Source organism: Mesoplodon mirus, assembly GCF_964341445.2.
Source record: "Mesoplodon mirus genome assembly, chromosome: 16".
Lineage (NCBI taxonomy): Eukaryota > Metazoa > Chordata > Mammalia > Artiodactyla > Ziphiidae > Mesoplodon > Mesoplodon mirus.
In genome coordinates, this window is record NC_138992.1 from 1,631,060 (window position 1) to 1,770,891 (window position 139,832).

Here is a 139,832-nt window from a genome sequence, read left to right on the forward strand (position 1 = left end):
GCTTCAGTTGGGGTCAGGTCCTGCTGCTATATCTCACCAGTTTTGGCTTTTTGAAGTGTTGAGAATCGGACTGAGACACTATGTGCCCTCGTGAAGCGCTGGTTCTCGAGCGCTGGCCGCGTGTGACCGGAGGGCTTAGCATCACATCCTCCTGCTGCTGCTGCTGTGGCCACACCTCCCTTCCTGGCTGTTGTCCACTCATGTAGGGCCACTTGTGGTCACTCACGGTCACGGTCACGCAGCCCCTCCCAGGCATGCGTGGTCACCAGCGTGTCTCTCCAGGCTCGGTCATTCGAGATCACCCACGGTCACTGCGGTCACGCACACGGGAGGCACCACCCATCAAGCCCCTCCCCTGTCCCACCTCCACCTGCTGGTGAGGACTCTGGATGGGGGGTGGGTCACAGGCGCATCCACGCCTGGTGAGATTCCCACAAGCTGAGCCCTGAATGGGGAGAGCAAGGCCGCCACGGGAACCCCATGCCAGGCAGTGCCCCCGGCCTTTCAGCTGGGCCTGCCATCGGTTTCATCTTGGATCACATGGTTGGGGACCCATAATCTCAGGGTGCTGGGGCCTCCAAATGGTCCACCTGCACACCTCCTCTTTGGACAGCGGCCTCTGTCTGTTGCCTCTCGGAGCCCAGGGGTTCTGTCTGGCGGCTGAGGCCCTGGGGCTCCCAGGGGTGGGGTGCACAGCCTGCGGGGAGGGGATCTACATAGCCGCCCTCCACCCCCCAGCCTGGCAGTTCACCAGCCAGCTCCCTGCAGCAGCTCCGGGTGCCCCCTGCTGGAAGCACGGAGGAGAGGCAGGATCCCGCACTTGCACTCTGAGCGAGCATTTCAGAGCTCAGGCTCAGAAAACGGGCCTGACCGCAGGCAGGGCGTGGTGCCCACTAGGCCTCCCCAGCCCTCCCCGACCCAGGTGGAGGGACCGAGGTCAGCAAAGACCACCCCCAGCCCACCAGGGTGCTGGCTTGCGTGCTGCACAGAGGAGGGCCACACAGTGAAGACGTGGGTTTTTAATTCTTTTTATTGAAGAAAAGAAAAGGAGAGAAAAAATAGATTCCCCACCCCTGCTTCTTCCCGGAGTGGGCTTCTGGTCCTGCCCCTGGGGTGGCATAGGTGGGAGGGCTGTGCTCTCCGCCTGGGTCTGGGGAGGGGCCCCTGGGCCCTGGAAGGGTGCGGGGGGGCTGGCTGCTTCCCGAGGGGTGGGGGGGTCTAAAAAACGGTGCCAGGCTGGTCAGGCCAAGCAGGCTGGTCCTCTGCTGCAGCAGCTCAGGTGGGCATCCCAGGGATGCTGGCCGCACCCGGCCTGGCCATTGTCCACGGCTGCCTGCCCGCCCGCCGGGGCTGGGCCGGAGGAGGGCAGAGTCTGAGGCACCTTCGGGCCTCTGGAGCCCTGTGCCCACCGGGGCCGCCGCCTCCTGTCCCGTCTGGCTCTGGTCCCAGCACTGCGGGCCTCTGCCTGGCCGCCGTCCGAGCGCCCTGAGGCCGGGGCGCGGGCCTTGCCCGCCGCCCGTGAGCGTGTCTGTGCCCGTCCTGTGGCAGGAGCGAGCAGAGCAGCATCCCTCCTCCGTGGCCCGGTGCGTGGCCGCCGCCCGCCCACTCAGACCTCGGTCTGGAGGTCGATGATGTCCTGACCCACCAGCGGGATGGTGGCGCCCGACTTCTCCCACTCCACGCTCCGCAGCTCTAGCGGCGACGGCGGCAGCGGCTCCAGCTCTTTCTTCACCCACGCGGGTGGCCCGTGCGCTTTTCGGAGGCTCTCCCAGGGCCGCTTGTTGGGCGTCTGCTGCTTTTCTGGCTGCTGGCCGGCGGGCAGTGGAGGGGGTGAGGGCCCCGACGTAGAGACACAGAGCAGAACCGATGGGGAGTGGAGAAAAGAAGGTGGATAGTGAGGAAGGGACCAGACAGGCAGGTGAGGGCGGCAAGGAGACCCCGGCACAGACGGGTGAGCGTGGGCGCAGAGCCTTTCCTGGACCGCGCGAGGGCTGTGACCCCTGCCGTTGGGTGAGCTGGGGTGGCCTGCAGGGAAGGGCAGCTGGGGGCCCTTCCCACCCAGCACCCCTCGCTTGGCTACTGCCCGCCGCTGGGGGGCGGCCTTACCCAGGCTCCCCCAGCCCAGCCACAACCCAGCTTCTAGATGGCCCCTGGGACAGACCCATCCACCTGTCCTGTCCCTCCAGGGTCTACAATGGGCTGGGTCAGGCCAGTCCTTGGGAAAGGTTGAGTGAAGGAACAAATGAATGAATGAAGTAGGGCCGGAGGAAGGAGAGAAGAGCTTACCTAAGGGCTGTCCCACAGCCCCGCCCAGGCTCCGCCCCTGAGACCCTGCCCCCCACCCCTTCCCACCCTCAGCCCCGCCCTCCAGACCTTGCTGTCCGGGCCCAGCGCATCCTTGTCCTTCTCAGCGGCATGCTGCAACTTCCGGTTCAGGTCCTGGAACATGTCCTGGTGCCGCTTCCGGGTGTGCATGATTTTCTGCAGGGGGAGGAGGGGCGGCGGTCCTGAACCAGGAGAGGGGCTGCCCTGCCCCGCCCCCGCCCAGCGTAGGCTCCTGGGGACTTGCCTCCCCGTCAGGGCAGGGTCCTCCTCCCCAGCCTCTCCCTGCCTGTTGGAAGGGCTGGGCCCAGGTAATTGGGACAGGGGACACCAGGACCCACCTCAAAGTCCAGCTCCGCATAGCGCGATTTCCGCCGCTGTGGGGAGAAGGGGTTTGTGCACGGTCACAAGCAGTTCCCCCAAATCCCCCAGACCACGAGCTCCTGCCTGAGGATGAGGGAGGCCCGGGACCCCCTCGCCCCTGCCCACCGTTGGTCCTGGCCAAGCCCCGGGAGACACACCTCTGACTACACTGAAGCTATCGGTCTCAGTGCCCAAGTCCCCTGTAGGCCACCCCCGCCCGGAGACACCGGGAGCCCAGTCGGGGGCCCTGGAGGAAGAGGGTGGATAGAAAGAAGGGCCACTGGACGTAAGGAAACAGAAGCCCAAGGACCCAGAAGGCAGGGGCAGGCTGTGGGTGAGCCCTCATTCACCTACTGTGCCACCTTGAGGCCAGTGCCAGGGCTGGGCAAGGGTGTCCAGCTCAGGCGGCCCAGGACACGCTCCCAGGGACGAGTAGACCTGGACACAGGGCCGTGGCACTGCTGGCCGGCCACAGAACTGGTACCCGGGGCTGCATTCACCAGAGGCTACGAGCCAGGAGGTGGGAGCCCAGCCTGGGGAGGGTGGGGCTCCCCGAGGGTGCTGGGCCTGGCTGCTCCCCACCCCTGCCATCTCTGAGCCCCTGTCCTACAGGCTGAGCAGGGCTCGGGGGTCAACTGCAGGTTTTAGGTTGGTCTAAGGGGCCTGGCTGCCGTTGACTGACCAACCACAGAAGGAACTAGACTCAAGCAGCTTCAAGTCCAGCTCAGTGTCCAGGCCGAAAGCTCTTGAGCCCTTATGTGATGGGTGAGACCACCACCGAGGGCAACCACCTGACAAGTGGCCATTTCAGCACAGGTGCAAGCTCCCAGTCACGGTGGCCCAGCAGGCCCGGGGGTGCGGGGAGCATGGCAGGAGGACAGGTAGATGCTGCCCCCTCGAGGCAGAGCCCTGCCACTTGCCCGCAGGGGAAGGGGAAGGGAAAGGGGAAGGGGAGGGGAAGGGAAGGGGAAGGGGAAGGGGAAGGGGAAGGGGAGGGGAGGGGGAGGGGAAGGGGAAGGGGAGGGGAGGGGGAGGGGAAGGGGAAGGGGAAGGGGAAGGGGAAGGGGAAGGGGAAGGGGAAGGGGAGGGGAAGGGAAGGGGGAGGGGAAGGGGAAGGGGAAGGGGAGGGGGAGGGGGAGGGGGAGGGGAAGGGGAAGGGGAGGGGAAGGGGAGGGGAAGGGAAGGGGAAGGGGAAGGGGAAGGGGAAGGGGAAGGGGAAGGGGAAGGGGAAGGGGAGGGGAAGGGGAAGGGGAAGGGGAGGGGAAGGGGAAGGGAAGGGAAGGGGAAGGGAAGGGAAGGGAAGGGGAAGGCAAGCCCTCCCCTACACAGGCCTCAGGTTCCCTTCCTGCCAACAGGACTCATTCCAACAGGGGTGATGCCGGCCCCCGGGCTTCCCAGGCCTGGGCTCCCTGAGGCTGGCTGCCAGCCCCACCTGTGGAGCCACCGCCCAAACCCGCAGTGCCCACAATGCACCTGTCCCTTGTCCACTAGCCCCCCAGGCTGCCCTCACCTCCAGGGAGCTCGCGGACAAGGTGGACACGTTCTCATTCTTCGTCCCGGTCCCCGTGCTGGGCCCCGGGTGGGCAGCGGGCTCCCCGGGCTCCGCCAGGCTGGGGGGTGCCGACTCCAGGGTGGGGGGCGGGGGCAGGGGCTGCTGAGGGGGCGGGGGCGGCGGGGGCGGGGGTGGGGGGGGCTGGGTGGGGGGCGCCTCGGGGGGCTGGCGGGAGGGCGGGCTGCGGGCGGGGAGGCCGGCGTCGGGCGCCATGTTGAGATGGATGAGGCGAGTCTGGGGCATCTGGTCGATGTGGATGCTGTACTTGGGCTCCTCCTGGGGCTTGGGCCGCAGCACGGATGGAGCCGTGGGCAGGATCACGTAGCTCGTGTCCAGGGCCTTCTCCTGGGCTCGGCTCAGCTCCGAGTCCAGCTTCTTGAAGATGTCCCCGTCGCCGACAAAGGACGACTTAGGCACCCTGTCCTTCTTGAGGGTCAGCGAGTGGTTGGGGAAGTCGGGCAGGGGGCCGCCCGGGCAGCGGGGCGAGCCGTGCAGGTGCAGCTTCGACACGTTGGCCGGCAGGCTGTTGAAGTTGGGGGGCGCCTTGGCGTGGGCTAGCTTCAGCTTCTCTTCCTCGGGCAGAGACGGTCGCTTGAGCGTGCCCGTGATGGTGGCCGTGCGACAGGCCGCAATGTCTTTGTTTAGCACTGTAGGAACAGGCGAGGGGGGTCAGGGCGGCCGGAGGCGGAGGGGCTCCGGGTCCCGCAGCGGATCTGGGCACCCGCCCTGCGTTCGGTGCTGCAGCAGCTGGTGATTCTCCGTCCTTTCAAACAAGGCTGGGACGCAGGGGCGCCTCCCTGTCCTCCCCACAAGAGAACCAATGACCTCCACCCACAGTAGCTGGGAAGGGCAAGTGAGAGGCGGCCCGGGCCGCCTGGAAGTGCGGGGACCCAGCCCCTCGCTGCGGGCGGGACAGCCGTTCCCGGGGGCCCAGCCTCTCTTCTGTTCAGCAATGGGGACCAGGCTGCCTGGACCTCTGACCTGGGCTCGGGCTTGCGCACCGCCCGGCTCGCCCCTGCCAGTCAGTTCAGCCTCCACTGGCCCGCAGAGGGCCCAGAGCTGCAGTCCACAGCCCACTCAGGGCTGATCCTCTGGAAACCCTCCCCACGCTGGCACTGCTCGGTGGACAGGCTCCCACGTCACACCCTCACCCGGCCTCCAGCGCTCATCAGCTGCTCCCCGCAGCCCACCTCCTCGGCACACACCCTCCGAGCCGCCCAGGCCGCTGGTCACTTGCCCGCCCTGGTCCTCCTCCTCCGCCTCCCCGATGGCCAGGGGTCTCGGGCCCCTTCTCTTCTCCACCCTTCAGATGCGAACACCAGCACCCAGGTCTGCAGTCCTGCTCTGCCCCCAGTCCCCGTGGCCCAACGAACCTACCATCTTCCCTGCCAACCTGCTTCCCGCCCCTCGCATCAGGGTCAGGGTCAGGGTCAGGGTCAGGGTCAGGAAAGGCTCCCTCCCTCGGTGCCTCTCCCTTGTGTGTCCCTTCCCTCCGGCTGTCTATGTCAGAGCCAGTGTTGAGCCCCACGGGCCTTCCCTGCTCAGATCCAGCTGCAGGAGGCCTCCTGTGCGCTCGCCGGGGCCCCCAGCTGCTCTGTGCTGGTCCCTGCCTTCTGTCCACCCAGCACCTGGCTGTGTCTGTGGTCCCCACCCAGAGCTGCCGGCCGCTTGCTCCTCTCGAGGCCAAGGGTCAGGCTGGGCCATGTTACTAATGAGGAAGGAACTGGAGGCTCAGGGAGGCTGGTACTACACAGGGCTGGGCCCAAGCCCCCAAAGGCCCCTAGGTCTTGGGGTCACCTCTCCTCTCAGGGGGGTTGGCTAGAGCACACAAGACTAAGATGGGGCAGGAAGGACGCTCTGTTAACCTCCTGTCCAGCCCAAGCCAGAGGTCACCTCCTCAAGGAAGGCTTCCTGGGGTCCACCTGGCAGCAGCAGACACTCCCCACCCAGGGCTGTAAGCCCCCCCCCACTGTGGCTATCTCTAGAAAAGATGCTCCACAAATACCTGACAGACCATAGGAACCAAAACCAGTTAGTCGTCCACAGCCCCAGACGCTGCCTTTCACTGCACCAAACACCTGACTCATAAAAAAATGATGCCTGGACAGCTTCCTTTTATTAGGCAATTGATTCCCTTTTTGCACTTGCTTCCAGGAAGCTCATGGCTAGCCTAGGGCTCAGCAGTGGGTCCTTCTCACTGCTTTCCTCCTGCTTCCACTAACAGCCCCCAATCTGAAAGCTCGACCAGCCCCTCCTCCATGGTTGGAGTAACAGTGAAGAAAAGGAGGCAACACAGAACATGGGCCCTTGAGGGAGGGCAGGCAGGGTGGGGGAGGGGTGGAGGCGGGACAGGGGGCGGGACTCACAGAGCTGGCCCAGCCTCATTGTCCCTACAAGGAGGCTGGAGGGCTGAGGGATAGGGGCGTGCTGAGGGAGAGGAGAGGGCCAGGGCTGGGGCGGGGGAGGCCCCAGGTGGTTCCTTCCAGTGCTAAGGGCTCCACCACCACTGGACGTGCTACGCACCTGCCAGGCCTGAGCCCCAGGACAGTCTTCTGGAGGCTTCTGCTCCTGCCCCCACAGACCTGCCTGCGGCCTCAGGGGAGCGGCTGGGGGATGGGAGGCATGGAGGTGGCTGGCGGGGGTGGGATGAGGATGAGCGAGCCGACAAGCAGACAGACGTACGGAGAAAAGAAAAGGCAGTGGGCCCGGGGAAGGGCCACCTGTCGCTCTCACCTGTCAGGCGCTCACCTGATCTACAGGCCAGATCCACGTCCTTCTCAAAGTCGGTCTGCAAGGCAGAGACGGGGCAGAGTGAGCCCGAAGGCGAGCGGGCAGGGCTGGGCTGCTGCCCCGCGCACCACGCTGCCTGCAGGCTGCGGGCAAGGGCCGCCCTGGAGTTGCAGCCACACCTCAGAGGGGCGCGTGTGATGCCGTGTGTGTGCGCGCGCACGCGCACGCTCCTGAGGGCCAAGGGTGTCCACAGGCTCAAGGGTGCCCATGGGCTGACGTGTTCACCCAAGGTGAACCCCCGTGTGCCCGTGTGCCGCGTGTGCACAGCTGTGGGCATGTGAATGTGCACGCACGTGTGCACACGCTCTCCCTCCAGTGCATCCGTGGGTTAGGCACAGCTCACTCATGCCCTTGGCCTCGAGTCCCTCCAATGGGACGGGACACACAGAGGGCCCCACGCCAGAGCCCCTGCTGCCCAGGCCACCACCACCCACTGATGTGCCGGGAAGGGGGCATGTCCCACGTCACCCCTTTGGTCCTCACCACAGCCCTGGGGATGAGGAAATGGAGGCCAGCTGGCCCAGCAGAGGCAGAGTGGGGTCGGGACGCAAATGTCCAGTGCCAGGGCGGGACCAGCTGCCCCTGGAGCAGTGGCCGTGGTCCCTGCTGCAGCACCTGCCCGGTCCCAGGCTAGGAGCTGGGGGAGGCGCAAGTGGGTGACCTCGGCCCCGCCCTCAGGGAGCTCGGCCGGTTGGGGAACCCAGCTCGGGCCACCCCAGGCTGGGCGGTGGCCTCCTCCAGGGACTGTGGGGCCTCAGGGGATGGCAGGGCCCTTAGTCAAGCCTGCAAGTTCCTTCCTGGCAAACGCAGACGTCAGGTTGTCGTGAAGATCACAAGATCTTTGCCCAGAGGTCAGGGATCAGGCCAGGAGAAGTGTCAGGAGGTCCAGAACCTGGCTTCCTCCCACCGTGGGCCCCTGCCTCATCCTTGAAAACGCCTCCCTGAGCCTGGCTGCTGGCTTCTGCCAAGGCCCTGCCTGTGACCCTCACAACCGTCATGAGGTGGCCAGCACCCTAAAGACTGAAGGAGCACCTCCCACCTGCCAGGGGGCACCCAGCGGGCAGCAGGCATCAAATGACAGCACAGGGAATTCCCCCAGGACGTTACCAAGGCCTGAGCAGGTGGCCTGATGGGGGTCAGGAAGGGCTGCCTGGAGGAGGTGACACCTACAAAGTGGGCAGCAGGAGCAGACAAGGGTGTGCTGTGCCTGGGGCTGGACAGTGTGTGTAATGCCAGAAGACCAGGGAGTCAGGTACTTAGAGATCTGGTTGAGGACAAGGCTACGGTGGGGTGGGGAGTGGAGGTTAGGGCCCATCCCGGGTGGAGGGCAAGGAGAAGCGTGGAAGACATACAGAGTGGGGCAGGAGCCGAGATGAGGGCCGGACACCCAGAGAGTGGTGTCTGGCCAAAGGGCACAGCTGGTACCAGGGGGTAAGCTTGGGGTGGATGCCAGCCCCGCCCAGATCCCTCGTCCACTGGACCCTGCCCATCCCCAAACCCTGGACCGGGGACTTCACCTTGGCGAGCCTCCGTTTCCCCAACCTTAAACTGGGCTTGGAGGTCCTCCTAATTGGGCTGCTGGGGCCTGGTGGAGATGCCCAGTGGGGGTGCCAAACAGGGGCAGCCTACGTCCCGGCCCCGAGCCCTACCATGAGCTGGGCGTGGCCATTCTGGAAGGAGCCCCCCGAGTCCCCGTTGCCCTCCTCCTGGCGATCCACCACGCGGCACTTCACAGCGTCCTGGACCTAGGGAGGGAGAGCAGAGGCGGTCGACGGCCAGCCCGCCCCCCGTGACCGCAATGCCAGGAAGGTGAGGCCGAGTCCCACCAGGGTGGCATTTCAGCGAGGGGCAGCCCTGCCCCGGATGCACACAGGCCCACGGGCCCACGTGCCGTGGGGAAGGGCCTGCAGTGGGGGAGGAGGTGCTCCCAAGGGCACAGGCTCATCTGCGAGCCGGAAAAGGGACAGCGGCTCGGGGCAGCCTTGCCAGCAGCCAGCCTTTGGGCCCAGCCTCTCCTCTGACCTCTGAGATCCTCTCTATGCCCGTTTTGGGTGAAAACTCAAAAACATGGAGCTCTATGAGCCCCCGAGAATACGCTGCAGGCCCTCCTAGCTGGAATCTGTCGTTAAGAGCCCACCGTTGGCCTAAGTGGGTCACCGGGTGTCCAGACCTATCCTGAGTCTCCGTGGCCTGCACATCCCTGAATGTCTGGGGCAAGCTGGGGTCAGGCCCCCACTCCCTTATCACTGAGAGCAGCGGGCTCCATCAAAGGGAAATGAACAATGACAGCCTCAGACTTCTCAGAGGGGACAGTAAGGGAGGCTCCAAGCGAGGGGCCACGCGAGCAGCCAGCCCAGAGCTGGTCAACAGAAAGCAGCCGCCAGAGGAGGAGGAGGAGACCCGCTTATCCAGGGACGCTGCTGGTCAATGAGGGCAAGAGCCACGGGCAGCACCTCCACCTGCCATGGACAGCGCTGGGCACCGGGGTCAGCAGTGAGCAAAGTGCCTGTCCTCGGGGAGCCGATGCTTCAGAGGTCACGGAGGGAAGCAAAGGGAATAAATGAAGGTGCAGGCCGCTAAAGCACGGAGGGTGGGGTGGGCTGAGCATAGAGGGCTTCCTGGAGGAGGCGTCCTGAGTGAAGGTGGGGAGACCTGAGAGGAGGGCTCCCAGTAGACCCACCATGGACCCCTGGACTTGTTCCCACTCACCCCGGACACTGAACCTGTGCTGCTGTGAGGGACTTGGTCAGAGGCAGGGCCAGGGTCTTGCTGGCCTCAGAGCCCCAGACACTCAGAGCACACCCACCACAGGTGTGCCTTCCTCCCATCCTTGCACTTGCTGACCCGGCTGGCAAACGCCCACTAAGCCCTGCCACGTGCCCAGCAGGGGTGGGCCTCCACCCAGGGGACGGCAGACCTGAAAGCACGTCCTCCGCTGGCCTGAACAGCAGCTGAGGTTCCCCGATGCCTAGTGTCCCCACTCTGCCCCCCTCAGGACATCCAGGCTCTTCTGGCGCAGACGAGGACCCTGCTTGTCCACCTGCTGGAACGGTCCGTGCCCACGGGGCCAGCCTCTGTCTGCCCCTCATGGCCCGTCTTGCCCAGCACGGCCGAGCTGGCCCAGGTGGCAGGGTCCCTGAGCGCAGCCCCTGCACACAGGACCCTGGAGCTCATAGAGGGCAGACGGAGAAGTCTGGCCCCCGTGTCCTCTGGCCCAGCCCCCGCGGGCGTGCTTGGGGTCTTTATCCCGACCCCACCTTCTCGTTTCCTGATGGAGCAGCCCGGAGCTCCAGACACCCCCGCGTCCGTGCTGGCACCCGGCAAGCCCTCCCTCTGCGCCTCCTGTTCGCACTCGGGGCTCCTCCACCCGACTCCACCTTCTAATCGCTTTCCGATTTGCACCCTCCCTCCTTTCAGGGACACGGCCCGTCTGCCCCGTCTACTGAGCATTTCCATTTCTGCTCTTGTGTTTGTAATTCCTACAGGCTCTCTTTCTGTTCTCGGGGTGTCCTTTTGTCCCAGCTGTGGGTCTTGCTTCACAGAAGCGAGGCAGCTGAGAACCACGAGCCTGGGTCAGCCCCACTCCTGCCCCGTCTGTCCAAGGGGAGCAGGCAGTAGCTGCTTTGGGGGGCTGTCCTGAGACTCCCTAATGCGAGGAGGTTGGGGGCCGGGGGCACGAGGGCGTCCACGTGGGTCTGTGAGGTCGCCTCCTCCTGGGCCGTCCCCGTGGCTCCGGTGCTGGCGGATCCGCGGCTTTCCTGGGGAGACTCTCCTCAGGCCCTCAGGACTTGAGAGTGGATGCTCGGGACCGGCTGGACATTTGCAGGTGGTGGAAACGCCGTTTCCACATGAGAAACGCCAGGTCTTCACTCCTCCTGTCTTTCCTGCAATGGGAGCCCCTGGAGAGGGGTGGCCCGTCTCTTCCATCTGTGAGCCGGGGGGACCCAGCTGTTCCCAGCGTGGCATCCCCATCTTCAGCTGTGCAGGCCCCCAGGCCAGGGCCCTGGTGTCCACCCCCTGGGCGGGAAGTTCCAGGCAGGGGAGGCTGGGTGGGCAGCGCTGCCTCAGCAGACAGATGACCAGTCGTCCACTCCAGACTCTTCCTCGGCATCCGGGGACGCTCCGGCCTCACGCCCCTCGGCCGCCCTGTGCTCCTCCCTGCTCTCCCCACGACCCCTAAGTGGACTCCCACGCGCCGACGTCCAGGGGCGTGGTTTTTCGCATTCCCACCCGCCTCACGTAGCGGCCCATCCCGAGTCACTGCTACCGGTCAGGGGGCAGTCGGGACGGTTTGGTAAAAACCTTCTCTTGCACCTCCTGGAGAAGCCCAGAAAACGCCAGAACGGGGGTCTCAGCTGCCACAGGAGCTGTTCCCACCTCCAGCGGCTCCCATGCCCCTGGGCCCTGGGAGGACAGAGCCCACCCACTACCTCGGTCTGAGCCAGTGCGGGGCACCAGGGCGTCTTCTAGAAGAAGCTGTCACCTTAATGAGTGACCGCTCCTGGCAGCCCTGGCCGCATGCTGGACCCAAGTCCAGCTTTGCGGAAGAGTCCAGGCCAAGGAAGCGGCCCCTCCCCGCTGGCCGGCCTCCTCCCAGAACCTTCCCGCCGCGGCACGTGGGGAGGTGGCGCCTGGAGAAGGCTGACTGCCCACCCGCCGGCCCACCTCTCTCCGCAGGATGCAGTGCACCATCACGATGACGAAGCCCTCCAGCGAGTCGAAGACGGCGAAGAGGATCTGGAAGAGGGCGGATCGGCGGTCGGTGACAGCGAGCACGGCCGACATCCAGGTCAGCGCCAGCAGCGGCAGTACCACGCAGGAGCTCCACAGCGAGGCCCTGCGGACGGGGCGGCGGGCGGGCGGCATCAGGGCTGCCCTGCGCCCTGCCGTCCACGCCCTGCCCCTGGGAGGGGCCACCCAGGCCGGGACCTGGCCTCAGCCCAACTCCCTCACCGGGGCCGGGGCCGGGGCCAGGCTGCCCGTCCCACCTGGGGCACGTCTCCCTTGGGGCCCCACTGGGCCTTCCCTGCCCTGGGCTGCACCCTCTCCTCCCCATCCCCTTAGAGACCGTCTCCCACTCAGCCCCGATGCCGCCTCTCTCGGGGAGCAGACTTCTGCGCCAACACCCCCAGCCCGAGGGCTCCCAGCGCGGCTGGGGACTCAGGACGGTGGTCCCAATGGGCTGGGCAACAGTGAGGGTGGGGGCGAGATCTCTGGAAGGCGAACGTTCCTGACTGTCCAGGAGGCCCCAGGGAGCAAGGCACCCTGGAGGGAGGGGGGAGAGCTGGGGGAAGGGGGAAGAGGTTTCTCCTCCCAGAGCCCTCAGGCCCCCAGCCAGGGGTCCAGGGCCAGAACTGCAAGATGGCCACAGGGGAGGGCGTTTGGTGAGGCCTCTGAGCTCTGGACAGAGAGAAGGGGGGGGTGGGGGGGAAACCAGAGAACTCCTCAGGGAGAAGGAGGAAACCTGTGAGGAGAGAAGACAGATGACAGACAGACAGACAGGGCCAGGCGGGGAGGGCGTGGGGCGGACGGACGGACAGACAGGAACAGAGACGACAGGCGCTTCCTCCTCTTGGCGGGCCCTGCTCTGCCCTCCCCCGGGGAGGACCTGCCCTTGCTCCGAAGCCTTCGCCCCTTCTTCCAAGGAGTCCTCCAGGAGCACCCCCACGGCAGGCACGGCCCTCTGCAGCCGGCCCCTCCCTGCACCACCCACACATGTGGCCGCTCTGAGCCTGCCTCCTGGTCCCCACAGCAGGGACGCTATGCCAGCCAGGGGCTGCGTGGGCACAGAAAGCACACCAGCAGGGTGCCCGGAGTACAGTGTCGGGAAACCTGCCTGACCCACCCCCGCCCCGTCCCCGCCGCTACCACCACTCTCAGGGCCACTGCGGCCTGAGGACCACAGCCAGGGTCAGCTCTGCCCCCTGGGCCGGTGACCGCCTGCAGGGGCTCCTGGCGTTCCTGCCACTATCCCCAGGGGCGGGGGCATCAGGACCCCCTCCTCCCTCATGGATCACCCTGGTCAAAAGGAAAGGCAGAAACAGGTGGGGCAGAAACTCGGGGAGGCCACCAGGAAGGAGCTGGGGGCACCGGGGCTGGGGGTCCAGCCAGGTCAAGGACCCCCCAAACCAGTGGGACCTTGACCGGGGCGGGGGCAGAGGTACCCCCCCAGACTGTACGCTCTGTTTCTCCACCCTCTCCAGCCTGGCTCAGCCACTGAAGCCGCTTCACCCCTGCAACTGGACCTGCAAGGGGCCCAGCCCCGTGGGGAACTTCTGCCCTCACGCCCCCCAGGCAGGGCCCTGGGCCTCCACGTCCCCCTCCATCTCCTCCTCAGCTCGTCTCTGTGACCGGGGTCCCCCGTCCCAGGGCCAGCCCCGTATCTCCTCCAGGATGCAGCCTCTAACCCTGCCCCTCCCAAAGCCTGCCCCAGCTCAGGGGATGGCTCTCGGGCCCCCTGCCCGGCGGCTCAGGCCAGAGCCGAGGGTCACCCTGAAGCACCCACGCCTCTTCCCTGGGCACAGCACGGGCTCCAGAACTAGACCTCGGACCGCTCTCCTCGCCTCCCCTTCCAGGGCCCTGCTGGCCCCCGGCACTGATGACAGGCGAGCCAGGTGGAGGCCTCCTGGGCGGGGTACCTGCACCTGCGGGCACTCTCCCCTCCATACCTGCTGTGCCGCACCTGGCACAGGGCCTGAGAGAAGGGAGCCTTCCCGTGACGGCAGCCCGGCCCTCAGTGTCCCCACCATGGCAGGCGGGGCGCTGCAGTCTGTCTCCTCCCTTCCAAAGTGGGCCTGCTCTAGCCAGAGCCCTGGACACAGCTCCTCGTGTTCTGAGCAAGAGGCGCAGACCTCCCCCACCAAAACTTCTCATCTCACTGTGAGTCATCTTCCCTTGGGCCCGAGGCCTGGCATTTACTGCCTGATGCTGCAGCAGGCTGGCAGATGGCCGGGGCTTGGGGATCCGTAAATTATTCAAATTCCTGCAGCCCAGCCTCTGCAGTTTCTGAAACATTTCTGCAGAGGGCCTTGTGGAGGGGTCATGCAGGTCCAGGCGTGACTGCTGGGGAGGACAGGAGGCGGGTGGGGGGAGGCCCGGCAGCTGCACCACCTGCCCCCTTTGGAAACTCAGATGCCTCTGGGGGAGGGGCTTTGAGTGTGGATGGGGGCGGGGGGCAGGCAGGGCCGCTGGGAGACTGTCCTCCACCCCACAGGCCTGCGTGTGTAACAAAGGAGACCCAGGGCGTCTGGGCCATGGACTCCAGCACGGAGGAGCAGCCCGCCCTCCCGGAGGTTTCTGGCTCCACCGGACAAGTCCCCACCCCGGAACCGTGTCCACCTCTGCTCACTCGCTCCCCGCGGCCAGGAGTGCCCTCTCCACGGGGCCCCTGAATCCCAGGAAGCAAACAGGAGGGTCCCAGGGGACCTGTGTGTCTGGGGACAAGACGACCACTCTCGGGTCATCTGAGCCAAGGTCCCTCCGGATTTGGCATCCACCCTGGACCCCAGGCCGCACTGGCCCTGCCCCGCTCACAGACCCCTGGTGGCAGCCCGGGGTCAGCGAACAAGCCAGCTGCCCCAGCACGTCCTGTTTCCAAGGCTGCACCTGCCTCTTGCGCTCACGTTCAAATTCATGACCGACACGCACACGCACACACGCCACACTCCTGCACACTCACGCAGAGCGCTGCGACCCCCGCGTGACCACACACTGACGACGGCCACCAGTTGACCGTGTTCTCGCGGCCCGAGGCCTGGCCCGGCTCCCTGCCCTCCGGTCAGTCTGGTACTGCGAGGCCCCGGGGGATGGACGGGGGTAGCCTGGCCGGGGAGGGGTGGGGTCAGGGCAGGAAATGAGGTGCCAGAGCACGGGGAGGGCGGGCAGGGGCTGCCTAGGTCCCCCAGGGTGGACGGCAGAGAGGACAGAAATGACAGAAAAAGCTGAAAACAAACAAATGTGACTGAGGCGAGCAGAGCCCGGCGGGCGGGCGGATGGGCGGGCGATGGGCGGCACTAACATGGCGTTACTGGCGGCTTCGGAGGTGGCGTCGGCCGCAGAGAGGGCTCCACACTCGGCACATGTGAGGGCGCGCCCGAGGGGGGCCCGGGGCAGCTGACTGCAAGTGAAATTAAAAGACTGAAACGAAAGCAAAATTGTTCTCGTAGATACTGGGGGGGCGGGGGGGGGTTGGGGGCAGGGACAGCAAAAGCAACCAGATGGCGTCCAGCCCGAGCCTCCCCGGGCGGGGACAGGGTCCCGGGGCGCTGTGGGCGGGGACGGGGTCCTCGGGCCTCTTTCCATCTGACGCACCCGGAGCCCGGCGGGGGCAGGGGTGGAGAGCGGGGTGCTGGCTCTGTGGCTGGACGCTGCTGGCCTGAGGGCAGCGCAGGGCTGGGACCATGTGCGTGCACGTCCAGTGGGAGGGTGACACTATCCGCCCACATTCACACGAAAAAGCAGGACACCTGGGCGCAGCCACTGTCCCTTCCCTCTGGTCCGCCCACATCTGGTCTGACCAGGCGCTGCCCCCGCCAAGGAGCGAGGGGTTCGCCAGATGGTCAACGGTGGCGTCTGTGAGCTACCTGGGCAGCGGCCTCCCTGCCAGCCCTGCGCGTGTGCCCGTGCGCGTGGGCACAGAGACCACTGGGGGCCTCCCGTCTGCGTGGGGGCAGGGCCGCTGCAGCCTCACAGGCGGGTCCGCGCGAGCTTCCGAGCCGTGGCACCGCTGCACCTGGGGAAGGGGCCCAACGGGGCAGGCGGCCGCCCGGCCACATTGGGCTCTAAGTTAGCAGCCCAGCCCTGCTCTACCAGCCACTCCCAGGCCTCAGCCTTGGTCTGCTCCGCTGTGAAGTGGGAACAAGACAGCAGACCCTGCCTCAAGAGTTACTGCAGGGAGCGAATCAGACAGTGCCACGGGGTGGGTGCGCCGCGCCTCACTGGCGCCCTGACCCTGTGCGCACCCCGGGGCCTCCTCCGTGTGTGACCCACTGTTCTGGGAGCACGTGTGGGTGGCAGTGTGGGCTGGGCTGGGCTGGGGGGACGAGCCTGCCAACCCCGAGTTCACAGACGCAGAGAAGAGGCCCAGAGAGTGTAGGACGCAGGCCCGCAGACGGCCAGGACAGGCTCCCAGCCACTGCAGGCTCTCCAGGGTCACACTCCTCCCCCAAAGCAAGTTTCTAACCAGGACAGAACCCACCAGGGACCCAAGGGGAAGGATTCCAGAAGCTTTTGTTCCCAGGGAAAAGCAAGAGCAGGAAGAGAGGGGGAGGGAGAGAGACAATGAGAGACAGAGACCGAGCAGGACTGGCACAGAGGGGAGGTGGAGGAGGGGGTGGGGGCCCCCACACAGACACCAGCCAGGGCAGAGGGACAGACAGAGCAGCAGGCAGAGGCAAGGTGAGGACGGCTCAGTGCTGGGGCAGGAGAGAGGGGGCCTGTCCCAGCCCACAGCTGGCCCCCATCCGTGATGGCAGGGCTGCCGAGACCAGGGTGCTCCTGTCCCCTGGCAGCCAGAGGAGAAGCACCCTTCCAAGCTTGCTCCTCACCCAGGGCTGGGCACCACAGCCACTCAGGACCGCCCACCTGCAGTGCTGTGTGCCCTCCGGCCAGGCACTGCCCTCTCTGAGCTCAGGCTCCCAGGTGGGAGGAACATCCGGCCCGGCCCCTGCATTGTCCCCATGCTGAAGGCATCACAAGGATGGGCAGGCCACATCCTGGTTCAGGGTCACCCAACCCCAAGGGAGAAGCCCGGGGCACCCTCCCACCACTCTGGTGGGCCCGGGGTCTCCAAAAGCGATCAGTTCCACCGTTTCTGAGAACTTACGGAGCCCCTGCTCTGTCATGGGGCAGATGGGGAAACTGAGGCGCAGAGCAACGCGGGGCTGGTCACGCAGCCCTCCACGCCTCTGTTTCCTACTTGCTCAGGAAGCGGGTGGGGCTCGAGGGCAGCTGGGCTCGGGGTCATTTAGACTCCAGGTGGGGGGTGGCGTGGCGGCCGGTCCTACCCTGCCCGCTCCTTCAGCTTCTTGTCCGTGATGCCGTCCTTGGACACGAGCTTGTTAAACACCAGGATCCCGATGACCATATTCACCTGCAGGGCGGGGAGGAGCAGCTGTGGGGGGGCCCCCAGGTCAGGAGGGGGGCTCCGGGGGGAGGCAAAGACCCCGGGGGCTCTGCCGGCTGCCCTCACGCTGTTGTCCCTTTACCCCACCGTCTCTTTCCAGAGCCCCAGCCACTAGGTGGGGTTCTCCGTGCCACACGGTCCCCCCCACCCCGCCCAGGGCTGGGCACCGCAGCTCAAGCCTCCCACGTGACGAGTCCCTAGGCCCATGGCCATCCCCACTGGGGTCGGCAGTTTATGAAGCTGGGATTCCATCTGGGCTGGGGTCACGGTGAGCCTGTCCCTGTCCAGAGCGGGACTGACCAGAGCAGTCAAACACGCGAGCGGGTTGGCCGAACCACGCTGCCGGGGCACTTGTCCCACTCAGACCACAGAGGGGACCTTGGGGGACCTCCAGCCCAGCCGCCGCCCACACCCAGGCTCGCCCCGCGTCCCCTCCTTAGCGTCCCTGCAACTTGTGTGCCTTCCACACACGAGCTCGCCCAGCTCAAGCCGGACCTGACGCCACCTCGGGACACCTCCTGCCTGGCTCTGCCTGAGCCACACTGCTCTCCGCACCGCGCAGCCCTTTAGGGACCTTAACCCAGGGCCGCCACCCCACAGGTGCCTTCCCTCAATCCCCCACCGCTGGGCACCCGGCCCTGGAAGTGCTTCTGGGCATTGAGGCTACTCTCCTGCTGCTCCTCAGACTGCCGCCAGACAAAGAGAAGCTGCCCCAGCGTCCCAGCCATCCCCCTCCTCCACAGCCTGCAGGCCCTGGTCTCCCCTCCCCTCTGGCCTCCTCGCCTGGGTGAAGGGGGCTCCCAGCTCCCATCCTCACTCCCCTAGGGTTTCCACTCTGCAGAGAGGCTGCCTGACCCCCAGCCACATTCCTGCGTCTCAGGCGGGGACTGGGACTCCGTGGGTCCCTGGACCCGGAGGTCTGGGGAGGCCGACTCCCCGCAGCCCCACAGAGCCAAGCTCGTGGCCGCACACACACCCCAGCCCTGCCTCCCGCCGTCCGGGCGAAAGCAGCTTTCCAGGGTGACAGCGCTGGGGCGGGAGAGGGCAGGACATCAGTGGCCGCCGCCCCGCCTGCAGCAGGCTCTGTGCCTGCCTTTCCCGGCGTGTCCCCATGTTACAGGAGGAGCCCCGGGCAGGAGCGCACGGCGGGTCAGGACTGGCCCTGCCCTCCAGATGCTTTGTGGGAAGGGCCGTTGGGGGGGTCCTGCCTCTGAAACCCCCGCTCCTGCCTCTCCTGGGGTGCCTGCCCTTAGAAGGCCCGGCCCACTGCCTAGTGGCATTCAAATGCCCGGCACGCTGCCGCTTCCCTGCCCGTTGTCTTCCAGGAATAAAGGAGCTGGTTCTGGCTGGGGCTGGCCCACGGATTCTGCCCACTAACTCCACCCCCCCACTGGCTCCCCCAACTCGTGCCCCCTGCAGGCTCAGCCTCCCCTGGGTGCCCTGGGCTTCACTTTCGTCTGCCCTGTCCAGCCTGCGCCCGAGCCTGGCTCGGATATGACAACAAGGAGGTGTGGCCCTGCCCAGACAGCAGGACTCTGCAGACGCGATGCCCTCTCCTGGGGGCAGGCAGGAGGGGAGGGCGAGATGGGCCCCGAGCCAGGCCTGGCAGAAGCCATCGATACCCCCCAGCCTCCCTCTGCTCATCCGTAACCGGGGGACAATAACCCTGTGTGCATGTGGCACTCTCAACCCTCACCAAATGGACGTGGGCACAGCAGAAAAAAACCCACTGAGGGTCAAGCAAGGGGAGGTGCTTCCCTCCTCCAGGGGGTGACGGGCTGGCCCCATTGAGGGAAAAGCCCCAGGCCTAGCCGCGCCCCTGCTGCCCCGGGCAGCCGTCTGTCCGCCTTCCCTGCCCTATGGTCACTCGCTCATCAAATCCGCAAGACCTCCTGGCAGGTACACAGCCGGTGTCCAGCAATCAGGCAAAATGTGCTCAGAGAAACAAAAGGCCGCCAGCCCAGCCACGCCTCTGCACCCCTGCGGCAGGTCAGGGGGGTGATCTGTGGACACCACCCACCCCTGGTGACCAGGGCAACCCTGATGGGGCAGCAGGTAAAACCCAAGTCCGAGCCAGGGGGAGGCGAGGGGCTCAGCCTGGGATGTCGGGATGGGGGTCAGTACCAGCACGACGGCCGCGGCCGGTCCCACGAAGGCATACAGCAGTCCCCCCTCCAGGGAGAGCCAGCAGCTGGGGAGGGAGACAGGCTGGTTAGCGGCCAGGCGTGAGCCCCCATCCAGTCACACACACACTGGGCACCACCAGTTTCCCAGGAGGGCAGTGTGTCGCTGACAAGTGGCAGAAGACAGCCAGGTGACCGCACCTTCTTTAGCTTCAGGACCCATGGGAGCCCCCAGGCAGCTGACAGACGAAGTTTACGGATGAAGAAGCAGGTCCAGAGCCGGGGACCACACAGCAGAGGGCCAGGCCGCCAGAGGAAAGTACCCTGACCGTCCCCCTCCCCCGACTCTCCCCCCAGGCCTGGGCTCCCCCACTTGCCTCACAGACCCTCCCCAACCTCACGTGCAGACCCTCTTTCCTGACATCATGCCGAAATGTTGGGCTGGGTCCCCGGCCTGGACTTCCACCCACCCCCTCAACCCAGGCCCTCTGCATCAGGCCCCCTGCTCACACGATGACCTGGGCCCTCCACCGAACTCGGTCACCAGCCCCAGCCTTACTTCCCCAGATCTCCTGGACACCACCCAGGGCAGTCCACAGGAGCCCTGAGCCCAGTGAAGGCTGCTCTGACTCCTGCACGTGCTGTGTCCTCTGCCCCGAGCTCCCTGTGCCACGCCGTGTGCCAAGTGCACAGCTCTCCACCCTTCAGAATCCTGCTGCGACACCCCACCTCCTCCTGATGTGTCCCCGAGCCCGGCAGGCTGGGCGCTCCTTCCTCTCAGCCCTGGGGATGGTGTTCACACTTCCTTCCCAGTACTCACCCCACGGGTCCTCGTTCGAGTGCAGGGGGGTACCTCAGGGCCTGGTCACATCCTGTCCCCCTGGGGCTCCGCAGTGGGCCAGGCCTGCACAGCCCTGTCAGCCCCTCCTCCTGGCTCCCGCTGCCCCGTTCTTCCCCACATCCACATCCATGGCTCCTCAGGCAGTGGCTCCTTTCCCCCCATTTTGGGAAGCCACATGGCCTCCAGGATAACCCCGAGCTTCCTGGCTTGGCATTCAAGGCCCCTGGACCTGGCCCAGCCGACCCTTCAGGGCCTCAGTGACTTCATCTGTGAAATAGGCACCCCTACCGGCCCTGCCCTTCCCAGGGGCCATACAGCCCCCCTTATCCCCACACTGGCGCAGGGGTGCATCCCCTATCGTGCGGATGGGGAAACTGAGGCTCTGAGAGGCTAAGGCACCTGTCCAAGGCCGTGGAAGGAGGAAGTGAGGGCTCCAACCGCCCCAAGCCCTGTTTCCCTTGACCCTGCTGACCACTGCCGGAAGGAGCTGGCTGATGGGAGGCAGGGTGCCTCCCCAGGGCCCGGCCTCTAGCTCCCGGGGCCCTCACTCTCGCCCAGCCTTGACTTTCTCATCTGTGAAATGGGTGCCCAGCCAGCCCTCACCTTCTAGGGCAGGGCAGTGAGAGGGTCTGGGGGAGCCGTGTGGCCTCCACCACGTCCCCACCCCGCCCTGACTCACTAGTTCATGGTGCTGTACCCTCTGGCCTTGGTAAATCCCACAGAAATGGCCACGACCAGCGCAGGGAGCCCTAGGGGAGGAGCAGAAAGAAAGGGCGTCGGTCCCCCCCCATCCAAGGCCCTGCCCATCTCAGGAAGGGGAACAAAACGCACCTCTGAAGCCCCTGAACAGAGGGTGACACTGAGCATGTGAGAAAGGGGACAGGAGGTGGACAAGGATGAGGACCCACAGAAATGGGGGCGGATGCTGGATCAGCAAATAAAACGGGATGCCCAGCCACGTCTGAATTTCAGATAAAAAAAGGAAAACCTTTCTATCATAAGTGTAGCCCAAATATTGGATGGGATGTCCTCATACCACAGAGTTATTCCCTCACCTGACATTCAAACACAACGAGGCAACCCCTTGGGGTGGAGGCCTGGAGGGAAGCTTACAGAAGAGAGAGCTGCCAGGGGCTGCGAGGAGGGCCGAGTCAGAGAGGGGCGCCCCACCGCCCACCGGCCCCATGGCGCTCACCCCAGCCCAGGCACAGGAAGCGCTTGCGGACCAGGCGGTTCCGGAGGCGGCCCGTCACAGCCATGTAGGACTGCCAGGCCTCGGTGAGCACCCAGCAGAAGGAGGACAGGAAGAAGAAGTGCAGGAAGGCGGCCACCAGCGTGCACACCACCTGCGCGGCGGGAGAGGTGGAGAGGCGCTCGCTCACCCGACCCCGCCTGCCCCGGCGACCCCACCTGCCCCCCGACCCCGCCTGCCCCGGCGACCCTGCCTGCCCCAGCAACCCCGCCTGCCCCCCGACCCGCCAGCCCCCCGACCCCGCCTGCCCCAGCGAGGGCCCGAGCCCAGCGTCCGCGCAGTGACCAAATCAACTCCCCAGCTAGGACGCCAGCCAGCGCTCACCCGCTCCACCACCCTGAGATGTGCTGTGGTACATCGCGGCCCTGGTGGGTGCTTGCGCGACTCTACCCACCAACTGCCAGGGACAGACACCCCTCTCCCCAGCTTCCTCACCCACTCACACATGCACCAAATGCCGCAGGAACCCACCCAAAGGCCCCGGTCTGAGCCCACCCGCTCAGCAGCTGATCACCCGGAGGCCGCACAGGGAGGTACAGACAAGTTCAGACAGCCTGGTACCAATGGTGGGCCAGGGCCTGGGCTTGAGCTGGCTCATCTCAAAGCGCCAGTCCAGCTCGAGACTCCAGACACCAAGTCCCCAGGCCCTGGCCAGGTGACAGCCCTCTCCGGACCGAGCCACGTGGCTGCCGCGGCCAAAGCACAGCAAAGGGGTCCGCATAGCTCTGGCACCCTCCTCCCTAAGCTTCCCAGGGTCTAGGCTTCTGCTGTGGAGCATCACCATCACCGCCATCAGCGCCCCCCAACCTGGGACGCTGGGACACGCGCGGCACAGCAGAGGCCGCTTACCTTGTTGCGGGTCTGGGTCTGCCCAATGAGGATGAGAGCGTTGGAGGAGATGATGGACAGGCAGAAGTTGATGAGGATGACAGACCGCTCTGAGCGGATGTACCTGTGGGAGAGGGTGGGCGGCCATGATCAGCGCCCGAAAGGGTCTCAGCTTCACAAGAACCGGGGTGCTGTGGCCACTACGGCCAGCGCCACCTCCTCCCTGCAGGCACCGCTGCTGGCACCGGCACCGTCATCTTCCCCACCGTCTCCAGCTCCATCACCACCACGTTCCCTCTCTGGGTCGCCAACTCCATGGGGTCCTGAACACAGCTCACAGGGAAGGAGGTGCTTTGAAGACCGTGGGCCAAAACCTCAGAACCACAGCGGCCTCGGGGGAGGGGCTGGGCCAGGGGGCCAAGCACGCCTCCAGGGGATTCAGGACAGAGGGTCAGGGTGGGGGCTGGTGGGAGGGGCACTGGATGTTTCCGAGTCGCTGACCCTCCAGTGCCTCTGCCCTTGGGCAGGATGGGATGGGGGGGGCAGGAAAGCAGAGGCCACCCCTCCCCCGATGGCCACATCGACCCCTCCTCGCTGGCCTCTGGCTGACATAGTGCTGCCCTTGGAGCTGACACACTGGGAATCTGGCTGGGCCCAGAGGGTGGCTGCTGGGTGGGTGACCTTGGCTTGACCCTCCCTGTCCTACTGTCCCAAAGCCCTGCTCCTCTGGGCCCAAAGTGGGACGCTGGGGGAAGGGAGTCTGTGCACACGTGTCCCTCGCCCCAGGGCTGGTGACCGGCAGGGACGGGGTCGCCCCACACCCCAGGGGCCAACGCTGGTCAGACAGCACCCAGGGCACAGGGGTCTGTGAAGAGGCCTTGTGGCCTGGGGGAGGGGGTGTGGGGCAGGCGGCCCAGCAGAGGCCCCCATCCTGACACTTGACCCCGGGCTTGGGGAGTGACCTTGCATGTCCACGTAACAGAACAGACAACAGGCAGGCAAGTCGTGATCTTGGGGTCCCCGTGGTCACGGGGCAGGGTGCTCAGCTGGGGAGTGGGCTCGGGGCGCACCTGCCAGCACCTGTGAGCAGTGGTGTGGGCACAGCGCCAGGCAGGAGCCGGCAGGCCTGGCATCGCTGGCCTGCACCTGTGCCCGCATCATCAGTGCCATGCAGCCTCCACGGAACAGCCGCCAGGGAGGGCGGGGTGGTGGTGACGACGGAGTGACAGGCGCTGCTAACTGGGAAGCTGGGGAGGAAGGATGCTGGGTCCCCGCCCCCCATGGCTGCCCTTGATGGGAGAAGGGCTAAGACTCGACCCCAGCCAGCCCCGGCCTGGGAACTGCCTGCACCGTCCGCTCCCCACCCGCGGCCCCGCTGGAAGCACCACCTCCACACGGAGACGTAGATGATGATGAGCATGAGCAGGGTCAGGGACGACACGCCGCAGCCCACGATGAGCGTCACCGACGGCACGGTCACCTTCTCCATGTTCTGGCGGGTTCCAGGGGCGGGGACAGAGAACAGGGTGAGGGGCCCAGGCAGCCGTGCAGACTGAGGGCCCTGCAGGCTGCGGGGGACGCCAGGGGAGCCTTCCCCCTCCAGCCCTGCCTCCTCCGTAAGCGCCCCTGCCCAGCAGCCCTCGGCCGCCCTCCTGCAGCGCTCTGAGCGCCCCCCAATGCCAGCACCTGCTGGCCTGGGCTGTCCCCGGGGAGGGGTCTCCTCCCCTGCTGAGGGCAGGGTCTTTGTCTGTGCCCCGCCCCGGCCCACTGGTAGAGTTACAGTTGTGTGCCCAGCCTGGCAATACGCCCCCAACCAATCCCAGGGCAGGACTCCCCCAGCCTGAGTCACAGGTGAGGTCACGAAGGCGGCAGGCCCAGCGCCCCGCCACGGACAGCTCTCCCCGGCTCCGTGGCCCTGCAGTTCCAGCCGCGGGCAGAAGCCACCGCTCTCTGAAAGGGGTCCAAAGCTCCAGCTGCATCTAACGGGGCACTCAGCGCCCACCCCTCCAGACCTGGGCCCTCCCTGACACCCGCTCCACCCACAGCCTGCACCAGGCGCTCGTCCACCTCCTCCCTCCGCCAGGCCCCTTCCTCTGGGCTGGCCCTCTGCCCCCCTCGCCCCCAGGCCAGCCCCCGGGCTCTTCCCCAAGCAGCAGCCACTCTCAGAGTCTCCCATGCCACCCCACCACGGCCCAAGCTGTGTCTGAAGGCCCCAAAGGCCACCAGGCCTGGCCCGCCCCCTTCAGCTCGTGAGACCACCCCCCCGCACCGGGCTGCCCCCTCGTCCCCACTCAGCGCCTGGCTCAGCAATTCCCTCTGCCAGGATGCCCTGCCCAGCCGCCGCGTGGCAGTGCCTCGGGCCATTCCGGTCTTCACTTGTCCCCTCTCAGAGGGGCCAACGGACCCCACCGCTCCCCCACCACGTGGCCCAGTGCAGCCCTAAGCACCGGCTGGTCCTTGCTTACGCATCCCTGCGTGCCCCCCGACGTGACCGCATGAACCACGGCCACACCACAGCCCAGTGCCCAGCACACACGGACGGCGGACCACGTGTGCTTGCTGAGTAATGACCCAGGTCCCTCTGTGTCCAAAACCCAAAGAGAAACGGAGGGACTGGGAGAGCGAGCATCCACTGCTTCCAGGGCTGGAAATGACGGGAGAGCTCGGCCAGGGGACAAGGGGCTTCTCGCGGGCTTCCCCCCACCAGAGCTGACGCCCTCCTGCCCGTCCCAAGTCTAACTTGGCCGACACCCTTCAGACCCCTGCTGACCCCAGCACGCGGCAGAGCGCGACTCCCACCCACTTCCTAAAGCCACGGTGGTCCTTTCCGCCCTCAGATGGGACCTTCCACCTTCCTAGGGAGCCTAAGGTCCTGGGGCTCCTGCACACGGCACCCCAGGACCCGCCCCACTTGACACAGCTGCCCCCCCCACCCCCATGGTGACCGTGCTGTGCTCTCCATCCGAGGCCTGGGCCGCCCTTCCCCACACCGGAGGCACCACCTCCCGCCCCCAGGCCCCTCTGCTGTCCCTCTGCCCTGTGCCATGGCTGGGGGTGCCTGTCTGTCCCTGCAGCCCGGTCTCCTCATGTCTGTGAGCCCCCCTCCACCAGGCCTAGCATGGACGCTCGGTCAATGTGACTGGCTGGATGAATGGAGACCAGGAAGGCAGGCTCCAGGAAAATTGAGAAAGTCGTTCAAGGTCACCCAGGCAGTCAGCGATCCCTGGGGGCCCGGCCCGGGTGAGGCTCCGGCACAAACTTCTGTGTTTCCATACAGGCAGTTGGAGGGCCCGGAAGGAGGGGGGCTCCGGGTTGCGGCCAGCACCCCTGAACTCACCAGGTAACCTCGGAGGCCCGGCCAGCCACGCGAGTCATGGGTGGCCGAGTAAGTGGCTCAGGCCTGCTTCGTGGCTGGCTCCGGCCCCGACCTCCGTGGCCATCTGCCTCCATCTGCCCTCATTAGGCCTGGCAGCCACATGCCCGCCAGCTCGCCCACCTGCCCTCCCGTGCCCTCCCCCTCCTCTCCGCCTGGCTCATCCGTCACTTCTGACAGCCCTAGCCCTGCAGGTTCTCAACAGTGTGGGGGAGGGAACAGGTAACAGAATCGTGGGCAGGGGTGTCAGGGATCTCGAGGTCTTGTTGGGAGGGCTGGACCGGAGACCTTAAGGGTGTGAGACCGGTCCCAATCCACACAGAGATCAGGCAGAAGCAGGCCAGCCTCCTGCTGGAGACTGGCTCCCCAGCCAGGCTCCGTGCCACCCCAGGGCCTTTGCACATGCTGGTCCCGCCACCCAGCGCTCTTCCCCTGACCTTCACACGGCTGGCTCTTCTCTCGGCTTGGCTGTCACCTCCGCACAGAGGCTCTCGCTGGACATTCAATCTGAGCCAGCCCCTCATCTCTCTGCCCGTCACCTTGTCTTGAGTCTCTTCAGGGCACCAGCCCCTCCCCCCCACACCTTTACTTGTTTGTCATTTACGTGGTTGTTGTCAATTTCCACCATGTGAATTCCCTACCTGCAATCTTCTCCCAACTCTTACATGGCTCATGTGCCCTAAACACTGATTTCCTTTCTATGACGCTGTCTTTATCCTGTCTCCGCTCCAACACCACACGTGGCTCACAGCTACCCACGCGAATGAGCCCTACTCCAACACTGCCTGATCCCTGATCCCAGGCACACGCTGAGCCTTGATTCTGGTCAGATTAGTAGCCCAGTTTTGGGCACATCACAGAAGCGACGCCTCCAACAACTATGCCTTACAGACTGTTTACTACACGCCAGGCTGTGTAGATGCTGTAAATACCTCAACAGGTTCAGTCCCCACCAGGCTCTGAGGCAGGTGGCCTCACCCCCTCAGATGTGACTCAGAGCAGTTACTCAACCCTCCGTGGTCACAGGCCTGCAGCGGCACAGCCGGGACCTGACACTCTGGCTGCACACAGGGGGTGGGGGGATGCCTGGGTCTCATCTTCCTACACTCCATGCCCCCCGGGATCTAACCCCTCCCTGGCTCCTGGGGTGTGACCACAGCACCCCTTCTCTTCCGTCCTCTCTGGGGGCCTTGCTCTGGACTCCAGTCCCGAGACCACTCCATACCCCGAGATGCCAGCAGCCTCTGCCCGCTCAGACCGAATCCCCACACCCCACGCACACACCCAACTCCACGGGTGGAGACAGGCAGCATCCACCCCCACCCTCAGCCCAGCTCTCCGCTGCCACCACCCCACCTGCTGGTGGGTTATTCCGCCTTCACGCCTGCTGGGATCCCTCCAGGACCCAAGCCCACCACCTCCCCGCCACCCAGCTCCACTGACCTCGGGCTGAAGCTCTAGCTCGCCCGGGCCCCGGCCTCACTGCAGTGTCCGCGCCCCAGCCCTGCCTGCCCTCTGAGCTCCACCCGATCTCCCGCTTGCTTCTTGCCTTTCTCACCCTCCCTGGGGCGACCATCACTCCTCCCCACCGAGCCTGCTGGGAACTCCTGCTCAGCCCTCAGGGCCCTCCTCCACACCTCCTCCTCGCGCCCGTCTCCCAAGCTACCCCTGGAAGGAAGGAGGCTGGTGCTGAGCCCCCAGAGCACCTCCTCCCTCCAGCCTGGGCTTGTCTCCTTGTCAGACCCCATGCCCCTCGAGGGCCCAGCTGCAAGCACTCAGAGGGGTCGGCACAGCATGATGGGCTGCAGGACAGCAGTCTCCCTCTCCCTCTCGGCCCCTGCCCACTCAGCATCTCTGGGGCCAGAGCTGGCTGGGAGAAGAGAGGAAGGTGGTGATGGCTCTGAGAGAAGGTGAGCACAGGGGAGCAGCCAAGCCCCCCGCCCCCCGCGCCCTCCCAGCATGCTCCTCTGAGCCACGCCCAGGCCTTCAGGGGGTCACAGGATCAGCCAGAGCCCACTACTATGCCATCTGACAGAGGAGGAAACTGAGGCTCCCAGCGGCCAGGCAGCCTGCCCTTAGTCCCATGGCCAGTGGGTGGCTCTGTGGCCACTGACAGCTCCCGATCCCTCGGACTCAGCTGCCTCTTCTGGGATGTGGGGATGGGGTGCCCCGACCTGCCAGCCTGCGTCTCACCCTCCTGTGCAGATCAGGCTGACACCAGATGCCCCTCTGCAGCTGCTGAGCCCCCTGCCAAACAAAGCCTTGAACCCTTCAGAGACCAAAGCTCTGCCTGCCCACCCTGGCACAGGGCTCCCATCCGCGCACCCTCACAGGCACCAGTACAGGTCAGCTCTTCCGAGAAAGGCCCCCTGGGCATCCCACTCCTCCACCCCCGGAGCTCCACCAGCTTCAGCTGCCCACCCCTCCCCCAACATGCTCTCCATGCCAGGTGGCCCCGGGCTCAGCCCCCGAGCGGGATGCCACATTTCGAGGATGCAGTGGCCCTGCCATGCTCCAGGCCCCGTCCAGGAGGGTCCCTGTCAACCGGCGAAGCCCTCGCAGCCACCCGGAGCAGCATGGGGCCATTTCCGTTTTACAGGTGAAGAAACCGAGGCTCAGAGAGACTGAAGGCCAGTCTAGGGTCACCCTGTGTAAGGGACAACCCTGCATTTCAAGATTCGACTGGCACTGACCTCCTACAGGCCAGACCCTGGGCTGGGAGAGGGGATCTGGGCACGCGTCCCGCTCTGGAGCCCCCCCGCCCCCCAAGGAAGGGAAGCCCCCAAGGCGGGCCCTGCCCTGCTTGCTCTGGCCTCGCAGGGGACCCAGGAAGTCCCAGCCCCCTTGGTTGCTCCCCTGTGCAGAAAGCCGTCTCTTCTGGGGAGCCCCCAGCATGGCCCCGGCTGCTGCCTTCAGGGACCTGCCCCCAGAATCAGCAACACCAACAGTCTTGTCACAGGGACAGCCTGAGGGGGAGGGCACACGGGGATCGGGGCCAAGACCACAGACGCCTGTCCAGCAGAGTCACCCCAAGACTTTGAGCAAGCCCCCCACCCCAAGCCTCGATTTCCCTGCCTGTCGACAGAAGAGTTAGTGGCAATGACCTCTAAGGTCCTGTCCAGCTCTGACCCTCCAGGGGATCCTGGCGGTCAATATCGCTCTCTCTCCCCACGTCTCAGAGGACAAAGGAGGGGGGCAGACTGTTCTCAGAGAGGCCTGGAACCATCTTCCACATGGAAACGGGGGTTCCATGAGCAGAGAGCTGTGCTACCCCCATCTGACGAGGGCCAGCCGCCCCAACACCCCCAAATCGGTGTCCCACTCCCAGTCCGTCCTCCGTATCTGCTGCCTGAGGATCCTTCCACACCAGGCCGGGGCCAGGGGGCTCAATGAGCAAAGACCCCTACCCTTTCCCTCCTCCTCGGGGGGCCTAGTGACCCGGCTGGGGGATCCGGCTTTCCTAGGTCCAGCAAGTGCAGCTTGGCCCTGGGCAAGAGCGCCCACCAGCCCCAGTTGGCCGGCCCCAGCCAGCAAGCTGGCCCCAGATGCTGTCGCCATAGAAACTGGCAGCCCCCACAAGAATCACGAGAACAAAAAGGAGGCCCCTGAGATGATGGGGCCTTCCCGGGGAGGGCTGCCAACCTGGGCCAAGCCCAGCACCCTCTCCACCCCCGGGACCCCTACTTGGGGACGCAGCTGCCTCCAGAGCCCAGGGTCCACTTGGGGTGGGTGGGGAAGGACTCCAAGGAAGGTGGCAGCTCCTCCCCCTCTGTCTCCCAGGCAGGCCAGGAGCCTGCCCCCAGCTGGGGGAAGGAACCCCACCAAGTGAAGGTGTCTACCCGCCTCTGCCAGGCCAAGCCTTCCTCCAGCCCCTAGGGCCAGGGCCCAGACTGCCCGGCTCCCCTGAGGACCGGCTCCCTCCAGGGTCCTAGGCCCCCAAAGAGAGTGGGGGGGGGGACCCACTCACCCATCAGTCACTCTGGGGACCCGGCCCGGCTCCTCCCAGGTCAGTCCCCAACTCCACACCGCCACCCACTCAGCTCCCACCCGCCCTCTCTAGAGGCCCGGGCCCCGCCGGCCAGGCCACGGGGGGCGGCGGGGTGCAGCCGCCCTTCCTCGCGCCGGCCCCGGAAGCCCCCGCCCCGCGCGCCCCCGCCCCGTCCTCCCGCCCGCCCGCCGCGCGCCCGGCTGGGGTCTCACCGCGTCGGCGCTGAGCTGGGCTAAGATGGCGAAGGTGGAGAGCCGGTCACACAGGCAGCGCGTCCGGAGGGCATCGAGGGGAACCGTGCGGCAGCCGCGCCACGACCAGGGCCCGAGCTGCGGGGGGGCGGGGGAGGAGGGTCTGGGGGGCGGGACACACGGGGGGAGGGGAGACAGGGGCGGCGTGAGCGGCTGCCGGCCGCGCCCGGGCCCCGCGTCGCCGGCCCGCGCCCGCACCTGCGCCCGCCGCCGCGCGCGTCCCGCCGGCCCCCGGAGCCCCGCGCCCCATGGCCGCCGCCGAGCCACGGGAGAGCGACTCGCGGGAGCGCGGGCCTGCGGGGCCGGCGGGGTGCCGAGCCCTGGCCCCGCGCCCGGAGAGCGCCCCGCCCCAGCGCCGGGCCGGGAGGGGCGCGTGGGCGCACGTGGAGCCGGGCGCCAGCTTGGGGGGCGCGGCAGCCTGCGGTGCGCGCGCGGGCCGGGGCGGGATGAGGGGCGCCTCTGCGCCTCCGCCCCCAGCCGCCGCGTCGCGCTGGTGACCTTGGGACCGCCCCGCTCCCACAGCCACCTCCCCCGGCCCCGATAGGCCTTCTCCCCCCCCCCCCCCCCCCCCCGGGGTCGGGGAAGCAGCCTGAGCGTGCCCCCTGCAGTCTGACCCAGGGCCCTCCTGCTGTCTGCCGCTCGGGTGGCTCTGGTTCCCTTGAAACCAGCGATTGTTAGGGCCTCAGTGCGCCGGACTGAACTACTCTGCGAACCAGTCGCTGTTGATCTAAGTCCCCCACCCCCATGCCGGCCCACTTGTCTGGCAGCGTCCAGCCAGGCAGGCCCGCAGAAGGTGCCCATGGAGTGCCCTCCCCAGGGCCCTGGGCCTGCAGGCTGGAGGGCTCCAGGCTGAAGAGTCGAGCCTGAACCGCCGTTCGGGAGCCACAGCTGGGAGTGGTCTCCTTCTGACCCCAGGGCCGAAAAAGCCCCCTCGCCCCGCAAATAACTCAGACCTGGTGTCTGCCCCGGGACTTTGAGGGGGAAATTCCAGGTCTCTGCGGCAAGGGTCCACCCCCGGCCGGCCCTAGATCGCTCAGCCCCAGCCCCAGAAGGAGGGAGCTGCAAGGTGCCTTCCAAAACCTTCAGCCTGTCTCCCCCATCCCAGCCCCTCTGTATGGAAGGCGGGCTGGGGGCTGAGTGGCTCCCACCCTGTGCACTCCCAGGGGAGCCCTGACCCCCACACACTGAGCGGGCATCTCCTCAACACCTGGATTTGCAAGCAACCATCCTGGGCTACCTCCTGGCTGTGTCACCTGGGAAGTCAGCTACCAGCCCTAGCTTCAGTTTCCTCATCTCTAAAATGGGGAGGAGACGGTCGGGAGGATGACGTGGGACACCGTCAAGGCCCTCCCGCCCCCCAACCCAGCACCTGCAAGAACGTCTTTAGGAAAGCTTAGGGTCTCAGCTTTGGGCATCCCAGAACCCAGAGCTGCTTCTGTTGAATTTGAGATGTTATACAATCTCCTTTCTGAGCTTCAGGCCTCAGGGGAGAAGGGACACACTCTGGGCCCGCTGGATGCCCTCGAGTCTGCTTTTCTCTCTTCATTTTCCCCCCACGGGGAAGGGCCTGCCCCTGTTTTACAGAGGAGGAGAACTGAGGCCCAAGGTGACAGCTAGGCAGAGGCTAGGCCCTAGCTCCGTGGGGTGCATCAGGCTCTGTGGCCCCAGAATACCCCCTCCCCCACGCCTGTCTCCTACCCTCTGAAGTGCAGGGGACATCCCGCTCACTAGCACTGGCCCCTGAGCCCACGGGAGCCAGGGTTTGGGGGGCCCAAAGCTCATCCATCTTAGGGGCCCTCATAAAGAATGCCACGGGAAGGCCCCCAGAGCTTCCACCTCTTTGGCTCCTGACCACGCCTCCGCCTGAGCCTTCCCACCTTGGCCCATCTGAACCCGTGCTGGCCCTGGGAGGAGCCGAGGTGTGCCTGACTACACAGCACAGCAGGGCCCAGGCAGGGCCAAGGCCACAGCCTTGACCGCAGCCCCTGGGATGGAGGCCAGGGGCTTGGCTGCCTGTGTGGTCCCACCTCCCGGGCCGCCGTCCTGCACACCCGGCGTCCCTGGTGTGGAGTGGAGCAGAAGTCAAAACCAATTCAGGCCCAGGTAGAGACCCCTTCTCCCCCGCCTTCCGCTAGAAAAGAAGACCCCAATAGCCGCAGAACCAGAAACAAGACCTGGGGGACGGAAGGATCAGGAAAGGCAGTGCGGGGCCCTGGAGAGTCCTGGGAGATCCAGCCTGGTCCTCCCGCACCCTCAGCGGGGCTTCATCAAGGCCTCACTCAGCTGTGCTAGGCACATCGCACTCCTGTCTCCCCTCATCCCCCAGCACCACGCAGAATGGGCACAGAGTGCTGAGCCCCAGCTGCCCTTGGTCCCTCCCACCCCCAGAGCACCCCATCCTCACGCCTGGGGTGCACATGCAAGCCACTGACCAGACGCCAAGACGGCCAAGGAAGTGCAGGCCAGAAGTCCCCAAGACCCAGGACGCTCCGGGGAGGAGGCCTGCAGGCTGTTCCGGCCTGGAGACAGCGCCTCCCTCTCTCTCAGGCTTGTCCACGACATTGGCCCCGTGCCCGCTCCTAAGAGCAGGAGTCTGTGGCCGGCCGGTCCTGGTTCAAATCTCAGCTCTAGTTCTCACAGTCCAGGCACGGACGCTGCCTCAGCCCTCCTACTCCGAGTGGAGTGGGGGGGACCCTGAACCCATCTTTCCCGCCCGCTGCAGGCTGCTGGGAGGGTTGGGAAGGGACAGCACCCCGCGGGCCGGGGTGAGGGGAGCCAGGCCGGCTGGGGCCGGTAGGCTGGCAGGTTCCCAGGCAGCGCTGGCGGGTCTGCAGGGCGCCAGGCTGACAGCTGCTGGCCACCTCCTGGGAGAAGGCCAGCCCAGGCTGCTGGTTAGCCCCACAAGACTCCTGCTATGGGCACTAATTAGCTTATCTGCCTCCCGGGGAGGGGACGACGAGGAGCACTGCCCGCTCTGCTGACGGGTGCGGCCAGGGCCTGCCCCTGCAGCCTCAGGCCACGGAGGGCACGAGGAGGCGTCTGCCCCTGGTCCGGGGAACCAACTGCTGGGGCTGGCAGCCTGGGAGGTGGGCAGCTTCTGGGCTCACCCAGACCCTGCAGGACCTCTGCAGGCTCCCTGGCCTTCGCCTCTCCCCACTCCACGGTCCCCCTGGCTCTGGCCGGCCACTGACACGCGACACAGGGACAGGGACCCTCTCCTCGTCCCCTCCTCCACCTCACCTCAGTATTAATAGCTTCCTGTGCATTTTATCATTTAATCTTTGCAATATTCCTCAACTCAGCTGTGTAGATATAGAAACTGAGGCTCAGAGAAGTGGTATGATTGCCCGAGGCCACGCAGCAAGACAGCAGGAGGGCCAGGATTCCAGTTTTTTATCTGTCTGACCAACCTACAAGGCCTACAGTATTTGAACCACTGAACTCTGTGGAGCAAATCTGAAAGGGACCCTCAAGGATGGCCCCAGGCCCAGACCAGGTGGAGGGGGGGCCTGCCTAAGGCCCATCCCACACCAGGGCAGAGCTCGGTCAGCGGAGCTTTCCCAGGCCATCAGCTGAGCTTTCTGTGTTGCGCCGGGCATCAGTTGAGGGCTGGCTGGAGCAGGACAGGTGGGCGGTGGTCCTTGACCGGTGGACCCTCGCTTGCATCTTAGGCACACCCTGAACTGGGAAAGGTCAGGGGACCCTCAGCCCTCTTTCTTCAACAAAACCTCTAGGACGTTTCCTCTTATACCCACACATCTGGAAGTTCTTCACCATGTCTGACCGAAATCCTTCCTGCTGCAGGTGACACCTGTTACCATCTCTGCAACACAGGCGGGTCGTTCCCTCCTCACACACACTCCCACATGTGGGAGACCATTGGTCGCCTCTTGACTCAGCTTCAGAAACGTGGAATATCTGGGTCACAGAGCCACGCCCCCCTTCCAGGCCCAGGCCTGAGGAATCTGGGTCAGTGACACCCACCTGCGCCTCCCCACCCCCCAGGTCCAGGGCGAGAGAAGGAGCTGGAGCCGGGGCCCCTGCCAGCACGAGGAGGGTGGGAGCCCCTCCCTGCCTGAGTTGATGGGAGGTTGCAGGGGGCCCTGGGCCCCTCAGATCAGAGCTCCCAGAGAAAGGCTGTGTCTCCCCCATCGACCAGGGCCCCCAGGAAGGTCCAGCCATTGCCCACCCCTCTGCAGGCCACCAGTTCCTCAACACAGGCTCCTCCCACCCTGCTCCTACCAAAGCCCCCAAGTCACCAAACCCAAGGGACAATTTCCCATCCCTTTTGCTCCACTTCTGAGCTCTGAGCCGGCACCCCTGCACAGGGCCCCCACTGTGCGTCCTGACCCTGAGCTGAGACCTGCGTTGCCTCTGCCGCCCCCCACCCCTTGGACGCCTTGGGGTCAGTCCTGGATACACCGGCCATCCTCCCTCCACCACCACACCACCCTCATCCACCCACCTCGCTCCCCGGGCAGCTGCCTCCTGCTCCGGCCTCCCCGGCCCCAAGTGCTCCTTGAGAAAGTGTTAGGCCAGTCACCGCCACGGTGAACGCGGCCCCTCCGGTGGCTGTCCGTGTCCTGCACGCCGACCAGCTGGGCCCGGCCTGGACGGCTCTGCCTCCACGGCCACAGCCATGGGCCAGCGCCCTGGCTCTCACGGCGAGGCCGTCCCTGACCCGTGGCCTCCATCCGCGGGTCCTCCCGCCTCGGCCCGCCACGTGTGATGGCCTGATGCTCCCACCTGCATCCTCCTCTGGGAGGGCAGGACCGGGGCCTGGCTGGGTCACCCCGCTGCCCGCACCCCAGTGGGGTCGGAGTGCTCAGCCAGGACTTGCTATGGGTGGACAAGCAAGGCCCCTCTTTACCGCTCCAACCTGGCGGCGGCCTCCAGGACTCTCCCTCCCTCCTTCCTTCTCATACCTACAGACCCATCAGCAACTGACCTTCCTTGCAAAACGCACTGAGAGTCTCACTTCTGCTCCCAATGCTGTGGTTACCACCCTGGTGGGACCAACCACTGCCAGCCTCCGCCCTGCCCTCCACCGCCTGTCCCCGCGCCACCATTTGAAATATGCCAGGACGCGTCATCCTCTGCTCAAGACCTTCCCCCGGCTCCCTCCTCACTCAGGGACCCACAGCCCCTGGGGACTGGCCACCCCCTCCCTGAGCCTCCCCGCTCTCCCCCTTGAGCCTCCCCTCCAGCCACACTCAGACCGTGAAGCCCAGCTCTCCGCAACTCCCGCCCGGTGCAGACCCGCCTCACTCAGCACCTGTGCCAGAGCCACAACCTTATTCTGGTGCCCAGGTGAGGTGGCTCAGAGAAGGCAGCCTGGCCCCCACCCAGCTCAGGAGACCCCGCAGGGGACCTCCCCTGGGGCCCAGGGTGGGTGGGGGCCAAGGCATGTCGGAGGCCCTGGGAGGAGGCTCGGCCTATGGCACCCCTCCATCCCGGTCCCTGCTGTGCCCGGATGTGCTCGTCCATCTCTGCCCCGGGAGGAGGGGGATGTTCCCACCCTGAGGCCTGGTCCCACCTCTGGGCCAATTCCCTACCGGCCACTCAGAGCTGAGCTGCCTCCCCTGTGAAGTGGGCATAAATCCTCCCCCCACATGCTGTCCAGGGAGACCATAGGGACACAATGCCCAGCACAGGCCCTGGCACACTCGTGGGACATCAGGGGACAGTAACAGAGGGTGGGTGGAGAGCGCCCTGCCAGCCCGCTGAGTCAGGGCCTTCGCTGCATTCAGGATGCCTCCTGTTGGCCCACGAAGCAGGTGCTATTATGGGACTGCGTGCATCAGGGTCCCCTGGGGTTTGATGGGCTAATTCACACTGGAGTGTGAGTGACTCACAGGTGTCCCCCCACACAGCAGAGAGAAGCCAGAGTGGGCACAGCTCACCCCAATGAGGGAACAGGGAGTGGGCAAGGTGCCTCTGCAGGCAGGGGCTTCTAGGAGCCCCTGAAAACTCCTCAGACTGGCCGTCATGCTCCCCAAACCACGCATTCCAGGCACAAGCCCTGCTGAATCACGCTTCACACATCCAGGGTGCCTACCTCCCACCTCCGCCTACTGACCTCTGACCCACAGACCAAGGCTTGTGCTGAGCCTCCTCTTCCAGGGAGCCTGCCTGGATAAGCCATGAGTTCCTGAGCGTTGCACCTGGCTCCTCCAACAGGTCCTACCCTGCTGCCGTGCTGGTGCTCCCTTCTTGGGTCCTACCTCACCCAGCGGCTGGAGCTCATCATGACTCCCAAGCACGCCCTCACCCCCACTATCCCAACCCTGGCAGCCCTGCCTGCATGTGCCAGCCCAGAGAAACCACCGGTGACTCAGAACACAGGCGCCCTCTCCTGCCTCCAGGCCTTGATCTTGACCAGTCCCTCTGACCACACACCCGCCTGCCCCCTGGCTGACTCAGCCTCGTCCTTCAGGGCTCCCCCGGGGCCTTGCCATCTCCAGGAAGTCTTCTCAACCTCCTGCTCTGTGCCCAACCCCCATCTGGTCACTGGCCTGTGAGAACCCCCAGGGCAAGCCCAGGTCAGCTCCATCCCCTCTTGGCTCAGGGCCTGGGGGCAATGCCTGTGGCCCTGGGGACCCTGGGGGATGGATATCTGCCTGGCCTGGGTGTTGCTGAGTGCATCACCAGGTGAGACCCATGCCCCCTCAGGCCTGTGTCCCTGCCCGCGTGGGGCTGGCTCTTGTGACACTGATAGTGTCTCAGGCTGTCTCAGCATCTGTGGGGCTGTGACCAGGGCCTCCAGGGCTTCTCACGTTCCCCACGATGCCAATCTCCTGGCTCTCACCTGGCACCAGCCACTCTCTGAGTCAGGGCTTCCGGCCGCAGGCCTGCCCCCAGGCTAGAAACCTGGCCATCCTCAGGGCTCAGCAGCTCTTCGCCTGACCCACCCCACCCAGCGGGGCAAGGCCACCGGGGCCCCTGGAGAGGCTGGGACCCTGAGCTCCCCAGCCTCGCAAGGAAGTCATCTGGCCTGGGAGGGCCAGGGTCCCGCTAAAGTCCAGCCTACCTGCCAACTCCTCCCATCTCAGAGCCCTGCACCCCAGGAACCCTACCTGAGCCCTTTGCCCCTCACTCAGACCTTCGCCTGGTGCACCTCTGGCCCAGCTCTGTCCAGCCTTCACCTACCCCTGCCAGCTGAGGGGCCAGCGCCTCGACACCCCACCCCCTCACGCTCCAGCCGCTGGTGCAGCTGGGGGTCAGGCTGGTGCATCACTCACTCATTCAGCGAGCGTGTCCCTCGCCCGCCTGCTCAGGCCCTGTGCTGGGCACTGGGTGCCTCCACAAGCACACCCCTGGCTCCAGGAGATCCCAAACCTCACCACCCTCAGCTGGCCCAGCTTTGCCTACTCCAAGACACCCTCCCAGACTGCGTGGCCTTGTGAGCGCTCCCCTCTGCCCTCCACCCCACCCTCTCATCTCCTCGGGCTGGCATCTGACCCTGTCTGCTGCAGTCTACCTCCAAAACTGTGCCATGGGAGCGCCCTGGTTCCCATGGGGGGGCTTCAAATACCCCAAAGAGCTGAGACCACCACCACCTTCACTGTCAGCACAACCTCCACCCGCATGGCCGTCACTGAAACTACCACCAACATCAGTAACATCACCATCGCCATCACCACCAACACCATCAACGTCAATACCAGCACCATGTACTAGAGAACTGCAAATCGAAACTGCAGTGAGGTGTCACCTCACACCGGTCAGAATGGCCGTCATCAAAAAGTCCACAAACGACAAATGCTGGGGAGGGTGTGGAGAAAAGGGAACCCTCCTGCACTGTTGGTGGGATGTAAATTGATACAGCCACTGTGGAGAACAGTGTGGAGGTTCCTTAAAAAGCTACAAATAGAACTACCATATGACCCAGCAATCCCACTCCTGGGCATATACCTGGAGAAAACCATAATTCAAAAAGACACATGCACCCCAGTGTTCACTGCAGCACGATTTACAATAGCCAGGACATGGAAGGAACATAAATGTCCATCAACACAGGAATGGATAAAGAAGATGTGGCACATGTATACAATGGAATATTACTTACCCATAGAAAGGAACAAAATAGGGCTGTTTGCATGGGCTTCCCTGGTGGTGCAGTAGTTGAGAGTCCACCTGCCGATGCAGGGGACGCAGGTTCGTGCCCCGGTCCGGGAAGATCCCACATGCCGCGGAGCGGCTGGGCCCGTGAGCCATGGCCGCTGAGCCTGCATGTCCAGAGCCTGTGCTCCGCAACGGGAGAGGCCACAACAGTGAGAGGCCCGCGTACCGCAAAAATAAATAAATAAATAAACAAATAAATAAATAAATAAATGAAATTAAAAAAAAAATAGGGCCGTTTGCAGAGATGTGGATAGACCTAGAGACTGTCATACAGAGTGAAGTAAGTCAGAAAGAGAAAAACAAATATCATATAATATTGCTTATATGAGGAATCTAGAAAAATGGTACAGATGAACTTATTTGCAAAAACAGAAGTAGAGACACAGATGTCCAGAACAAACTTATGGAAACCAAGGGGGAAAGAAGGGGTGGGATGAATCGGGAGATTGGGATTGACATATACACACTACTATGTATACAATAGATAACTAATGAGAACCTACTGTAGAGCACAGGGACCTCTACTCAGTGCTCTGTGGTGACCTACATGGGAAGGAAATCTAAAAAAGAGGGGATATATGTATACATATAACGGATTCACTTTGCTGCGCAGCAGAAACTAACACAACAGTATAAATCAACTATACTCCAATAAAAACTAATACAAAATACAATTACTACATTGAAAAAGAAACAGCATTACTTTATCAACAGCCCCCCACCAGCATCAAGAATGACACAATAATAACACGACCATCAACATCCTCAGACCATCGTCACCACCACTGCCACCCCCCACACCACCAATGTCGTCATCAGTACCACCACCACTTCCACGCCATCACCGCCATCCCCCCCACCACCACATCAGTGCCGTCACCCCTACCAACACAATCAACGTCAACCCCACTATTATATTGTCAACAGCACCACCATCGTCAGCATCAAGAATGGCCCAGTCATACCACCTCCATCACCACCAACCTCATCACCACCACCAACCTCATCATCACCACCAACCTCATCACCACCACCAACCTCATCACCACCACCAACCTCATCACCACCACCAACCTCATCATCACCACCAACCTCATCACCACCACCAACCTCATCACCACCAACCTCATCACCACCACCAACCTCATCACCACCACCACCATCATCACCACCACCATCATCATCACCACCACCAACCTCATCACCACCACCAACCTCACCACCACCAACCTCATCATCACCACCAACCTCATCACCACCACCACCATCATCACCACCACCATCATCATCACCACCACCAACCTCATCACCACCACCAACCTCATCATCACCACCAACCTCATCACCACCACCAACCTCATCACCACCACCAACCTCATCACCACCACCAACCTCATCACCACCACCAACCTCATCACCACCACCAACCTCATCACCACCACCAACCTCATCACCACCAACCTCATCACCACCACCAACCTCATCACCACCACCAACCTCATCACCACCAACCTCATCACCACCACCAACCTCATCACCACCACCAACCTCATCATCACCACCAACCTCATCACCACCAACCTCATCACCACCACCAACCTCATCACCACCACCAACCTCATCACCACCACCAACCTCATCACCACCACCAACCTCATCATCACCACCAACCTCATCACCACCAACCTCATCACCACCACCAACCTCATCATCACCACCAACCTCATCACCACCACCAACCTCATCACCACCACCAACCTCATCACCACCAACCTCATCACCACCACCAACCTCATCACCACCACCAACCTCATCACCACCAACCTCATCACCACCAACCTCATCATCACCACCAACCTCATCACCACCACCAACCTCATCACCACCACCAACCTCATCACCACCACCAACCTCATCACCACCACCAACCTCATCACCACCACCAACCTCATCATCACCACCAACCTCATCACCACCAACCTCATCACCACCAACCTCATCATCACCACCAACCTCATCACCACCAACCTCATCACCACCACCAACCTCATCACCACCACCAACCTCATCACCACCACCAACCTCATCATCACCACCAACCTCATCACCACCACCAACCTCATCACCACCAACCTCATCACCACCACCAACCTCATCACCACCACCAACCTCATCACCACCACCAACCTCATCATCACCACCAACCTCATCACCACCAACCTCATCACCACCAACCTCATCATCACCACCAACCTCATCACCACCACCAACCTCATCACCACCACCAACCTCATCACCACCACCAACCTCATCACCACCACCAACCTCATCATCACCACCAACCTCATCACCACCACCAACCTCATCACCACCACCAACCTCATCATCACCACCAACCTCATCACCACCACCAACCTCATCACCACCAACCTCATCACCACCACCAACCTCATCACCACCACCAACCTCATCACCACCACCAACCTCATCATCACCACCAACCTCATCACCACCAACCTCATCACCACCAACCTCATCATCACCACCAACCTCATCACCACCACCAACCTCATCACCACCACCAACCTCATCACCACCACCAACCTCATCACCACCACCAACCTCATCATCACCACCAACCTCATCACCACCAACCTCATCATCACCACCAACCTCATCACCACCACCCTCATCACCACCACCAACCTCATCATCACCACCAACCTCATCATCACCACCACCAACCTCATCACCACCACCAACCTCATCATCACCACCAACCTCATCACCACCACCAACCTCATCACCACCAACCTCATCACCACCAACCTCATCACCACCACCAACCTCATCACCACCACCAACCTCATCACCACCACCAACCTCATCACCACCACCACCGTCAGCATCGTCACCACCGTCAACAACCCACCACCTCCGGTGCTATGACTCTCACCACCAATACCACCGCCATCAACAGCACCGTCATCACCACCGTGGCGCCACCATTTCTCCATCTTCTGCGTCACCACAAGTACATGGTCACCATGGTCACCAGCATCACCTCCGCTGTCAGCAGTATCACCATGCCTGCCATCACCTCTGAACCAGTACCATGTCTGTGGACCGACACTAGCTGGTAACCCCCATCACCAACATTCAACTCGCCATGTCCAGGGCGCCATGTAGGTGGAGCCCGTCTTGCAGGAGGCCTCACCACCAACCCCATCAATCATGATGGGCTGAACCCAGGCAACCACGCCATCGCCATTATCCATCCCACCCCTGACCACACCCCACCCTCCAGGCATCTCCTAGCTCACCTGCCTCCCAAGATGAACCTCAAGTTTGTTTCATCATCCCCCGTTTCCAGGTGCCTCTGCACCAAGGCCAAGAAAGGGTAATGGACACCCACGGTCACCCTGCCCTCCCTGCCGAGTTTTCCTGTGTCTACCCCACATCTTGCCCTCCCGCATCCCTAGGCAGCTCCCTGCAGGGAGGAGGACACTAGTCCCTGCCCTCCCAATACCACACCAGCAAACCACCGAGCCGCCTGGCAAGCTGGGGTTTTGATTAAGACTTTTCTGCCTCAGGAAACTAGCGACTGCACACCCCGAGTGGAGGGAAGCAAGTGTCTCGAGGGAGGAGGGTCACCATGCGCCCTCCAGGCCCGTCCCAGTGGCAGGGACCCCGCAATCCCCCAGCCCTCTCCTCACCAAGCCTCTTCAAGATCACTGGGGCCATCCAAGTTCAGGGCTTTGCAGGGTCAGGACCCGCAAGCTGGCTGTGTGACCCGTGCAAGCCTCTCCACCACTCTGAGCCTCAGGCTTCTTGTGTGAGGTCTGGGGCCTGGTCTGAACTTGGAATGAGCTTTTGGCAGAAGGACCAGGCCCAGAGCAGGTGCCCAGGAAGTGTCACTCTGTTGTTCCAAAACCCAGCCCCATTCTGCCTGTGCTTGATTACCTCAAGGCCAGAGAGCTCACCCCTCTCTGCTCCTAAAAAGAGGAGCTGGCGGAGGCCCCCAGGACCACCTCTCACTGGGCCACTTGTACCCCAGCACCCCAAATGCTCTCTGCCTCGGTGCCTTTGCACATACTGTGCCTTGGGCTTGGGGGGCCTCTACTACCCTCCTGCCCCGGGACTCCAGCTCACCCTTCACAACCAGCCCAAGCTCCCCCTCCCCAGGAAGCCCACTCCTAGAGGTGGCCCCTTATTCCCAGCACGTGGGGCAGCCGTGCTCCATCCCCCTGCCCCCTGAGGGCACATGCTTTGCCTGAGTGGCTCACTGCTGTCCCCCCGCAGGCTTCTTGGAATGGGGTGGGGGGAGGTAACGACAGCATCTACTTGCTGAGCCTTTCCTGGTCCAGATCCTTAACACATCATCTCATCAAGGAATCACAGCCGCCCCTTGGACAGGTGCGGAAACTGAGGCTCAAGGAGGCTAAAGGGCTTGCCCACAGTCACCCATCAGTGAGAACAGGGCCAGGATTGGCGTCCAGGCTGGAGGTCAGAGGTCTGCTCCGCCCCCCATGTCACACAGGGCCCGGAACATGTGCCAGGTGAAGCACCTCCCCGTTTGACACAACCGTGCAGGGAGCGGAGGGAACGACACTGTGACACTGTGGGAGGAGCCAGGGCAAAGGCCTGGCAGCCCGGGGCGTGCGGGCCCGGGGAGCGGTGAGCGAGACCCCGGGAGGATGCGAGGCAGACGGGGCCCTGCAGGAGGTGGCAGGGTCTGGGCAGGGGCAGCCCCCGCACTGACCCCTCCTCCTGGGAGGACGAAGGGGGCCCCAGCGCCGGGCGCGGGCGAGTGCTCAACCGAGGGCTGACGTCACTATGAAGACACAGAGCTCGGGAACGTCGAAAACAGGACAGACAGACAGACATGAAATCCCTGCCAGGAGCGCCTGAAGTACTTCTGCTCCAGCCAGGCCTGGTCCTTCCCGGAGAGGCCCCTGCGCTGTCCTCACCTGCGCCCTCCCTGCACCAAGTGGCCCAACGAGGCAGCTGTCCCCCTCCCCCTAGGCGGCCCCTCTTGGAGCCCCCAGGTCTCAGTGGAGGAGGGAATTGAGCACCCTCCCCCTTTCCTGGCACTGCCCCATGCGCTCAGGGCCCGTGGGCGCCCCCTCCTCCCTGAGGGCAATGCCAGGCTCTCCCCCAATGCCACCATCACCAGTGCGGGCACAGGAGGCAAGGAGGAGGCGAGGCCTTGAAGGGGCCCTGGCGGTGCCACACTCTGCTGACCCCTCGGCCACTTGACCAGGGAAGACAACGTGCTTGACTCAACATGCCCCCACCCGCAGCTGCCCGGTGCACCCTGGCACCCTCCCAACACCGAGCCACCCAGCACTGCCCGGCGCGGCCCCCGCTCCCGTCCAGCAGCCCCCGGGAGCTCAGGGCTGGCCACATCCTGTGCCTCCATGGACACCACACTCCTAGGGGTGCGCACCCACACCCCTGACACAGGGGCACCCAGACACACGGGGCCCCGCAGAGGTGGGAAAGCACAGGGACGGGACGCAGCTGGACACGCCCAGCGGGAGAATCGTGGGCCCTGACTCCGCCCTGGAAAGCCCCCCACGCTCAGGCGCCCCCCCCGACCCTCGAGCACCTGTCTGTGATGCCCCCAGCGTGCTCCTGGCACCGGACCCTGCCCCCCTCCCCAGACGCGCCTCACCAGGGCGCCACTGGCCAAGCAGTGCTCTTTCCAGCAGGAAGAAAAAGAGGGCGAGAGGGCAGGGGCCGTTAGAATAAGTTCTCCCGAGGGCTTCCTGTGTACCCAGCGGAGTGGGGGGGAGGTGGCACGCTGGATGAGGAGACCCAGGTCCTGCACGCCGCGGGCCTCACACTCTGCTGGGGGAACAAACATGCAAGTACACGGAGTTGCTGCAAATGGGGGTCAGAGCTGGGAGGAAGGGGACAGGGCTGGGGATGTAGAAAAACAGGCAGAAAGGCCTCCAGGAGCAGGTGGCTTTTGAGGCTGGAGAAGAGGGCACGGGGACCATGGACAAAGGCGCCAAGTGTTCCAGCTGGCACCAAAGAGGGGAGTGGCGAGGGGGCCCGTGGGGCGGCCGGCGGTGGCTGCGGAGCTGGGCTGCCAGCAGGGCAGTGGGGACGCTCACGGCCCCAGGTTCAGAGCACCGCTGCTGTCCCTGGGCCGTGACCTCATGGCTGTCTGTCCCTTCCAGCTCCCAAACCCGGCAGGGGACAGGCAGGCCCGGGGCTCAGATGCCCCTCGAAGAGAGGGCAGGCCCACCGTGGGCCTCTGCCAGCCCCCCTGCTGCCCAAGGACGAAGGAGGGGGCGGCTCAGAGAAGGGACGGGCGCTGGGGAAGGGGCTGGGCTGAGTCCAGAGCAGAGGCTAGGACGGGTGGGTGGTCTCGCCTCTGGGAGCAGCTCTGCACCCCTCCCCCAGCCCCAGCCCCCATCCAGGTGGGGGGAGAAGAGCATGTCCCCCCACCTCCCTCCCGTGCTCCCTGATGACGTGGATCCCGAGGCCCTACCCAGGCCGCCAGGGAGGCCTTCTGTGTCGAGCCCGTCTCCTACCCTATCCCCCTCCTTGTCCCCCTCAGCCGGCCTCCTCTGCCCCCAACAGGAACCAGCCGGTGTGGGAGAAATTGGGCTGGGAACCGGCGCTGACAGCGACCTGGGGACCCTGCCAAGACTCCCTTCCGCTTGCCCCCCTCGGCCTGGCCCCTCACTGCCCTCTCCTAGGAAACCAAGGATGGGGGAGGAGCAAGGCTCTTAAAGGGACCAGGACACGTACTTGGGCAAGGACGCCAGGGAGGGGGCTGGACCTGGGTCCTCAGCGTCCCCCAGGACAGCTGCACCCAGCAGGGCTGGGGGTCGGCACGGGCGGGGAGAGAGCGCAGACTCGCAGAACCCACGGGGCGACCCTGGGCTTGTCACTCTGGGCCCGGGTCCTCAGCCGGACTGAGAAAGCTTGTGTGAGTAAATGAGAGGGTTCTAAGGGTGCCTGGAGTGGGCTCAGGCTTCGGGAAAGGACCCCACAGACTCTGTGGCAACATCACGCCCTCCACCAGCCTGTCCCAGCGTCTGCTCTGCCGGATCAAGTTACAGAGTAAGGGTGCCAAGCACCCCAACCCGACTGGAGAGGAGGCTGCTGCAGGACTTTTCAGAGCCTTCATAGCTGACTCGAGTGTGGACCCGGGAGCACCAGACACAGTGGGCATAGAACCCTGCCCTCCCTGGAGCCCACGCGGGACTGGTATCGGGCAAAACACCTCCCAAAAGAAACGCTGGCGTAGCAGGACGAGCACCGTGGAGCGCATCTGGTCCAGGCCTGGCCTGTCCTGACGTCCCCACACTGGGCCTCAGCTACACCATTTTCAAGTGAGGGCAGAGCAAGTGATTTCTGAGGATCTTGCCAGCTCTGACTTTTATGCTCTATGTAACTCTTGGCTGTTTTTAAAAAGGAAACTGCAGGGCTTCCCTGGTGGCGCGGTGGTTGAGAGTCCGCCTGCCAATGCAGGGGACACGGGTTCGTGCCCCGGTCCGGGAAGATCCCAAGTGCCGCGGAGCGGCTGGGCCCGTGAGCCATGGCTGCTGAGCCTGCGCGTCCGGAGCCTGTGCTCCACAGCGGGAGAGGCCACAGCAGTGAGAGGCCCGCGTACCGCAAAAAAAAAAAGAAACTGCAAAACATTTGTAGCTTCTACGAGTGAAAGATCCAGGGAGCTGTCCTTTCAGAACCACAGAACTTAACTCCAGGGATGTGCTCCTGGCCTTCATCAACTCCCATCACACACCAGCCCATCCTCCCTGCACCCATCCCCCATCCACCCACCCATCCTCCACCCCCCTAAACATTTGAGAATTCTGCAAAGTCCCCCTTTCCCTCCTCAACAGCCCTGCTCCCAAGGCCCTCACTGCCACTGGTCAGGCTGGCGTAGGTGGGTGGGGGTGAGGGGGCGGCCTTGAGCCTCGCTGTGAGCAGTCGCTATAGATGTTGAGTCTGTGTGTGTGTGTACAACTGGGGGCGAAGCAGTAGAGGGTCTGCCCTGTGGGTGGAAGTCTCTGACTCAGACTTTCCAAGACGCCTGTGTCACACGGTTGACTGTTACGTGTGGCTGGAAGAGGAGGCAGCCCTCCACGCACATGACACGTGAACAACTATATGTGAACATGCATGAGTGACTCCAGATGAGACACAGGGTAGGGCTCAGCGTGGGACCAGGGTCAGGGCTGAGAGTGTGACCAGGGTCAGGGCTCAGAATGGGACCAGGGTCAGGGATCAGAGTGGGACCAGGATCAGGGTTCAGCGTGGGACCATGGTCAGGGCTCTGTGTGTGACTAGGGTCAGGGCTGAGAGTGTGACCAGGGTCAGGGCTGAGAGTGTGACCAGGGTCAGGGCTCAGAATGGGACCAGGGTCAGGGATCAGAGTGTGACCAGGATCAGGGCTCAGAATGGGACCAGGGTCAGGGATCAGAGTGTGACCAGGATCAGTCCTCAGAGTGTGACCAGGGTCAGGGTTCAGCGTGTGACCATGGTCAGGGCTCAGTGTGTGCCCAGGGTCAGGGCTGAGAGTGTGACTAGGTTCAGGGCTCAGCGTGTGACCAGGGTCAGGGTTCAGCGTGTGACCATGGTCAGGGCTCTGTGTGTGACTAGGGTCAGGGCTGAGAGTGTGACCAGGGTCAGAGCTGAGAGTGTGACCAGGATCAGGGCTGAGGGTGTGACCAGGGTCAGGGCTGAGAGTGTGACCAGGGTCAGGGCTCAGAATGGGACCAGGGTCAGGGTTCAGCGTGTGACCATGGTCAGGGCTGTGTGTGTGACTAGGGTCAGGGCTGAGAGTGTGACCAGGGTCAGGGCTTAGAGTGTGACCAGGGTCAGGGCTCAGTGTGGGACCCCGGTCAGGGCTCAGCGTGGGACCAGGACAAGGGCTCAGTCTGGGATTGGGAATCTAGGCTCCTTCAGTGACCAGGGCCCAGTCATGGGTCAGAAGATCACTACTTCTCAGCTGATGGTCACTGATGGCTCTCATCCCCCACTGGCACTCCCCACCCCCACACACAATTCTTCAGCCACGTGAGACCCTTTCTCATCCAAACACACACAAACACAAGCCCACACCAGCACAGACTTGATCTCTGGGCACACTGGTGGAAACAGACCTGGAGCCCTGTCCCTGGTCTCCATTTCAGCTCACCTGGGAAACCCTTGGCTCCTTTGAGCCCATTTACGTGAGAAGTGGCCCCGCCCTGCGGTGGAAGGAGGTGCTGTCCCGCACAGAGCAGGGGGGAGGGCGGGGGGGGACCGAGCCAGCCCCCTTCCCCCCGTGGCCCCTCTCCCACTGTCAGCCTCGGGGTCCCAGGCTGTCCAGCTCTGGATCAGATGCCTCAGTCCCCACTCTGAGCTGGACCACAGTCCTGGAGCCTCAGATTCCCCAGAGGTAATAGGAACAGTCAGCACGGCTCCCAGGGCTGCACCCAGGACTGAACAGGGAGCTTGTGGGCAAAATGCGTTTCAGGGGGCTTCAAACACAGCACAGCTTTTGTCACCTTCCCACTGTCCTCGGGGCCCTGGACCGAGGTGCAGAGACCTTACAATCTCATCTATCCAGAGGTGACCAGCAGTGGGCAAAGCAGGCCTGGGGCAGTGGGTGGGCTCCCCACACCTGAGAGAGGAAGGGCAAGTGGAGGCCACAGCCAGGGGTGAGCACCCCATGGACCTGGCCGCTGTCCTTTCCCCCACTCTGCTCTCACACGCAAGCAGGCAGACTCCGCCACGGGGATGGAAGGCTGAGGCTTCTGGAGAGTGGAATCTGCCCCAGACTATGCAGCCCCAAAGGACAGTGAACTTGACACTGGGCTGGCCAGACCTCTCACAACCTGCTGCCCTGGGAGAGCAAAGGGGATGGGTCCACCTCTTTGGAAAGCAATTTACTACCAAGACCTTGAAACGGTCTGGGGGACTCAAAGCCAAGGAAATAACCAGAAATGTGAGCAGCGCTGTCCAAGCAAGGATGCTGGGGCACTGGGTGAACCGGGCACCGCCAGGGAGCTGCAGGCAGCCTTTGAACAGCCTGTTGGGAGGGTTTCTGGGCTGTGGGGAGGGGCTTGTGCTGACATCGGGGATGGACTGCAGCCGCTGCACAACCTCCCACGATGGCTAGGGGGGCCAGCCTGGGTACTGTGAGAACGTGGGCCCTCTTTCTTGTTTTTTTCTTTTTTCACCCTTTTCTGATACCCCATTTTGTACGAAGAGTTTATGCCCCTTGCGAAATCCAGAGAAAAACAGTCAACAACAACCCAAGCCAGAGGGCCAGTTTCCCAGGGTTACAGGGTCCGCCCGAGCTCTCCCCCAGCCCAGCTCCCGGCCCCAGACCCTGTCCTCACACCCTCAGAGCCAGAGTGGGAAAGGGCAGTGCAGTCTGCCCTATGGCCCTGCACACTCCCTGCACACACGGGGCCTTTGCACTGCCTGTTCCTTCTGCCAAAATGCTTGTCCCCAGACACCCACGTGTACAGTGCTGTGTCAGGCCTCTGCTCAAACACCACCCTAGAGAGGTTTCTGTGAACCTGCTCTGAAAGGCACCTCGCCCCACCTGCCACTAGATCCACTGCCTCCACTTCTTGGCACGTGGCACGCCCTGACAGTTTCACAGGGATCTATACGTTCCTAACTTCCTGTTCCTACTCATCAGGCACAGGAGGAGGCTGAGGGCCAGGACCTTGTAGAGGAGTGCTTGTCAGTGGTCAGTAATCACCGGGGGATAGGGTGGGCGGGTGGGTAGATAGGTGGGTGGGTGGATGGATGGGTGGATGGATGGGTGGATGGATGGGGGGGCGGATGGATGGATGAGTGAGTGGATAGGTAGATAGGTGGGTGGGTGGATGGATGGATGGGTGGATGGATGGATGGATGGGGGGTGGATGGATGGGTGGGGGGGTGGATGGGTGGATGGGTGGATGGATGGATGGATGAGGGGTGGATGGGTGGATGAGTGAGTGGGTGGGTAGATAGGTGGGTGGGAGGATAGGTAAGTGGGTAGATAGATGGATAGAAGGGTGGGTGGGTGGATGGATAGATGAATGGGGGATGGGTGGATGGATGGGTGGGTGGATGGGTGGGTGGAGGATGGATGGATACATGATGATCACATCCCTCCCTGGCAGTTTCCATAGTTCCGACACACTGGCCCTACAAACTGGCCCCATGGCCCTTGCAGCCTCCCCGCACCCCTGCGCCTCTCTAGCTGCCTGTTCTTCCCGGCCACGCCTCATGTTCCCCCTGTACCTTCCGAGCTCCACACCTTTGCTCAAACTGTGCTTCTGCCCGAGACCCTCCCTCGCGTTCTCTGCAGGGAAAAGGTGTCCTCCTTGAGTGTCAGCCACTCCGGAGCCTCCCGACCTCCCGGGACGCAACTCCGTCACTGCGCTGCCCGTAGTACGAGGGACTTGCCGCATGTACCCCTGGCCTAGGTGCTGGCCTGAAGACTGGCGGTGCCAGGGCTGAGGGAGGCGGGCGGTGACAATGACATGCAGCTCTCTGACCACCCACTCCTCAACGGATAGCAAACCCCTTGGGGGGAAGGCCCAGCCCTCCCCAGGCCCACCTGGCCCATCAGGATCCAGACATTAAGCTCTCTCCTGCCCAGTCTCCCCAGATTCTGACCCTCCTCACCTCTGAGGGCCGCCCCCACTTTAGGGCCTTTGCACAAACTCTTCACTGTGACTACACGAGACCCCACCCACCTCTCCCTTCGCCTCCTTGTGTCTGGGAGGACACCCTGCTCTGGGTGCCCACACGGCCCCGTGACCCCGAATCACAGCCCGGCCAGTCTAGACCAATGCCTGGCGCCCACCTGTACTCGCCGTGCTGAAGCACAGGCTGGCACCACATGCTGCACAGGGAACTGGGCCTGGGACCCCAGAAGCCCCCACCTCTGCTTCCTCTCTGACCCCTCTGGGTGTCACCCAGCTGCCCTGGTCCGCGGCGGTCTCCAGGGGACCTCCACAGCCCTCGGGACCCCTGACCATGGACTTCCTTGGGAGGAGCGCGAGGCCGGCTGGGCGGGCCCCTGCTGCTTCAGAGCCAGAACTAGGCGGGGAGAGACCGTGCTTGACAGACGGGGTCGGGGTGACAGTCGGAGGCCCTGAACCTGAAGCCCACGTGCCTCCCCTACTGGGTCAGCCTCCTCCCCCATCCCCCCATCAAGTCTGCCCCGAGGGCCCGAGGCCACAAAGCCCAGATGAACTTACACATCCGTCTCATCCCACAGGATACAGGTCTGGTTGGTGGTGCCCTGGAGAGAGGGGAGGGGTCAGGCCACCTGCCGCCCTATGAGCCGCACCCGAGGGTCACTGTGGGGTCCACCCGTGGACGTGCCAGGCGCCCTCCCTCCGCTGTCCCCCAGAGACAGAGTTTGAGGAGGAGGAACTGAGGCCCAGAGCGGGGAAGGGACTGGCTCAGCCTCCACCCCTGCTGTGTGGCCTTGGGTATCTTCCGTCCCCTCTCTGAGCAGGGCTGGACAGCAGCGGCCGAAGCTCAACTCTAGATGCCCAGGTGACCAGTCCAGCTGAATGCAAAATGGGCTGACACGGAAAGCCTGGGGTCAGGGGGCACAGGTAGGGTTCAGCAGACACCCCTGTCCTGAGGGCTGTGGTGTGGTAACAGCAGGGTTCCCACTCGTAAGGGAGGAAGCCGAGGCACAGAGAGGTGGAGCAAGGCCCAAGGCCACACAGCAGGAAAGGAAGGCCCGGCTCTTCCCCCAACCTGGCCTGGCGCTGCCCTGTCCCGGCTGGGTAACCGGGGCGGCTCCTGGCTCTCGGCTGGTCCGAGGGCTTCGTGGCTCCAGCTGCTCTGAGGCCCGAGGGAAAGCCCCAAGGAGCAGGGTGTGGAGGGTCCGTGAGGCCGGGGCAGATGCGCTTCTCAGCAGAGGATGACTCTCTCTCCCCCGAGGGAACGGCCAGGCCGACGGGGCTGGGTTGAGCCTCAGCTCCCACACGGCCCTGCTGGGTGACCCTGGGCAAGTCCCCGCAGCTCTGCCAGCCTGCATCCCCACCTGTCACTCGGCGTAAAGGAGCCCTCTCTCAAGGCTGATGCGAGGTGGAGACGTGTGAGCACACACCACACGTGGGATCAGGCAGAGGGGCACACACACGCAGACGTGCACACGGAGGGCACTCACGTTGTACATGTGGGCGAACTCGATCTCCAAGGGTGTGAGCAGGGAGCGGGGAGGGGGCTTCACGGTCACCGAGATGACCTTGGAGTTCAGGACGGTCGTGTTCCTGGGGGAGAGCCGGCGGGCCATGTCGGGGTCGGGAGCCCTGCGCCCTCACCTCCCCCAGGCCTGGCCTCCCTGACCCCCACCCCGCGTGCCCACGGCACCCACCTCTGCAGGGCCAGGAAGCTGCCCAGGTTTCTGTAGAGCACGGTGCCCACCACGAACACAGACGAGTCATCAGCCTCTGGAAGAGAGCACCGCGGTCACCCTCCTCCCGGCCACCCACAAACCGGGACCCTGCTTGGGCAAGGGGAGTGTGTGTCCCTCCTGACTAAGGACGCAGCACTGCCTGGAGCTGGGGGGACTGCCTGGGTCCCCCTGGGTGACTCCTGAGACCCGGGGGCTGGCAGGGCACAGTTCATCTTCTTGGGAACCAGAGTCACCTGCTATGTGACTCCAGGCAAGACCCTCTCCCTCCCTGCGGTGAGGGCGTCCATTGGTCCATTCAGCCAAGATTGCCTGGGAGCCTCCCAACACAGGGAGGGCAGGGAGGGCTTCCTGGAGGAGGGGGCAAGCTGGGGAACACTGAGAAGAAACGGACGCCACCTTAGCCCTTGAAGCAGCAGGCCAGACTCCAGAAGGAACTTCCTCGGGGGGAGCCTCAGTCTCTGGGGGGCCCCTCCCACACCCCGAGGCTCCTCACCTGCCAGCCCCGTGGAGAAGACGCTCTTGGACACAGTGACCCTGTCCTCTGGCACCTTGGCCCAGTCGCCCGTGGCCCGCCAGCCCTTCATAGGGAAGCTGATGTCCGTGGCTCCACTGGCCGGGAGCTTATGGATGCTGAGGACTGGGGTTTGGGATGGAGCAAGAGACGACAGAGACAAAGGGAGACAGAGACAGTGAGATGCAAAGCCGGTTCCCGAGAGAAGCCTCGGCCCTGGGACGGGGAGTGGGCCCCAGAGCCCAGGACCATGACACGGGGGTGCTCCTGGCTCAGAGTGGGTGCAGCACGCATGGGGCCACCCAGCCAGGCGGGAGCCTGACACCAGCCTCTCCACGAGGTCCAGGGCATGGGTAGCTTCCTGGTTCCTTCCAAGCCCTCAAATGACACTCCCACCCCAGCAGGAGCCCTATGGCCCTTATGAGGACCCAGGCCTGGACCCAGTCCCCGTGGCCCCAGAGGTGCCAGAGACGGGTTCTGCGGGCAGGTCTGCGGCCACAGAGGGACCCACAGGGCGTGGTGTCCACCTTGGTGCCCCTCCCTGGGACACTGGAGCCCAGCCCTCCCCCTTTGGGCTCAGCTCTGTAACAGGGACAGGGACAGATGCCCCCTCACAGGGCCGGGACTGTAAAGGGGCCAACAGATGGACCAAGGTGGAGCGGGGACCCGGGAAGGAAGGTGCTGGGTGTGGGGAAGGGCTCCACTCAGGGTGGAGGGGGACGGGCTGTGGGGACACAGCACGTATGGGGAGAGGCCAGGGCAGGGAGAGCTGGCAGCCTGTAGCCGTTTCTCCCGAGCTCTCCCTGTGGGCGCCCGGCAGGCCTCCTGAAGACACCAGCCCCAGTGGGCTCTGTCCAGCCCCGCCCCAGGCTTCCCAGAGGTGAAGCGGCAGACGGGCCTGGGAGGACAGGAGGGGGTGGGGTGGGGTCCCATCGTCTCTAAGCCCCTTCATTCCAGGCCCACCCACTCCAGGCAGACACTGCTCCCCTCACCCAGCACCCGCGGCCTGGGTCGGGGTCTGCGCCGGGGCGGCCTTAGGTGTAGGGGGAAGGGGTAGGGGCTTAGGAACCAACAGCCTCGCCTGCCCGGCTGTCACCTGGCCTTCCCCCAACCCTGGGGCTGGCCCTCTGTGGCTGAAGCCCTCACCAAGGACCGAACGAATAAACAAATTCATCCGCGCCACACGCTTCCGAGCCCCAACCATGTGCCTGGGACCGTTCTAACGCTGCGGGTGCAGAGGAAGGCGAGACCCTCTCCCAGAGCTGATGGAGCGGGGGCAACAGACAGTGACCCGAGGAGAGAAGAAATAGGTGGACTGCGGTCTGCTGGGCAGTGATGACCCCTGGGTGGGGCACTTCCAAACAGGGTGGTCAGGAAGTCCTCCCTGAGGAGGTGGCCTCTGGAGGCCACTGGAGGAGGTTAGGCTGCTTGGATTCCTGGGGTAAGTGTTCCAGCAGCAGGGCGTAGGGAGTGTGTGATGTGTAGGGCGCATGGGTGCGCAGGGTGCGTGGGGTGTGTGAGTATATGCGTGGGGTCTAGGAGGTGAATGGGGGTGCATGGGGCGCACGGGGTGTGGGGTGCATGGGGCGCACGGGGTGTGGGGTACATGGGTATGTGAGTATATGAGGGGTGTAGGGGGTGAATTGGGGGTGTAAGGTACACAGGGTGCATGGGGTGCAGTGTAGGGTGTGTAGGCGTGTAGGGTACATGGGTGTGTGAGTATATGGGGGGCTAGGAGGTAACTGGGGGTGTGAGGGTGCGTGGGGTGGGACGGCTAATGAGGACTAATGGGAAGGAGTCCAGGGCCTCCTTTGGTGACAGAGGGTGGGCCCTGAGTGCCTCTCCAGGGGCCATGGGTGGGGCTGGGCGGCTGGGGAACCAGACTTCACAGTGAGGTCCTGGGCCAGGGGGGCTGAGAGCTGCAGTAGCCACCCAGTCCCATGCCCACTCACGCACGGCTGCATAAAAGCTCTCCCCTCTCTGGGCCACTCCTATCTCACCGTGAAGAAAGGCCCAGTCAGCCCAGCAAGGAAGGGAAGGAAGTCCCAGCCGGCCTGGTGCCACCACTGATCCCACCTGCCAGGTGACCTCCATTAGCACCTGACCCCCAGGCCTGAGTCTCCCCACCTGCGAGATGACGGCTGTCCCTGATCCCCTGGCCTCAGAGGTCTCTCCAGCTCTGGGGTCCTGAGCTCAAAGGCAGAAAGGCAGGGCCAGCCAGTACTCTGGGAACCTGCAGCTTAGCGAACGTTTGTCCCGGCCCAGGCAGGTCCCCAGGTGTGTGCTAATGCAGCACAGCTGAGCTAGGATATGTCACTAGAGGCCCGAGTGTCTCTGCAAGGGATGTGACAATCTCCCTCCTTGGTGCTGTTAGGAGCACAGCCGGGTCCAGCGCCCGCTCCTGGGTTCCCCACTGTGAGGAGGGACCCTGACAATGGAGATTGTGTGGGGAGGCGCCCCAAAACAGGGAGGACTTGACAAATGTGGCCCAAGAGAGCTATTTAAGAGGACGTTGATGACAATCGTTAAATGTAACTGCTGTAGCATTTGTGCCGACGGTCACCACTGAGCTCTCAGGTCCCAGGCCCACTTACTGCTCCTTCGGACCCACAAGGCCAGCGCCCCTGCCTTCCCATTTGAGAGAGTCGCTCAACGCCATGGAGCTGGGTGGAGCCAGGCCCCTGTGACAAGGCACTTCTGGGAGCGGAGGACTATGTAGTCCTGCCTTCAAGGTCCCTGCACCGGGGGCACCGGGGTGGGGTGGGGACAAGTACAAGTGGGCCCCCAGACCCAGGGAGGTGGAAGCAAGGGGCTGGCTGTGGCTGGGACTTCCTGGTGCGTCCCACGATTCGAGGTCTCCAGGACCTTGTCTGGGTCTGAGAGCCCCTACGCCGACCCCCTCCCGGGGTCACATCAGACCATCATCAGAAGACTCAGGTCTGTGCACCTGAGGATACAGAGATCATCTTAGAACCCGGCCCGGGGGTCCTGCAGGAGGCATCTGGCGCTGCTCATTTATAGACAAGGAGATGGAGGCCGAAGCGCCCTGCCCAGGGCTGCGGGGCAGGGGCCTGGAGGTTGGCGCAGCGAGGGCTGGGCTTACCCAGGTTGTCTGTCACCTGGTACGCGTCCCGCAAGTCCTTCATGCGGAAGCCGATGACGTCCACGAAGTCCTCCACCAGCCGGAACAGCTCCTTGGCGTTGGGGCCCATCTGGAGGGGAGGCGGGGGTCAGGGACATGGTGGGGAGCGGCCCCGCCGAGAACACCGACCCCCGGAGTTCAGGGTCCCCGAAGGCCCCTGCGCCCAGCAGGGACACGCCCTCTCCCCGCTCTGCCTCCGCCGGCCTCCTTCCCTCATCTGTTCCCTCCTCATCAGGGCCCTGTCGGTCACTCCCTAGCCCCACAGGGCTCTGGACCTGACTTGGGAAGCAGATGGGGACCTGAGTCTCATCGCCATTGTGTGGACGAGAACGCTGGGCCCAGAGGGGCTGCTGCACTCCAGCCCGGGGGCCAGGGGTCCAGCTGGGAGGAGAGCGGAGGGCCTCTGGCCACTGCAGTCCCCACTCCGGGTGCTGCCCTGGGCACAGGAGTATTGGCAGGTTCCAGGTCAGCCTGGGAGGGAGGGAGGCAGACCAACTTCTCCAGATGCGAAAGAACCGCCACGTCCTGGTGTGTACCCCGCGGCCAACACGTTTGCTCACACCCCTCCCCGAGCCCCACGTGGTGAGCCGCTGTCCTCCGATGGGCGGGGAAGCCGAGGCTCAGAAGGATAAGCGACCTCCTCAAAGATCTGAACCCAAGACCCCACCCTGAGCTGGCCTGGGGCTCAGGGAGCCACCAGAGACGCCCGCGGCCCCCCTGCTGCTCTGGCCGCAAGGGTCCCAGGCTGGCATCCTTACCAGCTGGGCCTCCCCCCACTTGTCCCGGTTCTCCTCCGCCAGCAGGTTGCTGATGATCTGGACAAAGTTCTGAAAGGCAGAGGAAGAAAGGCCAGTGAGCAGAGAATAAGGCACCAGAATCACAGCTCAGAATGTGACCAGGGTCAGAGCTCTATCTGAGATCTGGGCTCGGTCTAAGGCTGGGGTGGAGGACCGCCCTCCTGGGCGCCCACCTGTACATCCCCCGGGGTGGGGCTGTAGTACGCCCTCCGGAAGATCTCTGTCATGTTCCTCAGGACATCGATGGTGGAGAGCAGGTCCCCGCTGTAGCTGGTCCCGTCCTGGGAGATCTCTACCAGTGTCTGGATGACCTCGGAGACCCCCTCTCCGGGCAGCCCGCGCTGAGCCTTTGCCAGGTGCTCCCGGGTCTGGGGAGGTGGAGGGTATGAGTGCCATGACTCTGCAGGTACCAAGGACCTCCCATGCCCAGAGGGTCCTCTGCAGCCCACAGCCAGTGGCCATGGCTGACTCACAGAGCGTGCCACTGGGGACACAGGGTTATGTCTGAGGACGGAGGGCAGAGGTGAGCCCTGGAGTGACGGGTGGGGCGGGAGACCCCGGGGCCAGCCTCACCATCATCTGGATGTTTCGGTAGTCGATGGAGACACAGCGGATGTAGGTGGGGGGCTCCCAGTAGGCGATGCCCTCCTCGTCCAGCTCACAGCGTCGCAGGATGAGGCCTGGGGAGATGGTGGGTCAGCTCTCTCTCCCACTTCTCTGGTAGATGCCCACGTCCGGGGTGGGAGTGGGAGTCCCACCCCCGGCTCCCAGGCACAAGCCCCTCTGGATGAGACCCTACAGCCCTAGAAGCAGGCACTCGCCTGTGCCCTCATTCCAAGAGCAGAGCTGGCGTGGGGGCCAGGCATCCCTTAGTTTCTTTCACTCAAAAGATTTTTTTTTTAATGTTTGTTTGTTTGTTGCTTTTGTTTTGTTTTGTTTTGTTTGGCCGCGTGGCTTGTGGGATTTTAGCTCCCCAAACAGGGACTGAACCCCGGCCCTCAGCAATGAGAGCTTGGAGTCCTAACCATTGGACAACCAGGGAATTCCCTCACTCAAAGCATTTCTGAGCAGATGCCACAGGCCAAGCACTGGAACCTGGCAGGAGCCAAACCTGCAGGCATCCCCCCGGCGTGGAGGCAGAGCCCTGGGCCTAGTGAGGGGCTTCAGTGTTCAGCCCAGGGCCTCTCTTGGGGCCCCTTCCTATCCGGAGCCCTGGGGAGAACCAACGGCCTGGCCCCTGCCTAGCTTCACCCCTGGGATCAGGGGCCCCCGATGGCCCGGGTGTGCTGCGGACACCGGGCAGCCTTGGGGCTGACTGGCATCAGGTGTTGACGGCCTGGAACACGGGCACAGCCTATGACTCAGAACTTACTCCCAGGGAGCCAGGCACAGCTGTGCACACACACAGCGGTGATGACCCTGGGGAACTGCCACAAGCCTGTCATCCAACAGGTGCCACGGGGCAGGACAGGACACCTGCTCCACAGCATGGTGCAAAATCCAAATGAGAGGTCATACATGCAGACAAAAGGCCAAAGAAGTCACACCATTCTGTGACTTGTATTTTATTCATTTGGCTTCCCTGTATTTGTAAGACGCTACCCAGAACATGTATTATTCTGGGAAGGGGGGCTACAACCACAGCTGGAAATACACAGCCTCCACCACGTGGACCAGCCCTGTCGGGTGGTGGGGAACTCACAACACACTTGTTTTACTGAAGGAAAACCAAAGTTCAGAGAGGTTAAGTCACTTCCTGTATGTCACACAGCAAACAGGGGTACAAAACTTCATGCACTCCTCAGATAAGAGGGGCAAAGAAAACCAAGCCAAGCTTGATGCGCCGGGCCCCTTCTGGGAGCCCACCCTGCTTTTTCCACACCTCCCATCACTCCACAGGGCTGCACGGGGATTAAGATGACCGTGTTCAAAGCCGACTTCCGACTTAATGGCCCCCCAGCCCAGGGCAAGTGTGTTAACTCCTCTGTGCCTCGGTTTCCCACGTGTAAATGGGGGACTCTGTGGGACATCGCACTAAAGGGCTTCATGCTGGCGTTGGTTCCTGGTGAGCTCTCAGGACGCGGCGGCCCCGGACCCCCGCCTGTACTGCGCCAGCCTCTGTGTGCACAGGGCTGCCTGGGCAGGGTCTGGGCCACGTGCCCTGAGCTGACAGCTCCGTGGGCGGGCCTGAAGGGGCATCTCAGTGAGGAAGGCCCCGCCCAACACCTGCCCCACCGGCCCTCACCTGTGGCGTTGCGAGGACACCGGACTGCAGCCACCTCTCCCGCCGGCGTCTCCTTCCAGATCACAGTGCCCAAGTTGTCCTCATCACAGATCTCGTGGGGCTCTGCCAAGGGGCTAGAAATGTGAGTGGGGGTGGGGTACGGGGGGTGGGCCGAGACCTGGCAGCAGGGTCAGGAAGGCCAAGACCCCTGCAAGACATCTACCCTCACGAGGGGGAGTCTTTTCCCAGTAGAGCTAAGCTCCAAGCTCCCTCCCCCGCCACTCAGGAGGCCCCTCCCCAGAGTCCAGCCGTGGGGTGGGAGTGTGGGACACTCACCGGGACACCGCTGGGCACTGCACTGCCGGTGTTCATCTTGTGGGCCCCGGCAGGCTGTCCCCCCGAAGAAGGGCCCCAAGCAGGCGCGCTCCCGCCGCTGGGTGCCACCTCCACACGTGACACTGCAGCCGCCCCACGACGTCCAGGCCTGCCACTTCCCATCCACTGTGGGACACGGCCATGCACAGAGCCACGAAGATGGGGATGAGGAGGGTGCGGACACAGGGACGTAGGGGCAGGAAGCCACGAGGAGAAAGAAGTCGAGACCCAGGGGAGGGGAAGCCAGAGCCCAGACTGATGCAGGATAAGACAAATGCCTCACGTGCACTGGTCCCTCGCGGTCACCCCCCCCGGCCCCCCACATCCCCAGGGCCGTGTACAACGGCCCACCATGAGCCTCCCGAGGTCTCACCCCTCCCGAGTGGCTCACGCCCACCAGATCCCCCCACCCGCAGGCCCCGGAGCACGGCCCTGACCTGGACACTGCTGCAGGAAGCAGTCTCGCGTTTCCACCCAGTGGCCCTGGCACTCGGCGCCCCCGTACGAAGGCCCGTTGCACTCGCGCGTGCGCTGCTGCCGGCCCTGAGAGCAGCTGGCGGAGCACGAGCTCCAGCTGGACCACTCATTCCAGTTTCCATCCACTGCCCGGCCCAGGGGAGGAAGGGGACAGGAAGGCAGCGTGAACACCCAGGGCCCACACCCAGCCTGGGGCACAGGCGTGAACACCCCACAGGTGTGGCCCACCACACCCCCACGAAGTCTGAAGCATGGGTGTGACACCCAAGAGGGCCCATCACCTTAACGCCCACGGTACGCGAGTGAGAACTCCCCAAGGTCTCCAAGCTTCAGCCTGATCACAGCCTGAGGTTCCAACCTCTGAGCCCCCAGGCAGGTGGGTCTGAGCGGGCAAAGCGGGGCTCCCGGGGCTGGCCGGTGGCCCACTGGGCCCTTCCCTTCCCTTCCCTTCCCGCCCCTGTCCCACCTCACCCAGCGCCCTCCCTCTCACCTACCAGGGCACAGAGCGATGTTGCAGAACTTGGTTTGCTTCTCCGGGCCCTCACAGGGGTTGCCTCCAAACTGGGGTGGCCTGCAGGTGCGTGTGCGGTCCCGGAAGCCGCGGCCGCAGGTGCTGGAGCACAGGCTCCAAGGCGACCACTCGTCCCAGGCGCCGTGCACTACGGAAGGATCAGAGCACTCTGCGACCCCCGCCTGCCCGAGCCCGCAGCCCGGTCACCCGCCCCGGACGCCCCGCCCCCTGCCCCGGAGCCCCGCCCCCTGCTCCCGTTATCCCCGCCCCCCCACGGCGCGCCGCCCACCTGGACACACGGCGGAGTTGTTGCACAGCCGCTGCTCCCGCAGGGGCCCGCTGCACTGCGTGCTGTAGGAGGACGACACGCAGAAGCGCGTGCGAGTCTGCCAGCCCTCGCCGCAGGTGCTGGAGCACACGCTCCACGGGGACCACTCCTCGGCCGCGGGGTCACCTGTGGGCCCCGACCTACAGCATCACAGGTCTGCTGCTGCCCCTGCACCCGAGCTACGGTCAGACCCTCAGGCGGCCGCAGCAAAGCCCTTGAGCACCCCACCCCTTTTTTTTTCTCGACAGTCCCCTTCTCCTCACACCACTTCCCCTAAACCCAGTGCGCCTGGAGACAAGCGCCTGGCACCCGAGAGGTTAGTCTAATTATGGAAAATTATCACAGTCATTACTTAGAAGCAACAGCAATTAATAACGTAGAGTACTTGCCCAAAGACCTAGTCCCCTGAAACCAACTTTCCCCACTTCCCAGGGTTTTAGTGCATTTGCGTGTCAGCCCCGCCCAGCCGCTGCCACTCACCTGTCTGCGGGGCAGGAAACCCAAACTGCTGCAGCTCGTCGCCCAGCTGCTCGCGCCGCCGGGCATCCGTGGACCGCAGGGACTGGCTCCGGGAGTTGGTGCGCCCGGCGGCTGCAGGGCAGGTTCAGGTAAGCGTCCAGGCCGTGGCCTGCAGCCCCCGCCCTGCAGCTCTAGAGGGGCGCTCTCGGCCCTTGGCCCCTCGGTCCCCAGCCGCAGCGGGGCCCGGGCTTGTCAGCACCAGGGCCACTTGGCCGCACTGGACAGGTGGGAAACTCGGGACCAGGGCACCCTGGCCTGGCGCCAATCCCTGTCTGGTCCAGTCTCCCCTGCCCTGCGCCCGTCCCTCTCTTCCTCCGGGGCCCGCAGGAGTCACCCGCGGGGCAGCACGTCTGAATGGCTACTGCTCTCCGCAGCTCAGCACCCCGCCAGTGATCCTGCCCCCCACGGCCCAGCCCCGACACCCCAGGGCCCTCTCCAGGCTTCTGAGATGAACTCCTCTCCCCAAGAAAGTTCGTCGGGGAAAAAACAACCCGAAGAATGACAATCTCATTATAACTTGATTTAATTTTATGGAAGCAGCTAAAATATGCATGAGGTCATTAGAGAGCCTTATTAGAGAAATACATCCCGGAGGCAGCATCCGGCTGGGACAGTCGGGTCTGGCCAGGGCTAGGGATGGCGGTGGCGGGACAAGCCCCACAGCCGGCTTTCCACGTGCACCCCAGAATTCCCAATCCACAGGTGCTAAGAAAGGCCCATCCAGTCCTAACACCGGGTCCCACCCCTCCTCCTGGGCCCTTACTTCTACTGGTCCCGCCCCTGGAAGGCTCCACCCTCTGACCCCGCCCCTGCCCCTCACCTGGCCAGGTCCCGCCCCCCCCGCCCTTTTCCCCGCCCGGCCCGGCCCAGCCCGGGTTCCTGCCTCCACCTGACCCCACCCCGAGCCTCTCCCTCCCCCGGCTCCGCCCGGGACCCGCCAGTCCGCGCACTCACGGCCGCAGGCCTTGCGGTTGCACAGGCGGCCCTCCTCCAGCACCCCCTCGCAGCCGCCGCCTTCAATGCCCGGCGCCGGCAGGCAGGTGCGCGTCCGCGTCTGCAGGCCTCCCCCGCAGTCCCGCGTGCACTCGCCCCACAGGGACCACAGCTTCCAGCCGCCTGGTGGGGAGCAGAGGGCAGGGGTCAGGGCCAGGGGCAAAGGGCTGCGGTGTCTTTCGGGGAGTGACCTCTAGGGGTCTCCCAGGCAGGGATCTGGGGCACAGCGGCCCCTGCGAAGAGGCCTCCGCGTCGGAACCAGCATAGCACCCTGGAGGGTCAGCTAGGAGGCAAGTGTGGGCCTGGACGGGGTTCGTGATGGGGTGTGAAGCAGAGGCCGACAGGGCAGGGAGGGGCAGAGGTGCTGGGCAAGTTGGGGTCCGGGGCCCACCCCACTTCTCTCTGGAGTCTCTGTGCTCTCCGGCTCTGTCTACAGGCACCTGGGCCAGGGTCTCCACTGGCTTTGAATCCAGGTCCCCAGTGTGGGGCTGGACACAGAGCTGGAGCCCCAGGTGGGTCTGGAGAATGAATGAATGAATGAATGAATGAATGACACCCCTGCCCACCCCAACGGCTGCCTTATACTGAGGGCCGGGTGATGGGCTGGGGGCAGAGGGGCTCTCCTGCCAGGGCTCTCCTGCCTGGCACCGAGCCTCATGCCCTGCTGAACCCCCTCCCCATGGTCCTCAGTCCAGTTTCCTCTGAGCCTCAGTTTGCTCATCCCCCCATCACCCTCCATGACCCATGTGCTCATTCCCCCACCACACGCAGGGACACCAGAGGTGACTGAGGTCCCACCCCTGGTAGCCGAGTGGGGTCTCACACCCAGGGCCCCGCCAGGCGGAGCCTCCCCCAGGCCCAGCAGAGACTGGCTGCTGAGCGCCTCCAGGCCCCTACGGCCACCCTCCTTCAGCCCTCTCAAGGGTCTTCTCCATCCCGGCCCCAGCCCCCCAACCGTCATGACCTCGTGCCCCCGAAGTTCTGAGCCCCTTGGTGGCCCCAGTGCCACCAAGGACACTAAGAGGAACAGCCTCGAAGTACTGGGGATCCATTGAGGAGTGAGGAGCAGGGAGGCCACACATCTTGGGCCAGAGCTGGAGGCCGCACTGATTCGCTCAGGAAGGGGCTGCTTCATCCAGGCTTTCCGTTCAAAGGCCACGCTTAAGGTGCCCAGATCACTCCCGCCTCGAGGGACTCTGGTGCCGCCACCCCATTTGTCCTGGGGAACCCCAGGGCCCCTACACTCCCACCATAGCAGGGTCAGGGCAGACTCAACAAGGGCACGCAGCCTCACCCACCGCCTACTTTGGGCCAGGCACCCTGCACACAGCCCCCTGACACAGCACCCATGTATGAGGAGGCGAGGAGATGGCATTGCCAAGCACTGGGAGCTGCACTAGAGCTGGGCCACTGCCCCATGCTGCCTGCTCACCCGGGGCTGGAGCAGGGGAGCCAGGCTGGCCAAGGGCAGGTCACACCTGCCCAGCAGGAGCGTCCCTGATGCCTCCTGGAGCCTGGCTTATCTGGGGAGCACATAGGGTGAGAATGAGGACTGTGCAGATCCTGGAGGGTGGGCACTAGAGCCGAAAGACCAGGTTCACATGGTGGCCCCAGCACCCACGACCGTGGGATGGTTAAGTCCACCCTGCCCTGGCCTCACACCCCTCACCAGAGGATGAGGGCACTACTTCCTAGGACTGACGCCTGTGAGGGTAAATAGCAGGAAATGGCTGGGAGACGACAGGTGTGGGCGTCCCTGGGGTCGGAGTCGATCCCAGAGATCTCGCTCTGATCTGCAGCAAGTTGGGCGTCCATGTGCTCTGTTCTGTGGAGGGCCGCTTGAAAGGTGCCAGAGCCCCTCCCAGTGCTCCCTGCGCCTGTGCTGGGAACCGACCAGCAGGGGGCGCCGGAAGCAAATGAACGGGAGGCGGGGGAGGGAGCCCAATTCCCCCAGTTTGGAAGGCGGGGCTCATTTCTCCCTCCACGCCCCCAAGCCCTTGAGGAATCTTCTTTCCCCTTGCAGAACCCACCCTCCCATACGTCTCACTTCCCCCTGAGCCCAGAGAGGCAGAGAGAGCATCACGGGGCCGAGGGCACACAGTCAGGCCTCCTGTCCTCCAGACTTGCCATGCGGGTGGGTCACGCAGGTGGGCGGGGCAGGTGGGCGGGCCGACGCACCCAGACAGGGACCTGTAGGGGGCGCCGGCTCGGACCTTAATCGCTGTCGTCTGTGGGTGGGCGGGGACCCGGCTCTGCCCCTCGCGCACGCGCAGTAACACGGTTCCTAGCCGTGCAGCGGCGGCCCAGGGAGGAGCTTCTCACTCTGTGGGAGCCCGGCTGAGCTTAGCAGGGACCCTGGCTTCAGGGGGCCGAGGGGCCTGGTTCTGAGCCCCTTCCTGGGTCTGGGCGTGACGTCCTGTGCTCCCACAAGGGAGGCCTTTCTGCTCCCATTGTTCAGATGGGAAGACCGAGGCCTGCCCTAGTGACGGGATGCCCGTGCTCCCCCAGTTACGAGGGGGCCGACCAGGAATCGCCCAGGTTGTTGGACCCGGCCCATACACCCTTCAAGGACGGTTGCTTCCCTCAAGGCCGGCTCTCAGGGCGGCATCCTGGGCAGGCGAGTACTGACTCCCCCACCCCTGTCTCCCCCCACTCCGTGCCAGATGCCTCAGGAACCTCGAGTCCCAGTCCACCCAGGAACCAAATGCTCACCCCACTTACAGCAGAGCAAACTGAGGCTCAAAGAGGGGTGGTCCAGACAGTCAGGGGCTGGTGACCCCCCACCCCCGCCACCTGCAGGAGGATCTGCCCTGGAGTTGAGGAGGCATGGCGGCCCAAGCCTCAGAAGGCAGGCGCCAGGGTCCCCAGGGCTGAGTAAGAACCAGAAGTATGGAGGACGCTATACAAATACGACTTCGTTGTGGACAGAAATGTCCGTGCCCTGGGGGTGAGAGACAAGCAGGCCAGGGCCCCGGGGGGAGGGGGTGGGGAGCCCCCAGGGCAGCCTCCAGGTGCACACGGCAGGACTGGTGGGCAGGACTGGTGAGTGGCTCGGCTCTGAGGGTGTGACGGGGCGAGGCTGCGCAGATATGGGGCCCTCACTGCCGCCACTCTAGGTGCGGACCGTCAGCCCCGCAACCACGCCCATTTGGCAGATGCAGACAGGGAGGCCGAGTTATCCACCGGGCTGACAAGGAGAGGAGCTGGGACTGGACTCATGATCAGATTCCAAGCGCCCCCCCCTACACCGCCCCCCAGACAGAGGCTGTCCGCCAGGACCACCCCCAGCCTGGCGCTCCAGGCTTCAGTGGTCTCACCTGCTGAAGCCACCCTGTCCCATCATACTGAGACAAAGGAACAGGGAGGCCTGGAGTCCAGGGAGACAGGCCTGCCGGCAGGGACAAGGTGGGCACATCCTGCCTGTCCCCCCTTGCTGCCCCAGCCCAGCCCCCGCGTGGAAGCCTGAGTGACGTGGAAGCTGGAAGTGGGTGGGAGAGAGAGGGTGTCCAAGCTGGCTAATCAGAGGATGCCACTTGGTTCCCATGGCAACTGCCGCAGAGCTCAGTCTTTCAGGATAGACTCAGGTTAGGCCTCCGCTGCCAAAACACCCACAATTTCAAGGCTGGTTACCCTGGTGACCCAGGTGGTGGGGATGTGGTGGGGGGAGGGGGAGGAGAGGAAGGGTCATATCAGGAGAGGCCAGGCAGGAAGTCCAGAGCACAGACTGCCCCCCAGGCCTAGCCCTGACCCTGGTCACATGCTGATTCCTGACCCTGATCACACACTGGGCCTTGATCCTCTTCACAGATGGACTTCTGATCCTGGACACAGGATCTCTGATCCCCTATCACATACTGAGCCTTGATCCCAGTCACAGACTGACCCTGACCTTGGCCACACTCCCACCACTGGTGACACTCAGTTAATAGTAGCTGCTATTTTTGTTACCATTTTTATTTTTAACGTGTGTCCCCCCCACGGCTGACACCTGATAAATGTTTGTCAAGCAAATGCATCCACGACCAGGGAATTACCTAGGCAGGGCTCCTGGGGCCCGCAGAGCTGGGCACAGAGGAACTCAGGCCACCCTTTCCTGGGTGGCCACGGTGCTCCTGGGCTGGGTGGGCTTTGAGGGGGCAGCAGAGGAGTGGGCAAGGCTGGGGGGTGGGCTGCCCCTCCAGGCCCGGAAAGAAGCCGCCATTCTTCCCGGGCTCAATGCCCCCTCTGTCTGGAAGCCTCATTTCCATCTCATTAAGGGATGAATAGAGCCAATTAATGGCCGCCAGGCAGCCTTGGCCTCCCAGGAGAGAGAGCACACGGAGAGGGGGGCTCCTGGCCCCCTTCCCACCCTGGTGCCCCAGCCTGCAGGCCATGGCCTCCCTGGTCCCTGCGCCCCCAGTCAGCTGGGATGAGGGCGCTGGGGGAGGCCCTCTTCCCGCTGGGCCTTCCCGCCTCCTGGGTCCCCTTTGGAGGAGGGGAGCAGTGCACTTCCCGTCTCCTCCAGCAGAGGTCTCCCCAGTCTAGCAGGTCAGGCAGCACCCGGCTGGGGGGGGCGGTCAGCCCCTGCCCATTCCCGCCCCGCCCCGCCCCGCCCCGGACCGTGACCGTCAGGCTGGGTTCCATACACATCTACCTCGGCGAAGTCCAGCCCCTGTGCGGACCCCTACCCCACGCCGAGTTAAGGTCTGTACTGCGGCATGCAGGCTCCTCCTCTCAGCCCCCTGCATGGATGTGCAGATGAGGACCACAGGGAAACTGGACAGCTCCCTGAAGCCCCTCTCCAACCCAATTCCCAGTCCACAGCGCCCCTGGCTCCACAGGTCCAGACTTGGTGCATCCTTCACCAAGGCCTGCAGCTCCCACTATCGGGGCCCGAGTGACCAGCAGTCTGCCCAGCTGCCGCAGGCACCCCTGGATCTCAGGACGGGCTGAGAGCCGTGACCACTGCCCACGGGGCCACTTGCCAGAGAAGGAGGACAAGGAGGGCTCCTCCAAGCATGGTAGAGGCGCCAAGACCCTATGAGCAGGTACTGTCCCATCCCTATTTCACAGGAGGGAAACTGGGGGGTGACTTGGCCCCATCTGCAGGGTTACTCACTTTCTCAATGCTGCTTTCCCTGAGTCAGGCAGGTGCCCCCCAAGAAGGGTGCCCATTACAAGCTCGAAGGCCCGGGTCCCACCCGGCTTTGCCCTTCGGCGCTGGATGACTTGGGCAGGTCTCTTCTCCTCCCTGAGCCTTGGCTATACGACCGACAGCCCTTCTCCCCATCTTTTAGGGAAGTGGGACCCCAGCAGGGCCACAACTCCCGGTCTCCCCCGCCACCGGGTGGTGTGGGGTGAGCTCTGGCCTCTCGTGGCAGGTCCTCTGTGGGTGATGCCCCGCGTGTGCACTTACTGTTTTCATGGGGTCACATCTTGCTATTTCCATCTGGAATGGGGGCTGTCTACAATGGAGCCTGAAACCTTGGTTTCCAGATTTTTCTAAGTTGGCCCTTGTGCAAAAGTGCAGCTCCCCCGGCTGGGATGACAAACCCAGGCCTGGCAGGGAGGCCCTCACCCTTCCTACTCCCGCCCCGCCCCTGCTCCCCACCCCCATGCGCCCAGCTGCCCCCAAACTCCAGAGACACACCCATCCCCCTGGAATTCACCACTCATCCCCCCAGCCCAGCCCCTCTCCACACCCTGCAGGCCCCAGAAAGGGCTCAGCAGCCTCCCCGAGGGAAGCTGTGGGGCATTTAGGGTTGGAAAGACTCCAAAGCCCTTGGGGGGGTTGTCAGGGCAGGGGGCGCCCCAGCTGAGAGGTGACGGGCCTGGAGGTGGCGGTGGAGCACGCGGCCTCTCCACTGGTTGTGTGGCCTTGGGCAGGTCACGGCCCCCCAGGCCGGCATCGCAGCCCAGCACACGCCCGGGATGTCACACACTCACACGCTCAGGCTCCAGCCCCCCGCCCGCCCCGCCCCATGCAGGCATATGGAGGGGGCACACGGACACACACAGTGTCATGTACACACACACAGGGACACACGCACTCTCGCCCCCAGCCCTCAGGATGCCGCTTCTTCATTATCTTACATGTCACTTCTGCAATAAAATTCTTTAATTAAAACATGAATATTTAAAACAACCCTTGAGAGAAATGGCACCATCTCACCAGAGGCAGAAAAACGCAGAGAGACTCTGGGAGGGGGAAGGAGGGACAGCCCGAGAGCGGGTGGGAGCGGGCAGGCAGCGCAGAGGGGCAGCCGGCGGGGCAGAGGGAACAGTTGCTCCGGCCTGAGGAACGCTTGCCAGTCGGACGCGTGACGTGGCCATGTGGCATTTGGACAGGCCGGGCGGGGGCAGGGCTGAAAATGGGCCACGGCCTGGCCTGGGCCTCCTGCTCGCTCCGGCTCCGGCTCCACGGCTATGGAGGGACGTGCCTGAGCCAGCCTCCCCTGGCATGCGTGAGGGGACGCGGAGGCAAGATATGGGGTCTGGATCTGCTGTGTGTCTTCTGAATTACTGCTGGACCTCTCTGGTCCATATACCACCCCACCCCTACACACACATGAACACACACACACACACCCTCCCCGCAGGGCTCCTGCAGGAGAAGCCCCAGGCAGGACCACCAGGTGACCAAGGGCTGGCTCTGCTCTCTGTCTCCCCCATACAAGCTGTGTGACCCTGGCGGCTGCCTTAACGTCTCTGTGCCTCCTTCCACTCAGCAAGGATTAATCAAGGGCCTGCTGTGTGCCAGGTACTGGTCCACACACGGGGCTTCGTCAGAGAGCAGGGCCAACTCCCCTGCCCTGTGGTGGGTACGTCCTGGCAGGGACAGGGAATGAGGACACAGGAAATTCTCCAGTGTTCCCAGGCGATGCCGTGTGGGAAGAGAGAGAAGGAGGGGGAGAGAGAGTGTGAGGCGACAGCAGGGCCGGGGCATCTTGAGGAGGTGCCATCGGGGCAAGCACTCGAGGGAGGGAGCCCTGTGGGCACGCGGGGGGAGTGCTCCAGGCCAGGGCGTCTTGAGAAGGTGCCATGTGGGCAAGCACTCGAAGGAGGGAGCCCTGTGGGCACACGGGGAGAGTGCTCCAGGCCAGGGGACAGCCCATGCAAAGGCCTTGGGCAGGGAGGTAGGTGCCTCGCTGGGGAGCCGTCTCTGGGAAACTGGCAAGAGCTAACTGGTGAAGATGTGGGTGCTTCCTGCACAAAGGAAACACGCAGAACACGGCGACTGCCACTACTAAGGTCACGTTTACTCCCAAGGTCTCAGAAGCATCAGGACCTCCTGAGTCCAGGGCACGGGCATGGGGTCTAAGCTGCCAGTGGGCCGGGGCGACCACGTCCTGTGCCCCCCGCCCTGTGGAGTCAAACTCCTCGCTTCGTGGCGGCAGCCCCAGCCCTCATGCCCTCCGAACTGTCTTCCACGAGGCTGCCAGCCCTGACACATAAACTTGACTTGTGCTTTGTCAGGATTGCTGAAATTGGCTTGCACAGAGCCAGCCTAAACACACACACACACACAGCAAATACATACCACAAGTGCACACCTGCACATGCTCACATGCACACGCGCACAAACACGATGCACACAGATGCCCGGTGCACTGCACACAGGCACGCACACACGTATACACCAGCCATACACTCATGCACATACTCACACATGCCCGATGCACTGCACACACGCGCACACACACTGTGCATGCACAGCACACACTGGCAACGTGCACGTGAACACATATACATGCCATGCATACACAGACATGCACACTACATGCATACTTGTACACATGGATGCATGAACACACACACGCTCACGTAACACACTGCACACATACATGCACATGGATGCGTGAGCACAAGCGTTGCACAAGCATGCACACACACACGCACGCCTGCCCACCCCCTTTCCAGCACCAGTTCCAAACATTCCCACTCTCAGAATCTCTGTGCAAAAGCCCAAAGCACCCAGCCATGGTCTCCAAACAGCTCCGCTCCTCCAATCTGTCTCTTTGCCCCCCAAGCCCTCTAGATTCTCTACCTCATAGTAAACACAGAGATTGACATTTCATCACTGACGTTGCTTCTGCTTAGAAACACTTGCACCCCAGTTCTCATTCCTCATAACAATCAAGAAAAGAAGATGTTTTTACTCCTTCAATTTTAAAGACAAGGCCCAGGGACACAGCGAGTGTGGGGCCGGCTGGGATTTGAACCCGACCTGGTCCTATCATGGGGCGCCAGGTCCCAAGGCTCCCTCTCAAACGACATTCCCAGCAGATGACCCACGGGCCTCTCACGGTCAGGTCCCACTCTGCCCTCTGGATCTTCCTCCCCAGCCCGATCCTCCCTGCCACTTCCCCACCTCAGCTGAGGTCCTCACTCCTGGCCAGAAACCTGGCAGCGGTCCAGCCATCTCCTTCCTCCACGCCCACATCCTTTGCATCAGCAAGTCCGTCAGCTCCACACCCCGCCCCCCCAAGATCCTCCCCCTTCCTCCCATCCAGGCCAGCGTCAGCTCCCTCCTGGATGCCTGCAGTGCCCTGTCCCTGCCCCGATTCCCCCTCTGAGCCAGACACTGCATTTACAGCCCCAGCGATGTCACCCTTCTGCTTAAAGCCCCCCATGGCCCTTCAGCTCTCATGATAAGATGCGAACTCCGGCCGGGAGGCCTGTCCACCGCACCCGACTCCAGCAGCGGGCCCCGCTCCCTCCAGCACCGATGTCACAGCCCCACAAGCTCCTGCCACTTGCCACACATGTATCACACCAGCCCCGTCCCCTTGACCTTCTCCCGTAAGCTCCACACGGCTCCAGCTATACCAGGTATCTACCCGGCACGGTCACTGCCCCGAGATGCTAATAGAGATCAGCTCTTGCGCTTTGGCTTCCAGTGTGGGCCAGGCCCCAGGGCAATCAGGTCTGAGGTGACTGAATAGTCCCTCAAAGCGGCCAGCACTTTGCCAACGAAGACGCTGAGGCACAGGGGCAGGTGGCCACTGGGAGTGGCTGAGCGACATGTCCGGCCAGGCCCTTGCCCCCCTGGTCCTCCTGCATCCACCCACCTCCCAAACTAGCCGCCGGCCCGGCACCTCTGCTCCATTCTCCTCCTCCCCATGCCCTGAGGACCACTCCCACCACCACGCTGCGGGGCCTGCCCACGCCAAGGTCACAGTGACCTCTACCTTGCCCAGCCCGAAGGTCAGCCCTCCCAGCCTCCCACGCCATCACTGGGGGGCCCTGGCACAACTGATAGAAGATGGGGGTTTTCTGATGGTTTCCTGGGCACCACCCCGCCTCCACCTCCCGGGGCTCTGCCCGCCTCTTCCCTCCTCTCCTGATCCTCTCCAGCTATGCTCACCACTCCATGGAGGTTTCTAATCTGGGATCCATGGCCCGGGGCCCATGAATAGAACCATGTTCCAGGATAGCTGGGTTCCTTTGTCACCCCACGTAGCTTCTTTGATGCCTTTACAGACGTTATTCAGAGGAATCCATCGGCCTCACTGGCTCCGGAGACACCAAGAGCCCTGGACCACGTCACCTGGTCCCACGGTGACCTGCCCGCATGAACGCCCAGCCCAGCCTGGCCCCCGGACGCCCGGCACGCTGTCTGGTGTCTCAAACTCCACGTTCGGTGAAGAGCTGTCCCCTGACGCAGCTCCAGCCTCCTGAGACACCCTGGGTGTCCCGCTCCAAGCACACGCAGGGTCTCCCTCCTGCCCCGATGCCAGGGGGCCCGCTAGGTGTCCCATCCCACTGATGGCGCCCTCCTGTGCAGGTGGCCGTCTCACCGAGGAACCCAAACTGCTAAGAAGGTGCGACCAGCCGAGCACACGCCCACCCCCACCTTTGCCCTGCCCTGCCCTCTGACCCGCACGGGGCTCACCCGCACCCCTCCCAGAACCTCGAACACAGCCCCCCTGACCAAGTGACCCCCTGACCTCCAGGTGACATGCAGCCCCGCCACCAGGGTCCCCCCCGCCCTGCGATGTCTTCATCACCACCTGACATGCCTGTTTCTTGTGCTTTGCCGTTTAACACCGCCCAGACCCAGAAGGCAGCTCCAAGAGAGTGGGGCTTTTTTGTTTTGTTTTTGTTGTTTCTTGTCTTCATTGCGTGTCCCCGGCACCTAGAACACCTCACAGGCGCTGGGTAACTAACTGCTGCACGATGGTTTGCATGGCTGTAACCACGTGCAGTCCCCACGCTGCATCTCCTTGACCACATGAGTCCACTCTGCTCACTTTTTCTCTCGTGTCCCAGGAGGCCCCTGCAGACCCCGGCCACAGGCCACAGCAGCCTGCTGGCCCATGAGAATGGTCCTGCGCGAAAAGGGAGGGACCCTCCCCCCAGCCAGGAATCTAAAACTCCCTCATCCTGGGAGAAATCAGACCCATTCTTCCTTCCTTCCCTCCCTCCCTCCCTCCCTCCCTCCCTCCCTTCCCTGAGCACTTAGCAAGCACCATGAGGCAGGCACCCCAGCACCCTGGGGGCTAGAGGCAAGCACCCCAGGCTGCCCATTCTCAGCGAGCCTGCAGAGAACTTCTCTCTTTGCACTTGGCTTCCCAGAAGTGCTCGGGGGATGGGTGGCCAGCGCAGCCCTGCAGAGAAGACCCTTCCCACCCACCGTATGGCCAGAGAGCCACCCCAGGGCCTCTCCTAGCAGTCACTCACCTGGAGCGCCATCCCCGCCCCGGTCCTGGGTCAGGCTGGTGAGGCAGTTCTCGGGGCCACCAGCCATGCCGTCCCTCAGGCAGACGTCCCCGCGAGGCACCAGGGAGCCGGAGGCAGGGTCGCCGGTGTCCCCGCCCAGGCAGGCACAGGGGGTCTGCATGATGCCACAGGGGTGTGAGCTGCGGCTGCCAGCCAGACAGGCGTCCAGCCAGCGGCACAGCATCTGACAGGCGGCCCGGCTGGGGTTGCGGTTGCCCACGACCAGGTACTCCACGGAGAAGTCGTCGCTGGGACCGGGGGGCCCGTCCTGGGGCGCGGGGCCGTCGTCCTGGGGCAGCCGCTGCCGCTGCATCTGCAGAAACTGCTTGCTGGCCTGCAGGAAGGCCAGGGGCGCCGAGGGGTCGCAGAGCCTCAGCACCTCGTCGAAGCTCTCCACGCCCAGGTAGGTGCGTGTGGACTCCAGGAAGGAGTCGAACTGGTAGGTGCGGACGCGGGTGGGGCCGCTGCAGGAGGGCGCCTTGGCCACCTTCACGTAGAGCGTGTAGCGGCGCGGGTCCGGGTTGCGCAGGGTCCAGGAGCAGCGCGAGGCGTTGGCCGGGAACACGGCAGCTGCCGAGAAGTACCCGAAGAACTTGCCCTGCACCAGCGTGGCACACGGCTCAGCCCCGGGCCCCGCGGCCGTCCCCGCGGCCGTGCCCGCCTGGTGCCCCAGCAGCAGCAGCAGTGGCCCGAGGATCCAGAGGGCGCCCGGGGCGGCGGCCTGGCCCCTCATCCTAGCTCGCGGGGCCGCCAGGGTTCCGCCGGCTGGGCAGGCAGGCGCGGGCCAGGCCTTGACATGCCAGGGTCCGGCAGCGAGCAGAGCGGGCCGGGGCCAGGGGCAGGGCCTTCAAGCGAGGACAGGAGGAGGAGATGGCTTCAGGCGACTGAGTGGGCAGGGGCGGCTCCTAACATCCGGGGCCGCAGTTCCCGCCTGTGGCCGCCAGCAGCAGCTGGAAGAGAAAGAGCAGAGAGGGGACACGTAAGCCCCTGGGGGAGGCTGGGACTCGGCACGCTGGGGGCAGTGCCCGCCCGGGGCTCTGGGCCCCGACACAGGCCCTGGCCTCACTCTCAGGCACCTGCTCTGCGCACCTGTCTGTCTGCCACCTGCCAGCATGTCCACCTGCAGGGGCAGGAGCCAGGGGCCGGGGCCCCTCCTCCCCCACCAAGCCTGAGCGGGAAGCGGTGGGCCGCCCTGGCCAGGGCCGCAGGCCACAGGGGCCTAGGCTGTGCCCGTCTGGCTGGGCAGCCTGGTGTGGCTCCATGGGCTCTGGGCCCGCCCGCCTGCCCTGGCGCGGCCACGGAGGCCATTCCGCCCCTGGGCCTCTGTGGCCTCTCTGACCGTACGCCTCTCCAGCCCTCTTTCAGGGAAGACTCTGCAAACCCAGCCAGAGGGGAAGCAGGGCAGGGGAACAGAGGAGACACAGGTCACTCCAGCCGGTGCCCAGCTCCCGGCAACCCCGCCCCTCTGGGCCTTGCCCGGTGCGGGTGCAGAGACCCCTCCCACTTCTGTTGCGTCACAGCAGGAGTGACCAGTTTTGGGGGGTGAGGGTAGGGTTGGTGCCCCGTCTCTGGGTCTCTGGCTGTGACTATGACATCCACCCACCTCCTGTTGCCCCCCCTTCCTGCCCACACAGCCACTCAGGTGCCCCCTTTGGCCTCCCAGCCATGTTCCTGCCAGGGAGCCTCCCTCTCCCCGCCCCCGGAGTCACCTGCTGCCACCGGGACCAGGCTTCGGCCTGCCCCTCCCCACTTAGCCAGGCTGCTCCCCGCCTCCCATCTCACGATGAGGAAATCGAGGCTCAGATGGGGTCACAGGGAGGGGGCGGGAGTACCCACACTTGAACCCCCCCGATTGACCCCAACCTTGTGGCCCTGGGGTCACCTGCGCTGCACCAGGAGTGGGCGCTGGCTGCGTGCTGCCCGCTCACACCTGGCAGGGGGCAGCTCCCGGCCCAGATCAGCAGGGACACAGCAGAGCCGTCCCGGGCCCAGGGAGCCAACGCTGCCCATCCTGATGCGCCTCCACGTGGACCCTGCAAAGTTCCTTCTGCCTAAACCTCAGCTTCCCCACCCTCCCTCCCCAAAGCCCCTGCTGGGCGTCGTCCCGGCAGCAGCTGAGCGTGTGGGCAAAGGAGGGGGAGCCACAGCAGCCCCCCCGCAGCCCGCCTGGCCTGGTGCCGGCGCCTCGGCTCTGCCGACCGTGCACACGCCGGCCGCCTGCCCACAGGGACTCGCTGCTTCTTGCTGTCTGGGCCCGGCTGGCCGGCGACAGAAGGTCGGTCACTGCTCTGCAGTCCCCTCCTGGCGTCCTTCCTGGCCGGCCTTGTAGGCAGAGCAGGGAGCTGGGCGTGGGCAGCCTCGGGCTGGCCAGGATGGCTGGACACGGGCTGCCCCACTCATGGCTGTGTGGACTCGGCCAAGGCCCTCACTTCCCAGCCTCAGCCTCCCCACCTGTAAAGTGGGGGGTGAAGCCTCACTCTCCCAGCATAAGGTCAGCGCTGGACCTGCGGGTTTACCCAGGGATGGAGCAGCAGGCAACCGCGGTAGGGGCTCTGGATCACCAGGGGTGGCCCTGTGGGGCTCTTTAGTGGCCAACGCTCAGGTCCCCTTAGGAAAGGACTTGCAGACCCCTCATGCAGACCCTGAACTTGGCCCCTGCTTCCAGGAAGCCCCTCTTCCGGTCGCGCCTCTAGGCCATCCGGGGGCCAGCCTCAGACGCCAGCATAGCAGAGCCGCCTGCCCTGGCCACCCACTGCCATGTGTGGGAACCGAGAGGCTGGGGCCAGTGTCCCACAGTCAATCCCAGACCTAGGAGGCTGCCTGCAGGGGTGGCCATGGCATCCGATACCTCATCTGAGCCCCAGCCCCAGCTGCAGCGCCCCCTCCCTTGGTCCCAGGCTGGGACCTAATGCAGCCACCAGGCCCCCAGCTGGGGACCCAGCCCCGGGACAAACCCTCTCCGATGCCCCGGAGAATCCCAGGTGGAAGTCGGCAAAGCCCAGCAGAAACTCTGATTGCGACAGCCGACTCATTCTGACTCATCCCCCTTGACCCGGGGTCAAGGCCACCCCAAAACCCAGCACCTTCCCCCAGAGGGGCCTGCCGGGTCCTCAGATGGCCCAGGCCGGGCCCACACTCTCCCCTCCCCACCCCAGCCCCTGGCGGCCCACACCACAGCCCTCCTGTCTGGAAAGTGGGTACAGCCTGGCGCAGACACCCGGCCTCAGGTGTCTCAGACACTCAGCCTCAAGGCTGCACACCTGCCTCCACCACCCTGTGGGCTCGCAGGCCTGGAGGGGCGTCCCAGCCAGGCCCAGCGTGGAGGGAAAGCACAGGAGAAGCAGGGCTCGTGGCGGGGAGGGGACCAACGTTGGGCTCGATCCTGCGCGGGGCACTGTCTCCGCAGGAGCGATCCTGGGGCCCCTGCTATGGCGCAGTTGTGCCGATGGGCACATGGGGGCCACAGACGAACAACCTTGGTGGGGGCCTATAGGTGCTGGGTGCCTGAGGCGGGATCCGGGCCCAGGTCTGCTGCACAAAGCCTCTGCCCTCTGAGAGCTGGCACTGCCCTAGGCCCGGCAGAACTGGCCCTAATCCTGCCCCTGTCCCGGGGACCGTGGGAGCTGGGCCGAGCCGGGGCCCTGCTAGCATCCCTGCCGGCTGGCCCTCATCCACACCAGCTCACTCCGCTCCTTGAGGGCCTGTCAGGGGAGCGAGGCCCACCCCAGTGTCCCGCACAGCGGGCAAGAGGGAGAAGTGAGGATCAGATGCAGGGCAGCGCCCCATTCAGAACTGCCCCTTAGAAGGGTGGCAACACGGGGGTTGGCCTGGGGGGTGAGGAAGGAGGCGGGGCAAAGACGCTCAGGACACAGAAGAGAGCGGCCCCGGCCCCGGCCCAGGCTGGGCAGTGGGATGTGGAGGGGACATTGCTGGCCTGGACCCTGGGGAGGCGGGAGGTGCCCATGGGGACGGGGGATAAGTGGCAGGTCAGGACACCACACCCCCGGGACGGAGGCTCTGGTGTGAGCCTTCAACAGGCTCTTGGGGCCAGGAGATGGCCTAGAAGAGCCCACCCATGGGGTTTTCACACAGGGTTCCACAGGGCGGACCACTCGGGCCACCAGGGGGCCAGACATCCTCTACACCTTGAACAGCTCCACGCCCTGGGCCTTGGGAAAGGCTCTGCCGGCCAGAACGCTGTCCCAGCTCTGAGTCTGAGTGCCGCAGAACTGGCCTGGCCTTGCCTCTTCTGGCTGGGTCTTGGGGCAGAGCTGGGCAGGAGGCCCAGGCCCTCAGCACAGACAGCTCCTGTGCCTGCCAGCGGTCACTCACCCTCCACCTGCCCACACCGCACACCCTGCCCTCTGCCCCGCCCCCAACAGACCCACAGATGCTTTCCAGAGGCTGAGGCCTCTCCATCCCCATTAACTGCCTGCCTGAAACACTCCAACAAGGCCTTGGATAAATGGCTCAGAGGTCCCCTCTAGCCTTGGTCCGGGGCACACCCGTGTCAGGCCCCAGCTCACCCAGCCATGGTGGAGGCCGACCAGTTGAATCCATCCCAGGCCTGGGCAAGCAGAGCTGAGATGGGGTGGGGCGTGCAGGGGAGCCCCTGACCCCACCTGGCACCCAGGGATAGTGTCCTGGAGGGGGCAGTGCCGGGGAAGGGTCCTGGGATGAGGGGGACAGCATCGATCTTCACCAGGGCAATTCCTCTGACGGGGGAGGGGGCACAGGCAGGGACAGCCGGAGGGAGGCTTGTGTGGTGTCTGGGCTGGGAGGGTGGTCAGAGGACAAACAGGGTCATGGAGGTGACCAGGCTTCCAGCTTGAGCATGTGGGCCATGGGCGGTGGGGACCCTCGCTGAGCTGGGGGGACCAGACGTGTGCCCGTACATGTACACGCACGTGCGTGTGCAAACACCTATGTCTCTGTGTGCGCACGTGTGCGTGCCTGCACTGTGTCTGCACACACGCACACGTGTAGTAGCACGCTTGTACAAGGCTCCCAGCAGGAGGAGGGCTCAGCGTGTAATCATGGGATGTGCAGGGCAGTGGGACAGGGACTGGGGCTGGGAGAGGAGTGCTTGCCTGGAGGGGGAGCCCATGGCCAGGATGGAGCCCCACGGAGGCCAAGGCAGGGCCTCAGAGAAGGGCCAGACCAGCAGAAGGCTGGCTCCACACTGGGTGCAGGTGACTGGCGCTGTGGTTCCCCTGGGCCGGCTCACGCCTCCTCCCCTCGGCCACACCCAGCGCCCAGGCCTCCGCTGGGGGTCAAACTCTACAAGCCTGGCGACCACAGGTGAGGGGGGTGGAAGAGGCTCCTGGCCTCGGTGCCGGGGTCCAGCGAGGTTGCTGGTCGCTCCTCTCCAGAGGTGCTCACGGGGGAACTGTCTCCCTGGGGCTGCAGACCCCCTGTCTGGTCTTGGCTTCCCACATCCCAACCTGGGTCATTGCAGCGTCCATCGCCCCCTGCCCATCTTGGGTTACCAAGGACGGTGGCCAATTAGCACCCAAGCCCCCTCAGGCCCCCGCCTCTCCCATCACCTTCTCAGGGCCAAACTGCCCTGCTGCAGGGAAACCCTCCTGGTGTCTGGCCCCCATCCCTTTGGCCAGCGTCTGCCCCGAACCTACCACGCGGCCTCTCAGAGCCTGCAGGGTGGCCTCGGGGTGAGGGACCCCAGAGAGCCAGCCACGGCAGGCGGAGGACGAGGACCTGGAGTCACGGCGACGAGAGAGGGAGACGATGACTGCTTTACTGAGCGCTGACCGCACACAGGACCGGTCTCAGACCTCACGGGACCCCAGGAGGCAGGAGCAGTAGCGGCCCCACTTCGCAGCTGGCAGGGTTGTCACCCGCTGAGGGGTGACGCGCCCTCCTCCCACCACCGTCCCAGACGTATCTGCGCAGGGGGGGACCATCCAGCCCCTGGCCTCCATCAGAAGCCCTGGGTGCCTCGGGATCGCTGCCACACAGGGGCATGGGCTGGACGCCCACCCATCAGCCTCCAGAAGTCTCCAGCCTCACCTCAGTCCGTGGGATCCCCCCCCGCAACTGTCCAACACCCAGGCCTGACCCAGGCCCTGCCTCCCTCCCTCCCCACCCACCCTAGGCCGCCAATGGCATCCCCCGACACCAGCTACAAAAGGCACTCTGTTGTCCTGCCCGGCCCTCAAACAGTGCCCGCCTGTGTGTCCTGGGGAAGGCTGTACTGGGGGAGGGGCGGGTGGGCATCCGCGGCACAGAGGGCAGCCCAAGGGGCCGGCGGCCGGGTGGGGCTGGGAGAGCACGCAGGAGAGGCCCCCCGGGGGCACCTGACCGCCCTGCTCATGGCAGCCTGCCCACCCGATGGGGGCCGCCCTCCTGGGCCGTGGCAGGTCAGGCAGCCAGGCAGGCCTCCGTTCATGAGCAGAGCTGGGGGCGCCGCTAGGAGATCCTGCCCCCAGCCCTCCTGACTGAGTGTGGCGCATCCCAGGCCTTCCCCAAGGAGGCCCCGGCCATGTTCCACGCACAGCAGAGAGGTGGGAGCCGCCAGTGAGGTATCCCCGCAGGGCGGGGAGGGGCCGCCTGGGCGGGGCTGGGCTGCCGCTGGCAGGGAGGCCTCCTTCCCCTGCCTGCCTGCCTGCCTGGGCACAGGGGCTGCCAGGGGAATCTGGCGGGAGGCCAGGCAGAGCTCCCCAGGAGGAAAAAGAAAGGTGCCCCGGCAGGTCCACTGCGGGGGGTGGAGGGAGGGCCCTCTGGTTCTGCTCCAGGCCCCCCCGTACACACCCTCACCCTCATCACACCTCTTCTTGCCCAGGAGCCTGTTACCCAAACCACCTGTAGGCCTTGAAGACACCCTGTGCCCTCAAGCTCCCGGGCTGCCCCTGCTGCCTTGGCCCCTGCCCAGCAGACACCCACCTGTCCTTCAGGACATGGGCCAGGTGGTTGCCCTAGAAGCCTTACCTGAGCCTGCCGGACCCCTCCCCCTCTGAGCTCCCACTGCATCCTGCGCCCCGGGCATGCACACACATGGTTGCATACACACGCACACGATGCCCTTGTGTGCACACAGACACACTCTCTGCAGAGTCCCAGGCGGGGACAGCGAGAGCGTCTGCCCCATCAGCTGGGGCATCCCACCGGAGCGGGGAAGTCTCCTGAGGAGCGGAGGCTCCTGAAATTCTGGGTGTGACATACGTCACTGCCCTCTCCTCTCTGTGTCCCCCTGCTCGGTACCCAGATTAAGCCCCTGCTCCCGGAGAGGGAGACACACCTTCCACGTCCGCTCAGCGGCTGGCCTACAAGTGATGCCCACCCACACCCCACGCCAGGATCCGTTCCTGAGGTTCCCAGGAAGAGGGGCTCATCCAAGGTCACCTGTCCAAGGCCACATGGGGAGGGTGTGAGGACGGTGACAAGATCGGAAGAGGCTGTCAGGAAGGGCCCTGGCGGCCGGCAGACAACACTGAGGTCCCAGGGACGTCCCGGATAGGCCTGGCCAGGTGGGGACGCAGAGGTCCTGACAGCATGGAGTGGGGAGAGGGGGGATGACAACAGAGGAAGGGGGTGCTTAGCCTGGACGTGCTTCAGGAAACCCAGGTCTCCTGGCTCCCGACGCCCCCTGTACCCACCCTAATGGTGCCAGCAGCTGTGGCAGGACTGGCCGTCCCAAGATGTACCTTGGTACCTGGTGCCCAGAAGTATCAAGGCTCCAGACCTGGGCCTCCCCGAGACCCACGGGGTGCCCTCTCCCCTCTCTCCAGGACGGCCGAGGTGAGCGAGGGTGGCAGAGGGCGGGCCGGGAGGAGACAGGGCAAGGCAACCTGTGGCCCAGGGTGAGCGCCGGGGAGGAGGCGGACCCCGAGACCGGGACAGGACTGTGGAGGGACCAGTGTGCACGTGCGGGGGCACCTATGCACACGCGTGTGCAGTGCGTGAGGGAGCGTGTGCGCGGCAGTGGGGAGGGTCGCTGTGTACGGGGTGAATGTGTGCACGTGTGTGAGCGGAAGGCTTTCCGGAGGTGCCCCTGCGCGCTGGGACCCAGACGGTCAGGGCTCTGGCAGGGAGCAGGGACAGTGCTCTCTCTGTTCTGAAGTCACTTGCATCCCGCTGGGACAACTGGGCCCTCCCAGAGACCTGCACTGGCAGCCCCGCCCCCCAGGGCAGCACCTACGTGCCCGGCGCCCGCTCAGCCCCTCTCTTGGGCAGGACTCCCTATCCTAAGTCTCTGAGCCTCAGGCAAGTGCTGTCCAAAGTCCCCAGGCCAAGCAGGAGGGAGGTTCAGTGACTCGGCCAGGCCACCTGGGTCGCACGCAGAGCTCTGAGGCCTCTGCTCACCAGCACTTCAGCTCCTCTTCCTGCAGCCATGCCTCCACCTCTCCTCCCACCTCAGGGACCCGTCAGCCCACGTCTCAGCTGAGGGTCAGCACCCCCAAAACCGGACACAGCATGAGGGGATGGGGACAGCCTGGGTCTCATCTCACTGTCCACCTCGGCCCGAGCCCCTGGAAACCCCCTGCCCTGCAGGCCTCTCCCGGTCCCACAGTCACCCAGCGGGGCCCAGCGGACCTTGGGGACCCCATCTACACCCCCTCCAAGTGAGCCCTCGAGGACGCCCACAGACCCCAACGGACAGGGACGTCGGCGGTGTGATCAGCATGAACTTGGTGCGGATCCAAAGGTGAGGGTGGGGGAGCTGGGGGGGATGGGGCGCAGTGGTGGGGAGTGGGGGGGATGAGACGGTGGGGGGTGACGGTGGGTGGTGAGCCAGGTGCCCCTGCGCACACAGACCGCCTCCATTTGTCCAAAGCACTTACAGGACAAACACAGTTACGCTTGTGGAGCCACAGAACATTGTGGAAGGATAACACAGACCCATTAACAGGAGGACCTGGGGTCTGGGGAGGGAAGGAGACTCCCTTTGCGCTCTAGTCCTCTGGTGCTGCCCCCATCGCAGTTCACTTTCCAATGAGTAGAAATGAACTAAGAGAAAGAGGAGGGGGCGGGGGCTGCAGCTGGGAAGGAGCCTCCCGTCTGCTGTGTGCGCCTGCTGTGTGCTTTCCCCAGCAGCGCCGGTCCTCCCCTACCCTGGGAGCCAGGAGGACAGTGGGACGCAGGGACGGCTCCCTAAGAGATCCGAAACCAGGGGTTTACACTCAGCTGAGGCCACAGGCCCTGGGGTCTCCCTGTGAAGTCCCGCCCTGCAGGGGGAGGGCTTGTGCCTCTGTCACCTGCAGCTGCGGCCGAGGCAAAGGCCTGGAATCAAAGTTCCAACAGGAAGCTCTTTGCCTCTCTGGCCTTACTTTTCCAACAACTGTAAATGGGCAGTGGGCAGGAAGAGGGGCTCTCCCGGTGCCCTGCGGCCCCAGGGTCCTCGGAGCGACGCCAGGTCCCCGGACATGAATGTCCACCTCGGGCCCAGATTCCAGGGTAGCGCACACTCGCATTCTGTGCTGTGTTGTGGGTCTGTTTGTGGTGCACACTGATGGGGCTCTTGGGTGGTGTCAGGGTGATGGCCGTTCTGTGGTGACAAGTGAAGTCTGGAGTCCAGTGCAGTTGTGGGCGGGGCAGCCCCATGCAACCTGGCTGCCCCTAGGAGCACCTGCCATCTCTTTGGCGTGTCCATCAGGCCAAGTCATCACCTCTGTTTACACCCCCCACTGTGGCCCCCACCACTCCCAGGACATAGCCCGGGGCTACAGGGATCTGCGGTCTGGCCCCGCTCCCTCTGAAGCCCTGGTCCTGCCATCCACCTCTTTTCCAGCTCCTGTCTACGCCTCACACCTGCCACAGGGCCTTTGTATGGCTGGTCCCATACTGAGACCCTCGTCATCCTCACCACCACCACCGCTCTTCTCCCAGCTTAGCTGTCACTTCCCTGTGGAGGGCTCTCGGGGAGCCCCACCTCTGGGCTCCTGCAGGCTGCTGTCCTCCACCCCCAGGGTCCATTCACTGAGCCGAGCAGGGTCTCTTTCCTCCTGTACCCCCACCAGCCTTCACACCGGTGGGGGGCATGCCCTCTGCCTCGTCCACGCTGCACCATTAGTCTGAGTGTGTACACGTGGGCACCCACACGTTCAGTACACGTGTGCACGCAGGCTGTGCACAGGGCACCCGGGCCGTGTGTGTTTACACAGAAATCACAGCTCTGACCGATGGCGCAGCTGCAGCCACGGAGGCTGGAGGCCAGAGGGTTCCAGAGGACAATGGGATAGTGTGGGTTTGCTGCCTCGGATGGACTTAACAAAACCCTCCAGGTTTGGGGTTTGGGGGGCGGGGTTAGAGCTTTACTCCCAGGGGTCCACCTCTTGCACACAGCCAGTTACAGGACCTGCCACAGGTAAAATGTGGTTCAGTCAAATACCGCCATCCAGGGCGCACATTCACACAGACCTGCTCCGCGCCACACACAGTCATACATGGGGCAGTTTGCATGCCTACCCACACATGGCGCCAGCCTGCCGGCCGGACACGCAAATACATACATAGCACACATGTACACAGACATGCTCCTCACGCCCGTGCACAGGGCACGGAGGTACGGGGGCCAGGGGAGTGTGGGAAGACACAGGTGACAGCGCTCCCGCCCTGACGCGAGAGCGGAGGGACCGGCGAGAGGGCGGGGGCGGCCAGGGCTGCCCAGGATGGGGCGGGCGCCTGGGCCACGTTAGAGACGGAAGGGGCGGGCAGGCGGCCGGCGGCGCGGGCGCCCTCTCTCGGCCGAACGCGACAGCGCGCCGCCCTCCGCCACCATCACCGCCACCGCCACCGCCACCGCAGCCCCGCGCCCGCCGCCCCTGCCTGAGCTGGAGGCTTCCCCAGGGGGCGGGCTTGGGCCCCAGGACTTGTTCCGGAGGCGGGGCCGGGCCGGGCGGGCCGGCCAGGGGGCGAGGACTTCACCGGAGGTTGCTCGCGCCCCGCTGCTCGCCTGGCCTTGCCGGGTCCTCCTCGTGCCCGTCCCCGCGTCCGCGCGTCCGCAGGCGCCCAGCTGCCTCCGGACCCGGCCGGTCGGGACGCCGCAGACCCAGCACGCTGCGGGCCCAGCACGCTGGACATCGGGACGAGCGCCGAGGGCCTGAGCCAGAAGGGCTCCGAGACCCCCACCCTCGCCCCCATTTCACGGACGCGGCCGCAGAGGTCCGAGAGGGGCCGGAGCCTGCGGACAAGGGAGGGCTCTACAACTTGGCTGCGTCCCCTCCCGGCCCAGGGTCTGGAGGAGAGCGGCGTTATGCCGAGGGCGACGAATCGTCTTTTCCGCCCCCGCGCGGGAGCGTGGCGGGGACAAGCGCCTTTCTCCGGGATCGGAGGAGGCAAACTCCCTGCTCGAGCCTCCGCGCCGCGCCCGCCCGCGGAGCCGCGCGCCGCCCTGGCGCATTCCCGCCGGCCTCGCGCTCGGCCCCCCTCCGCCCGGGCTCCGGTGCTCCCAGGCCGGCCCCCCCACGCCCCCCGCATCCAGGAGCAACAAGTCTGAAAGCAGCGCCGAGCGCCAGCAAGCTAGCCGGGAGGAAGGGCGCCGGGCCGGGCGCGGGGCGCTCCGGTATCCCGGAACGCGCGCAACGTCCGCCTCCGGGGACCGGGCGCGGGCGGCGGGCGCTCGGGGCTGACTCGGTGGGCTGCCCACACCCCCTCCCAAGGCCCCGACTCTGCACGGGCGGGGGCGCGCCCCGGAGCCTCCGCCCCCTCCTTCGCCTGCTTGACCTTGCTCGGGTACTCAAAGCCGGACCCGGCGGCACCCGGGCGTCCGGACGCAGAGTTTCGCTGCCGCCTGCGGTGGTGAGGGAGCGGCTCTCTCCCTCGACCTCCCTCGCTGCCTCCGCGGCGGCGGGGGTCGCCAAGAAATGGAAGGCTTAGGGTTCTAGGAGACGCTCTGGCCGCCTCCTCAGACCCCAGATACACCGTATGCCACCTCCGCATGTGAAAAGGGACCCCAGCCTCCCGTTTGCCCTCTCCACACCGCCCGCGCGGCCGCTGTTCGTAGGGGGCGTGTGTCTGTGTCGCGGCGGAAGGCACTGGGGGTCCCCTTAGGTCCTGAGGGTGGGTTGGGAGCGCAGACCTCCCGGCCCCCTCCCCAACACGTTCGCCAGTCCGCTCCTCTGGCGCGTGGGAGCGCGCCCCCTGCCCACCCACACACCTGCACACCTTTCAACTCCTCGGGAGTTGCCGCTAAGGAATCCTCGACCCAGACCCGGGGGAATGGGACGTGTTTGGGAACGCGCGGAGGGAAAGGGTGCTGAAGGAGGAGCGGGTTAGGACTCGTCCGGTCCCATCCTGGCTCCTTGCGCTCCAAGAAACTTGGAAGCCGAAAATAAAAGTGGGGAGGATAAGATGCCCAGCGGGCCGGGGTTCGGGTGCCTGAACGGGCGCTCTCTCTAGGCTGCCTGGGAAGTGACCCCAGCAGGAGCCGCTGCGGCTCGGCAGAGGTACTGGGGCTGGGAGCCGCATCTGACGAGCCTTCCTGGCCACCTTGCTTCGCGGCGATTTTCAGCTCCGCCGCCCCCTCCCGAGGCAGGCCCGAGACGCGTTCTGCCCTGCCCAGGGGGCCGCGGAGACTAGTGGGAGAGGGCACCCGGCCGGGCCCAGAGCCCCAGCCTGCCCGGGAGGGGGCGGAGGCCAGGCTCATTCCTCGAGGCAGCTCCGCGCGGCTCCAAGCGAGCGCGGCGGCCGCGGAGGGCCGGCGGCCTCGCCCCGCTGGGAATGGGGACCGAGGAGTGCCCGGCGCCTGGCCTCCCCGCTTCCCGCGGAGAGGGCGCAGGGCCGACCCAAAGTTCGGAGCGGCTTATCCGCGCGGCCTGTGCGAGCGAGCGGAAAAGAAGCCGAGAACGGAACGAGCCAGGGCGTTCGTGTGTGTGGAGGGGGCGGACGGGCGCTAGGGTAGCCCTCCGCCCGATCTGGGGATAAGAGAACCTCCGGGGAGTGTCCACCGCCAGTGCCGGGTCTACTGTGAGGCTTCGAGGGAGGCACTGTGCGTGGGGGAGGACATCTCGGGCCCCTACGAGGTCTGTAGGGGCACTGGCTGTGATGAGGGGAAGGGGGACACACTGGGGTGTCCCTCCTGAACCTACCTGGGTCTGCGTGTGGCTGTGGGGACATCTGGGGCTCCCTGAGGCCCCTGCCAGCGTCCGTATGTGGTGAGGACACAACGGGAACGCCTTCCCCAGCCTGCCCTGGGTCTGTGCCTGTGACGGGGAGGGGGTGTCTTCCCCAGCCCGGCCTGCCACCCTGGCCAGGCTGCATATGTGTGGACTGGGGGCAGGTGAGCAGCGCCGAGGAGCCTCTCCCACGTCCAGGTCGCCCCCTCCTCAGCCCCCCAGTGCGGGCGCGCGGAGACCTGCCAGATTCCGTCGCGGCGGCTGGAGGAGGCAGGGGGCGGGGGGATGGGGGGGGTCCAAACTCCCGAGCTCCGAGCGCAAACCTCGGAGCTGCGAAGCTCCAAACGGCGAAGTTAAGAAGTCCGGGCGTCCGCCCCTCCCCCGGCCCCCTCCCACCCTCGCTGCGCCCCCTCTCGCCGCGCCCCAGCCCCTAGCCGCCCGCCGGAGCCTTCCTTACCTTCCCGGCAGCAGCGGCCCCGCTGGCGAAGACTTGATCCGGCGAGTTGCAAATACCCAGGAGCGCCCCGCGTCGCCGGCGGCCGAGCCGGGCGTCCGGGCGGAGGGGGGGTCCTCCTGCCTCCGCCGCCCCCGGCCCGCTCCAGGCCTAGCAGCGACGCCCCCGGGAGCGCACCCGCCGGCGCGCGCAGGCCCCCTCCCCTCCCCCCGCCTGCCGGCGCCCCCCGGGCGCCGGGGAGGTCCGGATGCCCGGGCTGCGGGCGATGCGGAGCGCGCGGGCCCGGGCCCGGCCAGGACGCGGCGCGGCCGCCTGTGCTCCCGGCTCGCCGGCTCCACGCTCGCTCCGCCGGGGCCGCCGCCAACGCCGCGCCCGCCGCCGCCTGCGCCCGCCGCTCCCTCTCTGGCCGCCGCCGCCGCTCCGCTCCTCTCGCCTGCCCCGCTCCTCTCGCCTTTTTTCCCCTTCCTGGGGGGGGGGGGCGAGCCGAGCCGAGCCGAGCCGAGCCGGGGGCGGGGCGGCGCGGGGAGGAGGAGGAGGCCGAGGACGGGGAGAAGGAGGAGGAGAGAGGCGAGCTGCTTCCCCCCACCGGGCTGCCGGCGCTCCCCAATCTCTCCCTCTCTGAAACTGGATCCCGAATCGGGAGCCAGAGACTGCATTACGGATTACATCAGGCTTTATAGAGCTTCCAGATCACACATTAGAGGGGAGCGCGAGCGGGGGGGGGCGGGGTGTGGGGGAGGGGAGAGAGATAACGGGGTGGGGGGCACGGGTAAAACGCACACAAGCGCGCACACCGAGGAAAGCCCAGCTCCTGCCCCATGCAGCAGGAAAACCAAGAGTTGGGTCTCAGCTCTCTGCCTCTTCCAGGAGCCGAGGAGTGGCTGCCGCTGGCCGGCTGGATAAATGGATGGGTGGATGGGTGGACAGGGGGATGGATGGATAGACAGAGGGCAGATGGATGGAGAGAAGGAAGTTATAGGGCGTTGTGCGTGAACAATGCACAAAGGTCCATGAGAGGATGGGATGTGTGGAAGGGTGGATGAGGTAAGTGGGTGTAGATTGAGGAGGTGCTCCGGAGGCTGGGTGGATGGACAGATGCCTAGAGAGATGGGTGGGACGGTAGATGGAAGGGTGGAGGGTGGGTGGATGGATGGAGGAAAGAGGCGGGTGAGGATGGGCAGGATAGGTGGGTGCATAAATGGATGGATGGTACACGAGTGGAGGGCTGAAGAGATGGGGTGGGCCGTGCAGTTGGAAGGATGATGCATGGATAGGTGGACGAGAGTGGGTGGGCGGGTTGGACGGAAGATGGAATGAGTGATGGGCAAGAGACAGAGTCGGAGGCACAGACTCTGGACCCCATCCGAGAGGATCAGAGGTTGGCCGACGTGGGAAGGGCCAGTTTGAACTGCCCAGGTTGGATTTGTCCAGTCTTTCCTCAGGGGCACTCTGTTCTGAGAGATGCTGAGGGAGGGGCTTGGGAGAAGAGCCAAGGGTTTGGAAGTGAGGTCCAGACCCCCACTTACCCTGTGGAGCTGCCCTCAGCCATTCCATCCACGTTCACATCCTCCAGGCATCCTCCTTTGACTTGGTGACAGTGAGGACATACCAGTCCCATACTTAGGTTTTGTTTTCCATAAGCTGATGGAGACGGCCCCTTTAGCTGCTTCATCTCCCACCTTACAGTGACAACAGTCCCTCTTCTTCTGAGACCTTCGGCCAGATACCCATGGGGGCCTCCCTAGAATGAAATGCAGAATCTTGGAGGAATGACCTCCGGGAACTTACTTCAGGGTCCTTCTCTACCAGGATGTTTATGCCTCCCAGCCCCTTGCTTCTTTTTTCCTAACTTGTGGTCCACTCTGAATGCAAAATCTTCTTTGGCTCTGCCTGAATATCCAATACTATACACATTTATCATCTTAGCAGTCCACCAATGCCTTTGCTGCCCAAGCCCAGCATCTGGTCCAACTGTCTGCTTTTCTCAGCTTCTTCCCAGGAGGCTCCATCAGGGTGTCATCACTGTCACCATCAAACATTAATTCGCAGTCATTGTCACCATTCTCAGCCGGAATGTCAGCAGCCGCTCCCACACTGTTCTCCCCATGACCATTGCCATAACCCCCAAACAGTGCCACTACAATACCATCACGGTCAGCACCATCCATCTCTGGTCACCGCACATTGCTCCCCTCATCAGGTGGAGCTCCGTTCAAACCAGTCCCTCTCGAAAGGCCAGCCTGTGGCCTAAGCCTCTAGGGGTGTCCTGAGGGGCTGGTCGGAAGAGCTAGGGAGACACAGATCCCAAGGCAATTGGGAGGGCAGGGGAGGCCCCTTTCCCAGTCAACCTCCAGGGCAGCCTTCTTCCTCCCCCTCCCTCCCGGGGAAAGGACCTTCTTCCCAAAGTCTCTGAACTGGGGGAAGAGGTGGAGGTGGTGCCCCCGGCGGGGTGGGCTGAGGGGCTGCCCCATGTGCGCCTCCCACCCTTCCTAGCCCAGATCCTCCCCACCGCTGCCCTTGCTTCCATCTCCCCCCTGCACTAGCAGCTCGTGGCCACCAGGGGTCCTCTGGTATTAGGCCACAAGGCCCCGCCAAGGGTGCCGGTAGCTCTGAGTCAGGATTTCAGCGGCTGCTTTGCCACCAACCCTTCTCCCGTGGATAGGGGAGGATAGCAGCCATCCCACTCCTCTGCTTTGGGACCCCCGCCTGGGGTTCCCAGGGCAAGGCTGGGACCCCCTCCACCCAGGCCATCCAGCGCAAGGTGGTGTCCCCTCAGATGGGGCTTCCCGGCAGGGCCATGCCTCCCCCTTCCTGCTCTGCGACTCCTTGCCTCCCTCCATTACTGGCCCCTTTTAGAAAAGTGTCCCCTTGCCCCAGTTCCTGATCCAGACCCCAGACAGTTCCCCCTCCTAGAAGCAGAGGTGCCTAACTGCCCCCATGCTCCTCCTTGAGGAGGGAGCAAAGTCAGCATGGCCCCTGAAATTCCAGGGCAGGGGTTCTATCCACTGCCCCAGGCCCACACCCAGCTGAGTGCCCTGAAATAAACAGTCACACTGGCCCCGCTGCAGCCTCAGTGTCCCTATGGGTACATGAGTACCGTGACAAAAGGGTTTTTTTTTGTGTGTGTGTGGTACGCGGGCCTCTCACGGTTGTGACCTCTCCCGTTGCGGAGCACAGGCTCCGGACGCGCAGGCTCAGCGGCCATGGCTCACGGGCCCAGCCGCTCTGCAGCATGTGGGATCTTCCCGGACCGGGGCACGAACCCGTGTCCCCTGCATCGGCAGGCGGACTCTCAACCACTGCGCCACCAGGGAAGCCCCTGACAGAAGGGTTTTGAAGGTTTCTTGCAGCCCAGACACCCCAGGATTCTAGAACTCTAAGCCAATGGCCACTCTTCCAGATATTTGCTACCAGTTTACCCAGCACCCTCCACCAAAGCTTGTGCAAACCCTTGACCATCTCACAGCCACCTGAGGGCGGGGCCACAGCTTGAAGAAACCCTGGGTGGCCTTAGCACAGGAGGTTGAAACTGATGATCCCCTGCCAGGTCAACCCTATCCAGGTTCTAGAACTTCTTCACCCAGATTCAGAGAGAGCATGACATTAAAAGCCCTCTTCATGGCCATAAACCAAGCCCTGACCACAGCCATTGACTCACTGATCACTGACCCTGGCCACACATTGAGCCCTGACCCTGGTCACATGCTGAGCCCCGACCCTGGTCCCACGCTGAGCCCCAACCCTGGTCCCATGCTGAACCCCTACCCTGGTCCCACTCTGAGCCCCGATCCTGGTTACACACTGAGCCCTGACTGACCCTGCTCACACGCTGAGCCCTGACCATGGTCACACTCTGAGCCCCGACCCTGGTCCCACTCTGAGCCCTGTCCTCATGGCAGTCTTACCCATCCAGTTCTTTATTCCCAGGCCTGAGTGTACACGCTAAGGCATCCCTGAGGGATGAGAAACAGGAACTTTGTTGGGGGCTGGGAGGACCCCCAGTGGAGCAGCAGGAAGCATACCTGGAGGCCCTGTCTATTTCCAAGCATTTTCATATAGGACAGTCCTCTCCTCAGGGGAGAAGGGGGTCTACCTGCAGTTGCGTGCGGAGCAGGGTGGTCTAGAACCAAGCTCTCTGACTCCTGGCTTCTGGCACAGAGGTGGAGCGAGAGCCCTTAACATCTGGCAACCCTTCTCCGGGCCTTCGGAGGCCACCTGGGGGCTGGGCAAGAGGGGACTGCACAGGATTCTCAGCCTGGGGACATTCGTGGTCCTCTCCAACCACTCCGTGAACTTTGCCAGCCAGAGTTGGGGGGGGTGGCGCTGAGCATGGTGAGTAATTAGCTGATTCACATGCACATAATTAGTTGTGGATGCAACATGCCATGATTAGCCTCCCAGCCAGGACACAAAGGACTTGCACTGCCACTCAGCAGAAGCGAGGCCCCGCCCTGTGGTAGCTCTGCTTTCTGGGTCCCCCTCCTTCCCTCCCCACTCAGCCCTGGTCCCTTCAGGCTGTGCTACTGTGAGGGGAGGAAAAAGAGTGGGGATGCTTGGGGAGGAAGGACAGCAAGGCCAGGGGCTCCCAGCTCCTCTGGTTAAACACGGGTTCTAAAGGATGAAGCTCAGAAGGGCCCCTCCTCTGGGAAGTCCTCCATCCTCCCCGTTGACCTCCTCATTGGCAGGCACGGCCCCTCGCTGTATCCCGGGAACACACCAGACACATCTCAGCCCATCCACAAAGTCAGACAGTCCGAGACCCTCCCTGGGCCCAGTGACGGTGACGGGACCCTCAACAGGGGGCTCTGCACCCCAGGGCCAGCCCAGAGCTGGGTGACTGGGCCAGCACACGGTGGGTCTTGGGCAGATGTGCAGCCAGCTTCCATTCCGTGAAGTCCACAGTCCTGCGTGGACCATCATCCTTCACCAGCCCAGGCCAGGCCTGGACACACAGCAGTGACCCAATTGTGGTCTGTGTTCTAGCAGACTAGGTTCAGGGCCAGCATTAGGGTGAGTTACCAGGAGGTGGGCAGTGAGAGGGCCCAGGGAGGCCGACCTCCCCTCCCACCCTCCCCTTGCCCCTCTCCCCAGGCTGCCCACCCCTGGGCCAGGGGCAGGAGTGGCAAAGGGCAGAGAAGGCTGGTCTCCAAAGATGGCCCTACAGAGCTGTCCAATAGAATGGATGGTGGCCACGTTCTGTGTTGCACTGTCCAACACATCCACCACTGGCCACGTGTGGCTCCTGAGCCCTTGAAATGTGGCTTGTGTGCCTGAGGAACTGAATTTGTAATTTTACTTACTTGAGACTAATTTCCCTTTAAACAGCCACATGTGGCTGGTGGCTGCCCTATTGCTGCTGTGGCCGGCCATCCCTGCCGGGGTCTGGCATCCAGGAGTCCTGAGGCTCCCCTGGGAGGGCTCCGGGCTGGAGGGTGCCTGAGATTTGTCATTAACTGGACGCTGGGGAGCACACGACCTGCGGCTCCAGGCTCGGCCGCAGAGCTGGTGAGCCGCCCGGCACCACTCCCCTCCACACATCGGGGCTCCAGGTGAGAGTGGGGTGTCCTCAGGGCGTGTTGGTGCAATGGCTGCAGCCAGACCAGAGGCTGGGTTGTGTCCTGACTGCTCCACTTTCTAGCTGTGTGACCTCAGGCAACTTACCCCCTCTGTGCCTGCTTCATCTGTAATGGGGACAATAATAGTACCACCTATGTGGTCTTTGTCAGGATTAAATGAGTCAATCAAGGAGGGCCTGGCACAGATGGCGGATACCAATGGCGGTGTGGGCTCCACGCCAGAGCCCCAATTTTCCTGCTCTCTGGTGCCAAGCTTCCTGGCTGGGGCCCAGCTCCTGCCCCACTCCCGCTTGCCTCCCTGCACTGACTCAGCCCAGCCCACAGGACAGGACCCCCTCCGTCCAGCCCCTTGGGGTCAGGCGGCATGACGGCAGCAGATGGCGGTTGACTGCCCACGGCTTTGTCCCCTGTCTGGCCCCGAGGCCTTGAGCTCCTGCCACCCGCCCCCAGTGCCAAGGAACGAGTTTCCCATGGACCACTGTGCACACCCTCAGTGTGGCCCTGGCCCCGGGGCCCCTCCGGGGCCACCACCCACGCCCAGGCTGGCTGGCTGAGTGGTGGACCTCAGGAGTGGAAGGGCAGGAGACAGGAGGGAGGAGCTGCCCCATGATTCCAGCTGTTACAACCCTCACCCCTTGGAAGTTTCTCCTATGCCTGACCTTAAGCTCTCTTGCTACAGCGTGGGCCCCTGACCTCCATCTGATCCCTGCTCACCACCTCTGCCTAAGGCCCTGGAGAACACCAGGCCTACCTGATGCAGAAATCTCAGGTTGCGCGTCACTCGGGGAGACACCAGGCCTGGAAAGACAGAGTTCCCTTCAGCCAGGCAGGGCGCTTGCTTCTGCAGATGGCATTGAAGCCATGGGGGTACTGGGGTGTGGGTACCCAGGAGAGGGACATGCCTCCTGAGAGAGGGAGCAGGTGGGCAGAGGTGAGGGGCAGATCGGCCAGTCTTACTCTGGACTCTGCCGAGCCTGCCTCTGCGGCCGAGGCTGCCCTTGTCAGCCGGGCGGCATCATTTCTTTGAGCTCTCTGGGAAAGGCTCAGAGAGGCGAAGGCGCTGGCAAGTCTCCATCGGGCGGGACTCAGGTGGGTTTCTGGGAGGAGGAGGAGGAATGGGGCACTTGTTTGGGGGACTCAGGACCAAGGGCTCGGAGAGTTTCGTCCACCTGGTCCTCAGGCCCGGGAAAGTCTGCGCGGCCAACCGTCCCCCACAGCTTCTCCGGGCCCACAGCCCATGCCCTGCCCGCAGGACCCGTCCGCAGGCCCAGGACACCTGGCTTCCCGGCCATGGGGCTGAGTCCTCTGCCTTCTCCCGGGGGGAGCCCGGGGCGCCGAGCTCATGCAACCCGAGCGTGCTGCCCACTCCTCGGCACCCCTCGCCCGCCCTTCCCTCCCTGGGGAGGAGGCCGGGGTAGCTTCAGACTATTTTCAACCACTCGTTGTCACAACGCTTGGGTGAGAACCAGGCATGAATGGTGGGTTTCCCTCCCTGCCCCCCCACCCCGCAGGGGGCCCGGCAGAGGAAATACAGGTCGGGGAGAGGCATGGTGGCACCAGCTCACAACTGGCACTCTTGCTGCTGCGGCGGCTGCTGCTGCTCCGGGGGTCCGGGGCGGGGGCCGACCGGGGACCCCCAAGGGCCCTCACGGCCCTGCAAATGGGCAGCCTGAAGGGCATCCTCCTGACATGTCCTCAGCAGCTGTGCTGGCCAGCCCACTGCATGCCCCATCTCCATCTGTAACCTCCAAGGGCTGCAAGGCATGGTGCCATCCTGGAGCTGGGAATCTCGTGGTTCAGAATGGTGATGTGACTTGCCCAAGCTCACACAGCCGGGGACTAGGATTGACACCAAAGCCTTCACTCCGACCAGGTGCGACCGAGAGTCATGGACTGGTTCTTCAGAGGGGGTCTTCAAGATGGACAGGGCAGAAAGGGAAGCTGGGATCCTTACATGTAGTTCCTGCCTCGGGCCCTGGACACTTCTGAAGCGCCACTTCCAGTCCTCACGGCGTCCTGACTGAGCCCTGATCCTGGGCGTACTCATCCCTAATCCATACTCACAGACTGAGCCCTGACCCTCCCCAGTCACCCCCGAGGATGACTATCGACTGCAGCCATTTGACCGGCCTCCTTGGGTGCCTCCCATGGGCCTGGCACCTGCTGACACCGGGCCGGTCCCCACCCCTCTCCTGCCGCCCCGGTTCCCAGAGCAGAGGCCATGTAGACTCAGGGCCTGTGCCAGTAGCCGCCCGGCTTCCGTCAGGCCTTCCCCTGGGCTTAGCAGGCCCTTGGGAGTGAGGACGCCGCTCCGCTCTGGGAGCTTTCAGTGGAGGGAGATTAAGCATTGAATAAACCGTGCAGTGAAAATCAGTGCAGACAATGGCAGGGATCACAGAGCCAAGGGAGCTGAGGCTCGAGACGGCCCAGCCGGCTTTGCACACTTGCCCACCACACCTGGCGCCCAGCGGGCTCCAAGTGGCATGGATGAGGCATTGTCCCCCTTGCAGGCGCAGGCCAAGTTCTCCCCCGCGAGCCGGTGCCCTGCCCAGGCCCTCGAGACAGGTGCACGACCCCACTCTCACCACCTCTGAGTGCCAAAGAGGCCCCAGGTGTCCACAGGGACCCTGGACACCACCTTGGCCTCCACATGGGTCCTCCCCCGCCCCCCGGGCTCTGATGTCCCATCCCCACGGCCCCACCGGGAGGTCTCACTAGCTGGCACCCCAGGACACAGCACAGCCTGGGTGGTGGGTGGCCAGACAGACAGACGTGTGGAGGGTGGTAGATACAGAGCTCCATGCCAGGGTTTCTCAAGGAGTGGCCTCAGACCCCCGGGGATCCATAGGGTGACACTGGACTGTGAGCTGGGACTGCGGGGCCATGGCCTCTTTTTTTTAATTTTATTTTTTAATTTTTATTTTATTTGTTTATTTTTTTGCGGTACGCGGGCCTCTCACTGTTGTGGCCTTTCCCTTTGCGGAGCACAGGCTCCGGACGCGCAGGCTCAGCAGCCATGGCTCATGGGCCCAGCCGCTCCACGGCATGTGGGATCTTCCCGTACCGGGGAACGAACCCGTGTCCCCCGCATCGGCAGGCGGACTCTCAACCACTGCGCCACCAGGGCAGCCCCCATGGCCTCTTGTTAGTCTCTCTCCTGGAGCCCAAGTGCGGGTGGTGGACGCCAAGTCCAGGGCCTGCAAGGGCCCCCAGGGAAAGTTGGAGGAAGGACGGAAGGGAGGAGAGAGGAGGGCGGAGTGACGGGGACGGATGCCACGTTGGAGACGAGGGAGGGAAGCTTGCAGCTCCGGAAGACGCCTGGGTATGTTGTGGAGCAGAGACAGGGTGGGAACACTGACCTGCCGGGTGCTCCGTCACGTGTGGTGTCTCCAAGCCTCTCCTTCCGCCCAGACCCCGCAGCCCTGTCCCTCCACCATCTGTCCTGAACAAGAGCCAGGGCAGGGCAGCCCAACCAGGACCCCGTAGGGCTCTCCCAAAGGAGGAGAGGGAATTTGCTTGTTCATTTGCCTGCTGTTTGCATTCCAGTCAAAGGTGGTGTCAATCTTCCAGCTCCTGGGGTTGGTTCCTGGAACCACACACTCCCAGGACCTGCTAAGTGTGTGGTTGCTGGGAGGGGGTGCAGAGAGAGGGGCTCAGCTGGGAGTGGACTCTACCTGCTGAGAAGAATGCATAACATTTGCTCACCACTTTCAAATTTACATAACACCTTCAAATAGTTCAATTTATTTCACTCTCAAAACAACATCGAAAAGTAGAGGGGTCATGGAGCATAATTCTACTCTTAAAGGGGGGGAAACTGAGGCTCAGAAATGACATGGTGATGGTGGTGGTGGTGATGATGATGGTGATGGTGATGGTGATGGTGATGGTGGTGATGATGGTGGTGATGATGGCAGTGATGGGGGTGGTGATGATGGTGGTGGTGATGGTGATGGTGATGGTGGTGATGGTGATGGTGTTGGTGATGGTGATGGTGGTGGTGATGGTGGTGATGGTGATGATGATGGTGATGGTGATGGTGATGGTGATGGTGGTGATGGTGATGGTGATGGTGATGGTGATGGTGGTGATGATGGTGGTGGTGATGGTGGTGATGATGGTGGTGGTGATGGTGATGGTGGTGATGGTGATGATGATGGTGATGGTGATGGTGATGGTGGTGATGGTGATGGTGATGGTGATGGTGATGGTGATGGTGATGGTGGTGATGATGGTGGTGGTGATGGTGGTGATGATGGTGGTGGTGATGGTGATGGTGATGGTGGTGATGGTGATGGTGATGGTGATGGTGATGGTGGTGATGGTGATGGTGGTGATGATGGTGGTGGTGATGGTAGTGATGGTGATGGTGATGGTGGTGGTGATGGTGGTGATGGTGATGGTGGTGATGATGATGGTGATGCTGATGATGGTGGTGATGATGGTGGTGATGATGATGGTGATGGTGATGGTGATGATGGTGATGGTGATGGTGGTGGTGGTGATGATGGTGGTGATGGTGATGGTGGTGATGATGATGGTGGTGGTGGTGATGGTGGTGATGGTGATGGTGATGGTGGTGATGATGGTGGTGGTGATGGTGGTGGTGGTGATGATGGTGATGGTGGTGATGGTGGTGATGATGGTGGTGATGGTGATGGTGGAGATGATGATAGTGGTGATGGTGATGGTGATGATGGTGATGGTGGTGGTGATGGTGGTGGTGATGGTGGTGATGGTGATGGTGGTGATGGTGATGATGGTGATGGTGGTGATGGTGATGGTGGTGATGGTGATGGTGATGGTGATGGTGATGGTGATGGTGGTGATGGTGATGGTGATGGTGATGGTGATGATGGTGGTGGTGGTGATGGTGATGGCGGTGATGGTGGTGGCGGTGATGGTGGTGGTGATGGTGATCATTATGGTGATGGTAAGGACAGTGTTGATTCTGATGATGTTGAAGAGAATGGGTCTGCCTGGTGTGGATGACTCATGCAGACAAAGTCAGGAGTCTGTGTGCCTCTTTCCTCGAAGATTCTGGAGCCAGTGGCTGGCTTATTTAACGCCTCTGTCCTGCCTGTGGCTAGTCCACCATCCCCTCCTCATCTGGAGCTCTGGGGGGGGGTAATTGCTCCCTTCTCAGGGCTCTCCCCATATCCTGTTCTCCCAGGCAGCCCCCTCAGGCTGTGCTGTCTCTCTCAGCACTCGGGTGGCATGGCCTGGGCATCCTTATTTCTTCATCCATCTTGGCCCCTAGCTCGAGGAGCTGCCTTACTTGGCCAATGTGTGATGAGTACATGCCTGAATGAGTCCAGATGTGGAGATACAATAAGACAAGGGAGCAGCTCCTTAGACCCCAAGAGCTCCCATCACTCTGTGGCCCTCTTCCCTACCCTGCCCATGACCATGTCCAGGGCCAGGCAGGCACCTGCTCCTGCCCCTCTCTGCCCTCGTCCTAGAACCTGGCTCCACAGGGCCCACAGGGCTCTGTTGGTCCCAGGTTCACTGCTGGTCTCAGCCTTGTGCACACACACCCACATCCACACACGACCCAGCACGCAGGCCCAGATCACGCTGCCAGGCAGAGCAGAGCCAGCCCGGGGGTCTGTTCTCCTGAAACTAGGATGTGCTCACCCTGATGCACCCCTTGTGGCCTTGAATGCCACCCCCGAGCCTCCACAGGGTCCAGCCCCTCTCCTTATGGGTGTCTCCTTATGGGTCTCCTTATGGGTCTCCTTATGGGTGTCTCCTTATGGGTCCAGCCAGACTTGTACATTCCCAGGGAGGGAGCTGTGGCTGCAAAGGATCCTTTCTGAGAATCAACCAACTTGCGTGCCTCTGGGAGCTGGCTGGGTCAGTACCACAGGGAGAGAGAAAGGGGGGCCCGTTCTCCCTGAGCAGGTTGGGGCTGGTCCCTAAACTCTTAAGAGGGGCTTAGATGCAGACTCTGCCACCTTGGGAACCAGCCAGCTGAGATGGTTGCAGAGGGTCCAGGAGGAGCTCCACTCTGAGCCTGCCACCTTGGATGGTCAAGGAGCCCCATGTCCCCCCATGTGCCCCTGTTCCCTTTAGGGAACGTTGCGCTCGCCCAGAGCCTCCAGGGCTGCTGGGTCGTCAGCATTTTACACCTTCATGGTGAGGAGTTAATGGATGCATTTTTCTCCTTTGAAACTTATATAACTGTTTTTTTAAAAATTTATTTATTTATTTATTTATTTGGCTGCGCCGGGTCTTAACTGCGGCATGTGGGATCTAGTTCCCTGACCAGGGATTGAACCCTGGGCCCCCTGCATTGGGAGTGCAGAGTCTTGGCCACTGGACCACCAGGGAAGTCCCTATATAATGTTTCAAGTATGCTGATAAGTATGGGGGGGGCAACAATTATGGGGGAACCCCAGCCCAGGACCCAGCTTCATCAGAGCTTAGTGTTTGGCCTGAGATCTTTCTGGTTTTAAGGGGAGAAAACCTCGCCAACGTGGACAGGTTCTCTGTGACGTTCCCAGCACACATGGCCCCTCTTCTGCCCGTGTTTGAGCCAATTCCGCCTCTGCCTCGTTCTTTACCTCTCCGGGCGGTATGCACAGATCCAAACAGTGAACTGATGCGGTCTGTGGGCCCCTGAGACATGGGTGAGTGGTGTCCCAAGCTAACTCCTTTCAGCAATTAGCTCAGCTCTGTGGGGTGAATGTGCACGTGAAGGTCGTAGCCCTGTGCTACCTCATCCTCCCGGCCACGAGGCGCTCCATCCTGGATGCGGCCACAGTCCTTTTATCCATCCTCTATCCCATTCCCAGAACTTCCGTTTCCCAAGGTGTGGCCGTGTGGACGAGCTTCCAGCAGTGCCTGGCTGCTGTCTCCACATCAAGCTGGGTGGAACATCCTGCTGGTGACCCCTTGGGTGCATGCGGTGGACTTTCTCTGGGATGTGCATCCAGGAACAGAAGCGCTGGGTCAAAGGGCACGTGAAGCTTGAACTGTCCAGTGTGGATGCGCCGTGGGGCCCACACACCCTTGGGGAGCTGGCCATCACCTCACCTGTCCTTGTAGCAGGTCCTGCCTAGGGGCACGAATGCAATCTCACATGGTTTCCATGCGTCATCCCCTGTCCCTCAGGGATTCCGTTGGCGTTGGAAGCTGAGTGGGAAGGGACAGAGATGGGCAGGCTGGAGCAGGTCATCGGTGAGCACCTGGAGAGGCCTCAGACCCGCTGCCCGGAGGCCCTGGGAGTGGCGGAAAGGCCCAGGCCAGCGCAGGCCAGGTCCTGGTCCAGGTGTAACCTAGATTCAGGTTCCTGCTCTGAGCACCAGTGGACATGGCAGCTGTGACCCGTGAGAGAGACCCCAGGGCCTGGGGGCTTGGCTTCACCCCCACTGCCTCAGCCTTAAGCACACAACCTTCCTGACTTCAGAACCCCATCTTCCAACACAGATCATTTCTGAATCCCTGGAGGCCCTCCTTCCTGGCCAGCCAGCCACTTTTTGGACCAATGAAGGAGCAAATGACCCATGAATGCATGAATGAATGAATGCAAGAACAGACTAGCTGGAGAAGACTTCACTTGGGAGGCAAGATGTCCACTGACTTAGGGATGTTAAATCCCCTCCAGCCAACTGCTTAAGGTAAGGGTTCCGACAGGTCTTTGGGCGAGTGGGGGTCTGAGGTCCCCCTGGCTGAGCCCTCCAGCCTCATCAGAGCCAGGCCTGGCCAGGGGACACAGGGCTGGGGCTCCGGCTTCCCGTCCTCTCAGGCACCCTTGCCTCAAGCAGGCCAGGTGCCACCCCTCACCTGTCAAGTCCTGTGACCTGTGGAATGTACGGCCAGGCCCAGCAGCTTGGTGGGCAGGGGAGAGAGAGCAGAGTGGCAGGCTTCAGGCCAGGGTCAAGGTAATGCAGTCGGGTGTCCGTGGTCTCCAGGGAGGTGACAATGGCCTCTGAGTGGTCTGAGAGGAGCCACCCAGAATGAGGTCCACCTTGCTGACCAAGCCCTGCAAAGGGGAGGAGGGGCCAGAAATATGCCCGCGGAGACCAGGAAGGGGCAACTGCTACCGGCCTGGGGGCCTCTACCTGCTCACCTGCCGACAGGCCCTCCTGCGTACCTGGCCCGGCCCTGGAGAGAGGAAGGTGAGTGACGCTGGAGCCCTCGGGCTGGCTTTTCGGGGCCAGGGCTTGGGGCCAGGAGCCGCCTATGGGATTCCTTGGCAGTGTCCTGCGGCCTCTCCAGGAAAGGACACCCCTGGGGGAGGGCACTGCCGCCTGTCCTGGGCCTGCCTCCTGGGAACACGGCCCGAGCCCTCTCCCCAGGCAGCCCCTGGCAGGGCGGGTGGGGGCCGGTGTGCCGGGTGAGCTGGAGTGTGACTCAGCCGGAGGTGCGTGCCAGTGCGTGGCGGAACGTTGTCTGCCAGATTAAATTAGGTGCCTCAGAATTAAAACTACATATTTATTTTAACCGGTCGAGGTGTTCGGAGGGAGATGAGAGGGAGGGGAGATGAAATATTACAAACTAGATGATTAAGGCCGCAGAGAGGTGCCTGTGCTGGGATGGGAAGCGGGAGGGTGATTGTGAATTCCCCTCTCCGAGCCAGGTTAGAGGGAGAAAAGGGAGTTAGACACAAGGGGAAAGAAATAAACAGGAAACCGACACCCAGCCCAGCCACCCGAGAGGGTTAGTTAGTGCTCATTCTGGGAAGGGGGGCAGTGGCCAGCTGAGCGGGCCTGGCTGGGGCTCAGCAGAGCCCGCACGAGGCCCGGGCACCGGGCGGGGGGAGTGCGAGCCCGGCCAGCTCCGGGCGAGGCTCACCTGGCACCTGGAGCAGGGCCCGGCTGGCCACAGGCTCCAAAGAGTATGATGTGTGCTTGGGGGCCCCGCGCCCCGAGGGAGAGCTCGGGAGAGCTCGCCGTCCATGGGGAGGGGAGGGCGGGAGGCTGATGCCGCCTACGGGCCTGGTGAAGGTGGAGCTGGCGGGACAGGTGTGCCGCTGGCCGCGTGAGCCCTTCTCCCCGGTGCTGCTGTGACGCGACAGAAATAAAGCTGGGGGTGCTGGGGCTGGCAGGGTGGGGTGCTGGTTACGAGGAGGAGGGCATGGCGCCAAGGAGACGGATGGCAAGGTGGCTGGTGCATTGGGGGGCTGGGTGGTGTTGCTGTCAGGCAGGGGATGGGAGTCCCCAGCGGGGGGGCTTAAATCCTGGCTCTGACCCTGAAAGGTCGTGAGGCCTGGGGCTGATCACTTCATTTCTCGGTGGTCTGTGTTGTTTGACCTCCGACTTCCTGTTTTCCTGTTTCTGCAGCCAGACTCTTCCCCAACGGCGGGGGTGGGAGGGAACGTGGCAGGCGGGGCAGGGTGTCTGGTGGAGTTGATGAACAGAGGGCGGTGGAGGTAATGAAATGGAGGCTCCGCCCAGGCCCAGGATCACCCCGGGGCCTGGCATGAGGGGCTGCCTGGTCCGGCTCCTGCCCAGGACAGACCCAGAGCCCAGCTTCTCGGATGAGGTGTGGGGAGAGAGGGGCCTAGGGGACACGCCCAGGGGCCATCTATAAGGACAGCAGGCCAGTGCGTGTGTGTGCGCGCGTGTGCGTGTGTAAGGAGTGATGGTCTCAGCACACCCCCACCCCCAGAATCACACTGCACCCCAGGGGCGGCACCCCGAGTGCCATGGGCAGGCGACATGGGTCACAAACAGGCCCCGGCTGTGCAGCTCGTCCCTCCTGGGCTGACCTCCCTAGTGCCCTCGGTGGTCGCGACCTGCCGGCCCCAGATTTAGATGCGTGAAGATCAGCAGCTCCCCAAACCCTGAGAAGGTGGGGAAGGCCATTTCCCAACTGATAAAAGGAGAAAAGACACAGGACTTCTCCCCGCCCCGCCCCCTCCCTGCCCTTGGAGCCAGAGCGCTGATCTGAAGGTTGGTGGCCCCTTCACCTACGTGCCCGCCCCCGCCCCCCAAAGCACGGCGCCCCCGCTCCCCAAAGCACGGCACCCCCGCCTCCCGGTGCAGCCAGCGAGGCCTGGACCCACCAGGAGCCAAAAGTGCCGAGGTCCCCTGGGTCCTGGGAAGGAGCCATCTGGCCTCTCCCAGAGCCGAGATCAGGGCCACAGCAGAGAGCTCTGGGGCTTCAGTGCCACCGTCCTGAGTCTACGTGCCAACCTCCTGACTTGCGGAAGCCTCGCTTCAGAAGGTGAGGGCAGTGGGCAGCGTCCCGGCATCGGGCGAAGTGGGGCAGGGCCACCCTGACCGGAGGGATTCTTGGTGTGTCCACAGCCCACGTGTCCTGCTTTCCTCAGAGCCCGCGAGGGAGACGGGATGTCCATTTTGCAGACGCGTAGTGAGAGGTGACGCGGTCTGAGGATCTGGACTGAGCTCAGGCATTGCCTGGAGGGTAGGCGCTGAGCTGGATTTCCTGACATCTTCCCCTGGCCGCAGCTGTGCCCAGAGTCTGGTCAGAGACCCCTACGGCTCTGCCACAGTGGGGGCCTGAGCGGGGCGGGCAGGACACCCCTCAGTCCAGGCCGGGCCCAGGCCCACCCTGTGCCACCCCCAGTGCTTCTGTCACGGCTGACTCTGGAGGGAAAGCAGGTGTATTGGCACGTGCCTGTGTGTGCAACCCACGTGTGCATGCATGTATGCTGGTGTGTGCACACATGATAATGCAGTGCAGGTGCGCGTGCACAGAGGCACAGGCATGCACACGCACACCACACCCATGCATATGTGTGTACCCACACGTATGCACACAGGGACAAGGCCACAGGTATGGTGCACTGCACAAACACAGCTGGCATGCACACATGCCACACATGTGGACACTCATGCATGTGAATGTAAACACAAATACACGAGGTCTGTGCAGACCCCACGGGTATAAGAGCACGGGCACATGGGTTTGTCACATGTATGTGTGCCTGCCTGGCATGTGCTGTGGCCGGATGAGGGAGGAGTGGCAAATCTGTCTGCCCTGGAGAAGCTGGGTGGCCTGATGAATAAACTGCTTGGATTGTATAATGGTCGTGTTGTGCTTTTCACAGTTGAAGGTGTGAGGAGCTACCTGCGAATTTTAAATTGGGCCAAATGGAGACTGGCAGTGTCCTGTGCTTGGCAACCAGGGGCTGCCACGTTTTTGGCTCCAGGAGGGACACCAGCCCCTACAGGTCTGAGGGACTGCCCACATGATGCCCAGCCCCCCACACCCTCGCCCCACTGTGGAGTGCCCTTATCCCCCCCTGCCAGTGCTCCTCCTCTTCCAGGGAGCCTACCCTGTGTGCCCCAGGCTCCTTTTCTTCCTCAGGACCCTGTCCACAGAGGACGGCTGAGCCGCACGCATGTGCCCCAGCATGGGGCCTGCCCTCACCGTCCTGGCTCAGCCCCGTCAGCAAGCAGAGCCGTGCCCCGCTCCAGGAGCCATGGCTCGGGGGTGGCTCAGAAGCTGACCTACCCTTGGTCACCCACAGACTGGTGGGGAGATAAGCCTCGGATCCAGGACAGGGGTGGCGAGGGACACAAAGATGGTCAGACAGATGCCGCCGAGGAAGGGATCCCTTTGCATGCTCTGGGTAGGGTGGTCCAGGGCGGGGAAAACCCCACGGTTGGGCATGGGGCAGAGCGCCCACTGGCCACAGGCAGCGGCAACCCAGAGGTGGACCATCCAGCTGGGGAAACGGGCTGGCCTGCCGCGGAGCAGGGGGCGGGTGAAGCATGCAGGATGGCGCTGGGCCCTGGTGCCTGTGCCTGCCCGGCGTCCTCGGGCTGCTTGTGGCCACAGGACCTGCCAAGCGAGATCCCCCGGTGGCCTGACCCGCTGCCCACGCTGCCCGCCTCCGGCCCTCCTGCCTCTCCCCAGAGCCTCAAGCCGTGGGGCCGTTCTCACTCACTGGCCATGCAGGGAGCCAAAGTGTTATTTAACGAATTAACAAGCCCTCTCCTGCAGCGGGAGGCACCTTTTAGCACCACCCAGTTTGACTGCTGCGAGTGGGGCCCTTGGCAGCAGGGCGCCCGAGAGCCGGCCGCCACCCAGAGGTCCGTGGGTGTCCTGCCCCCCGTCACCCCTGTGCGGGGGGGCCCTGCTGAGCCCGCGGGGATCCCTGCACAGGTTTCCAGCTCCTGCCCAGCATCGCCGCTGTCCCCCACCGCCCCGCTCGACAGCTGCCCTTAGATGGAGGGCAGAGTCACAGCAGAGTGACCTGAGGGCAAAGCAGAAGCAGAGGGAAGACCAGCGGCGCGCTGGGAGGGGCATCTCTGGCTTCAGGCAGTCCTGGCTCCAAATCCCAGCCTCTCCTGTGCCTACCGCACCCCTGCGGCTGGGCCTCCGATGCCTCCTGAAAAGTGGGGCAAAGGTCTCCCAGTCAAGGGAGTGGCGTGTGCAGCACCCCGGCAGGGGCCAGCACACAGTAGGCGCCCAATGAATATCATTCTCCATCTCTTGTTTCCAGTCTAACGGGGAGGGGCGCCGCTGCCCTCAGAGAGCCAGACGGGGAGACGGGGAGATGGAACACCCCGAGGGGGGACAGGTGCAAGTGTGGAGGGAGGGACCGAGGGCCACCGACCGCCTCTCTCAGCATCATAACGAGGACAGGAGCCTGTGAGCTGCTGTCCCACCCAACGCTCCCGCCGGGAGAGCTCCTGAAGCCCGGCCGTCCCGGGTCCGAGGCCCTCACCCCAGACATTAAAACTAATTAATTCACACGTGGAGTTCTGTGACTTTTAACATATTTTATATTTGTTTGTCCACCACAACTATCAGGATACGAACAGTCTCGTCCCTGACAAAACTCCCCCAGGCTCCCTGTCTGTGGTCACACCTTCCCCTGACCCCTCATCCCTGGCCACCACGTGTGTGCCCTCCATCACTACAGTTTTGTTCTTTTGAGGCTGTCCTGTCTGTGGAATCACACAGCAGGCCGAATTTTGAGGCTGGCTTCTTCTGCTCAGCATAAAGCTGTTGCAATCCACCTGCACCGTTGCACGTATCTAGCTGTCTTCTTTTTCCTGCTGGGGACCGTTCCACTGCACGCAGGCACCACAGCTGGTTTCACCATCATCCTTTGAAGGACATCCAGTTATTTCCAATTTGGGGTTATTACAAATAAAGGTGCTATGAACACTTGTGTACAGGTGTTTGCGAACATGGGTCTTTGTTTCACTTGGGTAAATTCCTAGGATAGGTATCCACTTCCCAGGAATCTTATGGGCCCCGTGTTACGTGTGTGTCTAACTTGATAAGAGACCACCGAACTGTGTTTCAGAGTGGCTTTCCTACTTTACCTTCTCACCGGCAGTGAACGTTCCTGTTGCTCCATGTTGTCAGGTATGGTTGATATTCTTTATTTCAGCTGTTCTAATAGGTAGGAAGTGGTATCTCATCACGGTTTGAATTTGCATTTCCCTAATCACTAGTGATGTTGAATATTTTTCCATATGCCTATTCATAATCTGAATATCTTCTTCCGTGGTGTGTCTTTTCAAATCTTTTGCCCTTTTTATTCCCTTAACTTTTTATTTCAAAACAATGAGAGACCCACAGGAGGTTATGAAATTTCCACAGAGAGAGAAATCCTTCATTTGGGAATGTCTTCATTTCACCTTCATGCCTGAAAGGTATCTTCCCTGGACGTAGAAGTCTGAACTTCAGTTCTTTCTTTCAGCACTTGGAAAATATTGTTCTACGTCTGTCTGGCCTCCATGGTTTCTGATGAGGCAGCCAAAGTCATTTGGATAGTTTTCCCCTTATAAATAATTCGTTGTTTTTCTTTCTGCTTTCATTTGTCTTTAGTTTTTAGCAGTTTGATCTTGATGTGTCAGAGAATGAATTTCTTTGGTTCGTGGATCTTCCTGAATCTGTAGGTTTATGTATATTACTAAATTTGGGGAATTTTCAGCCATTCTTTCTTCAAATATTTTTTCTGCATCACAATTTTTTGTTTCCCTCTGAGACCCCAAGTTTGTGAATATTAGACCTTCTGATATTATCCCACAGGTGCTAGAGCTCTATTTTTCTTCTTTTAATCTATCTTCCCCTCCTACTCATGTCAGATACTTTCTATTGATCTGTGTTCATGTTCACTAGTAATTTCTTCTGTCATCTCCATTCTGCTATTGAATTCATACCCTGAGTATTTTTACTTTGGTTATGTATTTTTCAGTTGTCATGTTTCCATTTGGTTCTTCTTTATGTCTTTTTTTTTGCTAAGGCTTTCTATATTTCTGTTTATTTCAAGACTGTTTGCCTTTACATGTTGGAACATTTTTATAATGGCTGCTTTTAAGTCTTTGTTTGATAATCCTAACATCTGTGATATCTCAAGTTGGCTCCTGTTTATCATTTTGTTCTATGAAAGATGCAAGTTGTGATTTTCCTGTTTCTTCATATGCCAAATCATTTTGGATTGTATCCTAGAAATTTTGAATATTATTTTATAAGGCTCTGGATATGTTCTAAGTCCTGTGGAGATGTATGAAATAGACACTTAGACTTTAGCAGGCAATCAACACAGTTGGGTCCAGGCTGCAGGCTCTGACCAGTCTTCAGGGGTTGTGATTCCTACCTCAGGTCAGAGTTTAGAGCATTTCAGCGCTATTCAGATCCGTCCTGTGTGGGCATCCAGTGGACATTCTGGGACTGGGCAGTATCTACCCTGTGGCTAATTTCTCAGAATTTTTGGCACAGTGTTTAGGGTTCACACCTGCTTAGCTTGGGGCTGATCCTCAGCTATCATAAACAAGTAAGGGGCCACTTTTCCAAGCCCCCTCTCTGTGTTCTCCTGATCACTTGTTTCCTGGGATGCCTCCCTTTGGTCTTCTGGCCAAAGGATGGGGTTTTCACTAGGACACTCTGCTATCTACTTCCCATAACTGTGTCCACATCCAGGACCAAGTGGAGTGAGGAGGGAGTGAGAGAGAAAAAAAGTGGGTCCACCTGGCCTTCTTGAGAGCACAGCTCCTGATTAGGGAGGGAATCTCCCCTGCTTTAGCACACTTAATGCCCTCGGGCCTACTGCTGTTGCCGTTGCCAAGCTGGCCACTGCAAGGACTGCCTGGGGGCTGGGTGTGGGACTACAGAGACAAGAAGAATAAATGGAGCACCTCTCCCACTCTCTCTCAGTGTTAGGAGTCCTCTTCTTTGAGCCAGAAGTAGAGGGATTTTCTTTGAACTCTCTCTGGTGGCACTGATGCCCATTCCGGGCTTCAGACAGCCTTGATCTAAGCTGGAGGACATGAGGGAAAAAGGGGGGAACTGGCCAGTGAGTTGAGGGTGCTTCAAAGTCCAGTTTTCTTCCCAGGCACCTGCTAACCTTTACTTGCGAGAGCCCCTCGCACTGCTCCAGGCGCTCCGTCTGGGTTTGCAGCCACGATCAGTGAGGGGATGTGTGTGCCTGCACCGTCCTACCTGCAACTGAGCCCCCAGAGACTTTAACACCAATCTCCCTTCCCCACGGCCTCAGCCTCTGGGGCTCCCCACCTGTCTCCAAACGGGAGGAGAAGGCAAAAGGGGATGGGGTTCCCCCATTTAATTATCTGTCTTTCCAACACAGAGGAGTCATAGACCCTCCATCTGGGACACTAGGGAGGGTCTAGGCTTGACCCGCCAAGCCAAGCATCACCCCGCGTGCAGAAGGCTGGGGTGAAGCGGGCCAGGCCACACGACGGGGTAGGCAAGCTCCAAAGCCGTCGCTGACCACTTGGCCTGAGCGTGGCTCCCAGAGTCCTCCGGGATTCAGGAAGGACAGGTGGGAAGGAGCGTCATCGTCTGACCTCCTGAAGGTCCTTGGACTCTCCCTGCACTGCCTAAAACTAAACTTCCCTCCTCGACCCTTAAGAAAAGCCTTTATCTTCTCATGAGATGCTGGCCCTCTGTGCCGTTAGACGTTTGTTCCAAAGTTCTCATCCTTTTCTGTCATCAAAGGGGTGGAAAAACCAAACGTCCATTAGGTGAAGGACAGAATTCCCAGGACTGAGAGCTGGTGGGCCTCTGGGCGGGGGGGTGGGGGTGATGGGGCCGAGTGTTGGTGACTGCACAGTGATGGCAGCAGGGGGGACGTGAGGTGGCACCACGCACAGCAGTGACCGTGGGGACAGCAGAGATGTCGGTGGTCCCATGGTGACGGCACGGATGGAGCCGACGGTGAAGTGAAGGCAGTGGCTGATGGTGGTGTGGACATTTGGACCTGCGCCCAGCAGTGGGAGTCCCCACTGGCACAGTCACCGCACGCCTGGTGCGTGAGCCCGACGTGACATCAGACTGCAGAGGCTGGACGGTGGCCACGTCTGCCTTGTGGGACCCGGACAGGAGTTTGGCCTAAAGCTGCCAGGGGCGTCGGGTGGAGGGTGTGGTCTTCTGCCCACTGCATCCGTCCTCTGGTTCCTCCTGCCCTTGCCTGACTCAGGAGTGGGGACGGGCCATCACCCAGTAGGATCCCTTCACAGTCCGGAGTGGGGGACAGGGAGGTGGTGGTCCACAGCCAAGGTCCCGTCTCTGGATCCTGAGAGATTTGCCTGCTGGAAGTTTACTGTGGAAAGCAGACGGGAACAGCTCCTGGGCTGGCGGGGGGTGGCTGGGCCGAGGGAGAGACTGCACTAGGTGCCCTCGACCCAGAGACCTCAGCTGGCCTCACAGGAAGGGGGACGACCCTGTAGAGCTGTCGCAAACTGGGTCTCTGCAGAGTCTATGCACCAGTCCTGGGCTGTGGGCTGCCCTGCGGTGGACGGCAAGGAGGCTCCTTCCAGCCAGGTCGGTCCCACAGAGGGAACCAGATGGGGCTGGCAGCAACGTAGTGCTGGAGAGCCGGTGCCTGGCCTGAAGGAGAATCAGGGAGTGTCCCCGGAAGCCACCGCAAGCCCCGTGACCCAGGGTGGGGTCACTGCTGACCTCGGTCCTCCCCAGCTCCTCCCAGTGTGGTGACTTCATGGGGCTGAATTCAAAGCAAAAACAGCTGGTGGGATGGAGCTGGAGAGGAAGCTTTACCCCTGGAGGACAGGGCTGGGGGCCTGAGACGGGGAGGGCCAGCAGGGTGCCCACCTTCCACACAGAACTGCCCTGGTTGCTTGTGAGGGACTCGCCAGGAGAGTGACTCGGAGGGGATCCAGACCGAGTGATGCTTGATGGGGACACTTTCAAAGGCACCCAGGTTCCCAGACAGGACCTGAGCACTGTTCCTCCGGGGGTTCCAGGACCATGGGAGACCTCCCGCCTCGGGCCCAGACTGAGACCCAACCTCGGCGCACGCTGAGCCCTGAACCTGGTCCCAGGCTGACCCTGGTCCCAGTCTGAGCCCCTACCTCACTGGACAGCCCAGTGGCACAGTCCTTGGCCACAGGGAAGCCTGGGGAGGAGAAGCAGCGGGGCAGTGGTTATGGGGACCCCACTCTGAGCTGGGCACGTGGCTCTACTGACATCCACCAGCAGGTCCACACCTTGTCCTGGGCCCATGGGCCCCTACTCCCTCCCCACTGCCCCCGAGACCCCGACTCCTGGCGGGAGAGGCAGGGACCACGCACGCACGCAGTGCTGCACGGTGACTCCTGCGATGCTCCCTCACTTTATTTTTATCCCCATCAAGCCCTATAAATACAGCAGTGATCACCAAGTACAGTCAATGTGCCCAACGCCTCCTGCCCACGGTGTTGCACACCCACACAGCCGGGGCCCCGGGGCAGAGGGACACACACGAGGCTCTAGGGGAGGAGCGGCAGATCCTCAGCCTGGAGCCCTGGGACAGACCCCGTCTCCCCCGCAGTGGACATGCTGGCTCCTCTCGTCTTTCTTCTCAGTTGTGATGCCAAGGACATTTTCTTTCCCCGGGATCTCTGGATCTCAGTTTTCCCATTAGAGAAATGGGGGTGACAACCTGGGTGGACATCGTATGTGGTCATTTCCCCACGCCCAACGCCCACTCCTGGAGGGGACAGGGGCTTCGCTGGTTTCAGTCTCTTCTGTCCCCTGTGCTTGGTCAAGACCCTCTGTGAATGTTCGTTGAGTGAGTGGATGGATGGATGGATGGATGGATGGAAGGAAGGAGGGATGGGTGGGTGGGTAGGTAGATGGATGGAGGACATGAAATAACGGCCCCACTGAGCACATGAGGGGGTCAGTGCGGGGCGAGGGCGATACCACTGCGCTGTATCAGGGCAGCCGCCCCACCTTCACCTCCAGGCAGCCCCTCCTCATGGATGGGGATCTGTCAAGGCCTGGAGGGAGGAGGGGCGCTGCAGCTCACCTGCAGGACTGGTGGGAGGTTCCCAGGCAGGGGCAGGAGGAGGGGCCCATAAATCCAGAAAACCAACGTGGGTGGTGCTGCCCAGCGGGAGGCTCTGCTCTGTCCCCCAAGGTGACGGTGCCCCCAGGCGAGACTTGGATTCAAGGCCAATGTCTTCTTTTTCCAGATGGGAAAGGAATGTCTGGAAATGCTGATGTGGCTCAGGACACAGGGAGTCGAGGTCAGGCTGGGGCTTGGTCTTCCCTGATCTCACCCCACTGACCACCATTCCTGGGCCTGGCTGGCCCTGCAGGGGCCTGGACACTTGGCCCCAGGGCCCCGCTAAGGGCTCAGCCTGAGCCGGGCACAGGGGAGCCGCGCTGGCACCGTGTGCCGCCCCTCCCCCAGGCTCCCCCATTACACGGGGGCTGTGCTGGAGCCCCACGCGGCTGGTCTCTGTAATCCTGCCTTGTTAAACACCCCCCTTGATGGAAACAGGGGAGACGCCTGGGTTGTCTGCTCCATGGTCAACACCAGGACAACTCCACCCAGTAACTGTGCACTGCCCAGGGGGCTCCAAGACCCTCATCCCATGGCCTCATAGGCCCTGGGAGCTCCCTGCAGAGAGGCCGAGGAAGCAGCCCACTGTGGTCCAGCCTGGATTCCTTTCCTCTAGGCCTCCTTGACTTCTGAGGGGCCAGAGACACTGTTCGTTCTGGTGTCGGACACCTCCGAAGATGAAGGCGCGCAGGGCCCACTGGCCCCAGGGAGAAGCCCCCAGCCATGCCCTCAAGCCCCCAGTCCACCTGTTTTCAAAGCCCACAGCTCAGCCGGGGGCAGGTATCCGAGAGGGAGGAGGGATAGTCACGGATCTGGGCTGAGAGAGAGCTGATGGAGCTTGAGGATCGTGGGGACCCCAGGGAAGGGGACAGACCATCGGAGCGAGGGCAGAGCCCCCAGCCCTGCGGACGTCAGCAGTCAGAGGAGGAGGGAAGGCTGTCGGACGGGCAGGCTCCAGGCCCAGTTCTGCCCCATTGCTAGGCAGCCTTGGGGGGCCACCTCCCTGCCCTGGGGCTCAGTTTCCCCCAGAACAGTCCACGTGATCTCCAGGACCTCTTCAGCTCAGCCACTCCGTCTATCACTCATTCACTCACTCATTCATTCCTTCCATTAACATACAGTGAAAAGCAGCCATGTGACAGGTGCTACCGACAGGTTGCTCTCAGCATGCTGGCGTTGGGGGCGGGCGGGGGTGGAGGCGCGGACAGTGTGATCAGCGCTGTGAAAGAGGCAAGCCCGGGGCCGGGGAGCCTGGAGGAGACCCCAGCCCCAGGCCGAGGTGCAGGTGTGTGGGAGGGACAGCTTGAAGGATGGGGACGTCCCCTCCCAGGCAGAGGGACCTGGCTGGGCACAGGTGAGAGGATGCACCTGGAGAGTTAGTGGTCGTGGGCCTGTGGTGCCATCCGGCAGGGCCTGAGGTCTGTGCTCCCACTCTGCTACCTTGCAGACCCCTCTTACTTCATCAACAGCCCGGGAGGTGGGGCTGGCGGGTGCTTTCTGCCTACACACAGCGCTGTCGTGAGGTTTGGCAGTTGGCTTGCCGGGAGGGGTCCCTGGAAGAACAAAGTGTTTTGATTTTGTAAAATGCCTTCTCTTTGACTTTACCTTTGCTCATTAGCATCTCGTTACCGCGGTTCTCTGCGCATGGCGGGTGGGGATGGGGAGGAACACACTGAAATCAGTTCTTGACTCTATGAGTGTGAGAATGTATGTGACTGTGTATGAGTGTGTGGGACTGTGTATGAGTGTGTGGGACTGTGTTTGTGTCAGTGTCAATGTGTGCAGGGAGGAGAGGAGGGGGAAGCAGGGAGGAGACCGGGCAAACCCCACGTGTTAGGTTTGGGATAGGAGTTTGGGCAGAATCCTACACAGGAGGTGGACATGGCGACCTTCTTCAGCAGCCATGTTAAATTCATACCGTTCCTGCTGGCAAACTCCTACTCATCCTTCAGCACCCAATCCAAATTCCCCTTTTCTGGGAAACCTTTCCAACACCCTGTTTCCTCATACAACCTTCTAACAACAGACTTACAGCCCTTATACAGCCATTTTGTGCCATGAGGCAGAGGGCCCATTCGAGGGTCAGAGAATCAAGATGAAAGGAGTCCAGGGCACTGATGATTTCGAGGCCCACCCTCCCAGCCCTATGGCCTACTTGGACTTGAATGTGTACCGCTGAAAGTAAACATTGATTTTATTTAAGCCATTGTTATTGGGATTTTCTGGCATTAGCAATCAAATCTAGTTGTGTGGCATCCCCAAGGCCTAGCATGTTGCCTGACATCGGAAGGTTGTTGAATGAATAAATGATGGCAAACAGGATAAGATTGGGCAAGAGGAGAGGGGGACGCTGTGCCAGGTAGCAAGCCTGGGTGGTGGGTGAGGGACAGACAGACTGGCTCCTTGGGGTGTGGAAATGCCTCCTCCCATGGGGGTGGGGAATAAGCAGGTTCTGCTACTTCCCAGGAGGAGCGGCAAAGTCCTCCTTCACAGAGGTTGCGATTAGCAAAGACGACACTCAAGTGCTCCTGCTGTGGAGTTTCTTTTCTTTTTATTTATTTTTGCCTCTCCTGCTTGGTGATAAATACCTTGGGAGGCTGCTAGGAGTCTCACCTGGAGTCAGTTTTCTAAGCGCCTGAGACTGGTCTCAAACAGTTGGGGGTGAGGTGCTTGTGTTGGTCAAGCCCCTGCTAGGTGCTGGGCCTGTGCCAGCCCTTTCCCAGCACGTGTCCCCCAGTGACACTGCCCCGTACGGGTGACAGGGTAGCGGTGCGCCACCTTGCCCCTCCCATGCCTGCTCTCCAGCCGGCTCCCACATCACCGCTTTGAACATGCCCAGAGAAGGTGTCACTGCTCAACATCACACAGCAACACAGGGATAGGTTTGGTGTTAGAAGAGAGTAGGCTCTGTGGGGACACAGAGTGAACACTAGGCCCCCGTGAGTGCAGCTTGTGTGCTCACTGACTTGTCATCACTCCCCGAGGCCACACCACATGCAGGGTGCCCTGCTGAGCGCCGAGATGCAAATTCAACCACATGGGCCTGCCCTCAAGAGGCCTGTTGCATGGTGGGCGAGTCACAAGCCTAAAAGGGTGGTCGTCATGCCCGGATGTGGTTGTACGGGCTGGGAGTGGTGCCGGCAGCAGTGTGGAGGAAGCAGGGGCTTGTTTCCTCCCTGATGAGAGGGTACGGCTGGGGCGGAGGCTCCACCACGCAGCTGCTCCCTGTCCACAGCTTGGGACCCACCCCTTTGCTCCCCAAATGGCTGCTCTCCTTGGGACACCGTGCCCGCATTCCAGGCTGGACAAGAGAAGGCAGAGGGCTAGCTGGCTACGTCGGTCCCTTCTGGGTCTGAAGACTCACCGTGTCCTCTGCTGTCGTCCTCCAGGCCAGCACTACCTTGCTGCCTTGAACAAAATGGGTTCTGTTGGTAAGGGACCAAGGGGGACTGGGCCGCAGGGATGACCTGCTCACGGGATTTGATGGAGGAGGGTCTGTGGTGAGTGCGTGAGGGCTGCCACGGGCTGGGTCGGGGTGGGGGGGGCAGAGTGGAAGTGTAAACACCTTCTTCCCCTGGACGGGGCTGGGTGGGATTTTCCCAGAGAAGCTGACCTGGGAGCCGGTCTTCAGGGGATGGACAGGAAGGGTGGGGGAGGGGAACTCGCTGCAGACCCCAGGTGGACAGTGTTTGACCCAGGGATCTAGTACAACCACGCAGAAGCCCAGGTGGCTACCCCTGTTAACAGCGAGCGTTTCTGGGGCCGGCTTCGGTGGGCGCTCCACGGAGGCTCCTTCTGAAGACCCCGCGGGCACAGCGAGGATGCAGTGCATGCCCTGTGGGGGCTGTGGCAGCTTCTTCCCTCCGCTCTTCCTCTGGGGGTCTCTGGGCCATCCCCTTGACCCTCACCCGTCCGGGTCCTGGTGGAGGGGGCCGTCTCTCCTGCTTCTCCGGGGGACGCTAGGGGGCCTTGCCCCAGACTGGGGAGGAGGCAGCAGGTACTGAGCCCCCGCCCTGGGCGGCCCTGCTCGGGCTAGACCACCCGGTCCGCAGCCCCGGGGCACCCGCTCGGCCCGTTGGGTAGGCGGGAAGCACACTCTGCAGGTGGTCGTCCTGGAGGAGGTGTACTTCGCTTTCCCCTCCTTTCCTCCACACCCGCGCCCGCTGAGGGTGGGGCGTGGCCGGAGCACCCTCAGACCCCGCTCTCTGGAGACCCGTCCCCTGAGGGCCCTCCGCGGAAAGGCTTTGGTGTGTGGTGACGATCCCGTCTACTCCCCCGCAGGCACGGACCAAGGCGTGGGGTCCGCAGGGCACGGCCCCTCCCGGCAGTGCTCAGCGGCCGCCCTAGACCCGGGCGCTGGCCCTTGTGCCCTCCGGACCCGAGTCCGGGACCCGCACGGCCACTGCGCCGCCGCGGCTCTGCCTCTCAGACCGGTGAGATCCGGTCGGGCCTCTGAGGCGGGGACCGCGCACTCCGCGTCTGTCACCCCCGTTCCACAGATGGGGGGACTGAGGATCGGGGGTGCGAGTGAGCCGGCCACCTACAGGCCCGGGAAGGCGGCGGGAACGGCTCGGCCCAGCCCGGCAGGCCGGGACGGCGCGTCCTCAGTGGCCCTCGAGGGCCGCGGCCCTGGGTACCCGCGGGGGCTCCCGCCGGGCGCAGGCTTTCTGGCCCAGCCGGCCGCCGTCCCAGGCCGTTTTCCGCCGCCCGCGCGGGGCACTCTGGGACGTGTAGTCCCAGGGCTCACGCCGTCCTCAGCCCGTCCGCGGCTCGGCGGCCATTGGCTGGCGCGAGGCGTCGGGGCCGACGGGACGGACGGGGGGCGGCCTCGCGGCCCTCGCCGGCGCGAGAGGGGCCGTCACGTGATGTTTGGGTGCCGGCTCCGCCCCCCATACCGCCCCTCCCGCCGAGAGCGCACGGAGCGCGCCCGCGAGCCACCGAGGCCCAGGTGAGGCAGCGGCGCGCGGTGGCGCCGGGCCGGCGGGGGCGGGCCGGCGGGGGTAGGCTGGCTCGGCTGGGAAGGCGCGAGGCCGGAGTCGGGGGCGGCGGAGGCCAGAGCCGGGAGGGGCGCGCGGGGCCCGGGGCGTTCGGGGGCGGGGCCCGCGCGGCGGGAGGGCCTCCGGGAGGGGCGGGACCGCCACGGGAGGGGCGGGGCCTAGGGGCGGGGTCGTGGGAGGGGCAGGGTCTCGGGGGCGGAGCGCTCGCACCGAGGCCCGGGTGCCCACCTGTTGGGCGCCAGGGACGGTGCTCATTACCAGCGAGCGGGAGGCAGCCCTTGAGGGAGAGCCGGACACGATGCGCCTCCCCTCCGCTCCTTTCTGCCTTCCCTCTACGTTTGGCTTAAAACGTGCCTCTGGGGCACGGAGGGTAGGGGCCCTCCCGCCCGTCCAGCTTCCAGGTGCCTCTGATCTGTGCTGCCCCTGCGGAAGCCCTCCAGGGGCTTCCTGTTGGGAGACTCACGTTTCACTCCTCCTTTGCCCTCTGGGCTCTTTGTGCGCCGTCCAGTGTGGCGGCCACTGGCCAACGCGGCGCAGGCATGGAACTCTGTGGTCATGGCAGAAAATTCTTTGGGTCGAGCTGCTGGACTAGATGGGCCTGCTGCCATTGCAGCCACAGCTGGCCCCTTCCTCACCCACCCTCTTCCTGCCCTTGTCTTAGTTCCTGGTGGGATGGCAGCTCACCATCTTTACGGCAGGTCACAGCCCACTTTCCTGACTGCCCTCTCCTACCAGTACCCTGGTTCAGGTACTTTCTCTTTTCCTTCCCAGCACTTCATGTTTTGTCAGTGTCGCTTGTTTGCTTGTTTTCTGCTTTATCTTGGGTCCCCAGGAGGCAGGGATTGGGATTGTTCCTCACTATAGCTCCAGGGTGGACTGAGTGTCAGGGTGAGGTTCAGGTGAAGTTTGTCAGTATTGGAGTGCTTCAGCCTATTAAAATGGTACTTTTGAGTGGTCAACCTCATATGTTGTAGGTCCTCGGTAGAAACCTGGTGCAGCCTGCCCAGGACAGTGCAGGAGCCCAGTTGTGACTGCAGTGGCTGTGGGAGAGTGGCAGTCCGAGAAGGCTTCCTGGAGGAGGTGGAGCTTCCTGGGCCACCTGCACATTTCTCTCCCCCTTTGTTTGCTCTGACTGTATCCAGGCTACCTTCTCTGGGCGCTCCTCTGCAGGGCCCTGAGGTGGGCACCTAGACACGGGCACTGCCATCTGGGGGTTTGGGGGCTCATGGGCAGACAGGAGTCCTTAAGTCCCCTCCTGCAAGGTGAAGGTCGGGACCCTGTTCCTGCCTACTGCTCCAGCCACATCTTCCACCACTTGCTTCGTGTGCCCTGCCAGTGCACAAGCCCTTGTTTCCTGCACAGCCCATGTCTTTCCTCATGTCTGTGCCTTCCGCTTGGAATGCCTTGTGCTCCGGTTCTCTTTGGACGCTTTCCTGTCCCCTTCCTCCCCTGGATTGGTTCACCCACGTTTATGACCGTGGCTCACAGCACACAGCACCCTGCTGTGTCACTGAGAGTTTCATTGCTCTCTGACTAGTGTTTGGACTAGTGTTTGGGAGAAACAAACTGTTGGCCAAGGCTTAGAGTTTTTTTTAACACGCACAGGCATATCTGTGGCTGCTGGGTTTGTTTCGATTGTGTTATTTGCTACGAATGGAATTTAACCTGGGTGGCTCAGTCCAGCCGTAATTCTTTCTGCTCTTTGAATTGTGATCTGTGCCATGTCAGTAATGACGGACTTGCTGGGCTGTGAAGGTAGGCCGCCTCTCGATTCCTCTGTTTTCTGCCAGAACATTCAGCACCGCCTGGCTCCTAAGTGTGTGCTGGATCCCTGAATGGAGGAGTGGCTGACATAAGACTAAAGTGAAGGGGGAATGAACAGCGGCAGACCCGAGGGAGGCAGGTGAGGCCTGGATTTGGTGCTGATCCCAGGAGGGCCAGCCTGTGCCCCGCTGAGAGTCACTTGAAGAGCAGCCGCGACAGGGCTGTGGGGAGCAGGGACCAGGGGTCTGAGGTCTGGGGTCTGGGCCGGATCACAGGAGAGGCCTATGGCTAGAGGTGTGCGCCCCCTCCCAGCCCGCAGAGTCCAGACCGTCGGCCTCTGGGCTCAGTATCGTGTGGCTGGGTCCACGTTGGTGGTAGCAGTACCGTGGACCTTTCCCTGGCGTGCTTGCTGGCTGGGGAGAGCGGGGTCTTCCTGGGAACCGGCGCGGCAGGCTGCACACGGTCCCAGCAGCCCTGCGCTCCCGCCTCCAGGAGAGGGCAGCCCGCCCCGAGGTGGCCACAAGAGAGCAGGCCAGGCAGTCGTGCTGACCCTGTGAGCCCCCATCTCGGAGCTCCCAGTCAATAAAGTTTTATTGTTTTCTTTACGTGGGTTGATGGAAGACTGTCTCGTTTTCTGCCTCTTGATGTCCCCCGAGGGAAGGATGGGGACCCAGCCCTGACTGCGTCAGCATCCTGGTACGAACAGTGAAGTCCCGCGGACACAGCGTGGCTGAGTCTCAGCTCTGGGGTCCTGAGCCATGTTCCTCATTAACACGTCCCCTCCCTCTGTCCTTTCTGATCCCGCAGCCACCGGGAGGTGGTGGCATCTGCGCCATCGCAGAGACACAGGCACTGAAGCTCTGGGAGGGGCTGTGGAGTCAGGGGGTGCCTGGGAGGCTGGTGCAGCAGCTCCTCTTCTGAGCAGCCCTCCGGCTCCAGAGACTGCTCTCTGGCCTGCGTTTGAGGTGGATTAGCGGGAACACAGGAGAACTGGCCATCGTCACCCTCTTTGTATCACCATCATGATAGCGCCGTTTATGGACCTAGCACCTGCTAGCTTCCTCGCATTCCTAAGGTCAGGACACTGCCCGGGGCTGAGTAACTTACCCGGAGTCACAGGCGCCTAAGTGGGCGGCTGGATTTGCCTCCAGCACTCTGGCTCCAGAGCCCGCTCTCCGCTCTGCTGCCCCGCCCGCCCAGCCTTCCTGCTCTGCTGCTTCCCGGGAGGACCAGATTGGAAGATGCCACCGCCCCAGAGGATGCTTTTTGAGTTGGAGAACGTCTTTGGTAGTGGTGATGATTATACCAATAAAGACTTAATCCTGACTTTCCCTCCGTATTGAACTGATGTTCTAAAGGAGTGCCTGGCACGGGTCGAGGGCGTCAGGGAGTCCAGGTCTGGAAGTGTGGTATCTCTCGTGGGGGTGCGGGATGTCGCGGCTGGGCTGGAACTTGGAATTCTTGTTCCCAGTGTGGCCGGATGAAAGGGGGTTAGAGTGAGCCCACCATTGGCCATGGCTCCTCTCTGGGATCTGTGGAAAGGAGTCACGTCCTTAGGGCTTTGGGACCAGGTGCCATGCTCGGGCACCTGTCTGTCCACACCTGTCCTACTGTTGCCTGAGCCAGACCCTGGATGTGGTCGCGGGGTCACAGGCTGTGCCTGCACCAACTAGGAAGCTGGATGTTAGGGGTACGGGGTGGTGGGGAAGGAGGGCAGTGGGATGTTGTCTGGGGAAGATGGGGGGCAGGCACCCCGGGGGATGGCAGGGGCATCAGAGCTCTGTTCAGGGAGTCGGCGCCAGACAGAGCCGGCCAGGGGCAGCCCCCCCGCCTTCCGCCCCAGACACCTCTGGCTGGCTGCCCTCCACCGGGAGCCATAATCTGTTCCTGCCAAGTATTTGGAAAGGGACACAGTTTTACACCGGCAACCCGGAATCAATCTCTCCCACGTGAACATGGCACAACAGCCCCCTTCCCGGGCCTGGCTTCCATCTCAGCACAGGCTTTCAGTGGCAGTGCCAACGAGGAGCTGGATCCCTGCCTCAGGTCTGCCCCCCTTCCCAGCTATGGCCTCACCCACAGCCAGGGTGCTAATGAGCCTGGGCAGGTGGGGGGCGGGCCTGGGCTTGGGAGGTGAGTCAGTTCTGTGTCTTCCGGGTCCAGGGTCCGGAAAGCCTTCAGTCGCAGGGCGGACGTTCTGGCTGGTCCGCAGCCTCCAGCCTGGATCCCATAATCCCCTCTCAGTGTCCTAGCTCTTCTGGCCCGGGGGCTGCTCTGGCGTGTTTCCCCTGCTGACATGCCTCAGGGCGCCCATCTGCAGCATCAGGCCGCCTCCGCACTTGGCCTTTGCAGCCCTCACAGTGTGACCTGAATGTCTTTCCAGCCCCTGGTCAACCTGCTGGGCCGATTTCTCAGCTGCCCAAGCCTGCCCTCTGGGGTCAGCTTGGCTGCCCCTCTGGCTGGAATGGCTGGGCGGCAGCGCCCCCGGGGACGTCCTCCGACCGGTCAAGGCTCAGGTCTGCGCTGCCATGTGGAAGCCTGGCCCATCCTCGGGGGCCTGGCACAGGGCAGGGCAGGGGCTGCAGACTAATGGAAAGCCTTGCGTGGCTGCTTCCTCATTTCCTTGTGGTCATTTGTTTGGTGTCGGGCTCCCCATATACTCTCCAGGGCCAGGACCCTGTCTGACTCTGTGGCCCCAGCACAGTAAGAGCACACAGTAGGTGCTTGATAAATGCTCATGTAAGCACAAGCTAGCTATTGGAAAGGGTTATTTCTCAGCTCTTTCAGCTGGTTTCTGGGCATCTGCTGTGCCGGGGGCCACCCGCATCTCCAGGTGGGCCAGCCGTGAGCAGGTGCTTCACGTGTGCCCCGGCTCCTCGGAGCAGAAGGGAGATGGCAGCTTGCAGAGGGTGGGTTATAGCTTGCAGGGGGCGGAGCTGTGTGGGGATGAGTCTTCCAGGGCCCTGCAGTGGGTGGCACGTGGAACATGCTGTGGGGACCCTGAGGAGAGTGGCCGCAGCTCCGAGTGGAGGGTGTGGTGGTTTTAGTGCCCCTGGTCAGAGCAGGGAAGCGGGGCAGTCATTTCCTCTCAGACCTCAGGAGGTGATGCCTGTTGTCCCAAGGCCACGAAGTGCAGAGCAGGCTGGGCGTAGGACCTGGCATGTCCAGCCCTAGAACCTGGGCTTTCCCACTCTGCCCCACAGCGTTACCGACCCGGGGTTGTGGAGAGCTGCTGGACCAGTGGCTTGAGGGGGTCCCCGGAACTGGAGGGGCTCTAGTCACCCCAGCGGGCAGCATCCTCTTCCTTTAGCTAGAGCAGCTCTGATCTCATCCATTTCACCTGGACCTTCTGAGGATGATTGTGTTTGAAGAAAGGATTCTGTAGCTGGGAAAAGCTCTAAAGCCGGTTCAGCCCTCATTTTACATCTGGGGAGGCAGGGGCCAGAGCCGCCTGCTGCTGTGGGGTGCAGCCTTGCCCTGACTCTTCCGTCTGGCAGTGTGTGCCGCTGCCCACCTGCAGGAGGGGTTGGAGGCCCGTGGAGGGGGAGCCCCACAGGCAGCAGGCGGGGTTCTGTCTTATGGGCCAGGAGGGCCAGCTGGGCAGGAGTGAAGTCAGGCAGCAGGCACGGATGTGATTGGATGGACAGAAGTCTTAATGGTGTAGGGTAGGTCTTGCTGCGGTAACAAGTATCCCCCAGGTGCCAGCAGCTTAAAACCACAAAGTCAGCTTTGTGCCTTGGGAAGGGCACCCTTCCTCACTGGGCTTCCCCTTGTCCTCGAAGGATTGCCCTGTGCTCAGAGAGAGGTCGGGCCCTGTGGGGTCACCTCCCTTGTGGCCCCCATGTCCCAGGAGGCAGGCACGCGGGAAGCAGATCAGGCTGGATATGTCCTCTGCTCTGGCCACTTGGTGACCTCGGGCATGGAGATTGACAGCCCAGTGTCTTTTGTTTTTGTTCTTTTAATTATTAAACTTTATATTTTGAGACATTGTGTGTTCACATGTACAACTGTAAGAACTGATTCTGAGCCTTCCTGTGTACCTTTACCCAGTTTCCCTAAAGGTAGCATCTCACAGAGCTGTAGCATCATGTCACACCCAGGGTACCAAAGATGGATGCAGTTAAAATACAGGCTGTTGCTGTCACGCGGTTGTACTTTTGTAGCCACACCCACCTCCCTGCTACCTTCACCCTCCTGAACTCCTGGGAAGCCCCGGTCTGTCCTCCTTTTTTCTTATGTCATTTCAAGAATGTTACACAAATAGAATCATGCAGTATGTAGCCCTTGGGGACTGGCTCTTTTCATCTGGTATAATTCCCCGGAGATTTCTCAAGGTTGTCACATGTACCTGTAGTTTGTTTGTTTTGATCACTGAGTCCTGTTCCATGGTGTGAATGGACCATGGTTTAACTGTTCCAGTGCTCTTGCACTTTTTGAGTAGTGTATATGGTTCAAAAGTAGAAACGTATGAGGAAGCTACAGTAGAAAGTTAAAAGTCTCCCCATCCCAGCCGCCCGGTCCTTGTCTCCACAATGTGATTCTGCTCTTGGTCTCTTATCTATCCTTCCAGATACGTAAGAATGCGATTATCTACCAAATACAAATCTACACTTTGATATTTTTCCTTTTTCTGTCACAAGTCATGTTATAAATTTCTTCTCCACCTTGGTTTTAATTTTTTCCCCCACTAACCAAAACGTCCTGGAGGTCTTCCTGTATTAGTACAGAGAGCTTCTCTTTTTCTTGTTGACACCTGCAGAATGTTTCGAGTCTGGGTATGTCAGAATCGATTTAATGTAGTCTTTTGTTGATAGAAATTTAGGTTATTTTCAGTCTTTGCCTATTACAGAATGAATGACCTCTTCGTATGTCATTTGATGCATGTATGTAGGATGTTACGCTCTGAGTGCAAGTGCTGGGTCAGAAGACTCAGACTTGCCTCATTAGGACGCACCTTGCCAGCCCCACTCCAAAGGGGAGGCACCGGTCCACATACCCATGGAAAGCTGTCAGCGCCCGTCCCCCAGCTGCTTCCATGCTGAGTATGATCAGGCTTCAGAGGGGGCACACATCTGCATTTCCTTTATGATGAATGAGTTTGGTATCTTTTTATATATCAAAGAGCCATTTGTGTTTTAGTTGTGAGCTTTCTGTTCCTTGACATTGTTCATGTTTTAAAAACTGCGTTGTTGATTTTTTTCCCTGTAGATTATGGAGATGAGTTCTTTGAATGTCAGATGAATTCAGGGCATTTGCTGCTGCCTTTTGTTGTCCTTACTGTTTTGCCATGTAGCAGCTTTCGTGGAGTCAGATCCGTCAACTTTCACATGTGGTGTTTGGATCTTGAGTCGTAGTTAACGAATGCTTCTTTTCTTCAAGTTTAAAAAGAAGTCCCGTGTTTTCTTCTCGTTTTCGTTGATTTCCCTTTAAAGGTTTTATTCATTTGTCTTTTATCCTGGTATATGGTGTGAGGTACGAGTCTGACCTTAATTTTTTCCCAGATGGTCTACTAGTAATCCTGTCCGAGTCATTAAAGAATCCATTTCTTCCCCCACCGGTTTTAGGTTCTAGCTTAGTCATGCCCTAAACTGCCATTTGTATTTAAATTTTAAAATAATGTATTTATCCTGATAACAGCCCTTCATGTGAGACCTACCCGTTCGCAGATTTAAGCGCACAGTACAGTACTGCATGCGCAGTACAAGTACCGCGTGCTGTTGACCAGGTGCAGTGTTGCCCACACATGCTCTGGAGCCACAGCATCTTCCTTCTGCATGTTAATTAGCAGCTTTGCATCCCCCCTGCCCCAGCACCTGGCAACCACCGTTCCACTCGGTAGTTCTTTGAACTGGAGTATTTTATAGATCCCTCGTATAGGCAGAGTCATGCAGTGTCTGTACTTCTGTGACTGGCTTATTTCACTTTGCATAATGTCCTCAAGGTCCATCGGTGTTGTCACACACTGCAGAATTTCCTTCTTCTTAAAGGCTGAATAATATCCATTATATGGATATGCTCCATCTCCTTTACCCGTTCATCTGCAGACAGATGCTTCGGTGGTTTCCATGTCTTGGCTGTCGTGAATAACACTGCAGTGAACATGGGGCGCAGAGTATCTTGGAGATCCTGATTTTAATTCTTTGGAATAAATGCTCAGAAGTGGTATTGCTGGATCATATGGTAGTTCTATTTTTAATCTTTGAGGAAGCTTCATACTGTTTTCCATAGCGGCTGTACCATTTCGTGTTCCCACCGTCAGTGTACAGGGTTCCAATTTCTCCACACCCTCGCCAGCGCTTATTCTCTCTCTCTCTCTTTTCTTTTTTTTTTTTTTGATGATAGCCATTCTGACAGGTGTGAGGTGACATCTCATTGTGGTTTTGATTTGCATTTCTCTGATGATTACTTACGCTGGACATCTTTTCATGTACCTCTTGGCCATTGGTATGTCTTTTTTGGAAACATGTCTATTCAAGTCCTTAGCTCGTTTTATAATTGGGTAATTTATTAGTTTTCTTAAACTATTGAATCGTAGGAGTTCCTTATGTGATTTGGAGATTAACCCCTTATAAGATACACACAGTCGTATACTTAGCATGGCTCATCTTAACGATTTTACAGTTTTTTTGACTTTTCGTGGTGTGGAAGGGATACACATTCAGTAGAAACCATGATTCAAATTTTGAATTTTGATCTTTTCCTGGACCAGAGATGTGGGGTGGATACTCTTGTTATGCTGGCCAGTGGCAACCACAGCTCCCCGTCAGCCCCAAGGTCACGAGGGTGCACAGCCGGTGCCCAGACAACTATTCTGTATTCAATTTCAGTACAGTGTTCAATCAATTACATGAGATAGTCCACACTTTAGTATAAAATAGGCTTTGTGCTAGATGGTTTTGCCCACTTGTAGGCTAATGTGAGTGTTCTGAGCACATTTCAGGAAGGTCAGGCTAAGCTGTGACCTTCGGTAGGTTCAGTGTTTTAAATGCATTTTCGACTTACCTTCAGTTTACCATGGGTTTATCAGGGTGCAACCCCATTGTGAGGCGAGGAAGATCTTCTTCCACTCCGTAGGTGTCTTTTCACTCGATGATTACTTCCTCTGCTTTGCAGCAGCTTTCTAGTATGATGTAGTCCCACTTAGCTGTTTTTTGTTTCTGTTACTTTGTGCTTTTGGCATCATATCCATGAAATCATTGCCAAAACCAGTGTTGTGAACCTTTCCCCCTGTGCTTTCTTCTAGGAGTGTTACAGTTTGGGTCTTCTGTTTTAAGTCCTTAATTGATTTTGAGTTGACTTGTGTGCGTGGTGTAAGATAGGGTCCAAGTTCATTCTCTTGCAGGTTCAGCTTCAGTTTCCTGGCATCATTTGTTGCGGAGACTGTCCTCTCCCCGCTATGTGTTCTTGGCACCCTTGGCAGATCCAGTGACTGTGTGTCGATTTATTTCTGGGCTCTTCTATTCTGTGCCATTGGTCTGTGTGTTCATCTTACGCCAGTAGCATACTGTTTCAATGACTGTCACTTTGTAGTATATGTTGAAATCAGGATGGGTGATGCATCCAACTTTATTGTTCTTTCTCCAGATTGATTACGTTTGTTTGCCTGTAAGCTCTTCCGTTGTCCACGTGTACAGTTGTAACCTCTGTTTTAATTTTTTTTTTTTTTTTTTATGGCTGTGTTGGGTCTTCGTTTCTGTGCGAGGGCTTTCTCTAGTTGTGGCAAGTGGGGGCCACTCCTCATCGCGGTGCGCGGGCCTCTCACTATCGTGGCCTCTCTTGTTGTGGAGCACAGGCTCCAGACGCGCAGGCTCAGTAATTGTGGCTCACGGGGCCAGCTGCTCCGTGGCATGTGGGATCTTCCCAGACCAGGGCTCGAACCCGTGTGTCCGGCATTGGCAGGCGGACGCTCAACCACTGCGCCACCAGGGAAGCCCCCTCTGTTTTAATTTTTAAGGCCTTATACTGTGTTTCGATATATCAAAGAACTCACTGCTCTTTCGTCATAATTTTTTTGCCTGTTCTAGATTATCTTTACACATGAACTTTGAACTAGCTTGTCTATTCTTTACTCAGCCCCCCCCACCAAACACACACATACACACACTCGCATCCCTAAAACCTGACTGGCTTTGGGTTGGAATTGTGTTACATGTACAAACTAACTTAGGGAGAGAGACGTCTTTATGACATTGAATCTTCCTTAAGAATGTGCTGTAGGGCTTCCCTGGTGGCGCAGTGGTTAAGAATCTGCCTGCCAATGAAGGGGACACGGGTTCGAGCCCCGGTCGGGGAAGATCCCACATGCCGCGGAGCAACTAAGCCCGTGTGCCACAATTACTGAGCCTGCGCTCTAGAGCCCGTGAGCCACAACTACTGAGCCCACGTGCCACAACTACTGAAGCCCGTGTGCCTAGAGCCTGTGCTCCATAACAAGAGAAGCTACCGCAGTGAGAAGCCTGCGTACCGCAGTGAAGAGTAGCCCCCGCTCACCGCAACTAGAGAAAGCCCACACACAGCAACAAAGACCCAATGCAGCCAAAAATAAATAAATAAAATTATTAAAAAAAAAAAAGAGAATGTGCTGTACTTTCCCAATTGCTTAGGTCTCTTTTTCTGTAATGTTTTCAAGTTTATTTGCATGAATTTTATCCTTTTAAATGTGATGGTTAGGAGTCTTTTCTTCTGTATTATTCTCTGTTTGTATATACATGTATGAATACTCTTGATTTCTTCGTATGAGTTTGTCCCATGCTACCTTGCTGAATTCTGTCTTTTTAATTGGGTTGGCCAAAAGTTCATTCGGGTTTTTCTGTAAGATGTTACGAAAACCCGAACAAACGTTTTGGACAACCCAATAGTTAATTACCTTGAGTTCTCCAGGTATCTGATCGTAGCAGCGGCAAATAGTGATATTTAACCTTCCCCTTCCCAGTTTTTATATCCCAGATTCCTTCTGTTATGTAACTGTGTGGACTCATCCTTCAGAGTCTCCGAGGAGCTGGTGGAGGCCACCTCTCTTGAGCGCCCCTGGTGTTTCCCCGTGGGGCAGATGTGTGGATCTGGAATGAGATACATGCCTTCTACGTGTCAAGGAAGAGCCTGTCCTGCCCATTTTACTGAGGGTCTCATTTTTAAAAATCAAGAATTATTGTCGAATTTTGTCAGTTTCTTTAAAAAAAATCATCTATGGGATGATCATATGACTTTTCTCCTTAGATATAGTAATACGATGAATTACACTAATGGGAGTTGCTGACAGCGAGACATTCTTGAGTTCCTAGAATGCCTTTCACTTGGTCTGATGTGGGATTCCATTAAGGTGCTGCTGGATACTTTGTGCTGTTTAATTTAGCATCTGTATTGCTCTTCATAAGTAGGCTTGGTCTGTCATTTTGTTTTTGGTGTGCACTTTCTTCTAGGTTTTGATATCAGGGTCACATCTGCTTCATAAAAATAAACGTTTTCTTTCTGATGCATTTCTAGAGTAGTTTAATAGCGTTGAAATACCTGGTCTTTAAAGTGTTGGTAGACTTTGTGAAACTATTGGGACCTGGTGCTCTTCTGTTAGTTTTGTTTTTGTTTTGAGGAAGAAAATCCTGTAAATTTTTTCTTTCTTTTTTGGGGGTCAGTTTTAGAAATTATATTTTCCTAGAAAATTACCAGTTTCGTCCAGGTTGTCAGATTTATTCATGTAGACTTGAGTATAATTATCTTTCACTATCCTCTTAATTTTCTTGGTTTCTGTGATTATTTCCATCTTATTTGTTCCTGTTTTTTCTTGGTTGGATTGGCTAGTTGTTTCCATTTTATGGTTTTTCTTTTTCTTCAAAGATTCACCTTTTGGGTATTTTTAAAAATTCGTTGTCCTTTTTGTTCCTGCTTCTTAATGCATCCCTTTTTGCTTATAGTTAAGAATTTCTTTTGCTTTCTCTCAGTTTATCTTATCATCCTTTTCCCTAGGTGTTTAGATGCTTGATTAACTTGTTTCTGTTCTTTTCAAAAAAGTGTTTAATATTTAAAGGCTGTTCCTTCAGTTCTGATAGTATGTATTTTCCTTATCAGTGCTGTCTGGAAGTGCTATAATTTTGGTTTGTAGTCTCTTTTTTGGTCCAAGAGCTGTTGAGGAGCAAGTCTTAAAAGCATCTTTTGATTTCTTGGTCTTGTTGTTATTCTGGTTTTAATTGCATTTTGATCGGAGAATGTTGACTATTCTCTTTTGAACTTTTTGGGTTTTATGTGGTTTTTCTTGTGGTTCTAACACAGAGTCAGTTTTCACCATTGTTCCACAGGCACTTGAAAAGGGGATCTGTTCTCTCTTGTGGGTGAACGGCAGTTGATGTGTGTCAGTCAGTTTCACCACCTGATCGTGTCGTGGGTCACATAGGTCTTAGTTTTTGTCCGCTTGCTCCGTCGTGGACTGAAAGAAGTGAATTGCAGTCCTGCCGTAGGTCTGTTTCTGTCCCTCTCTCCTGTGTCTCCTGTGACTGCTGGCGGCTGTGGTACAACTATTATTTTTGTTCTGAATCGCGTCCTTTGTTTCGTCTCCACACTGCCTGACGTCGGGATCACGGTGCGCTGCCCTCCCCCTGGGTTTGCCTGGCGCGCCTTCTCCATTCTTCTGCCCGACACCTCCTGCGTTCCTTCGTGGGTGCCTCTTCCATAAGCATGAGGTTGGATTTGCTTTGTGATCCAACCTGAGAATCTTTTTTTCTTTGACTAGAGAAGTTGAACTCGGTGCCATTAACTGACGGCCAGCCGGCTGTGTCTGGGCCCATTGTTCTCAGCACCGCGGACAGCTCCCGGGGCGGGGCCTCCATCCAACGGACACCTCCTCCCTGCAGGCCTTGGGGCAGGGCTGCAGGCCCAGGGCTGCCCTCGGGCCTGAGCCACTGGCCTGCCCTGGCATCAATACCAACGGGCTGGTGGGCAGTCAGGGGAGGGGCTGCAGGGTGTTACTGTGGGTTGGGGGTGAGGGCAAGCTCTCCTTTCCCCAGGGGCCCCTCCAGCTGGGTCGGCACTTTCAGGTCCGAGGCAAAGAGCGTGGGCTTCGGGGGTCCAGCCCACGCCTCCTGCCTGTCACTCTGGGCAGTGACACGTGTGGCTTACCTCTGCCATCTGTAGAAAGGGGGACCCCCATCTTCCTGCCGCCACCCTGTCTCCTGCAGGAGGGGTCTTGCCCTCCTCAGGAAAGCAGCAGACAACAAACTGTCCGCCAGCCCCTGCCTTCTGGGCGTCACTTCATCCTGTCTTCTGCGAGGGAGGAGGTGGCGATGACCTGGGGGGTGGCAGTGGGGCCAGTGGCTCGTAGGAGGACAGGGCTGCTGCCGAGGGTTGGCCTGGCGATGTTGCCACTGGGGGGGCGGTACTGAGGGGTGGGGATGGCAGTGGAGGCTTCCCGGTGGCCAGGGTGGTGTGGTGACACCGTCTGGTCATGCTGCTCCTGGCGGGGCGGTGTGATGTGACGGTGAGACTGGGATGCAGCTGCACCCTGGACACTTAGGTGGTGACGGTGGCTCAGAAGAAGGCCCAGCTGTCAGCGCACTAGGCCCCCTGTCTCCCCGCTCCCTCTGCACGGGGCTTCCCCATGGTGCCCCCAGTATTCAGCACCAGCCGCCCTCCGTAGCGGTAGTCGGTGTGCACCTGTCTCTGCCTGGGTGAGGGTGAGGGTGGGCGAGGCAGGGAGAAGGAGCTGTGGGTGTGGGGGCCATGAAGCCTGTGCCCTTAGAATTGAGGTTTCAGGTTTGTGCCTGCCCACTTTCCCTGTGACCGCTGGGCTCAGCAGTGCCCTCAGCCAGCCTGTTCTTAGGACATGGCAGGTGCATGGCAGCCCCTCCGCCCTGTGGCTCCCCACGAAGGGCTGGGGGAGAGTCCTGGGGCTTCTGCTGTCTCGTCAGATGACCGTGGCCATCCTTGCCTCGCTGCCCCCTGTTGGGAGAGCTGGGCTGTGACGCCCAGGTGTGGCCTGAGCTCCAGCCTGCTGCTGCTGCTGCTGCTCTGACGGGGCCGCGGCCATGTGGGGTGGGGACAGCACTGGCTTTGCCCAGAGACAGACCTGGGTCTGGTTCCCACCTTGGCCTCGGATCAGCTGGGCTTCCTGGGCAAGTTCCTCACCTCTCTGAGCCTCAGTTTCCTGTCCATGAAGTGTGACAGCAAAGGTTCCTTCCCCACGGTTAAGTGGTGACCACGGGCTGTGAGTCCAGGGCTTGCTGGGTAGCCTGTCCCTGGAGAGCCGGGCTGTCTGGTGAAGTAGGCTGGCTTCCCTCCTGAGTGGGCCGTGCCCGGGAGAACGGGGCCTCCAGCTCTGGCTTCAGATCGTGATCCTCCTCCACCCCACGGCCTGGGAAGTCTTGGGGTCTGAAGGGGAGTGTGAGTCCTGGCCGTGTGCGGCTGTGCTGTGGGCCCCCGCCCTCGTGACTCAGGCACAGTCTTCTTGCTCCTTGGCTGCCAGCATCCTGGGAGAGGGCCTGGCTGACGGGCAGGCAGCAGGGCGGTGGGCAGAGCTAGGCCCCGAAGCCGGGCCTCCCGTGGCCTTTCCGGGGAGGGGGCGGGGGTGGGGTGGGGTGGGGTGGCAGGTGGGACGGGGGAAGGGCATGAGTGGCTGGCATCCCAACTGCCCTTTGGTGCTGTCAGCAATCCTGCTTCTCCGTGGCCGTTCTGGGCATCATTCTCGGGGTGCCTGGGGCGCCTGGCTGGCGCTCTGTTTGATGAGGTGTCCAAGTTGCTATAGCAACACTCCACCGCAGCCCCTGCAGCCCCGGGCCCCTCCTCTGCCTTTGCGCACACAGGCACCCCTGCGAGGGGCCCTTGGGGTCTGGCCCAGGTGCGTGCGTGGGGAAAGGCGGCCCGAGCCAGGCTCTGTGCCTCAGGGTCCCCCGTCAGGGTGGTGGCGCGTGGCTAGCACACGGATGGAGCGCCGAACATGCCTGGTGCTTTTGAAGCGCTTATGTGTCTTGACTCACTGACTCCCCAGCCGCTGGAGAAGTAGGTCTGTGGCAGCTGTCTGCTTGTTGCTGGTGCAGGGAGGCAGGAGGCTGCATTCTCATCCGTGTTCTCTTAGCTGGGAGGTGAGGGGCCAGGGTATCCCAGGCTGCGGGCTGGTGTGTGGCCAGGGTCAGGGGTCACCATGTGTCCTGGCCCGACCCAACTGCGACCGAATCAGGGGTCAGGCTGGGTCCCTCCTGGGCTAGGCTCTGGCCGGGGATGAAGTCTCCTCAGTGGACTGGATGGGTCTTCAGCCTCCACCAAGCTGCAGAAGTTAATAGAATGACCCTAAGCCAAATGGGGTGTGTCCACTTGCCGAGGCTGGCTGGGCAGGACGTGGATGCGTCGGTCACTCCCGGCCATGTGCTCTGCAGGTGTGGGCTGCCTCAGGTGGTTGCCCCGGGCAGCTCCCAGGGCACCAGGTGGCCCGTGTGGGGTGTTGGCGTGCCGTGGGTCCATCAGCCAGCAAACTACCTGAGGACCTGCTGTGCACTGGTCCACCCCGGGGACCATGGCCAAAATGCAGCCCTGGCCTGGTGGAGTGTCACCGCTGGCCTGTGCGTCCAGCCCAGCAGCTCTAGCATGTTTGCTTGCTGGGTTAAGTGACCACATGTATTTTTCCTGATTGTAAAAGTGACGTGTATGCCTGGCCAAGAGCTTGGGGGGGCCCTGGCTCACACCCTGAGCACGCCCTGGGTCCCGAGCGCAGTGTATCTGCCCGCAGCCTCTGGTGACCCGCCACCAGCCACCGCGCTCTGAGCAGCTTTGTAATCACCGTGGGATGTGATTCACACACCATACAGCTCACCCGTTACAGAGTACAGTTTAGTGATTTTTAACTCATTTGCGATGTTGTGCAACCATTACCAAGGTCTAATTCCAGAACTTTTCCACACCCACACAGGAACCCCGTACCCATGGCAGTCACTCCCCATTCCCACCTCTGATTCCCCCCGGCAGCCCAGGCCACCTCCTGTCTCTGTGGATTTGTGTGTTCTGACATTTCACGTGGATGGGGTCTGGCACCGCGTGTTCCTCTGTGGTGGCTGCCTCCCCCCCGCACCGTGTTTTCAAGGCCCTGGTGATGCATTTCCTTCCAGCTTTGGTCCGCACACGTGTGCCGTGGGTCTGGGACGTGATCCCTGGATGTTCCTCGTGCCTCTTCCCACTGTCGCATGAATGCGATCACAGGGGGCCTCTGTTCTGGCTTCTTGTGCTCGACACGAGGATTCTGCGAGCCCTGCATGTGTCGCTCATGTCAGCAGCCTGAGCGGACGGAGGACCCCGGCGTGTCCCTTCTCCCGTTGGTGTGCGTCTGGGCTACTTTCAGGGTGGGTGGTGATGACCAGGTGCCCAGGAGTGGGGTGACCCTGGCGGAGGTAGCTGTGTCTTTATAAGAATCTGCTGAGCAGTTCTCCTGAGTGGCGGTTCCTCCGTCCCCGTGGCCAGGACATGCACTCCTCAGAGTAACTGTGTGTCCTGTGTTTTTAGCATCATTTTTCACCTTAGCGTCGTGTGTGAGCATTTTCCGCCCACAGCTGAATATATACTTTTAACACTATTTAAAGTCACTTCATCATACTCTATTTAGATGCCTAACGTGATGTATTTAATTGTTTATTGCCGACTATTTTGGTTGTTCCTGGCTTTCTGTTTTTTATTTTGTAATGTTTCTGGCTTCCAAGCGCTTCCTGTCTGGCTCCTTGGAGCAGAGGTCTTGGGGTGCAGGGCGTGGCGCCGTCTGCAGGTCGGTTTGCAGGGGCCGGTGCTGCCCTGCCCCTGCACTCCCCCAGGGCCACCCGCCCCGATCCCTCCGCGGTGGACCCCGGCTGCATGGGGTGCGCTCTTGGGTGGGGGACCACTCCTGCTGTGCTGTGATTTTGGGTTTCGTCTTTTCACTAAGCCCGGCACCTCCCTGGGGTCAGGGGACTGGGTGTTTGGCTCTGCCAGGCGCTGGGCCCACGCAGGTTCTGTCCTGCGTGGGTTTGTCTAGCTGAACAGTCTGATTGGGGGGGTGAGCCATGGGGACCTTCTTTGCAGGGTCCCGCCACGAAGGGTCCCCCACCTTTTTTCTGGGGGGAGACACATGCAGAGGCGTCCCAGAGAGCTTGGGGTCTCAGCAGACTGGCGAGGGAGGGGAGTGCTGGGGCATTGCTGCAGTCGGGATGGGGAGGTGGCCTGGAGGAGCAGAGGATGGATCCAGAAGCAGGTGCAGGGCTTGGCTCGGACCCGGAAGAGGCCGCATGGCCTTGGTAAGCATGTGTCCCTTTGACCCCCGGGTGCTGGGGCAGGAAACGGCAGGGACGGACGGGAGCATTGGTTCTGGGGCCTTTTGCACACACAGCTCCCTTACCCCTGCACCCCTTGGGTGGCTGGTGCTATGGTCGGGCCCAGTCGTGGAGGAGGAGACCAGGTGAGGGGAGCTTCCATGAGGCAGTGGTCACGTGTGCCAGTCTCTTCGTTCACAGCATTTGATTTTGAGTCCTACTCAGGAAACTCGCCCTGCGTACAGGTTGAAGAGGAGCTCTTCTTTTCTCAGATACTTTGTTTTATCCTTTACTTGGATAGCCATGATCTCTTTAGCATATGTTCTTTTTATTGTGTTAGGCATGAAGCACTTTTTTTCCCACGTGGCTAACCAGATGTCCCATCACCATTTATTAAAAAGTTCTTCTTTGATTTGAGTGCTGCATTTATTCTATCCTAAACATCCATACATACGCGGCTCTAATTTTAGACTCACTTTCTTATTCCATTGGTTTATTTGTGTTTTCCTGCCTTGTTTTAATTATAGAGACTCTCTAGCATTTGTTATGATAGCTTTGTTGAGATATAACTCACGTACCCTATGGTTCACCATTCTGACATGTACGGTCCAGTGGTTTTCAGTATCTACACAGAGTTGAACATCCATCACCGCCATCAAAGCCCAGGACATCTCATCACCCTAGATGAAGCCCCACACCCATTAGCAGTCACTCCCTTGCCCCCCCCCCCACCCCCCAAGCCTCTAGCAACCACCTGTCTGTGTCCCGTTTCCGTGGTCCTGCCTGTCCTGGGCATTTCACAGAAATGGGATCGTGCGCGCGTGACCTCTGTGTCCGCCTCCTCAGTCAGTGCGACGTTTCCAGGATTCATCTGTGTCTCAGCAGCATCAGCACTTCTTTCTCTGGGATATTTAAGTCTGGGGGAAGCAGTGCTTTTTATCTGCTTGTTTGTGTAGCGTTTTCTTACACGAACTCCCTCGGCCCGTCTGGCTCTATAAAGATGCTGGTTGGTATTTTTATTGGGGTGGAAGAAGGGATGCTTTTGTGAATAGGGTCGTCCTATCCAAGGACAAGGGTGGCTTTCCATGTGACCCTCTTGGCCTTCCATCTTCTGGAGTGTTTTAAAGCTTCCGCTCAGAGGTATTTCCCATCTCACGTTAGCTTCCTTCCTTGGTGTGTTACTCTGGTGACTGGGGTTTTCCTTACGATTCTGTCCTCTAACTGGGTGTGTGTGTGTGAAGACGGTTGCTTTCTGTATGTGAGTTTTACACGCTGCTGCTTTGCCCAAGTCTTTACTTCTTGGAATTTGAACCTTGTCTCAGGGTTTCCCAGCCACCGTCACGCCGTTGGCATTGGTCCCACTTCTGTTTCCCACGTCCCGTTGGTCTCGCCTGTTGACCTGTGTTGCCGACGCCTCCGGAGCAGTGCTGGGTGGTGCTGCACACGCAGGGCACCTCTGCCCTCTCCTCCGTCTCTGGGAATTGCTTCCAGTGCTTTCCCTCTAAACAGATGCTTGTTTTAGGATTAAAGGGTATTTACCATTTTAAGAAAGATTTTTGGTTGTTTTCATCAGGAGTTTTGTTGATACATCTGTTTTTGGCACCTGTGGAGAAACTCATAAACCTTTCCCTTCGGTCTGTTAACATGGTGTCACGTTAGTGGGGTTCCTAATGTCGAACGTGCCCCACACTCCTAGAAAAATAAACAAATCAGGTTTGAATTTTGTTTCTTAGTATCTCATTTAGTGTTTTGGCATCAATATTCAAAGCCAATACTGGTTCATAAGTTTCCCATTTTTTGGACCGTGTTCATCAGGTTTCCATATCAATGTTGTACATGTTTCATAAAAGAATCAGGAGGTTCTCCTGCGTCGTCAACACCCTGGAATAATTTATGGAGTTCGGGAAATACCTGGCTTTGGAAATGTGGTGGAATCATGCCCCCTCCCCCCAGCCCCCCGCAAAACCATCTGGTCCTGGTATTTCCTGTTGGGTGGTTTTTATGATAACTTTCTATTTCTTTTATCCAGATTTGTCTGTTAGAGCTCTCTGTCTCCAGTGGGTAGCTGGTTTTTTTTTTTTGGTGAACTTCGATTTCGTAAGATATTATCCATCTTGTCCATGTTTTACGATTTACTTGTATAGAGATTTGAAAGTAGAGCCTTAATGATTCCTTAACATTTTTGTTTCAGTGATTTGCCTCCTTTTTCATTTCTTATATTGTGTATTTGTGGCTTCTTCCCTCTTTTCCTAAGTTAGCTATTGGTTATCTTTTTTGTTAGTACTTTTTAGAAAACAGGATTTTGATTTATAAATTAGGTCTGTTGTTTTTCTGTTTTCTACCTCATTAATATTATTAACTTTTATATATATTGCTTCCTTCCTTGTGGTTACTTTTGACTTTTTTTTGCTCTTTTCCAACGTTTTGAGCTAAGAACGAAGTCCATTCGTTTCCATTATTTTTTCATGAAATATTAAGGGTTATGACTTTTCGTCTGATCACTGCTTTAAACGTGGTCTGTTGGTTTTCACATGTAGTGTTTTCACTTTTTTTAAAAGAAATTTCTTCATTTTAGTGGGTTTTTTTTCCTTTTTCTCCAAGACTTGCCTAATTATTTTTGAAGTGGGAGGAACTTCTTGGTTTTAGAAGCTGTGTCGGACACGTGTGCGAGTTACTGCCAGTGAAGTGTGTTACAGCTGATTCTGTAGCTGGGCAGTCTTGGTGCCCAGCCCACGAACACGGCGTGGCCCCTCATTTATTTATGTTTCCTTTACTTTCTTATAATAATTTTTTTTTTTTTAGTTTTCAGTACACAGATCTTGCATTTTTCTTAAATTTATTAAAAAAAAAAACTCCAGTAGAATTTTCATTTTATTTTGAACTTAAAGCTCTTGGACATGGTAATTCTAGTTTTAAACAAAAGTTGCCAGATTAACAGAAAGCCTGCCTAGCCACCAGGTTCCCCTCGTGTTACCGTTTCCCCGTATTTGCTTCATCCCCTCCCCTCTTCGTGTTCGTGCGAACGTCGTGTGTTCTTCTGAACCGCTCGGCGAGCTGCAGACGTGATGCTCCTTGATCCCCAAGTACATAATCTCTTGCGTAACTGCAGGACGGTTATCAAAATCAGGACATGAACACCAGCCAGTCCTCTAGCCTAAGGGTCTTACCGGTGTTCACGGGACAGACCTTGTGAGGGATCCCGGTAACTCGTCTCAGCAACGTGAAGTCCAGGACTGTGCGTTGGTTTTGGGGAACGACGTCCCTTTAGCCTCCTTGAACCTGGACGGTTAGTTCCTCTGTCTTTGTTTCCCGAAACTGACATTGGTGAAGACTGCAGGTCAGTTGTCTTGCAGGCTTTCGCTCAGCTGGGTGTGTCTGACGTCTCCACAGTTGTTTGTTCTTGGCAGGTGGACCTGGAAAGCGCTGCCGTGTCCTCCTCAGCGCGTGTGGCAGCAGGAGGCACGTGACGTCTGATATGTCCCTGATGGTGTGATGTAGGTCCTTGGGTTCAGGTGACTAGTCTGCCAGGTTTCTCCCCTACAAGGTTATTCTTTTTCCATTTTTAATTAGTAAGTTTCTTGGGGAAGATACTTCGAGACTATGTGACTATCCTGTTACTCGTGGGACTTTCACCCACCAGCTCTCAGGTCCACTGGACGTTCTCGCCTGAATCAGTTCTGACCACGACGTTGCTTATCCCATCATTCCTTCCCCAGGTCAGTATGTGCTCTAAGAAAGAGCTTTTTCCTTTTTTTCACTTGTTTATTTGTTTATAACCATGTGGACTCATGGATTTCTATTTTACTTCTTTATTATAAGGCTATAATAAATAAGTTATCTTTTATTACCATTGTCTATTTTTTAAAAATTAATTATTTTTTGGCTTCATTGGGTCTTCGTTGCTGCGAGCGGGCTTTTCTCTAGTTGCGGCGAGGCGGGGGGCTACTCTTTGTTGCAGTGCGTGGGCTTCTCATTGTGGTGGCTTCTCTTGTTGCGGAGCACGGGCTCTAGGCACGTGGGCTTCAGTAGCTGTAGCACATGGGCTCCGTAGTTGTGGCTTGCGGGCTCTACAGCACAGGCTCAGTAGTTGTGGCACACGGGCTTAGTTGCTCCAGGGTGTGTGGGATCTTCCTGGACCAGGGCTCAAACCCGTGTCCCCTGCATTGGCAGGCGGATTCTTAATGACTGCGCCACCAGGGAAGTCCCGCCATTGTCTGTTTTCATGCTCAAGTTGTCCCAGATTTGGCCAGTGGAAGCCTTTCAAGCTGGTTCCTGTGTCCTTTGGGGACAGCCCCACCTTGCTTTGAGCACTTCCTTACTCTTTTGTGTAGCAGAATATTCTAGGCTTATCTTTTACTTTCTCTGCCCAGTCCTGGAATCAACCATTTCTCCAAGCAGTCTTAATTCCTTTTTGTGAAGAATGGTGTTTTGTAACCAAGATCTGTGTGCTGGGTGTGTCCGTTGCTCTGGAGCGTTACCCCGTCTTAGGGGACAGGGCTGGGAAGAAGATGAACATCACACTCACAGCTGTGTGAACGAGTGGTCTTTGTGCAGCTCTGTGTACCCACTCACATCTCTCTCTGCACCGTCTGTGTGCAGTGCAGACTGCGTTCACATGCTGCCTGCCAGCTCCAGTGGGCAGGGAGGGAGCTGGCAGAGTACCAGGCAGGTGCGGGAGTTACTCTTTTCTTCCTCCGCAGCTATGGGACCACAGTGGGACCGCAGTACCCAGGGCAGAGAGTACTAGGGAGGGCGGGTGGGAGGACTGCAGCCATGGGGCGGGGGAGGAGCTTGTCCTAGACCCCGTCTGTCTCTGTGACTTGGGTGAGTCGGTTTCCCTCCCTGAGTTCAGTTTTCTCTTCTTAAAAATTGGGGTTTGACCTACAGCCAGCGTCGTTCTCAATGGTGAAAAACTGAAACCATTTCTACTAAGATCAGGAACAAGACAAGGTTGCCCACTCTCGATGCTATTATTCAACATAGTTTTGGAAGTTTTAGCCACAGCAGTCAGAGAAGAAAAAGAAAGAAAAGGAATCCAAATCAGAAAAGAAGTAAAACTGTCATTGTTTGCAGATGACATGATACTATACATAGAGAATCCTAAAGATGGTACCAGAAAACTACTAGAGCTAATCAATGAATTTGGTCAAGTAGCAGGATACGAAATTAATGCACAGAAATTTCTTGCATTCCTATACACTAATGATGAAAAATCTGAAAGAGAAATTAAGGAAACACTCCAATTTACCATTGCAACAAAAAGAATAAAATACCTAGGAATAAACGTTCCTAAGGAGACAAAAGACCTGTATGCAGAAAACTATAAGACACTGATGAAAGAAATTAAAGATGATACAGACAGATGGAGAGATATACCATGTTCTTAGATTGGAAGAATCAACATTGTGAAAATGACTATACTACCCAAAGCAATCTACAGGTTCACTGCAATCCCTATCAAACTACTAATGGCATTTTCCACAGAACTAGAACAAAAAATTTCACAGTTTGTATGGAAACACAGAAGACCCCGAATAGCCAAAGCAATCTTGAGAAAGAAAAATGGAGCTGGAGGAATCAGGCTCCCGGACTTCAGACTATACTACAAAGTTACAGTGCTCAAGACCGAATGGTACTGGCACAAAAACAGAAATAGAGATCAATGGAACAGGATAGGGAGCCCAGAGGTAAACCCACACACATATGGTCACCTTATCTTTGATAAAGGAGGCAAGAGTATACAATGGAGAAAAGACAGCCTCTTCAATAAGTGGTGCTGGGAAAACTGGACAGCTACATGTAAAAGAATGAAATTAGAACACTCCCTAACACCATACACAAAAATAAACTCAAAATGGATTAAAGACCTAAATGTAAGGCCAGGCACTATCAAACTCTTAGAGGAAAACATAGGACACTCTATGACATAAATCACAGCAAGATCCTTTTTGACCCACCTCCTAGAGAAATGGAAATAAAAACAAAAATAAACAAATGGGACCTAATGAAACTTAAAAGCTTTTGCACAGCAAAGGAAACCATTAACAAGACGAAAAGACAACCCTCAGAATGGGAGAAAATATTTGCAAACTAAGCAACTGACAAAGGATTAATCTCCAAAATTTACAAGCAGCTCATGCAGCTCAATATCAAGAAAACAAACAACCCAATCCAAAAATGGGCAGAAGACCTAAATAGACATTTCTCCAAAGAAGATAGACAGATTGCCAACAAACACATGAAAGGATGCTCAACATCACTAATCATTAGAGAAATGCAAATCAAAACTACAATGAGGTATCACCTCACACCAGTCAGAATGGCCATCATCAAAAAATCTACAAACAGTAAATGCTGAAGAGGGTGTGGAGAAAAGGGAGGAATGTAAATTGTTACAGCCACTATGGAGAACAGTATGGAGGTTCCTTAAAAAACTCAAAACAGAACTACCACGTGACCCAGCAATCCCACTACTGGGCATGTACCCTGAGAAAACCATAATTCAAAGAGACATGTACCAAAATGTTCATTGCAGCACTGTTTACAATAGCCAGGACATGGAAGCAACCTAAATGTCCATCAACAGATGAATGGATAAAGAAGATGTGGCACATGTATACAATGGAATATTACTCAGCCATAAAAAGAAATGAAATTGAGTTATTTGTAGTGAGGTGGTTGGACCTAAAGACTGTCATACAGAGTGAAGTAAGTCAGAAAGAGAAAAACAAATACCGTATGTTAACACATATATGTGGAACCTTAAAAAAAAATGGTTCTGAAGAACCTAGGGGCAGGACAGGAATAAAGACGCAGACATAGAGAATGGACTTGAGGATACGGGGAGGGGGAAGGGTAAGCCGGGACGACGTGAGAGAGTGGCGTGGACATATACACACTACCAAATGTAAAATAGACAGCTAGTTGGAGGCAGCTACATAGCACAGGGAGATCAGCTCGGTGCTTTGTAACTACCTAGAGGGGTGGGAAGGAGAAGCAAGAGGGAGGAGATATGGGGATGCATGTATATGTATAACTGATTCACTTTGTTATACAGCAGAAACTAACGTGCCATTGTAAAGCAGTTATACTCCAATCAACGTGTTAAAAAAAAAATTGGGGGTTTGAGCTAGATCAGGGGATGCCTGGCACGGGGGCCTCCACCCCCTCCCCTGGACCCACGGTAGACGCCTGTCATCCTCCAAGGCCCCCATGACCCCAGACAGGTCCCAGATGTCTTCTCTATAGGACACTCCAGATGCGGGGCCTGGTGGGCCGGGCAGCCTGGTCTTGAGTGATGTCCTTGCCTTCATCCCAGGGTCTCCGAGCTGCTTTGGCTTCCCAAATGCCCCCCATCGGAAGCCACTTTGGTGGGCCCATGGGTAGTGGTCAGTGGGGGGAAGTGTGGGTCTAGCTTGAGGGCTCTCGTGTGCGGGCTGATTCACGGTGTCCTCCTGGCCCTCAGTGGGCAGCAGCCTGGGCCGCTCAGCCTCCACCTGGAGTGGCGTGGGCGGGACTGGCCATCAGTGTTGCCTTCTACCTCGCCCTCGCTGGGGCAGCGCTGCGGTCTCTGAGCCACGCAGGTCAGGACCCAGAGCCATGCCGCTGGGCCCAGGGTGGAGCAGAGGGCAGAGCAGAATCGGGGGCAGGTCTGCCCCAGCAGCTCCCCTGCAGGCGGGTGTGGCACCAGGTGAGCAGAGGCGGCCGCAGCAGGAGGCTTCGGGCAGTGGGAGAGGCCCCCGGCCAGCTCTCCTGCCCTGGGTCCTTCAGGGAGCCTCCCCATTGCCCCCGCGTGCCACACACAGAGTGGGCCCTGAGGATGCCCTGGCGAGGCCTCCTGGCCACTCTCGGTCTGGGTCAGGTGTTTAGGCATGAGCCGCCCCGACCCCCCTGCTTGTTTTGGCTCAGTGAAGAGCAGAGAATTCCCTGAGCCGTGGACTGGCACCTGCTGGAGCCAGGGCCGATGGATCTGCCACCTCAGCGCCATGCCCGGCCTTCTGTGTATGCTCCGGCCTGGCCTGTGGCCGGAGGAAGGCTCTCCGTGTATCTGGGGAGGGGCTGGGCCACGACAGTGGGTGGGAAGCAGCCCACGACACCCGCCTGGGCTCCAGGGCACCTGGAGAGCTGGATCAACCAGGGTTGTGTTTGCGCAGGGGGCGGGGAAGAAGGGCAAGGGAGGGGTGGCAGGGCCGAGCCCCAGGGTGGGCGCGGGGCCTGGAGAGGAGACGGGACATGGATGGCTGAAGGACGGCCACCTGGAGGTGCCGGGGGTGGGCCTGGAGGGGCTGTGGCCGGAGCTCGGGCCGTGCGGGCGGGGTCCCGAGCGCTGTCAGCGGGGACGAGGGCCGGGTGGGACTGAGGGAAGGTGTGGATGGACGAGGGGAGGTCCCCGGGCTCGTGCAGCAGAGCCCCTGCCTACGGCCAGGTGCTGGGGGCCCTCCTGGGGATGCAGGCCGGGGCGGCAGGGGCTTTGGGCTAGGCCGGGAGGAAGGCCGGGCGCACCTCCCCCTGCGGACCCGTGGGTCCAGCAGTTCCCCGCTCCTCGCCCGGCCCCCGTGGTTCCTCTGGGCTGGGTGGT

At 61.3% G+C, this 139,832-nt stretch overlaps 2 protein-coding genes across 4 annotated transcripts in view; one reads left to right on the plus strand and one right to left on the minus strand.

Annotated features, from left to right (window-relative positions):
* Window positions 1-1,392: 1,392 nt before the first annotated feature.
* Window positions 1,393-72,637, minus strand: ADGRB1 (adhesion G protein-coupled receptor B1; the record flags this gene model as incomplete). Of its 3 annotated transcripts, none has more annotated exons than XM_082601109.1 (30): window positions 1,393-1,804; window positions 2,374-2,481; window positions 2,664-2,699; window positions 4,196-4,884; window positions 6,986-7,025; window positions 8,677-8,772; window positions 11,693-11,864; window positions 17,032-17,117; window positions 19,275-19,341; window positions 20,812-20,863; window positions 21,310-21,460; window positions 22,216-22,318; window positions 23,583-23,686; window positions 29,768-29,909; window positions 50,149-50,192; window positions 51,078-51,180; window positions 51,285-51,360; window positions 51,820-51,963; window positions 54,941-55,049; window positions 55,738-55,806; window positions 55,950-56,144; window positions 56,350-56,456; window positions 58,022-58,123; window positions 58,337-58,501; window positions 58,813-58,977; window positions 59,347-59,511; window positions 59,653-59,817; window positions 60,172-60,282; window positions 61,165-61,326; window positions 71,866-72,637. In XM_082601109.1, the coding sequence occupies 30 exons, from the start codon at window positions 72,635-72,637 to the stop codon at window positions 1,607-1,609; spliced, it is 4,698 nt and encodes a 1,565-aa protein (XP_082457235.1). In that variant the 3' UTR covers window positions 1,393-1,606. The 3 variants fall into 3 exon arrangements, with proteins under 3 accessions (XP_082457235.1, XP_082457233.1, XP_082457234.1); XM_082601107.1 differs by having other exon boundaries at window positions 20,794-20,863; XM_082601108.1 differs by having other exon boundaries at window positions 6,971-7,025; window positions 20,794-20,863.
* A 41,501-nt stretch (window positions 72,638-114,138) lies between these two features.
* TSNARE1 (t-SNARE domain containing 1) overlaps window positions 114,139-139,832 on the plus strand; it is a 78,324-nt gene continuing 52,630 nt past the window's right edge. Inside the window, exon 1 of the mRNA XM_082601103.1 lies at window positions 114,139-114,193. The gene's annotated coding sequence lies outside the window, so the exon portion shown is untranslated. The remainder of the gene's footprint in view (window positions 114,194-139,832) is intronic.